The sequence below is a fragment of the Hyaena hyaena genome, unplaced genomic scaffold (assembly GCF_003009895.1).
Source record: "Hyaena hyaena isolate Hyena2069 unplaced genomic scaffold, ASM300989v1 scaffold_227, whole genome shotgun sequence".
Taxonomy (NCBI): domain Eukaryota; kingdom Metazoa; phylum Chordata; class Mammalia; order Carnivora; family Hyaenidae; genus Hyaena; species Hyaena hyaena.
The window spans coordinates 757,806-861,894 of record NW_024080859.1 but is presented as its reverse complement, the minus strand read 5'-3'; the positions used below and the strand labels follow the sequence as shown (position 1 = coordinate 861,894).

At 57.3% G+C, this 104,089-nt stretch overlaps 11 protein-coding genes across 17 annotated transcripts in view; 5 read left to right on the top strand and 6 right to left on the bottom strand.

Moving 5' to 3' along the window:
• The window catches only part of NR2F6 (nuclear receptor subfamily 2 group F member 6), a 9,824-nt gene extending 1,916 nt beyond the window's left edge, over positions 1–7,908 (bottom strand). Inside the window, exons 1-3 of the mRNA XM_039243432.1 lie at positions 6,950–7,908; positions 3,444–3,538; positions 72–665 (exon numbers count right to left, since the gene is read on the bottom strand). Coding sequence (XP_039099363.1) covers positions 72–665; positions 3,444–3,538; positions 6,950–7,236 — 976 coding nt within the window. The 5' untranslated portion in view covers positions 7,237–7,908. The remainder of the gene's footprint in view (positions 1–71; positions 666–3,443; positions 3,539–6,949) is intronic.
• Positions 7,909–11,191: 3,283 nt separating this feature from the next.
• Positions 11,192–21,366, bottom strand: USHBP1 (USH1 protein network component harmonin binding protein 1). 2 transcript variants are annotated; one of them, XM_039243272.1, is made up of 12 exons: positions 20,846–21,366; positions 20,611–20,759; positions 19,958–20,396; positions 16,844–16,969; positions 16,536–16,672; positions 16,227–16,367; positions 15,525–15,698; positions 14,571–14,820; positions 13,346–13,552; positions 12,050–12,156; positions 11,729–11,851; positions 11,192–11,454 (listed from the first exon to the last, which is right to left on the bottom strand). In XM_039243272.1, the coding sequence occupies exons 1-12, from the start codon at positions 20,897–20,899 to the stop codon at positions 11,265–11,267; spliced, it is 2,097 nt and encodes a 698-aa protein (XP_039099203.1). In that variant the 5' UTR covers positions 20,900–21,366; the 3' UTR covers positions 11,192–11,264. The 2 variants fall into 2 exon arrangements, with proteins under 2 accessions (XP_039099203.1, XP_039099204.1); XM_039243273.1 differs by having other exon boundaries at positions 16,227–16,364.
• A 2,653-nt stretch (positions 21,367–24,019) lies between these two features.
• BABAM1 (BRISC and BRCA1 A complex member 1) lies at positions 24,020–32,064 on the top strand. 2 transcript variants are annotated; one of them, XM_039243416.1, is made up of 10 exons: positions 24,020–24,110; positions 24,386–24,428; positions 25,679–26,026; positions 26,780–26,838; positions 27,681–27,801; positions 27,888–27,966; positions 29,207–29,231; positions 30,430–30,559; positions 30,764–30,850; positions 31,576–32,064. In XM_039243416.1, the coding sequence occupies exons 3-10, from the start codon at positions 25,730–25,732 to the stop codon at positions 31,777–31,779; spliced, it is 1,002 nt and encodes a 333-aa protein (XP_039099347.1). In that variant the 5' UTR covers positions 24,020–24,110; positions 24,386–24,428; positions 25,679–25,729; the 3' UTR covers positions 31,780–32,064. The 2 variants fall into 2 exon arrangements, with proteins under 2 accessions (XP_039099347.1, XP_039099349.1); XM_039243418.1 differs by lacking the exon at positions 24,386–24,428 and having other exon boundaries at positions 24,026–24,110.
• A 1,468-nt stretch (positions 32,065–33,532) lies between these two features.
• ANKLE1 (ankyrin repeat and LEM domain containing 1) lies at positions 33,533–38,275 on the top strand. The gene is given in 9 exon segments (XM_039243400.1): positions 33,533–33,611; positions 33,685–33,837; positions 34,270–34,375; positions 34,487–34,635; positions 34,907–35,637; positions 35,789–35,966; positions 36,707–36,846; positions 36,931–37,098; positions 37,355–38,275. Coding segments are annotated over 9 exon segments (1,860 nt in total). The 5' UTR covers positions 33,533–33,549; the 3' UTR covers positions 37,528–38,275.
• Positions 38,276–40,128: 1,853 nt separating this feature from the next.
• ABHD8 (abhydrolase domain containing 8) lies at positions 40,129–47,879 on the bottom strand. Of its 2 annotated transcripts, XM_039243402.1 has the most exons (6): positions 47,095–47,879; positions 46,321–46,405; positions 45,152–45,899; positions 42,683–42,853; positions 42,316–42,532; positions 40,129–40,812 (listed from the first exon to the last, which is right to left on the bottom strand). In XM_039243402.1, exons 3-6 carry the CDS (start codon positions 45,889–45,891, stop codon positions 40,642–40,644), a joined length of 1,299 nt encoding a protein of 432 aa, XP_039099333.1. In that variant the 5' UTR covers positions 45,892–45,899; positions 46,321–46,405; positions 47,095–47,879; the 3' UTR covers positions 40,129–40,641. The 2 variants fall into 2 exon arrangements, with proteins under 2 accessions (XP_039099333.1, XP_039099332.1); XM_039243401.1 differs by lacking the exon at positions 46,321–46,405 and having other exon boundaries at positions 47,095–47,878.
• Positions 47,880–48,679: 800 nt separating this feature from the next.
• MRPL34 (mitochondrial ribosomal protein L34) lies at positions 48,680–49,776 on the top strand. Its single transcript, XM_039243403.1, has 2 exons — positions 48,680–49,274; positions 49,513–49,776. Exons 1-2 carry the CDS (start codon positions 49,228–49,230, stop codon positions 49,724–49,726), a joined length of 261 nt encoding a protein of 86 aa, XP_039099334.1. The 5' UTR covers positions 48,680–49,227; the 3' UTR covers positions 49,727–49,776.
• Positions 49,777–51,125: 1,349 nt separating this feature from the next.
• On the top strand, positions 51,126–58,553 carry DDA1 (DET1 and DDB1 associated 1). Its single transcript, XM_039243306.1, has 5 exons — positions 51,126–51,358; positions 55,610–55,690; positions 55,914–55,965; positions 56,761–56,822; positions 57,851–58,553. The coding sequence occupies exons 1-5, from the start codon at positions 51,188–51,190 to the stop codon at positions 57,959–57,961; spliced, it is 477 nt and encodes a 158-aa protein (XP_039099237.1). The 5' UTR covers positions 51,126–51,187; the 3' UTR covers positions 57,962–58,553.
• A 1,959-nt stretch (positions 58,554–60,512) lies between these two features.
• On the bottom strand, positions 60,513–70,695 carry ANO8 (anoctamin 8). Of its 2 annotated transcripts, XM_039243303.1 has the most exons (18): positions 70,366–70,695; positions 69,483–69,593; positions 69,251–69,383; positions 68,932–69,070; positions 68,755–68,851; positions 68,001–68,117; positions 67,795–67,922; positions 67,539–67,700; positions 67,068–67,220; positions 66,827–66,953; positions 66,656–66,711; positions 66,484–66,558; positions 64,853–65,656; positions 64,414–64,605; positions 64,156–64,287; positions 63,947–64,057; positions 62,085–62,751; positions 60,513–61,245 (listed from the first exon to the last, which is right to left on the bottom strand). In XM_039243303.1, the coding sequence occupies exons 1-18, from the start codon at positions 70,469–70,471 to the stop codon at positions 60,863–60,865; spliced, it is 3,693 nt and encodes a 1,230-aa protein (XP_039099234.1). In that variant the 5' UTR covers positions 70,472–70,695; the 3' UTR covers positions 60,513–60,862. The 2 variants fall into 2 exon arrangements, with proteins under 2 accessions (XP_039099234.1, XP_039099236.1); XM_039243305.1 differs by lacking the exon at positions 69,251–69,383 and having other exon boundaries at positions 70,366–70,454.
• A 1,705-nt stretch (positions 70,696–72,400) lies between these two features.
• On the top strand, positions 72,401–75,680 carry GTPBP3 (GTP binding protein 3, mitochondrial). Of its 3 annotated transcripts, none has more exons than XM_039243249.1 (9): positions 72,401–72,484; positions 72,806–73,059; positions 73,167–73,253; positions 73,350–73,552; positions 73,716–73,788; positions 73,876–74,019; positions 74,216–74,381; positions 74,612–74,890; positions 75,093–75,680. In XM_039243249.1, the coding sequence occupies exons 1-9, from the start codon at positions 72,432–72,434 to the stop codon at positions 75,316–75,318; spliced, it is 1,485 nt and encodes a 494-aa protein (XP_039099180.1). In that variant the 5' UTR covers positions 72,401–72,431; the 3' UTR covers positions 75,319–75,680. The 3 variants fall into 3 exon arrangements, with proteins under 3 accessions (XP_039099180.1, XP_039099179.1, XP_039099178.1); XM_039243248.1 differs by having other exon boundaries at positions 73,350–73,600; XM_039243247.1 differs by having other exon boundaries at positions 73,716–74,019.
• A 4,638-nt stretch (positions 75,681–80,318) lies between these two features.
• On the bottom strand, positions 80,319–94,784 carry LOC120239162 (plasmalemma vesicle associated protein). Its single transcript, XM_039243284.1, has 6 exons — positions 94,327–94,784; positions 87,403–87,499; positions 86,592–87,304; positions 85,154–85,208; positions 84,934–85,012; positions 80,319–81,031 (listed from the first exon to the last, which is right to left on the bottom strand). The coding sequence occupies exons 1-6, from the start codon at positions 94,693–94,695 to the stop codon at positions 81,025–81,027; spliced, it is 1,320 nt and encodes a 439-aa protein (XP_039099215.1). The 5' UTR covers positions 94,696–94,784; the 3' UTR covers positions 80,319–81,024.
• Positions 94,785–101,087: 6,303 nt separating this feature from the next.
• Positions 101,088–104,089, bottom strand: part of CCDC194 (coiled-coil domain containing 194) — a 5,555-nt gene continuing 2,553 nt past the window's right edge. The window contains exon 4 of the mRNA XM_039243282.1: positions 101,088–103,581. Coding sequence (XP_039099213.1) covers positions 103,431–103,581 — 151 coding nt within the window. The 3' untranslated portion in view covers positions 101,088–103,430. The remainder of the gene's footprint in view (positions 103,582–104,089) is intronic.

The window sequence follows — 104,089 nt, the reverse complement described above, 5'->3', positions numbered from 1 at the left end:
CCCCCCCCCCCCCCGCTCCCGCGGCCTCAGCGACACCCCCCGCCCCCCACGCGAGCGGGAGCGCATCTCACCAGGCGTGAAGAGTGCGATGGCCTTGAGGCAGCCGTACTCGGCCGAGTCGACCTGCAGGCGGCCCAGCTTGTCCACCTGCTCCTGGAAGGCGCGCACCTGGTCCATGAAGGCCACGGCGCGCTCGGCGGCCATGGGCGCGGCGTGCAGGCCGGCGGCGGCCAGCAGCGGCGCCGTGTGCAGGGGCAGCGCAGCCTGCGCCGCGTTCAGCACGAAGAGCTCGCTCCAGCTGAGGCGCAGCAGCGCCACCTGGTCGGCCACGGGCAGCTCGGGGAAGAAGGGCGCGTGGCGCGCCCACTCCACGGTGCTGAAGAGCAGCCGCGCCGCCAGCTCGCACACGTTGTCGATGCCCAGCACGGCGCCCGCCGCGCCGCCCCCGGCGCCGAACGCGCCCGCCGCGCCCGCGCCGAAGCGCCCGGCCGCCGCGGGGTAGGGCTCGGCGCGCAGCAGCTGCGCGATCAGCTCCGACACCGGCTGTCCCGGGAAAAGGTCTCCGCCCGCCGCCGCCGCCGCCGCCAGCGCCGAGCCCGGGGGGCTGCCCGAGGAGGCGGCCACGGCGCCCGGCAGGGAGTGCGGGATGCGGCCGCGCTGCACCGCTGCGGGGATTGAATGGAGACGGGAGGGAGAGGGAGGGAAGGAGATAGGTACCCCCACCCGCCGCCACCAGAAACCGGGAGGGGAGAGGGGAGGGGGATCAGGGATGTAGAATGGCGACAAAGGGTACGGGAAAGGGATTTAGGGACATTGGGAGACCACAGAGGGAAGAGGGAGGAGAGGGAGGGAACAAGGAGGGAAAGCGGGTGTCCGGAGTCATGGGGGGTGAGGGGAAAGGTGGGGAGGAAAAGAGGGGGAAGGATAAAGTCATCAGAGGGTCACTCAACCCCTCCCCTCAAAGGCTCCCCACACCCAGCCTCTCCCTGGACCTCCAATCCCACCCCATGGGCGCACAGCTTACTGGGAGACCAGGGGCCCCCTGCTCTGCCCTGTGCCCTCAACCTAAATCCCTCTCCAGCCACAGCTCCCATCCCCACTTCCTGCAGAGGAGGGGGGGGGCACTGGGACCACTAGGTAAAAACTAATTCATGCCTGGCCCCCTGCCTCTGGACCGTGTGAGCTCCACTCAGCAGCCATGGAGGCCGGACCCATGCCCCCTGTCCCCATCGGTCAATCATGGGGGTCCCAGAACTGATAATGGGGCCAGAGAGGGGACACCTTCACACCACTCCAGGCTCGTGGCCAGCCAATCCTTAAACAAGTAATCCCCTCCTATGTAGATGGGATGTTTTCTCTAGCTCACCCCACCCCCAGGTCATGGCCCCCTAGGGCAGGCCTAGGTCTGCAGTGACCCCAGGAGTGAACTCCTATCCTATATAGTAGGTGCTCAATAAACATTAGCTGCCATCAGTAATCTTGCCCGTTAAGAGGGGAGCACCTACTGCTGGCTTCGGCCAGTGATCCTGGGATTCAGGTAGATGGGATGAAGGAAACTGAGGCACAAAGAGGAAGGAGGGGTAGCCACATGCTCACCTGACCTGTGCCAGGAGGGGGGGATATGCAGTGGCAGACTGGGCTGAGGGCCAGACAGAAACAAAGTCATGATCTTTAATGAGCTGGCATGCCCTGTGCCACCCGGCCATGGAGTGAATGGGGAATAGGATGTGGGTGGGAGCCAAGGGGCCAGCAGGGCGGAGCCGGAAGCGGGGCGTAGGCTGGAGGCTCCGCATGATTTCTGTGTCTCAGGATCAAATATCCTAAGGGTGTAGCTGGGTAAGGCCCGTGAGTGAATCCCAGCTCAACACCCTGGACCCCGGGGGGAGGGGGGGAATCTATTCCTTCCCCCTTCACCTCTTCACGCAGCCCGAACTGCATGGGTTCAAGTCTCAACCCAACTCTACTGCTCTCTGACCCTAGCAAATGGCCTCACTCCTCTGCTCTCTGTGCTGTTTCCCCATCTGTAAGAGGCAGACGGTAGTAACAGTGATGACACTGGTCACTAAATTAATGAGAATCTACTCAAACTTGATTAGAACAGCACCAGGCATGTACTAAGGGCTAAATGGGTAGTAGTTCAAGCCAAAAAACGTTCCTTAAGCGCCTTCTGTGTTCGAGGTCCTGGTCTAGGCCCTGGGAATAGGTCAGAAAACAAGACAGACAAAAGTCCCTGCCCTCAAAGAGTGGATATGCTGGCGGGGGCGCAAGTAAACTACGGAGCAAGGCAGCCAGGGCAAAATAAAGGGGGCTGGTGAAGAGTAATCAGGAGGGCTTCTCGGAGCAGGTGTTCCTTGAGCAAATCTTAAAAGTTTAAGTAAGGAAGCCACACAGGTATCCGGGGTTAGAGTGCTCCAGGCCGCAGGCACACCCTGCGCAAAGGCCCTGAGGTAGGACTGTTCTTGGGGCATGAGCTGTGATTATGATTATTTCCCACTCCTGAGACTTTGGACATCTGAAGTATATCAGGAGTTTAGGTCAAAGAGACCAGTGGAGGCAAAATCCAGGTTGAGGGAGTGGTGCAAATCATCCCCAAATTTGAAAGGACCAAAGACAGTAATCAGTTCTAAGAGAAAGTCTGAGCAGCCATTCTCTCACAGAGGCCAGCAGAGAAGAAACCAACTTCAGAGCAGGAGCGATTCGAGATGCAGGGAAGAATTGGCAACGTGGCCCACGAGAGGCCAGGCAGAGGCAGGAAGTTGGGGTTCTGGTCCAATGAGCCAGATTTAGCTCCCAGCCCCCCGCCCCCGCCCCCCAGGCTTCATGTGGAAGTCTCTGGGTTCCAGCTGAATTCTAAAAGTGCTTGGGCCAGGTCTAGACCCAGCTGCCCGGGCACGTGTCCACGCAAGTCCCCAGGGCAGAAACAAGGGGCTGGGCCTCCCTCTGGGCTCCCAGTGCCCAGGGTCAGGCGGAAGGGTAAGCTGCCCTTTGCCTTAATCGGCAAGTTCCTGCCTTGGGCAAACACAAAGCAGGGAGTGGAAGACGGAGGAAAGCAACCCCCCCCCCCAAAAAAAAAATCCTTATTCAGAATGCGCTGGCCAGGCTAGGGGACACAGGGGCCACCGAGGGGGCGGGGCCAAGGAACGGGGCTGCGAGGCCCAGAGACCTGGAGAAGAGGGGCTGGGGAGCAGAACAGTCCTAACGGGGGCCTGGATCAGGGTGCTCCGCGCCTCCCCGGCTCCACAGCGGCTGCCAGGTGACCGTGGATAATTGGATTCCTCCAGCCCAGGGCCAGACTGCGCGCCCATAGGATCCTGGGATCGGTGGTAACAAGGTTAGCGGGCGCCAGACCCCACCCTCCATGGCTCCCAGACCCCCAGGGAGAGGGAGGCGGGGGGCGGGATGCTGGGTCACCCTCTGCTGGCCCCGCACCAGCGGGTACTCACCCTCCTTCCTCATGCCCACCCGGAAGCACTTCTTCAGGCGACAGTACTGGCACTGGTTCCGGTGATGCTGGTCAATCTGGCAGTCACGGTTGGACCTACAGGCGTGCGGGAGGGCCACCATAACACCCACGTCCTGCTCCCCGAGCCACCCTATCAGCCACCTTTGAAGGGGACGCCCAAGAAATATCGGGGCTCCCCTACCCTGGGCTGGGCAGGTTTCCCCAAACGGGCCCAGGGGCCAGGCCTGCAAAGAGGCAAAGGACAGTTAGGGGGGAGGTGACGAATGGAGTCTGTGGCAAAGTAGATTTGCCCCCGAGGGAGGGTATGTTAGAACTGGGTTTTGAAGGGTGAATAGAAGTTAGTTCCCCAGAACAGAGAGGCAACTGCAGGCAGAGAGCGCAAGGAGCACAAAAGGTTGGAGGTGTAAAAATATGAAAAGCCCAGTGTCATATTACTCGGTCACTGCTGGCCTAAGGGGGGTCCCCCCAAGGCAATGTGAGAGCAGCAAAGGTACACGGTCAGGGAGCCGGCTTTGTGAGTTAACTAAGAGACGAGGGGCCGGCATCACCCTGCACAAGACCACCATCAATGAATGAATGAATGAATGAATGAATGAATGAATGAATGAATGAAGTCCTCTTTTCCCTTTAAGACTCTGCACCCATGTGCCCTCCTCTGGGAAGCCCTTCCAACTCCTAACTGAACCTAAGAAGCTTCTTCTGAGTGGCCCTCAGGGATAAGTGTCTTTTCCAGGAAAGGGAAGGGGGGCCCCGCCCTTCAGGACCGCGAGCTCCCCATCCAGGTCGGTCCCAAGCAGGAAGGTTCACCCCCTGGTTTTTCAAATTTCTCCAGCACGTCCTCCCCTCGGCCACGGCCCCTGTGCTCCCTGTGTCTCTCTACCCTGGGCTCAGGGCTCTCGAAAGCCCAGGGCTGGGACAGACACCCCTAGGCTCCCAGCTGGGCGCCAAGAGGCTTACCGGCGACAGTCACAGAGTAAAACACACGTTCGACCAAGTTAAGAAATCAAACACATCTCAGCTGCAGTCACTCAGCCCCAGCCACGGGGCGGCGACTTCTCCGCCGAACCTCAGTTTCCTCATCTGGAAATGGGAGGCCTGATGCCCACTCTCTATGGGATGCACTGTGTTTGGGGGAACCCGGCGGTGGGGGGGGCACTCTCGGGGAGGGCATCAGGACCCAAGCCCAAGCTGGGGCGTCTCAATGGCAGGTTCAGGACAGCTGAGGCCCTGGGGGTCTCCAAGTGCCCAGGTCCCAAAGCACCAGCTTCGCAGCCAGGGCCTCTGTCCCCTGCCTGGCCCGAGCCCGAGGAAGAGGCCCTTGTAGGCTGGCGGGAGCTCAGGCAGAACCAGAACAAAGCCCAGCAGGCAGGCAGTGGGAGGGTCCTGGGCAGCGGGGTGGAAAGAGCTAGGCCTATAGAGCAGGCAGGCAGGCAGGCAGGGGCCCAGCGCAGGGCCCCTGACCTCAGGGGAGGTCCTGAACCTCCTGCCTCAACTTCCCCAGCTGTGAAGTTGGGACAGACCTCCTGTCCCTCCCGATGGGGGAAGCAGTAAGTTCCACCTGTTATCCCACCTAAAGAGAGCACGCTCTCCCCTCCCACTTCAAGGCTCACCTCCCATGGGCCTCCTCCAGGCAGCCCTCCCTGAACCTCAGGCAGAGCCCCCTCGCTCCCTCTTGGGACTTCAGACCCCATCCCCTCCGTCTGGTCTAGCCCAGACTTTGCAGGCAGGAAGCATCGGTGTCTCACTGTGTCTCCTCCGAACTGGGAGAGAACTGGGATTGGGGCTGGGGTCGCTATGGGGGACTGGCGTCAAACCACCCAGGCTAGGCCCTGAGGGGGCTCTGGTGAATCAACCTGAGGCTCAGAGAGGGGCGGGGACTTCACCAGGTCACACAGCGCAGAGCTTCTGAAGAACCAGCCAGCCCCCAACAACTCCTTCCCCTCACTCTCGGTGCTCCCTGCTGCCCCTGGGACCCCAAAACCACCTAAGCTCCTCCCTTGCCCTCCCCAAAGACCTGGCCAGAGATCAGACAGTTATTCCAGCAGCAAGAATGAGGCCAAAGTCTGGTGGCCCAGTTAGCACTGGAGGAGGGAGTAAGCCAGCTCCCTCTCTCTCTCTTTCTCTCTCTCTCTCTCTCTCTCTCACACACACACACACACACACACACACACACACACACACACAGAGCTACCCCAGACAAGGCCCTGACCGCAGACCTGGGGCCAAACTCCAGCCTCTGGTGTCTGGGGCCCCACCCTTCGGCCTGACCAGCAAGCCCTCCATCAGCTACCCTCCCCCTGGGGGCACCCTGACCAGGACTCAGCCCCTCCCCTCTTCCCAACCCCAGTTCCCCTTGCTAAGCCCCAAATGGGGCAGGGTCTCTCCCCTGCCAGTGCACCCCCCCCCCACCAGGGCAGCGCCAGGACCTCTGTGGGCCTCAGTTTTGCACATCTGGAAAATGGGACTCTCTATACTACCTCTGCAGAGCCTAAACGTGTTCGTGTTGGGAGGCAGAGTAGGAGCCTGTCAATGGAGCAAAGGGGGCACTCATGGAAGAGCACTAGGAAGGGGGCCCCGGGCTGGACACCCAACCTCAGCACCACCCCGACACTAGCAAGGCCACACCCTGTCAGTGGGGACTCCAACCCAGGCCAGCCCGGGGCTCCTTCTTGGAAACATTCATCCCCACCCTGTCAAGAGAGCACTGAAGTTTCAGGGATTTTCCAGGAGCCCCGGGTCTGCACCCACTCCCGGTGGGGGGAGGGTTGGAGCAGCCGAGGTGTGGTCAAATCCAGCCGCCCTCCCGGCCCTGCAGCGGCGGTTTCCGGTGACCCAAGGCCCAGGGTGAGCCCAGGCGGGGGGAAGTTCCCCCCGGATGGACAATCCCAGCTCTCCCCACAGCAGGGCTCCTCAAGCGAAAGAGGCCGCCCTGTGCCACCCCGGCCTCGCTCCCGCAGCCGCCGCCGCCGCCGCCGCCGCCTCGGTGGCCAGGGCGACTTTGGAAGTGATATTTGACCCCAAGGGCGCGCCGTATCGATCCGCGCGGCCGCAGACAATGGCCCCTGGACGCTGCGAGCTCCACAGTCCAAGTTCCACGTTCGATTCCCGAGGGGTCCCCTGCACGCCGAGATCCCCAAGAGAAGGGATGCCCTGCCCCACCCCTGACAGCAGCCCCAACCCCTCCCCGCGCGGAGATCACTCCTCTCCGGAGAGGGGGTGGGAGAGAGAAGGAGCAAGGAACTGAGGCGGAAGCCGCAAGGGACCACCTGACGAGGGGACGTGCATCGATACAACGCCGACTGTATACACAATCCCAGGAATGGGATGGAATGGAGGTGGGGAGAGGGGGCTGTGTGTGCCCCTCTTTCAGAGGGGGATGGAGGCCCAGGGAAGGTCAGCGCCAGGCCCAAGGTGACCGAGCAGGTCAGAGGCCCGGCTCAAGCCGGGGCCGAGTGCACAGCGGCGGTGCGCTGATAGGGGGCTCACCGGCAGGTGTAGCTGAGGTTGCGGCGGATGCTCCGCTTGAAGAAGCTCTTGCAGCCCTCGCAGGTGAAGACGCCGTAGTGCTTGCCGCTCGACTTGTCCCCGCACACCACGCAGTCCACCTGCAGCCCTGGCCGCTCTTCGTCGCCCGGCTCAGCGTCGCTGGCGGCGCCGGGAGGTGAGGCCGAGTCTTCCTCGGCCGCGCGCGGGTAGCCGCCAGCCTTGTCCACGCCGTTGGTGTCGCCGCCGCCGCTGCCGGGGCCGCCCCAGCCGCCGGTCACCATGGCCATAGCCCCAGGGCAGCGGGGCCGGGGCGCCCCCTCCGTGCTCCTCCCTCCGGGCACCCCTCTCGGCCCGGGGGGACCCTACCCGGCACGCATCCGGGCCCGGCGCGCGGGGGGCACCGGCTGCACCCCCCAAAAAAGTTTTGCAGCAACTTCCTGCGGCCGGTCCGCGCGCCCAGGCAGAACTGGTCGGGCCGGTTCCAGGCCAACTTTCCCACGCGTGCGCGGGGCCGGGCCTGGGGCCGGGGGGGGCGCGCTAGAGGCGCGAGCCGGGGGCCCCGGGGACTCGCGCCCCGCCGCCCTGGGGCCCCGGCGGGGGCGCGCGGGCCATGGCCCGGCCCAGGCTGCGCAGGGGGCGCCCTCTGGCCTGGCCGCTGCTTGGCCGGGGGCTGCGGCCAACTTAGCAGCCCGCCATCGGAGCGCGGGAGGCCGGGGTGAAAGTTTGGCCGCAAGTTACGCGGCCGCCCGCGGCGCGGGGGAGGGGCGGTAGCCGCGCGCCGGGGCCGGTCGCCGCGCCCCCTGGCTCCCCCGGGTCCCCAGGCGTCCGCTCGCGGCCTGCAAGCCTGCGGGCCGGCGCTTCCCGAGCTGCCGCCCCCTCTGCGGCCGCGCCTGCCCGGCCTGGGCCTGCGCCTGGGCCCGAGCCTCGCTCTCGCAGCCGCCGCCGACCCCGCGCGCCGGTCTCGCGCTGCGGCCGGTTTGACACACAACGTTCCATTCGCGGGGCGGGCGGGGGGCGGGGGCGGGGGCAGGGGCGCGCGCCGCGGGCTGGGGGCGGGCGCTCGTTGCCCCGGCGACGGCCACCCTTATAAGGGCATGGGTGGCCTCGCTCGGCGCCCGGCGCCCGGGCAGGCGGGAGGGGCGAGGGCGGAGCACGGGGCCGCTCGGCCTGACCCTCCCCCCCTCCTTCTCCCCCTACCCCCGCCCTCGCCCGACTCCAGCCTTAACCCCTGCCGGGCCGCGGCGGGAGCCTGGGCCGCCGCTGCCCTCTGCCCTTCCGCAGCCTCGCCAAGATGTCTCTCCAAGCCCTCCCCTCCACCTCCGGCCTTGGACGATGCGCCGCTCAACCGCCCTCGAGGCGCCCCTCGGAACCCTACCCCTCCATTCCGCGCAGAAGCAATAATGGGGGCCAGTTGCACCCGGGGGGCACGCCCCTGCGCAGTACACACACACACACACACACACACACACACACACACACACACACCCTGGGGCATTTCTTTGCACAGTTGCTTGATGGATTGTGTTTGTTTCCTCTTCCAGAAAGTCGCCGCGTCCGACCCCCACCCCACCCTTGCTCAGCTTCGGCTAACACCTGGTGCTGGGAATCTCCAGGGCCAAGGGGTGTTGTTGTGGTCTGCGGCCGACGGGGGCACGAGGTCAGGGGCCCCCTCTCCAGGATTTTAGGCCTCTGGGGGCAGGGCACCCACCCGCCCAGCTAGGTGGGAGGCAGCCAGAATGCCCACCATCCCTACTGCCGCCTGCCCCTTTTCCTTTTTAATTTCCTTTTCTGTGCTTCACATAAAGGGCTTGGCTGGGCCACCGGCTGGACTGCAGATGTCTCTTCCAGGCTCCCTGGAGCCTCTCAGTTGCCGCTGGCTTATAGACTCCCCCCACCCGTCCCTGGCTTCCTCTTCCCACCCCCCACCCCTGGTAGGGCCGACCAGCATTTATTAAGCACCCTTTGTTTGTCGCCCTCCCCAAACTCTGGCCCAGGCAGCCCCCCCTCCCCCGGGTTGGGGAGGCCTGAGCCTCTAGCTCTGGGCCTGTTAACTTTTAACCAGCTGGAAAAGCCCTTCCTACGGTGACCTTTCACCTTGGAGTCCCGCAGGTCCAGTTGCAGGCCTTATCTCCTGCCCGGCCCTGGGCCCTGGGCCCGAGCTGGACACCAGGGCACGTGGCTGGGCCTCTGATGGCTGCGGGCAGGAAAACTGCCCTCTGCCCCCTCCCCTGCCCTCCCCTGGCCGGAAGGGGCCATGGGAAAATGTAGCCCCTTCTCCAGATTACATCTGAGGGGATACCGTGGGTGGGGGGCTGGGGAGATCTTGGAGATCATGCAACATTTAAGAGGATACCAAGGTTCTGTAAAAGCCAGGCACCACACACCCAGCCCTGGGCCTCTGGACCTCCCAGGGAGAGTCTGGCTGGGTGCGAGTTGGAAGAGGTTTTAGCAAGGCAAGCACAGGAAAGCAAGGACTGGAGTTAGACATGAGCAAGGACTTTCCATGAGACCTACTAAAGTGGACTTCTCTGCCCTTGTAAGCCCTGCAGGAGGAGAGGGTCTGGATGGTTAGAGAGGACCATTTGTTCTCCCAGGGGCTCCCTGGGAATGTGGAGGTGCTGGCTGGTTATTCGGGGTGAGGACAGGGGTCCTAGGTCCGTGGTCTGGGCTTTCCAGGATTCTTGCTTGGGGGGCTGGGGGTACGTCTCCGAAGGGAAAGTCCCGGGAAGGGAATCAGAAGGGGGACTGGAGAGGGCAGGGGGCAGGGACCTAGGGCTTGAGGAACACGAGTCCGAGGTAGGTGAGGCTCAGAAGCGGCAGTCTGGGGCCGGTTTGGAGACTAGGGACAAATCCGCTGCAGATCCTAGAATCTCCGGTTGGTCCGATCCCTCGGCTGCCGCCCCGCCCCCTCCCCGTAGCGCGGGAGCCCCTGAAACCCCTGGGGCCCTCCTAGGGGTGGGCCGAGGTCCGGCCCCGCCTCCTTGACCCCTGCGCGCGGCCCCGCGGTGACATTTGACCTTGCGGCGGCTGCGGACCGCGGACAAAGAGGCCTGGGCCCATCTGCCGAGGGGGCACCCGTGGGAACGGCCAGACCTGGCTCCCGGCGGCCTGGGAACCGGCCCCAGACCCCTCCAACAGCGCAAGCTCATTCCCCACCCTTAAGCAGGTGACCTTGTCTCCCTTTGCGCCCTCCCCCTACCGCGGGCAAACTAGTGGGATTGGGGGGGGGGCGGCGGTTGGCTTAAAGAAGTCACTCTTGCACTTTTGGCGACAGACAAAAGGGGATAAGGTCGGTTCCTCTGACCCTCCTCAGGACCTTGTTCTCCTCAGTTTCCCTGCTTTCTTCCAAGCTGGCTGTCATCCAGAGAGATTGCACAGTCCGAAGGTCACCAGCCCATGATCCCTGAGGAGTTGTGCGTCAGGAGGCCTGGGTTGAGTCCAGGCCCCTGATGGGCCTGAAGTCTGCCCGCCTTGCCCTCCCTTGGAAAAGGCAATCACCGCACACACCAGCGCGGATGTGGGCTGGGAATCACCACCACCAGGCTGGGGGTGAAAATCTTTCCCATCCCAGTCTTGGGTTTCAGCGTTTAACCAGGAAGGGAGTAGCTAGCTGGCCAATAATCTGGCTGGCCAGTTCCCACCCAAGCACCCCTTTCCAGGAGGTGTGGCCTATGCAAATGAATACTAATTAGCTGCCTGCTAATTAATTTCTTACCTTTGCTGTGCCCTGAACCCAAAAGCCCTTTACCTTAGCTCCAAATTCTTTTGAATACAAGTTCCAAAGCCCTTCGATTCCTCCTCTCCCCACCTCCAGCTTGGGAGCGATTGCTCTTCCAGCAAATTTTCCACACCCTGAGCCGCTAGGCCCTCAGTCTTCCTTCTGAGATATGGGCATTTTCCTCTTGGGAGCACCTACCAGGCCAAACCCGGCATCTTCCTGGGAAGGGGGACACAGACAAGGGAAGGGGTGCCCTGTCCCTGGGGGCTTCTGGAGACAGATGAGGGCTGGCATTTCAGTTCTGGCAATGTAACCTCACTGACCCCTGAATCCTTGAGCCAACCCCTAGATTTGGCCTGACTTCTGGCATGATCCCGCTGGCATATCACACTTGCATGCCACGTGGTGCCAGGCCAACGACACGGAGCCCTTCTCAAATGCCCAGCCACCCCTCCATCAGGTCCCAGACGCCCAAGTGTTCCATCCCACCCAACAGGTCCCAACATTCAAGGTCACACATGATATAGTATCAGTCCAGGACAGTTTATGTGGCCTGCCCTAGCTGTCCGGTACAGGCAGACACAGCCAGAATGGGGCCTACAAAAAGGTCTCCCCCAGCCGGGGAGGCAGACGGGACGGTCTGGGCTTCCCCAGTGCCCTTACGGTGGCTTCTAGCAGCTCCAGTTCCTCTGCCTGTCGGACCTCCATTAGTGCCACCTGCTGCTCGAGCTTCCTCCGCTGCTCTTCCTGCTTCCGGTGGGCACCTCGGAAGGCCAGGACCAGGGCACTGGAAGGGGGGGGAGTGGGCTGAGCCAGGAAACAGCCCCCCATCCCACCCAAGTCAGGAGCTGTGTGTTCCCAGCACCAGATGGGAGCTCTCTGAGGCTGAGTTTTCCTGGGGTCCCGCTCAGAAAGGGGCCGGCAAACACTGGGTATGGGGGAGGGGGGAGGCACAAGATGGACTGGACCTGCCACCTACCTTACATGGGAAAGCTGCAGGCCAGGGAGAGCCAGGGACACTTCTGAGGTCACGAGGAGAGACCCAAGGAAGGGAGACCCACCTGTGAGCCTTGCATAAATCGTTGTTCAGCTCCGCACTCTGAGCACGTCGGGCTCGCCCCTTCTGAGCCACCTGTTCCAGTTCCTCCCGCAGAGACTGCAGCTGCTCCCGCAGGCCCAGGGCCCTGGCGCAGGGGTGAGGAGAGGGGAGCTCATAGCCAGAGCCAATCCAGTCTTCCTTCCCTCCTCCCCCCACCTGTGCATGGTATTTCACCTGTAGACGGATGTACACCCTGCGCTCTGCTGCACACAGTGCCCCCCGTGGGTTCTCACAGACACCCGCCCGACCCGTCTGCCCCGCAGCCCAGGACCGAGAAACACACCGGTTAAGCGACGCCGCCAGTTCCTGGGCAAGAATCTCCGGGTCCTGCACTTTGCCTGCCTGGCCTCCATCAATGCTCCTGCTGCCACCAAGAACGGCTGGGGGGCCCTGTGGGAGGCAGAAGGGAGGAAAGTGACCTTGGCTCAGGTGGCATGCAAGTTCCTCCCAAGCTGGATGTCGGAGTCACGCACACTGTGGCAGCCACCACCCCTGGCCTCACGGAGCCCCCAGTCTGTTGAGAGAAACCCTGATTAGGGTAAAATGACTCCCTAACATCCAAGGACAGGTAATGTCTGAGCTCACACCTGCAAGAGATCATGGGCTTCATTAGACAAAGAGGGAAGCGACAGTGTTCTTAGCAGGGGCTCAGAAGTGGGAGAGATGATCCGAAGGGCTCTATGAGCTGCTGAAGGCTTTAAGCAGAGGACAGACATGATTAGATAGGAAGGGGCAAAAGGGAAGGCCTTAGGGAGGAAGCTAGAGCCAAATTTTAAGAAGAGATGAAGGAGCGTCTGAGTGGCTCAGTCAGTTAAGCGTCCAGCTTCGGGTCAGGTCATGATCTCATAGTCCGTGGGCTCGAGCCCCGTGTCAGGCTCTGTGCTGACAGCTCAGAGCCTGGAGCCTGTCTTCAGATTCTGGATCCCCCCCTCTCTCTGACCCTCCCCTGCTCACGCTGTCTCTCTCTCTCTCAAAAATTAAAAAAAAAAAAATTTTAATTAAAAAAAAAAGAAGAGATGAAGCGTGGGCCGTTGGAATGGCCATGCTGGAGTACGAATAACCCTCGGTGTGGGAAGCAGGAGGTACAGGTGTGAGTGGAAGACACTAAACTCTCTTCTGAGAGAATCGGAAGAAGGCTCCAGGCTCTGAGCAAGCATTCAGCACAGAGTCTGACGCGGGGCTCAAACCCACGAATGGTGAGATCATGTCCTGGGCCAGAATCAGATGTTCAACCGACTGAGCCACTCAGGCACCCCAGACATGCATTTTTTTAAATGTTTATTTATTTTTGAGAGAGAGAGACAGAGCATGGGCAGGGGAGGAGCAGAAAGAGGGAGGGAGACACAGCATCCGAAACAGACACAGAATCTGAGCTGTCAGCACGGAGCCCAACACGGGTTCAAACTCACGAACCGCGAGATCACCACCCGAGCTGAGGTCGGACACTTAACCAACGGAGCCACCCAGGCACCCCTAAACCTTGACATGCACTTTAACCATGAGGCTCAGAGGAGGCTGGGATTGACCAGGGCCACAGAGTATACTGCCGTCCCCACCAGATCCAGGAAGGGCCACTCGCCTGAGACGATTCCTCTTCGTCTCCGCTGCTGTCTCCACCACTGCTGTCGGCCCCACCGCTCCAGAGCTGTGCCTGTTCCCACCGCAGCTGCTCCCGCAGGAGCGCGTGAGCTGGGCCCTGGGCTCGGAGGGCAGCCTCCTTCAGCTCCAGACCCCGCTTCTCCCGCCGCGTCAACTGCAGCTGCAGCATCAGGTCTGCCAGCGTCTCCTGAGAGACCAGGAAGTGGGCAGAGAATTTGGGCTGCTAGGATCTGGGGAAACTGAGGCCCCAGGAGGCACCCAATGAGGACTGGTCAGGCAAGAACTCAAACCCTCCCCGTGGTCGTGTATGGTGGGAAATAACGTCACCTCCTAAGAACGACAACTACAGAAACGGTAGTTCAGAGAGAGTAGAAATATCTTAGACAAGGTCAAGTAGCATCTCAGTGGAAGGGTCTGGAGTTTCTCCAACTCTTGAACCTCAGATCTTTCATGCCCGGGTATAAACCGCAGGTCATGTCCCCATCCCGTTTCCACAGGAAGGAAACTTGGGAAAGCTACATTCCAGAATCTTATGAGAGGGGCGCCTGGGTGGTTCAGTTGGTTAAGCATCTGACTTAGGCTCAGGTCATAATCTCACAGCTTGTGAGTTCTAGCCCCGCATCAGGCTCTGCGCTAACAGCCTGCTTCAGATTCTATGTCTCCCTCTCTCCCTCTCTGCCCCTCCCCACCTTACTCTCTGTCTGTCTCAAAAAAATAAATAAAAAACAATTTTTAAAATTAAAAAAAAAGAATCTTATGAGATTCTTTTTCCATAATTCCGGAAGACGAACTCTTTTTTTTTTTAATTTTTTTAAGTGTTTTTATTTATTTCTAGGAGAGAGAGACAGCGTGAGCAGGGGAGGGTCAGAGAGAGAGGGAATCACAGACTCTGAAACAGTCTCCAGGCTCTGAGCTGGCAGTCAGCACAGAGCCCGACGCGGGGCTCGAACCCATGAACCGCGAGATCATGACCCAAGAGAAAGTCGGACGCTTAACCGACTAAGCCACCCAGGCGCCCCCGGAAGACAAACTCCTATTCATCCCTCAAAATCCCAGCTCCAACTCTCCTCCCTCCAGGAAGTCTGCCCCCAGCCAGGTAGAACTCCCCTTTCCTTTTTGGTCCCCCAATCACATCCCTCTAAGCCTCAGCAAAGTGTTTTGTCCCACCAGAAAAGACAGACACGGTGCCCACTGCCTGTGTGTACCCGTGTGGCTGCCAGGTCCTGCTGGATCTGGATTTTCTCCAACCGGGGTAGCGATGGGCCAGGCTGGTTCCCCAGAATGGCCTGCACCATGGCTTCCGCATGGGGCACAGTGGGCATGGGTGCCAGAGTTGGGCCAGGCTCTGGGGGAATCTTCACCAGAGCACGGCGCTCCTGGAGACGCCGGACATAGCCCCAGAGCTGGGTAGCCATCTCCTGCGGTGTGGGCCCATCCACACTGCTGCCCTCAGGGCTACAGGAAACAGAACAGGGGTCTAATGTCAACACTGGTGGCCATAGCTGTGCTACCTTCATGCCAACCCTGATGGGCTTTATCTTCTTCTCTTCTTCCATCTGGCTGACCACGATGGATTCTATGCCCTCTGTGGTGAGTGCTGTTTTACCAACATGGTGGACACCATAACGTAAACCCCAAGGGCACCATTATTCATCAAGACAATGGAGTGAACACCATCGTGTCAACGATTACTGTTGCTCAAGCCATCATGCTGGAAGCCATCACACCAACTCAGCAGGTGCTATATCACATTTGCCAACACGATGGATGCCATCCCACCAACCCAATGGGTACCGTTGCTCAGCTTGCTTGCATCTGTTTGGCAACATCATGCTAACCCCCGTGCATGCCAGCATCAGGCCAACCCCCTTAAGCACCACCATGCCCGTTCTGATCAGCAGGCACCATCGCCCATCTCCTTGCCATCCCTGGTGGGTCCTATGCCAAACCCAGTGGCTGCCAACCGCCATGCCAACTTTGTTTAGTAGCACCAGCCAACTCTACTCGGGCCTCATGCCAACCAACCACAGAGAGCCCTACGCCAACTTTGCTGGGCCCGGCCATGCCAAACCCCAACCCGGAGCCGGCGGTGGGAGCCCCACTCTCTAATACAACCCCCACTCACTGGCTCTCCCAGTTCTCGAGATTCGCAGGGGTACCTTGGCTGTGGATTCCCTGGTGTCCCTCCATCCACGGCAGCCTCCTCTTCGGCCAGCAGCCTCCGAGCCTCCTTCTCGGCCACCTCCAGGTCACTCAGAGGGGCTCCCTCTCTTGCCCCCGAATCTGCCTCCCGGAGAGTGAGCAGGACTCCGTACGCCTCCTCACAGTGCTCACTGTGAGACACTGATTCTGAGTGCTCTGGGAGGCCTGGCTCCGTCTTGCGTGGCCGTCGCCCCCACTGGCTCCTGGATCCTTCCCTTTGTCCCCCTCCCCCCACTGCTGGGAGCACATAAACTCCTTCAGCACCCTTGGACTAAGCTTGCCTTTATTTATTATTTTTTCTAAAGCTTGCCTTTAAAATAATTTCTCTGGGGTTGCCTGGGGGGCTCAGTCGGTTGAGCATCCAACTTCGGCTCAGGTCACGATCTCGTGGTCCGTGGGTTCGAGCCCCGCGTCGGACTCTGTGCTGACAGTTTGGAGCCTGGAGCCTGCTTCCGATTCTGTGTCTCCCTCTCTCTCTGCCCCTCCCCCGCTCATGCTCTGTCTCTCTCTGTCTCTCAAAAACAAATAAATATAAAAATAATAAAATAAAACAAATTCTCTGGTGGGAAAGTGCTTTCCTGCAGGGGCCCTGACTCTCCCTGTGGGTGGGGGTCACCCTGACCCCCATGCTAGCCATACCACAGGTGGGATGCACTGACCTGTACTGCAAGGCCAGACGCAGGGCTGTGGCCTCGGCCTCCCGCTGGCCCAGCTGCATGCTGAGGCCTTCACACCGGCCCTTGTACCCCTGCAGCACAGCTGACAGCAGATGGTTGAAACATTTGAGCTTCTCGATGCTCCTGCCCCCGAAGTTAGGGAAGGGGGAACATGAGAGGCCCCAAAGGGCAGTCAGGACCCAACTGATTGCCACCCTCCTCCCCATTCCATTCCAGCTCCAGACTCTCGGGTTTATAGGCCAGCGGGAAAGGAACCGGTGCCCTTACGAGCTCAGCAGGTGTGGCCCTTACCCCCGGAGCTGCTCCGTCTGGGCTTCCATGATGCGCATCTCGGGGCCAAGGGGCTGAGTGCGGAGAGGCCCAAGCATCTGAGTGCTGGAATCACTCCGGAGGCGCCGGAGCAGGGGGTGAGCCAGGGAGAAGGGGTCCTGCCAGAAAGAGGTGACTTGATTCACCCAGCTTGTCGCTGAGAGCCCAGCGTCACAGATTTAGGCCTTTTCCAAGCCCAGAAGCTACTGGATTGCATGACCAGGATTTCAGTCTCGCTGCTCCAAATCCTACAGATCTCAAGATTGTGGTTTTGAGCTTCCCACACTCACCTGAGGCCCCCAGGGCTCCTCATCTACCCCAGAGCTGCTGGAGCCGCTGCCCGAGCCACCTGCTCGGCCACGGGAGGGAGGTGGGAAGGGCTCCAGCCTCAGCAGGGAATCCTGGAGCTCTTCGACCTGGGGAGGGGGAGGGATGGAGTAGGTCAGGCCTGGAGGCTCCAACCAACCACAGCCCTCCCCCTTTTTTTTAAGTTTATTTATTTATTTTGAGAGAGAGAGCACATTTGTGCATGGGAGAGAGTCAGAAAGAGAGGAAGAGAGAGAGAATCCCAAACAGGCACCTCACAGCCAGCACAGAGCCCAATATGGGGTTCAATCTCACAATCAATGAGATCATGACCTGAGCCAATGTCAAGAGTCAGGCGCTTTACTAAACTGACCCCCTATGGCCCAAACTACCAGGCCTCCTTAAGAACTGTTCCTGGGAGGGGCGCCTGGGGGCGCTCAGTCAGCTAAGCGTCAGACTTCGAGCCTGGAGCTGCTTCCGATTCTGTGTCTCCTTCTCTCTTTGCCCCTCCTCTGCTTGTGTTCTCTCTCAAAAATAATAAACAAACAAACAACAACAACAAAAAAACCTTTCTGGGACAGTGGCAAGGCCCCAGTTGGGAAGGGCAATTCACTTAGCCACTCAAGAATCCTTTCTTTCTTTCTTTCTTTCTTTCTTTCTTTCTTTCTTTCTTTCTTTCTTTCATGGTTTATTTTTGAGACAGAGAAAGACAGAGCATGAGCAGTGGAGGGGCAGAGAGAGAGAGAGAGAGAGACAGAATCTGAAACAGGCTCCAGGCTCTGAGCTGCCCACACAGAACCCAACGCGGGGATCAAACCCACGAACCGTGGTGAGATGATGACCTGAGCGAAGTTGGACACTTGACCGACTGAGCCACCCAGGCACCCCAAGAATCTTCTTTCTTTAGAGGATCCCCAGGTGGCTCAGTCAGTTAAGCATGTGACTCTTGATTTCAGCTCAGATCATGATCCCATGGTCAGGAAATCGAGCCCCACATCAGGCTCTCTGCGGACCCGCATGGAGCCTGCTTGGGATTCTCTCTCTTCCTCTCTCTCTCTGCCCCTCCCCCACTCATTCTCTCTCTCTCTCTGTCTCTCAAAATAAATAATCTTTGGGGCGTCTGGGTGGCTCAGTTGGTTAAGCATCTGACTTCGGCTCAGGTCATGATCTCACAGTTCGTGGGTTCAAGCCCTGCTAGCTTAGAGCCTGGAGTCTGTTTCAGATTCTGTGTCTCCCTCTCTCTCTGACCCTCCCCTGCTCACACTGTCTCTCAGAAATAAATAAAAATAAAACATTTTTAAAAAATAAAATAAAATCTTTTTTTAAATATATATATATTTTTTAACGTTTATTTATTTTTGAGAGGGAGAGGGGAGGGGCAGTGAGAGAGAGAGAGAGAGAGACAGAATCCAAAGCAGGCTCCAGGCTCTGAGCTGTCAGCACAGAGCCTGACGTGGGGCTCGAATTCATGAACTGTGAGATCATGACCTGAGCCAAAGTTGGATGCTTAACCAACTGACCCACACAGGTGCCCTATTTTTTTTTTTTAAGAGAGAGATCAAACAGGGGAGGGAGGGAGGGAGAGAGCCTTAAGCAGGCTCCGTGCTGAGCATGACACCAGGATCATGACCCAAGCTGAAATCAAGAAGGGGACACTTAACCGAATGAGCCACCCAAGTGTCCCTAAAAATGAAATTAAGAAAAAAAAGAAGAAGAAGACGAAGTCTTGCTATTTGCAACTACATGGCTGGCCCTTGAGGGCATTCCGCTAAGTGAAATAAGTCAGACAGAGAAAGGCAAATACTTTATGACCTCACTTCTATGTGGAATCTAAAACAAAACAAAATAAGACAAAACATCAAACTCACTGATACAGAGAACAGAGCGGTGGCTGCTAGAGGGGGTGGGGGGGGAGAGGAATGTGGAGGGGGCATTTTCATCCCCAGCCAGGAAGTGGGCCCCACCCCTCAGGCCGGGCTCAGGCAGTCCAGTATCTTGCCACCAGATCCCTCCCGAGATGAGGACCAGTGTCCCACGACGTCCTTCGCCACATGACCTTGGGCTGCATCCACATGCCAAGGAGGCCCAAATGCGTTTCTCCTACCCCGACATCGCCCCGATGTCTGGACTCAGACACAGAACTGTCTCTTTGATGGCCCCACATGGTGGCTCATGGATGCCTGGTGCTCGTTAGGACCCGAACCGCTTCTGGCCCCCCTCCCACCAAGCCCGCCCCTCCTGCGGCCTCCCCCTTTCTCGCCTCCAGTCCCGCAGGCTCGCAAACCACGACTTGCCCTCAACCCTCCTCTAGCTTCAGCCCCAAGCCTGCCAGCGACACCTTCGACGCCACCCAGAACCTTCCCATTTCGTGCCACCTCCACAAGTTCTACCATCTGGTGTCTGGACCGGTGCCCCCTGGACCGCCAGGAGGCCGCCCTCGCCGTTCCTCCCGGGGCCGCCAGAGGGCGCCTGGGACCCCCTCCGCCAGGTCCCGCCCCTTTTTGGTCGCGCGGCGCGGAGGGGGGGCGGAGCGGTGGGAATCCTCCAAGTTCCCAGCGGACTCGGGAAGCAAAAGCTCAACTCCCAAAAGCCCCACGACCCTGTGAATCTGCCCCCATCACCGCCCTGCCCTCCCTTCGCCTCTCACTGGCCTCCTCACTGTTCCTTGAACCACACCCCCGCCTGGGCAAGGGACTTTTATCTATTCAGGGCTCAGCAGTCAATGCTCTGTAAAACTTTTTTTTTACGTTTATTTTTATTTTTAATTTTAAAAATGCGGGGCTCGAACTCACCGGCACCCCTAAATGTTTATTTATTTTTGAGAGAGAGAGCATGCGTGCGCGCGAGCTGGGGAGGTGCAGAGAGAGACAGAGAGGGAGGCAGAGGATCGGAAGCAGGCTTTGTGCCGACAGCAGGGAGCCCCGGCGCGGGGCTTGAACTCACGAACCTGTGAAATCATGATCTGAGCTGAAGCTGGTCACTTAACCGACTGAACCAACCCAGGCGCCCCTCCATAAAAGTTTTTCTAGGGAGCAAACGATGGAACGTTGCCTCTGCTAGGCGCACCTCCGCCTTAGACAGGGAGCTGCCCCACTCACCTCTCTCTGCAGCATCACCTTTTCTGCCTGGATGGCCTGCACCGAGGCCTGCAGGCGAGTCAGCTCCTCCTCTCGGCTGCCCAAGGCCAATCGCAGCCAGGCATTCCTCTCCGCCAGGCGGGCTGCCTCCCTCTGGCACCCCCCGACTCCCTCCTGCTCTGAGCAGGGCCTTGGTCCTGCCTCGCTTCTGTCCTCTGCCTCCACGGGCCCAGGACGGCTTGGGGGCTGGCGGCGCCAGGCAGCGGCGGCAGCCTCCAGCGAGCTCAGAGCATGCTGGAGAATCTGAAACACATCAGAGGCTCCAGGCCTGGGGGGGCCCGGCTCCCCCGTCGGTGGGGCTACATCTGTGGCCTGGTGACCTTCCTCTGCAGGCTCATGTGGTCCCTTGAGAGATGGGGCCAGTCCCGGGCTAGAGTCCTCCGCAGCCTCTTTGTTGGTCCTGTAGTGAGGTGAGACGTGGAGACTCTGGAAATGGGGTCATCTGGGTTGGTTAACTCACAGGGGATGTATTATCCAGGGCCTTAAAAGTTGGGCTGAGGAGGGCAATAGGAAGCTACGGCATGTATGTGGGCAAGGGAGGAACGCAGGCAGATCTATGGGTAGGGAAGTCGTCCCAGAGTTAGAGTGGGGACCACAGACCAAGCGGGCCTCACCTGCCCTCCGAGCCCTGCCCGCTGGCCTCCGCCTCTGGCCCCGGCAGCCCCGGCTTGCAGCTCTCCTGAGATGGTGCAGGGCCCGGCTCAGAGCTCCCGCTGGCTGCCTCTGCCTCCTCTGAACTCTCTGCCACAGGATCGAGCTCCCCCTGAAAATGACCCCCGGGACCAAGCTCTGAAGCCAGGCTATGAGCGGCCCCAAAGAGCTGCGTGTGGCGGAGAGGGGGACACTTACAGGCGGAGCGTGCCTCCCTCGCCGGCTTCGAGGTCGCGTGGCCCGAGCACTCATTGTCGTCCGGAAGTCAGTCCTCCGGATCTAACTTCTTCCTCTCCCCTTAAACCTGCAGCCTGATCTCAGCTCTTGTCCTTGTAGTCCTGAGTAACCTTAATTTCCTCTTCTGTGAAATGGGCATTGATTGTCTCCCTTTGGAAGGGATCTTGAGTTATCAATGTTGATGTGGTGCATTTGAATGCCTCCCTCGACAAGCAGCTCACTATCTCCAAAAATCGTTCCGACCTCCTTTTCTCCTCTACCTCCTTTATCTTTCACGACCTCTGTGCTCCCCAGTCTGGGCCTGGCTCAACGACTTAAAGAGTCACCTCTCCTCCCCTGGGCTCTTTTGAGCCAGAGGCCCCAATCTTGGAGTTGGGCCTCCTCAGCCTGCTCAAATTCTACTCCTCTGCGCCTCTGGGAGCACCTGGGTCAGCGGCCCAAATCCCTGGACACTCTTGGGGTAGCCCTGGCCACTGCCTGCTGAGGCCTGGGCTGCCCAAGGCTGGCTTGGGAGGGGCCAGGAAACAGGAAGCCCCCTCCCCTGGTCATGTGACTTGTTATTGTGCTGTTTCCTCCTCAAGGACATCAGCTTCCTCCAGTCCCATCAGCTGGGGACACGTGCCCAGTTCCAAAGGGGTCACTTGCCCCTCACCTTAGCCTCTGATCTCATGTCTCCTCCATTTCTGAACCTCCTTTTTCTTATCTGTAAAATTTGTTTGTGTTTGGGGGGGGTAATTATAGCATTTTTCTACAGTGTCCTGGAAATTTTAACAAGCAATTTGCGGGGCCCCTGGGTGGCTCAGTCGGTTAAGCCTCCGGCTTCAGCTCAGGTCATGATCTCACGGTTCGTGGGTTTGAGCCCCGCGTCGAGCTCTGTGTTGACAGCTACCTCTGAGCCTGGAGCCTGTTTCAGATTCTGTGTCTCCCTCTCTCTCTGACCCTCCCCTGCTCACTCTGTCTCTCTCTCTCTCTCTCAGAAATAAATAAAAATTTAAAAATAAATCAATAAAAAATTTTAAAAACTTTGTCTTAAAAAAACAAGCAACTGAATTGTAATAGCTTGTTCCCCACCTCCCTGGTCCTCCCATCTCTGCTCTCTCTGCCAGCTGCTGTTTCTCCTGTGTATGTGTTGGATTCCTCAGAGCCCAGATAGCTCCTACATCCTGCCCAATTTTCCTGCAGCCATTTCTAAAAGACCTCATCATCTCCATCCATAAGAGCCCAAGCCTCACCCCTCCTACCTGGATGCCAGCCCAGCTCTCCCCCTGGACTCTGCAGCCACCCCTCCACGCCCTTCCCTACCCAGATCCCAGAGACAGAGACCTCATTGTTCACCTCTGCTCACGCACCCTCCATGACTCCCCATTGCCCTTGGGAAATATTTCAAGCTCTTCTACCTGGCTTTTGAGGCCCTTAAAAATTATGCCTGCTGCCTGCATCCATGTATACTCCATGCTTCAGCCACAATGTCCCCCTCTGTGAACAATTGAAGGTTTGCAACACTTACACTCCAGGGCCTTTGGTTATGCTGTAACCGTTGTCTGAGACATTCTTCCTTGTTTCTTCACTGGAGAGCCTGGAGTTGCCTGACTCTTCCTCATTTCACTGACACCAGGAGGCTGAATCTTGCTACTTCTGTGTCCCCAAAGGTGACAGGGCAAGAAGTTGCAATTCTCTGACTTGGGGGCACCCAGGCACATTGAAATCTGCACTCTTAGCCTCTGCTCCAGCCATATTAACTTGTTTAAAGGCTTCACCACTCCAAGGTGCCTGCAAACCTCCGGACCTTTACAAAGGTGGTTCCTTCTTTCTGGAATGCCTTTCATTCTCTTGTTTTTCTAGCAAGTTCTCCATCCTTGAGACTCACCTTACATAACTCCTTCTGGCTGTCAATCACCAGAGGCCGGCTTAGGACAGGTTTAACTGACCCTTTTACACATAAACTGAGGCTCAAGTGGTTGGTGTTTTTTTTTTTAAGTTTATTCATGTATTTTGAGAAAGGGAGAGAGTGTGAGCGAAAGAGGAGCAGAGAGAGGGAAAGAGAGAGAAAATCCCCAACAGGCTCTGCACTGTCAGTGACGAGTCCCACGCCTGGCTCAAAGAATTTACAAACCATGAGATCATGACCTGAGCTGAAATCAAGAGTCTGACAGTGAAAAAAGAAAAAAGAAAAAAAAAAACACAGAGAGAGAGTCTGATGCCTAACCAACAGACCCACCCAGGTGCCCCTTAAAGTGGTTTTTTTTCCTTAAAATTTTAATGCTTATTTATTTTTGAGAGAGTGAGAACACGAGTGGGAGAGGGGCCGAGAGAGTGAGGGAGACACAGGGTCCAGGATCTGAGCTGCCACCCAGGTGCCCCCTCAAAATGAGTTTTAAATGGTTTGGGGGGTGGAGCGCCTGGGTGGCTCAGTTGGTTAAGCATCTAACTCTTGATTTCGGCTCAGGTCATGATCTCACGGTTCACCGAGATCGAGCCCCACCTCGAGCTCTGCTCTGACAGTGCAGAGCCTGCTTGGGATTCTCTCTCTCTCTCTCTCTCTCTCTCTCTCAAAATAAATGAACATTTTTAAAAGTAAAAAAAGAAAGAAAGAGACGATCTCTTTTTAAAAAATGGTTATGGGTAAGAGGAGGAGTGCACATGAAGAAGAAAGGGTGGTTTGAAATAGTTTGGGCTCAAAGGTATATATAATACGGAAGAGAATAAAGTAACTGGGAAGGATCTGGGGCCTGGGCCACGCCCACTTGGATCCACAATAATCCGCCCCTCACTGAGGGCTAGGTCAGCCCTACAAATCACCAGTCAGCCCCCCCTCTTCTTCTAAACCCCGCCCAAGTCACCTGTGTTCAGCTTATCACATTGCAAGTGAGGCCTCCTCCATCCCTTTGAGCCTCTTCGATTGAAAGCCCCACTTCTCTAGGCCTTGTCCCAGCCTATCAGGGTAGAAGCGCTGACCAGCGTACCTGATTCGGCCAGAAACATAAAAACCTCCGGCTATTCTTGCTTTAACCAATCACATTCCAAACCCCACCCCCAAGCACAGTCCCAGCCTATCAGCTTTCAAGGCTCCCCAGCCCTCCCCCCTTTCCGGCTCTCCGAAGACTGACGGCTTGCTGAACTACATTTCCCAGGAGGCGTCGCGCCCGCGCCTCACTACTTCCGGGCTGCGAAAGATGGCGGTTTCCTAGTCAGCGTTCGGCTGAGTCGGAGGGAGGCTCAGGCTACGGTGAGAAGAGGTTGGGTGCTTGCGGTCCCGTCCCTAGAGGTCCAGCCCCTAGCCTTCCCTGAGGCTTCCGCCTTCAGCTCTGGCGTCTCCTTCAGTCCAGCCTCCATCTGTCTTGCTGAAGCTAAAGTATTGTTTTCCTTAGAGATTGTGGGGGTTGCAAGGCGCACGCAGACCACAGGGACATCAGCCCACACCCGTGCCCAGATAGGCAAACTGTTGGTGTCCATCCTCAAAGGGACTTTTAACACCTAGATTCTTGCCCTTCCTTTATGCAGACACTCTCTAGACAGCCCAGTGCCACTGGAGAAGAACCCAGAGGTAATTATTATTACTGTTTCTTAAAATTTTATTTTCAAGGGGGCACCTCGGTGGCTCAGTCGGTTAAGCCTCCCTCTCTTGATTTTGACTTAGGTCACGATCTCACGGTTCAGGAGATCAAGCCCCATGACCAGCTCCGTGCTGAATGTGGCGCTCACTTGTGATTCTCTCTCTCTCCCTCGTTCCCTCTCTCTCTCTGCTCCTCTCTCTCCAAATAAATAAATAAACGTGTTTTTTTTTAAGTTTTTGTTTTTAAGTAATCTCTACGCTCAACGTGGGTCTCCAACCCCAAGAGCAAGAGTGCATGCTCTCTCTACCCGTTAAGCTTCCCCCCACCCCCACCCCTGCCACCGGGCACACCCCAGCTAATTATTCTGTTCATCTTAAAATTAAAACTGTCAGTTATTTTACCAGCGAAAAAGAGATTTGGAAATAGCAGAGAATTGTAATTCAGAATACAGGAGATACAGGAAAACCTTAGGCAAGTCCAGAACAAAGGAGAGAAGTGCCCTTTTCTAGAGGAAAGGGGAATTGGAAGGGCTGTTATAACCCCCAAATCCGTTAGTGTACACTGGGAAATTGAAGTTGAGTGGCTTTTCACTGACTAAGTTGTGACAGTCTGTCATTGGCTGGGCTGTTGGCAGGCACGGAGAAAATCTTTTAATTTCTTGCTTAGTTAGTATAGTCTTCCTGTTGGGAATGCAAGATATCTCTCTTGCTGTTGGGAGTCTACATTCTAGTAGCAGGGAGAGCGCCCCCTTTTGGCCTCTGGTCTCCATTTTAAATGAAGCTTCCTTTATTCAGGTTCCCACAAGCATAGCTCATCCAGGTGCCCAGACGTGTAACTGCCGTTTTCTGGGTGAGCAGCTCTTCAGGCAGGTTTCCTTTCCCCTCTGGAGGCAAAAGAGACTCCTGGCAGCTCTTGACTTCTGCCTTCCTAGCTCTGCAATTCTAACGAATCCCTCTTCCCTAATGGCACTATTGGAAGTCCCAGAGCTGCCCCTCACTGGCGTGTATTGGGTCATGCCCCGTCTCTGAGCCATTCATGGTGCCCAGCTTTGTTCATTGGCCAAGGAGGGTGGTTATTTCTGCAGGAAAAAAATGAGAGACCATTACCTTAAGTCAGAGCGGATGCTCGGCACCCATTCTACAGATGAGGAAACTGAGGCCAGAGAGGAGTGATTTTTACAGTCATTAAGCAGTTCATGCCGCGTCCCACCCAGTAACCAAATGTTTTTAAAACCCCTAAGGGGAGGAACCTGGCTTCCCCCAAGCCTGCTCCATCCAGCCACTCAGGGGCCATGGAGGTGGCAGAGCCAAGCAGCCCCACTGAGGAGGAGGAGGAGGAGGAGGAAGAGGAAGAGGAGCAGTCAGCCGAACCCAGGCCCCGCACGCGCTCCAACCCTGAGGGGGCTGAGGACCGGGCACTGGGGGCCCAGGCCAGCGTGGGCAGCCGCAGCGAGGGTGAGGGTGAGGCTGCCAGTGCGGATGATGGGACCGCCAATCCTCCCGGAGCTGGCCCCAAGCCCTGGCAGGTGCCCCCGACAGCCGCTGAAGTCCAGGTGCGGACGCCACGGGTCAACTGTCCAGAGAAGGTGGTAAGTGAGGGGCGTGGCCTGTGGCTAGAGGTGTCAGAGACCCTCGGGTTTAATATTCTTGCCTTCTGGCAGTCACTCTGCAAACAGTCACTTCGTAGGAGTTTTCTAGAGCTGCCCCAACAAATTATCACAGACTGGATGGCTTAGAGCAATAGAAGTGTATCCTCTCGCTATTCTGGAGGCCAGAGGTCTGAAATCGAGGTATGGGCAGGGCCATGCTCCCTCTGGAGGCTGTAGGGAAAGGTCCTTCCTTGCCTCCCCCAGTCCTTGGGGCCACATCACTCGTCTCTGCCTCTGTCTTCACGCAGCCTTCCTGTCTGTGCCTCTGAGCCTTCCTTCTCTGATAAGGACCCTTGTCATTGAACACGGGTCTTCATCTTATCTCAAGATCTGTGTCTTAGTTCCATTAGCAAATACCCTAATGTCAAAACAAGTCACATTCTGAGGCTCTAGGTAGGGCCCATCTTTGTGGGGGATGGGGCCCAATGCCACCCACCGTCCCTTCGTTTTCCTGTTTCCGGGTCAGATGTTCTCTGGTTCGTTTACGCACTCAGAAACCCGGACTCCTGGTCTCGTGCTGATTGCCTTGAACTTCTGTCTTCCGACCTCGAGTGCTTGGCTGAGGATTAGGGGTCATCACACCACCTTTCCAGACAGAGCTGCTTAGAGCGGGCCCGTGCTGTGTGGGCCAGCGCTAACGTCACTAGGTGCCGCCCGGCCCGGTGCCCTCACCTCCCTCCAACCTTCTTGCAGATCATCTGCTTGGACCTGTCAGAGGAAATGTCGCTGTCAAAGCTGGAGTCATTCAACGGGTGAGAGGAACACTTGGGGGCTTGAGTTTGCAGTCGCGGCTTGGGGCTGAGCCCAGCACACTCAGGGCTCTCTCGCTCTCTGAGACTTAACACCAGCTTGGCCTGGCCTGGGGCTTGGCGCTGTCAGAGCGGCAATGACAACTGAGAATAACACAGCACGGCCCACCAGGGCTCTGTTGCAAGCATGCGAGAGCTATCATGTGCCACCCGCGTCACAGCAGTGACTCAGAAACCCTGAGAAGTAAAGTGACTTGCCCAAGACCTCACAGGAAATGGACAGAGCCAGGACTCAGACCCAGGCCTAGTGGACCCTGAAGCCCTGGGCTTGAGCGGCTGAGTCTCTGTGGGGTTGGGTGACAGGGCCTACGTGGGGCCCAAGGAGCTGCGGGGGGTGAGTGAAGGTCTGGGGGAGACCCCATGAGGATCAGGTATGGGACCCAGGCTGGCCAGAGGAACCCATTTGGAGAGGGCAGACTCCCTGAGGCAGTGCCTGGGCCTCTGGTGCCAAATCCTGGACTGCCGTGGAGGGTTCCCTAGGATTGGCAGGTGAGGGGGTGCCTGGGTGGCTCAGTCGGTTGGGCGTCCGACTTCGGCTCAGGTCATGATCTCACGGTTTGTGGGTTCAAGCCCCGCATTGGGCTCTAGAGCCTGGAGCCTGTCTTCGGATTCCGTGTCACCCTCTCTCTCTAACCCTTCCCTGCTCATGCTGTCTCTCTCTCTCTCTCAAAAATAAATAAAACATTAAAAAGAAAATTAAAAAAAAAAAAAAAAGGATAGGCAGGTGAGGAGATACCCCCCAGGCCAGGAGGCCTGACCCGGCCTTACTCGCTCTCCCTCCCCAGCTCCAAAACCAATGCCCTCAACGTCTCCCAGAAGATGATTGAGATGTTCGTGCGGACAAAACACAAGATCGACAAGAGCCACGAATTCGCACTGGTGGTGGTGAATGATGACATCGCCTGGGTGAGGCTGGGGCAGGGCCTGGGTGCCTGGGGGGCTCCGGGGGGGGGGGGAAGAAGTACCTCACTGAGGCTTGTGCTTCCCCGCAGCTGTCCGGCCTGACCTCCGATCCCCGTGAACTCTGCAGTTGCCTCTATGACCTAGAGACGGCTTCCTGCTCCACCTTCAGTATCCTTCTGGGCAGGGGTGCCCTGTGGCGGGGGCTGGGCTGTGTTGTCTTGGAACCCCAGAAGCCTGACCCGTGGAGGTCAGGCTGGCCGAGCCTGGCTCAGGTCCAGATCCCAGTTCTGCCACTACAAACTCGGGCAAGTCACCTCTTCGAACCTCAGTTTTTTCATCTCTAAAATGGGAGGCACAAAACCTCCTTCCCCCTAGGGTTGCTGTTAAGATAATGTTTGGTTATTTTTGAGAGAAAGAGACAGCATCAGCAGGGGAGGAGCAGAGAGAGAGGGAGACACAGAATCCGAATCAGGATCCAGGCTCTGACCTGTCAGCAGAGAGCCTGACGCGGGGCGCAAACTCACAAATTACGCAATCGTGAACTGAGCCAAAGTCGGACACTCAACTGACTGAGCCAGCCAGGCGCCCTTGCCGTTAAAGTCATAATACTGAAGAAAAAAAAAAAAAAGCTGATTTAGACTCTAGATGTCAAAACTAGACACTAAATTTCAAAACCACACACATGGGGAGCACTCTGTCCAGCACCAAGTATACAGTTGGTGCTCAATAAATGGCAATATGTGACGGAAAAGTCACAATCACTACTATAACCCCTCCAACCTGGGCACATTTTATGCTAATTTAAACACAAAGGTTCACATACAGCCCAAAACTTAGAGAGAAAATAAGTTAGAAAACAGTGCTGAAGAGCAGTTAAGTGTCCAACTTCGGCTCAGGTCATGATCTCCACGGTTCATGGGTTCGAGCCCCACGTCGGGCTCTGTGCTGATGGCTACCTCAGAGCCTAAAGCCTGCTTCTGATTCTGTGTCTCCCTCTCTCTCTGACCCTCCCCTGGTCACACTGTCTCTCTCTCTCTCTCTCTCTCTCAGAAATAAATAAAACATTAAAAAAAAGAAAAGAAGTTAGAAAACATTGCCGAGTGGTGGGAGGTAGGGGATGGGCCACCCCATGGGTCTCATAGTGAGGGCAGCTGTCCTGGCTGGGAGGGAAAGGGAACTTGGAGTCACCAAGGGTTTTCAGGCCATCCTGTGCCAGCCCCCCTGTTTTGTGATCTGTGCTGAGGGAAAACAGGCTCAGACAGGGCAAGTGACTGGGCCAGGGTCACACAGCATGTCTCCTGCACAATCGTACACGGCACTGGGTGCGAAGGAGCCTAGGCTCTCCTGTCATCAGGATGATGCTCTCCCCACGCTCTGCCACCAGCCTTCTCCTTAGCATCCCTGCCAGATCTGGAAGGTCTCTTCAGCCTCATGTAAGTACTGCCTTCCCCGCACCTCGCCTTCCATTTTAGTCCGTGACGACCCTGAGGACCCCCATACCGTTCTTTCAATCCAGAGGGCAGCAAACTTTCTGTAAACATTTCCGGCTCTGCAGGGCATGTGGCCTCTGTGTCAGTAACTTGGGTTCGGCCCGAGTAACGTGCAAACAGCCACAAGCCATACCTACCTAAGGGGCTGTGGCCGTGTGCCAATAAAACTTTATTGATGAACGCTGAAATTTGAATTTCACAGCATTTCCACGTGTCACAGAATGGTCTCCTTTTGAATTCCGCCCCCAGCCCTTTAAGAATGTAAAAGCCGCTTGTAGCGTATGGGCCCTAGTCATCCAACCCGCCCCCTAAAACGGACATGGATCTTGTTTTGCCCTTCCCGTCATGATTAACCTGGTAGCAAACTGTCTCAGCGAATTTTGCAAGTGAACCCATCCTGTAAATTCCCAATGGAAGACATGCTGGACCCAAGGGGTGTGTGTTTTTAATCTGCTAGACTTTACCAGACGGAGCACTTTCCAGAAAACCAGCCCTGTGCTCCTCCCCCGGCACCGGAAAGCTTCTGTCTGACAGTGGCAAGAGGCCACCTGTTGCTTTCTCTGTGTTTTCCTTTGAGCCTTTTTTCATTCACTTGTAAGCCATTCAGCTTCAGGCAGTGATTTGTCTGTTTGTCCCCTTGGCCCATTTTCCTAGGGAGGTGTCTGCTGTTTTCTTATTAACAATCAGATTTGCTTTCCACATGTTAAAGACGTTAGCCCTCTGCCCGCCTAATGCCCTGTGCCCAGCGTGAGAGCCAGCTGTGGCTGATTGGGGACCTTGGTGCTAACTTAGATAAGATTGGGTCCCTGCCGTAGAGTCTTCCGGCCTGGTGCAACAGGTACAACTGAGGTCAGCGGCAGGGCCGATGTGCAGGATGGTGAGGGTGACCAGAGCAGGCTCCAGCTTCGGGGTCAGCGAAGTCTCCCTGATAGAGCAGGAGAGGCCAGGCAGAAGTGGGAGGCCGGGAAGGCCCTGGGGAGGCAGAGGGAACAGCATGTGGGAAGGCTCAGAGGCAGCAGTGAACTCGGGAAGGGTCCTGTGGGGCTTTGCATGCCCACTGAAGGCCTGGGCTCTCCGAGGGTGACAGGAAGGGCAGACCCCAGAGTGCGTTCTGACCTGTCCCCCACCCTCCCCCATGTAGCCAGCAGAAGACTGAGCTGCCAGTCACGGAGAATGTGCAGACGATCCCGCCCCCCTACGTGGTCCGCACCATCCTGGTGTACAGCCGCCCACCTTGCCAGCCGCAGTTCTCCCTGACGGAGCCCATGAAGGTGAGTGGGGTCCGGGAGGGGGGGCTGTGTGCAGCCAGCAGAGTGGTGGTTAGACGCCAGGAGGGACCTCCCGATCAAAAGAGCTGTGGCGCCTACAGGCAGGTTCCCAGAGCCCAGGACAGAAGCCGGGGCGTGGTCACAGGGGAGTGGTCACAGGGGCGCGGGGTGAGCCGAGCCCTGAAGGCTGGTATCCTTCCCCTGCAGAAAATGTTCCAGTGCCCATATTTCTTCTTCGACGTCGTTTACATCCACAATGGCGCTGACGAGAAAGAGGAGGAGATGAGCTGGAAGGTGAGAGGCTCTTGGGCACGGCGGGGGGTGGCAGGTCGGTGTGGATGGGGCATCTCAGGACCCAGCCGCCCTGGCCCTAGGGAATCCCGCCTCCGTTTTGCAGCCCTGGAGCCCTGGCCCTGCCGGGGAGTGGTCGTTTACTCATTCAACAACCGTTTCTGCGTGGCTGCTGTGAGCTAGTGGGGGCTGTTGGGACGGCGGCCCCTTGAGCGTGTAGGGTTCTGCCCACCTCGCCCTTGGCACCTCCTGCTTCTCTCTTCCTGCCTTTGCTCTAACAGTGCCCTCCGCTTCAAGCACCCTTCCCTCCCTGCCTCCCCAGGCCCTGCTGGTCCTTGACATCCCAGCCCTGACCTCGCTATAGGACCCTGAATAGGCCACTTCTCTCTGAGCCTCCGTTTACCCAGCTGGGAACAGGCGGAGTTGAGACTGCCTCCTACTCCTGCCTCAGCACCAAAACCACAAGTCTCTGCTCCTCAGGGATGATTAGCATGGGGGAGGGGGTGCTTCTCCAGACCTGGGGCTCCAGGCCAGAGACCTCCTGGAGACCCTAACACTGGGTGGGCAGCAGGGAATACTCGCTGAGTGGGGGACGGGCTCCTTTCTGGCAAACTCCTCTCCATCCTCCAGAACCCGTCCCTGATGCCCCCTCCTCAGGGAAGCCCTCCAGGGACAGAGAGGGTCCATCAGGTCCTCTGCCCGAGCATCCCCTCTCTCTGGCCCCACAGGACATGTTTGCCTTCATGGGCAGCCTGGACACCAAGGGCACCAGCTACAAGTATGAGGTGGCGCTGGCCGGGCCGGCCCTCGAGCTGCACAACTGCATGGCCAAGCTGCTGGCTCACCCACTGCAGCGGCCCTGCCAGAGTCACGCCTCTTACAGCCTGCTCGAGGAGGACGAGGAAGCCGCTGAGGTTGAAGCCACCGTCTGAGCCATCCCTGTGCGTTTGTTGTGGGATGAAACCCTGGGCTTGGAGGATGGTTCTCAAACCCAGCTCTGTGGCACCCTGAGGGGGAGGGTTCCAGGAGGCTCCCAGGGCTCCGGGGCACCCTGGAAAGAAACTCAAGACTCCAGGAAGCATTCCAGGGACCCCGGGCACCCCTTCCCTGTGTTTTCCAGCCCACATCCCACCACTAGTTTGTCAACTGTTAACGTTTGTTCCTTTTGTGACTTTTTATTTTGTCATCAAAGTAAAAAGCTGAGAATCCCTAAGCCACCTGCGCAGCAGTTACCTTGTGTTAACTGGGCTCTTTTGGCTGCACGTGACAGAAATCCTACCCACTGAACAGAAGGGAATGGCGACGTTCTTGTAGATGAAAAGCAATGTGCAGCTTCAGGCTTGGCTGTTCAGACAACACTGCCACATGCCACTGGGGGGGACGGAACCATCTTGCCTGCTCGGTGTCCAGCTCGGTGTCCAGCTCAGTGTCCAGCGCGCCCTGCTTTTCTCCCAAACCGTGGGAAGGGGGGAAGGCGGGGAAAGGGTGTGGTGGCTGTGAGCGCTCCCAGACTACAGCCCGGGTGAAGTGAGGGGTCCCAGCACCTCCGTATGACTGGCCTCGCCTGGGTTAGGTAACCGTGCAGGTGGGCCAGTCGTGGGCCAGAGTTGTGGGCTGCTCTGATCGGCCTTGACTCTGTTCTGGAAGGGATTACTGCTCTATCAGGAAATAATACGGGTTTTCTCCAGAGAAGGGGAGACCAGAGACATACAAGAGGTCTACCATTCGATTACCTTCCTGGATAATGAGCAACTGCGGAAAAAAGTTTAGCAGCTAGATTTTTGGTTTTTTTTTTAATGTCATTTTTGAGAGACAGAGGGTCGGGGGGGGGCGGGGGGGCAGAAAGAGAGGGAGACCAAAAAAAAAAAAAAAAGAGACAGAATCCAAAGCAGGCTCTAGGCTCAGAGCTGTCAGCGCAGAGCCCCAGGGGCTCCAACTCACTGACGGAGAGCATGACTCCAGCTGAAGTCCCGCGATTAACCGAGTGAGCCACCCAGATGCCTCTAGCAGCTAGATTCTTATATATTAAAAAACAAGCAACAGCAACACAAGCTTTTCTTCCCTGTGAGCATTTATTGGGCACCCATGTACCGGATCCTTGTGAAACTCGTCCCATTTCACACCAGCCTGGAAGGGATTATTCTCCCATTTTGCAGATGGGAACATGAAGGCCCTCAGCGGCCGGCACTCCAAAGTAAGGGACCCCCGTTTCCCCAGGAGTGAAAACGGGCGACACGGAGATGGAGGCGGGGGCTGTTCATTGAAACTTTACATGGTATCTGGGTTGTGCCCGTCGGTGGAGCCCGCCTGGGCAAAACGTTCCAGGAGATGTAATGGCCTGTAGGCACCTCTGGTCCCATCCCGGGACGCAGCTCCACGTCCTCCATCAGGGTGCGTTCGCATTTTCCCGCTTTGGAGAAGAGATAAATGACACACTCGGTGGCCTCCACCCGCCCGGGTCCTTATCAGCGGCCCCAGGCCCTGCTTGAGCGCCACTCGGTGCCACCGGCCCCCGCAGGCACTAGACCTCCCGAACCCTGATGTGGACGCCGGTGCGGCGTGGCTCCGCGCCGCTGGGGACCTTGCGCTACGCAGGCACCAGGGGACCGGAGGCGAGGGGTGGAGCGGCGCGTGCGCACAAGGGAGCCGCGGGAAGTTCGAAATCCACGGGCAGGATGGCAGGTCCCGAGGACGTCCCGGGCATGGCCGCGGCCGCTGGCCTGGCGCGCCGACTGCGGGCAGCGCTGCGGGAGGAGGAGCCGCGGTGAGGGCGAGGACCGGGGTGGGGGTGGGGGCGGGGCGGGGCTCGTGGTCCACTCTGACCTCCCAGTCCGTAGGGCCGTGGAAGAACTGCTGCGCCGCGGCGCGGACCCCAACCTGGTGCTCGCGGATGGCGCGGCAGCCGTGCACCTGGCGGCCAGAGCCCGGCACTCGCGCGGTCTGCGCTGCCTGGAAGCCCTACTGCACCGGGGCGGGGATGCGAACGCTCGGTGAGGCGGGGCCTGGGCCCGGGGCGGGCTGATCCGCGCAGGGGAGGGGTCTCCCGAATCCAAGGGCGAGAACTGGGAGTCGTGGAGAGGGCATCTCATACCCCGGGGGCGGAGACTCGGTGCCCAGGGGTGGGGCTTGGGAATGTGGGGGCGGGTTCCTAAGGATCCAAGGGCGGTGGCTAGGGTGCGAGATTGAGGGTGGGATGCGAGGTTGCGCTCGGGCCCAGTAGGGATCAAAAATTCGGAGCTGGCGGTAGGAGCTCTAGGGTCAAAGAGGAGGTTTGAGTCTCCCCGAGGGCGCGGTGTCTCGGATCCAAGAGGGGTGTCTCGGGCTGGGGAGGTGGAGATAGGGGGCCAGAGCCAGGGCTCCGGGGTACGGAGGCGGAGATCTCATTCCCTCTTCCGCTGCCCTCTCCTCCGCTCCTGCCCCAGATCGGTCGAGGCGCTCACGCCGCTGCACGTGGCTGCCGCCTGGGGCTGTCGCCGCGGCCTGGAGCTGCTGCTGGGCCACGGAGCGGACCCCGCATTGCGCGACCAGGTGGGAGCCCGGCGCCCGCAGCGGCAAGGCGGACCCGGAGGGAGCGAGGAAGGGAGGGGAGTAGGGAGGGGAGAGGGCCTCGGGTGCCCCCTGCTGACCAAGCCGCCGCAGGACGGACTCCGGCCGCTGGACCTGGCGGAGCAGCAAGGGCACCAGGATTGCGCGCACGTCCTTCGGGAACTCCAGACTCGGACCCAGACATCGACCCGGACCCGGGCAGGGAGCCAAGAGCTGGAGCCGGAGCCGGAGCCTGGCGGTGGGTGGGGCCCGCGTGTCCTCGGGGGGCTTAATCTCCAATCTAGCTTTGCGTGGGCCTCTCTGATGACCGCTGTCTGGTTCTGTGTCACATGCAGTGTGGCGGGTAAGCTGTCTGCTTCCGATTCTTTCCCTCCTCCCTGCGACTCCAGCTTCCTCTTTCTGTCCCACCCAGCCCCCATCTCTGGCTCTGGCTCTCTTCACCCCTCCTCTCTGACCCTCCCTCTCATCCCCTACTTCAGGCCCAGACCCCCAGGGAGAGGGGCTGGACGCCAGCCCCTCTGGACCTCCCAGTGTGTCGCTGGGCTCCACAGCACTGGGCAGAAGTGATGGCAGGGACAAGGGCCTGGAAGCCAGCCCCAGACTCCCCCGCCACCTTGCCCACCCTGAGATCGCTGACAAGGATAGCAGCCTGGAGCACTCTCCGCGCCCCCCAGGACAGTGGCACTGCAGCTCAGATGCCTCCTTTGTCACTGCGACTGAAGACTCTGGAACTGAAGACCCAGCCCCGCACACCTCCTCCTGGGCAAGGTCATCGCCCCAGACCGAGCAGAGAATCCTGCTTACTGTTCGCCCTTCCCAGGGGATGCCAAGGCCCCCAGGTACCCCACAGCTGGCACATCGAGCTGCCGTGACAGACAGGGAGGCTGAGCTAAATACCTGTCTGCAGGCCCTGACTCTGACTTCGCCAGAGGCCTCCGCCTCCCCCACATCCCTCCCGAGCCCCCCTCGGAAACCACGCCCTGGACTCCCCGACGTCCACGTCCTAAAAGACGAAGAGTTGTCCCTCGACGGTGAAATGGCTGCCCTCTGGCTGACGGAGGATGAGGCGAGCTCCACGGGCGGCAAGGACCCTGTCCCCTCTTGCCGGTGCCCTCCAGTCCCTGTCAGGACGCACCTGGAGACACCGCAAGGGCTCCGAGCGCTGGGCAAGGGCCTGGGCCCCATCACACCCTTCACTGCGACGTACTACCTCCGACGGCCCGAAGAAGTCCGTGCTGGTCCTGGTTAGTCTGTTCTGGGCACCAGATCCAAGGAGCCTCCCTGGAGACCCCTGGCTCTCGGTCCTCCCTCCTTTATTCTTTATGTCTGGGAACAACCCCCCTTCCTCTGTCTGCCTTGACTCAGTTTCCCACACACACACCCCACCTGCCCCAGGCTTAGACTTTGCAGGGCACAGCCCAGAGCTGGCCAAAGCCCTGCGGACAGGCTGTATCCCAGATGCCCAGGCGGATGAGGATGTGCTTGCCCAGCAGTTTGAGCAGCCGGACCCCACAAGAAGGTGGCGGGAGGGGGTCGTGAAGTCCAGTTTCACGTATCTACTGCTGGACCCCAGGTACTCAGGGCAGGGACAGAAAGTTCTGGGGTTGGTCCTTATTTGCTTTGTTTCTTTTTCTTTTTAAGTGTATTTATTCTGAGAGAGCGAGCAAGCGAGAGAGAGCAAGTGCGAGTAGAGTAGGGGCAGAGAGAGAGGGAGAGAGGATCCCAAGCAGGCTCCACACTGTCAACACCGTGTCTGATGCTGGACTGGAACCCATGAACTGTGAGATCGTGATCTGAGCCGAAATCAAGAGTCAGATGCTCAAGCGACTAAGCCACTCAGGGGCCCCTTTGCTTTGTATCTTTAATGTTTATTTATTTATTTTGAGAAAGAGAGAGAAAGAGAGAACATGCGCATGTCCAAGTGGGGGAGGGGCAGAGAAAGAGGGAGAGAGAAAATCGCAAACAGGCTCTGCGCTGTCAGTGCAGAGCCCAATGTAGGGCTCGATCATGCAAATCTTGAGATCACCACCTGAGCCGAAAACGAAGAGCTGGGTGCTGAACCGACAGAGCCCCCCAGGCGCCCCTGCTTTGTATCTTTAAAAGGGGGACCAGCCCTCTCTGGTCGTCAGCCATTTTATGTATAAAAGGTTGGTTCGACCCAGTTCAAGCTGCTGAGTGTCCTTGGGGAGCATCCACCTCTCTCTGCCCGGGAAGGGGCTCCCTGGACTCGGATTCGAGTTGCACTGTGAACTTAGATACTGTTTCCGGGGCAACTGACCACTGCTTCCTCTCTGAGCGACCCCTTGCATCCAGGGAGACTCAGGACCTGCCAGCCCGAGCCTTCTCACTGACCCCCACTGAACGCCTTCGGACCTTTGTCCATGCCATCTTCTATGTGGGGAAAGGGACACGGGCCCGGCCAGATGCCCACCTCTGGGAGGCCCTCAGCCACCGTCGACAGCCAGGAAAGCAGGTATGAGGATAAGGATCAGGGTCATGGCGGGGGCAGCTGGGTCAGGGGGAGGTTAAAGGAGGAGATCGGAGGGCAGCCCCTGACCCCACCCTGGCCCCCTAGGCCTGCCCCAAAGTGCGCCAGATCTTGGACATCTGGGCCAGTGGTCGTGGTGTTGTCTCCCTGCACTGCTTCCAACACGTGGTTGCTGTGGAGGCTTATACTCGAGAGGCGTGTCTAGTGGACGCTCTAGGTAGGTGCCTGACTTGTGAGGTGGGGGGATCATATGAGGGGCACTTGATCTACGGAGTACCTTGCCCCTTTCCTCTCAGAACTCTTCATTCATTCAGCCAATGAGCAATTATTGAGCACCACCTATGTACCTGCACGTGCACATATTTTGCTCTATTGGTTTGCCCCTGCTTAAGGGTAATATGCTGTGGATTCACTGTCACTTCTGCCAGGAGTTTCCAAGGATGCCCCTGTGACCTGACTCCTAATCTCTCCAGGCCTCCAGACACTGACCAACCAGAGACAGGGACACTGCTATGGAGTGGTGGCGAGCTGGCCACCCACCCGGCGACGCCGCTTGGGGGTGCATCTGCTGCACCGCGCCCTCCTCGTCTTCTTGGCTGAGGGTGAACGAGAGCTGCGACCCCAGGACATCCAGGCCCGTGGCTGAGTATTGAGGAGTTGGCCATCCAGCCTGGGTAGAGATCAGGGTGCTTGAATGTTCCAGCTGCCCCATGCTGACAGCAGCCCCCCATCTCCAGAAGGCTGATGGGGGGGGGGAGCGGGCAGGCAGCAGGGCCTATCTCCCCCTCAAGCTGAGAAAGGACTTTGTTACAGATGGAACTGCTGGAAAGGTAATGAGCTTCCTGTCACGGGAGGAAGACAAGTAGGGAAGCAGAAGTTCTTTGGAACGTTCTAGTGCTTCAGAACATGCTAGTGCCTTGGCAGTTTGGTCCTGTCTATATAGTCCACTTTTAGCTTCCAGACGCAGGGAACTCACATGTGGGATGGAGGGGGGAAATCTGCCAAAGTCAAGAGCCAGATTTCTCAGCGTCGCAGCTGTGGGACCTCGGACCAGTAATTTGCCTCTCAGAGGCTCAGGTTCCTTAATTTGTACAATGGGGACAGTGAGAAGTGCTACCTCAAGGGGTCATTGCGGAGACGGGAGGAAACGGAGTCACGCAGTACAGTGGGTGGCTCAGAGCCCTGCACTGAGCCAGAGGCAGCCCTTCCGCCCCGGTGGAAAGTCTCTTGCGGAAGGGAGGTGCCTGAGGCTCTCCAGGGGCCGGCCGTGGGTGGTGATATGTGGGCAGAGCTGGAGAGGCCGACAGGGTGTGGGTGAGCCACCAGCCCTCCTCAGGACAGCTGTGCCCCTCGGGCCCCCGGACGTTGTTTCCCTGAAACCCTTCCTTCCACCATAAAATGGAATAAATAGCCGCGACTTCCTGGCGATGCTATATGATTTCAGACTTCACATATGTTTAGAGCTTTAGGAAATGCCAAGCTGTCATCCTGGTAAGGTGTTGACGGGATCATGTTATTTTCCAGAAGTAGCTTCCTCAAGTATTCAGTGTGTTTAGCTTTGGGAGGGTCCGTCGCCTCATTGGGTAGCCCACCTGCCCATCATCGGCGCTCAGCGAACCAGGTCCGGCAGCGAGGGCGGGATGTAACCTGGGCAGCAGTGCCTACTTGCTTCAATTCCTGCGGGCTGAGCCCCCAGCCACTCCTGGGGAATGGCTGGTATGGTGATTAGGGGGCAGTCCTCTGGAGAGGGTCGGGCTCTACCATTCTGTGGGCGGGTGGGGGGCCTCTATCATTTTACCCAAACCAAAGAAATTTCTCTAAGCTTCTCTTTCCTCACATGTTAAGACCCGGAGGGCTCCCAGACCTGAAGTCTCTTGATAAAGTGATGGCAATTAAAAGTGTGCCGTATGCCCAGGAATTCACAAAGAAGTCCCTGGGAAAGAATCCAGAGACTCCCACCCCCACCCCCAAAAAAAGACCCAAAAGAGACGAGCTTTGCCTAACAGGGTTTCCCCAAGGTGGACCCTACAGTCATTTGAGGCCGAATTATTCTTTGCAGTAGGGGCCGCCCTGGGCGATGTAAAATGACAGGGCAGCATCCTTGGGCTCCACCCACTAGATGCCCGTCGCCTCCACCCACTTCTTCCCATCCCCAGTAGCGGCAATAAAACATGTCTCCAGAATTTGCTAGTGGAGAACACTTGTCTCCACCAGAACCCCAGTCTAAACTAAAGGTGGGTTCACAAACCAGTGGGAAAAAAACCAAAGATGCAGTAACTAAAGGGACAATGCTCTCCGCTCACCGTTCACACAAGCCACAGGTGGACTTAGAAAATACATAGGAGGGGCGCCTGGGTGGCTCAGTCCCTCAAGCAATCACTTTTGGCTCAGGCCATGATCTCAGGGTTTGTGGGTTTGAGTCCCAGGGCTCTCAGCTGTCAGCGCAGAGCCCACTTCGGATCCTCCCTCTCCCTCCCTCTCTACCCCCCTCCCCCCAGCTTGCGTGTGCAAGCACATGCGCATTCCCTCTTCCTTAAAAATAAACAACAAAGAAAAAAGAATATTGAGGAATGGAGCCTCTGGATGTCTCAGTTAAGCGTCTGACTCTGGACTTCGGCTCAGATCACGCAGAGCCTACTTGGGATTCTCTCTCCTTTCTCTGCCCGCCCCTCCACCCCAAATAAGTAAATAAACTTTTAAAAAAGAAAGAAAGAAAATATAGAAGTCCTTCTGCCAGAAATGAAAAGACAGATTCATTTGCTTCAAAATAAAAACTCTTCATGATAAAAGTGGCCTTAAACCAAGTTGAAAGATAAAATGGATGGATAGTAAAAGGTACCAAGTTGCCATGTGGCTGGGATAAAAGGGATTCAATGAACCCATGGTGTCAGGCACTTGGCACGGGGCTTTGTATACAGGTGCCACTCAATTATGGCTGCTCCAACCCATGCAACCTCTACTGATCCGCACCTTAAACCCTGTATAAACCTCAGTTGGACGGCCTCCTGCCTTCCAAGGACGGGGAGCTCACCACCTGTCTCAGCTCTGGGAATACTGCCCAGGAAGCCCCTGCATTCCGAGGGAGGGAGGGAGAACTCTCGGGAAGTATGCCTGGACAGCCAACGCCCTCACTTCTCTGCAGTTCAGCCCTGAGTGGGTGGCACCCGCATCAGCCCAGCCTGCAAGATGGGGAAACTGAGGCTCAGGACGACCCTGCCCTGCGGTCACCCAGCACAGGTCTGGAGACTCAGATTGTCACTTCTTTTTATTGAGTTACAAGTTGAGATGTGCAGGTTCAGTGGCGCCAGCCCCTCCCCCATCCCTCCCCTCCCCCTTGGGCAACAATAGCTCCCAGCGCCAAGAAATGGGGGGCAGGGAAGGTCTCGGGCAATGAGGCGGGGCCCCGAGGGTCCCAGGATCAAGCACGGCTGACACGGAAGACAGAGAGCGGGGTGGGGGACCTGCCTCGGCCGTGGCGTTGAGGGGCAGGGACTTCTGTACAAGGTCATCCTCCACGGGGTTTCTGGCTGCGGCCCCAAACACTGACGGGTCCGGTGGGATGGAAGCGGAGAGCTGTGTATCCACTTGGCTCCCGAGAATGCCACGCCCTCCCCAGCTGGCCTGGGGGCGTCTCCCTGCCCTGACTCCGCCCACCGGAGCGAACAGCCCGCCCAGGGATCCGCGCTGCGGACGTGGGGCGGCTCCCGGTTTCCTGCTGATGCTCCTCGGCTCACCAAGCGATGCCCGGCCGGCCCAGCGGCTACTTCTTCTCTTCTGGGGGCGCGGGCAGGGGCTCGGGCAGGGCCTTGGGCGAGGGCTCGGGCTCCCAGAGCAGGAATTCATGGAGCAGTGTGTTGACCGTCTCCGGACACTCCAGCATCACCATGTGGCTGCCTTCATCAATGAGCTTCAGGAAGGCCAGCAGCAAGATCTGCGGGGAGGGGCCCAGGTTCAGGGTGGCTGACATGGAATGATGCCTTGTGGGGCCAGGCTGCCCTGGGACACCCAAGCCCATCCACACAACGCCTGCAGCAGTGGGAAGTCCCTCCTGTGCTCTACCCTGCATCCCTCTACTTCCACCCAAGTGGGACCCAGAGAATTGCCTGTGGCCCAAATGGAGCTCAACTCAGTATTTATTCAGCATTTATTAGGAGCCTACAATATGTTCAGAGCAGGATTTCTCAACCCCAGCACTACTGACATTTAGGGCCAGATCATTCTCTGTGGTGGGGGCTGTCCCGTGCCCTGTAGGATATTGAGCATCGTCCTTGGCCTTGACCCACTAGATGCCAGTAGCAGTGCCTCGCTCCCCTCACCCCACAGTGTGACAACTTCAAAAAGTCTCCAGACATTGCCTAATGTCCCTAGGGAGCAAATTCACTGCTGGGTGGATAATCACTGAGATAGACAGAAAGATAAGGTCTCCCATGCCAGGGATCTTAACCTTGGCATCACTGACACTTGTTATGGGATCATTCTTTTCTGTGAAGCCATTCTGTCATTAAAGGATGTGGAGCAGCATCCTTGGCATCCACGCACCTGATGTCAGAAGCCCCTCCTCCCCATTCACGGCAACCAGAAAAGTCTGCAGACATTTCCGGGGCACCTGGGTGGCTCAGTAGGTTGGGCATCCGACTTTGCCTCGGGTCACGCTCTCACAGTTCGCGGGTTCAAGGTCCGCGTCAGGCTCTGTGCTGACAGCTCAGAGGCCAGAGCCTGCTTTGGATTCTGCGTCCCCCTCACTCTCTGCCCCTCCCCCACTGGTGGTCTGTCTCTCTCTCAAAAAAAAAAAAACCATTAAAAAAAAAAAGTCTGCAGACATTTCTGATGTGCCCTGGGGCTCAGAATCCTTGCTGGTTAAGAACTGCTGGTCCATGGGGCGCCTGAGTGGCTTAGTCAGTTAAGTGTCCGGCTTTCGCTTAGGTCATGATCTTGCGGTTCGTGGGTTCGAGCCCCGCGTCGGGCTCTGTGCTGACTGCCAGCTCAGAGCCTGGAGCCTGTTTCAGTCTGTGACTCCCTCTCTCTCTGACCCTCCCCTGCTCACACTGTCTCTCTCTCCTAGAAATAAATAAAAAAAACATTAAAAAAAAAAAAAAAGAACTGCTGGTCCAGAGCTATTCCAAGGGCTGGAGACCCCACAACACTTTCCTGGTAGTCTCTGATCCAAAGATCCTCTGGCTCACCCTCTCCCAGAATTCTGTATTACGTCCTGGGTCACTTACACAATCCCCAGCCTCAAAGAGCACCTTTTACATGCAATGGGGAAAGCGCATAATCCTAATACCTGTCCAGGGCGGCCCCACTTTCTGGATTCCACTCTTAATCTTAGCTCTCACCTTCCTGGGGCTGGGGCACAAGGCAGAGCCCACCTGGGGTGCACACCACGGGGAGGGGGGGTCAGTGGGGCATGGAGGCTGGGGTGCAGAGGCCCTACCTCAGCCATGCGCTGGTCTTCCTCCACCGGCACAAACTTGTCGTGCATGCCGTGGACCAGCAGAACGGGCACAGTGAGCTCAGCATGGTAGACCTCATCACCTTCGGGCCAGTACTGGCCGCTCATCATGGCCCGCAGGACGAAGGACGATACGTTGAACGCATTGCCCTCTTTGAGCAGCTGCTTCTCTTTGGCTCCTTGGCGGGCGAAGCCAGCCCTGGGGGTGGGGGGTGGGGGGAGGCACTCCTGGAGCCTCGTGCCAGCTTGGGCCACCAGGGGTGCCCCCAGTGCCAGTCCAGCAGTATGGTCTCCCCTCCCCCCCCAACTCAGGGAGATGCCAGGGTCCACCAGGGCCAGGGTCACTCACTTGAGAAAACTCCATGCCAGGCAGGGCGACAGGCAGTGCAGGACACACGTGGGCATGTTGAAGATAGAACAGAAGCTGGGTTCCAGCGCCGTGGGGCCCCCGCCGTTGATCATGATCACCTTGTGCACCAGGTCTGGGTACTCATGTGCCAGGAACGTGCAGAAGGAGACACTGTCGGTGGGGAGGTGGGGGGTGGGGAGGGTTGAAGGGTGGCAGTCAGCAGGACACAGTAAGTGAGGGAGGTAATGCCCTCCCTCACTCAGAGCCAGGTCCTTGACGGCCAACATTCTTCCCCTGGGGCTGGACGGAAGTGAGGGATGAGCGGGACATTTCAAATGCCCCCAAATTGTAAGACTATGTGTGTGTCGAGGGTGAATTTTTTTTCCCTTCCATTTGGAGAGAAGATCCAAATCCAGAACTTTCCTCAGATCCTCAAAGCCACTATGACCCCCAAAGGGGTAAGAATTACTTATTGCCAAGTGTTAAGAAAGCAATCCAACTAAATCCTTCGGTTTCGCAGAGAAGGTCCTTGTTTCCTACGTATCCTTTCCTTTTAAGAATATTCCGTCTCCCGCTTTGGAACATGGCACATCAGACTGCCTTATGCAAGGGGAAAGGGTACAGCCAACGGTCCAGCCCCTCACTCCCTCTAAAACAGGGTTCATTTGCAAACTATGGCCCGTGGGCTAGCCATTTGTTTTTGGAAATGAAGTTCACCGTTTTGTAAACGTGTAAATTACTTAGTCAATAAAGTTTTATTGGAACACAGCCACACCCACTGGTTTACAATGATTTTTTTTTTTTGCTATGGCAGTAGAGTTGTGAAGTTCCAACAGAGAGGACCATATGTCCTGCAAACCTGAAATATTTACTATCTGGCCCATTAAGAAAAAAGGTGCCAACTCTTGTAAAGAGGGACAGGATACGAGCAAGAGTCAGGTGAACTTCACTGAGCCAGTGACTCCTTATGCGTGCCCTGGGGCAGATTGCTCAACCTCTCTGAACTTCCGTCTCCACGTCTGTGAAACAGTAACTATGCTGTCCTCATAGCATTGTTATGGGGTCATGGGACGTCTGTGAAACAGTAACTATGCTGTCCACATAGCATTGTTATGGGGTCACGGGAACTACAACAGGTGGTGCTCATTTAATTGAAGGAGCCATTTAGCATAAGCACCTTTGCGGATGTTATCTTATAAACAAATAGGAATTACTTCCTGCATGGCTTCCTTTCCTTCAGAAACATACACATTTCTTTCTCTTGTCTAATTGCATGGAGTACGCTGCTAAAACCCTGGTTCTCAAACCCGCTGGCCGATCAGATCCTGCCTTTCCTCTTGGGTAAAGGAGAGAATTAGGGGCGCCTGGGGGGGGCTCAGTCAGTTAAGTGTCTGACTTGGGCTCAGGTCATGATCTCACAGTCCATGAGTTTGAGCCCCTTGTCAGGCTCTGTGCAGACAGCTCAGAGCCTGGAGCTGCCTCAGATTCTATGTCTCCCTCTCTCTCTCTGCCCCTCCCCTGCTCATGCTCTGTCTCCGTCTCTCAAAAATGAATAAATGCTAAACAATTTTTTAAAAAATGAAGAAATATTTTAAAAATTATGAAAAAAAAAACAGAAGAGAATAGTACCACTTGGCAGTGATCAGGCACCAAGGTCCAGAGTCTTCAAGGGAGTGGGCACTCACCTAAATGCCAAATGGTATTATCTGTCACCCCTTTAAGGGAGAGTGAAAATTACAGCAAACTGTGTCCTTGTAAAAAGACTTGACAAGGATTCTAATTAGCCCTTCCTTGGAGGCCTTGGGATCTTCAGAGCAACTGATTTTTGAACTTAAAGACAGCGTTTCTCAGCCGGGGATGATTCTGACTGCCAGGGGACCCGCAACCACGTGTGAAGACACTTTAGTTGGTCACGAACATCATGAGGCTATTGCCCCAGTGGCCACCAGCAGGTAGAGGCTAGGGATGCGTGCTGCACATCCTACCTGCACATGAACGCTTCTCTCAGAGAAGACAGACCCAAGCGAAAATGTCAGTAGTGCTGGGGCTGAGAAATACTGCTTTAAAACAGTACAAAACAGAGGCGCCAGGTGGCTCAGTTGGTTAAGCCTCTGACTTCCCCTCAGGTCATGATCTCACATTCTTGGGTTCCACCCCAGCTTCGGGCTCTGTGCTGACAGCTCAGATCCTGGAACCTGCTTTGGATTCTGTATTTCCCTGTCTCTCTGCCCCTCCCGCTCTCATGTTCTGTCTCTCTCTGTCTCAAGAATAAATAAAACATTTTTTTAAAAAATTTAAACTCAGTATGAAACAGTAGCAGTGGTGGTGGGAATCCCTATCTCGTTACAGATGTTAACGAGGTCTTTTTTGAAGGAGAGAAATCAGCATTTTGCGAGAGGGTGTCCAGTCCTTGCCATCCCGCCCTCCCCCATCTCTCACCCCCCATCCCCGCCCCCAGCATTGGCTCACCCGTAGGAATGCCCGATGAGCACGTTTCGCTTCTTGGCATAACGCTTAAAGATGGCGCGCATGTCCTCTGCCAGCGCGTAGAAGGTGTAGGCTGCGGCCACCTGGGGCGCGGAGCTGGCCCCGTGACCCGCCAGGTCGGGTGCCACCACCTCGTAGCCCAGGCGCACAAAGAAGTCCAGCTGCTCCTTCCAGATGGCCAGGGAGCCGCCCACGCCGTGGATGAAGAAGAGCACCACGTCGGCCTGGGCACCCTTGCAGCTCGTGATGCGCTTCTCGCAGTCAATGTGGATGGTGCGCTTGGGGCGCCGGGTTCGCCGCCGCCGGCCACCGCTGCCGCTTCCGGCACTGCCCGAGCCCGAGCGGCCATCGCTGCCCGCCGGGTCCGCCAGCTCCACCTCTAGGGCGGCCGGCGGCTCCCCGGAGCCATTCTGCCCGTGCAGGAGGTCAGCACGAGGTGCCCGGCCCAGGTTCTCCACCAGCAACCGCCCGTTGCGGTACACGGTAATTCGGCGCTGGCAGCGGACCAAGCCCGACCGGTCCCCCTGGGCGGCATCTGCCAGTGGTGGAGGTGGGTTGGGGGCTGGAGCGGGCCCCGCGTGCTTCACCCGCAGCACCCGGCCGGGCTTGACCTCCACAAAGGTGTAGCCATCACTGGACTCGACGCTCTCCAGCGGCCCCACAGCGTTGGGTGGTGCGCCCAGCAGGCAGCAGAAGATCCCGTCGGTCACCCCGGTCAGCATGGTGTGTCCTGCAAGTGGGGGCACCCCCCATCTCAGGGGCCATCTGGGTGAGGAGCCCTCCACCCCCACAGCACCCAGTCCCCCCACCTGGGGCAGGTGAGCTGCCGTAAAGCACCAAGATGTTTTGTCTGGTCAGTGCCTGTGAGGCGGCTGGCCGCCCTCCTGGGCTAGCCTAGCCTGTCCTAGAGAGAAGGATCTGGCTGTGGCTGGCCCCAAGAGGTGTCCCTAGGGAAGGTGGTATAGTCAAGGGGTGCTTCTTGGAGGAGGGGACATTATAACAAATGAGGACCCTCTGGCCCCCAGCTCAGGGTTATAGCAGTTATGGCTTCCTAAGCCCATTCATTCATTCATTCATTCTATCGTTCATCCATCCATCCATCCATCCATCCATCCATCCATCCATCCATGCACACACTCTCACTAACTTACTTTAGCACATTCTGACTGCTTCTGAAGACATCTACAAAGGTGCAGATTCCAAGGAGCCCCCATCCCAGGCCTCTGAACCTGGCTCCTGAAAGGTGAGGCCCTCAGGGAGTTAGGGACTGAACCCCAGAAGGCTTTGTCCAGCTCCCCAAGACCCAGACTGGGTCTGTTTCACAGACGGACAAACTGAAGTCCAGACACCTTGTACATCCCACCCCCCACCCCCGTCAGTACCCTGGTTTCTGGGGGTCTGACACACCATCCCCAAATGTGGAGATGAGGATAGAGAAGGTATAGCCCTCCCTGGGGGCCTCCAGGCCTCCATCCTGCTCCCTGGGCTATCCCCCCCCCGTGTCCATGGCAACCACAGGCAGTTACATAACTCAAGGGGGATACCCGTGTAGCGCACCCCCATTGTCTAGGGCCTGGAGATCGGACCAGCCCCTCCCCCGTCCCCATCCTGTGAGCCCCGGGGATAAGGCACGCCGAAGGCACGGCCTGCGATGCCCCGGACTTGCTGATAGAGGTGGAGCAGATCTCGCCTCTCACTCCACTGAGATCCCAATCCTGGACTGCGGAGGGGGACGCAAATGCGCCACGCCAGGTCCCCTCCCAGAGGCAGATCCCTGCCTCTCGGGGGCTAGTCACCCCTGCGGCGGGGTCGAGGCCACTGGAGCTCCGCGGGTTCCTAAGAGCCCGAGGCTTTGTGCACACCCCCTTCCGAAGTGGAAGCCCCTGGGACCCGTGTCCCCCTCCCAGAGCCCACTCCCCGCTCACCTCATCGAGGGCCCTGTAGCCCGGGGCAGGGCGGAGGGGTCCCCGGCGGAGAATCCAGCGTCCGCCCGCGGCGCCGTTTTACATGGTGGCACGGGGTCGACCCAGGCGCGTCTACGCGGGCAGCCTCGGGCCCACGGCGGTCAGCGCGGGGGCATCCCGCGGCCGCCCAGAGAGCCGGCCCTTTAATTCTCTCTCCGGGGGGGAGGGGCCGCGTGCCGACGGACGGGCACCTCGACCAATCATCGCTATAAACTGACCTGGCCTAGTTAGACTACCAATCATAGGCCGCATCTCCGGGACGGAGGCGGGCTTGTGAAGTGACGGCCCCGCCTCCTTCGGGGGCATAGCAAGGTGGAGGGAGGGATTGGGCCTGGCCCAAGGCCGAGAAGGGGTCCCAAACTGAGGTCTGCGGAGCTCTCGGGAGGTAGCAGCTGGAGCCCCTTACTGCGAATAGAATCCCCTCGGCTAGCCCCTGCCTCCGAACTGCCCTTTACCCTCCAAAGGGGGCCCCATGGTCCTCTCTCTGTGCTGACCTTTCTGTTCTAGACATTCCCAGATCTTTCCAATTTCAGGTGGGGAAACTGAGGCTCATGAAGGGCACAAAGTCGCAAGGCAAGCTGCGGGGCTGTGGGGCAGAGGTGCACTTAAATCCACGGCTTTGTGATATCAAGTCCCGGAAATTATTGTTCGTTAAGCCTTTAAAGGGATGAACTGGAGTTTCACAGCCAAGCCAATTTAATCGTTGGCCAATTTAACTGGTGACTCTGTGGGTCCCAGCGGGAGTCAGAGATTCCCAAGGTTCAAATTCAGTCTCTGCCCTTTGTTGATACGTGACCTTGGACAAGCCACTTCTCTGAGACTCCCTATTTCTCTATGAAATTAATCCCCTGAGTTTGCTCTGCAGCTAAAAACACTCAGCATAAGTGCTCAATACATTATTGACATTATTATTGTACTGGTTTAGTAGCATAATACTATAGTGGTTTGCTAAGTGATGGTGCAGGTAGGATGGGCTTCAGAGGACAAGGGGTTAACCATTCCTTGTCCACTTCCAGCTCCTGGAATTTGCTGCCAGAGCTGGATTAGGTCCCACCACCCACTCTTGCCCACTCAGGGTGCTCCTGGGAGACTATAGTTAATTCATACAGTAAACAGTCCCCTTCCCCCCTCTCTGGGCCCTCCAAGTTGGGAGATTCTGGGGAGCCTGCAGGGACTCAGCTCCAAGCCTGGCCTCTTGAGGGGCCCCTGGGCTTTGGGGAGAGTCTGGGGAGAGCTCTATTGGGGCACGGGTTGGGTCAAAGGGAGGGAGGGGATTGGGGGAGAGGAAAAGATATGAGGAGTTTAAAAGATGAATGGGGGGCGGGGGAAATGAATAGGGGAGCATCAGGCATTGGAGAGTATGGCTGAAATTGTGTGTGTGTGTGTGTGTGTGTAGAGGGAGGCCTTCATGTGCTTGCCAGAGGAGCTGGATATTTTTCTTGGGGGCGATGCGGAGCCATAGAGCTGTGTGAGAAGAGAAAGCGTTCAGATCTGAGTATTAGAAAATTTTTTCTAGGGCCCGAATGGAGGCACCACCAAGGGCAAGTTGAAACACATGAGTTTTAGACTGAGAAACTGAACCCCCGAAAGGAGCAGGGACCACCCCAAGGACATCCAGCCAACACCAACTCAGGTCTCCTGGGCACCCCGCCAAGGAGCAGAGACTTGGCCGGGCCCTCAGAAATGCTGCCAGCCAGCTGTGTGCCATCTGCCTGCCTCCTGCTGGGGAAGGAGGATCAACCAGCCGTTTCCTGAGGCTGCCCCCAGCTGCGCCACGGTCACCTCCCGGCACCCTCTGCTGGTCGACGGGAGAAGGAACGACGGCTCACAGCAACGTCTCCACGCAGGCGCATGCCGAAGAGGCGCCGTTCGTCTGCCACCTGTTGGTCGACATGGAGAACTACACTCCCTTGCCGGTTAGGACGCTCACACTGAAGGGACGCAGGCGCAGAACGGCAACGCCCGGAGGACCCGGTAGCCATGCGGGCTCGGTTGTAGGAGAAACTACATTTCCCATAAGGTATAGTTCTGCAGAGGCAGAGCCTATTAGCTTTGGAATAGCCGGCGTGGGGACGGCGCGACGGGCGGCTGGACATGGCTTTTCTGGTCGGATCTGTAGGTCGCCAGTTGGGCCGCGTCAGGTGAGTCTTTACGGGGACCCTTCCCCAAATTTGGAAACGAGGGCGGTGGCAGGCGCTGGTGTCGGTTGTATACCGACATCATGACTTGACAACGCCTTGCGCCTTTATGGAGCGCCTCTCGCAGCCATGCTCGGTCCCGGCACGGATAGGGAAGCCGAGGCTCCAGAGTGGTTGAGCGTCACGCCGAAGTCACAGAGCTCCTCCTCTGACCTTTCGCGCCGTCTCTCTGTCCCCGCAGGTGGCTCCAGTCCCGGGCCTGGCTGGGGCTCCCCGACGCCTGGGGACTCGTCGCCACACAGCAGAACCGGGGAAAGGCTCGCGGAAACGAGTATCAGCCGAGCAACATCAAACGCAAGCACAAACACGGCTGGATCCGGCGCTTGAGCACGCCGGCCGGCGTCCAGGTCATCCTTCGCCGCATGCACAAAGGCCGCAAGTCCCTGAGCCATTGAGGAGGGCGACGCTGAAGGCAGGACCCCCATTAAAGCCTTTCTCTCTCCTGCCGTTGCTTTTGTGGGGAGCCTGGACGCCTCAGACATGCGTGCACCTCAAATCGTGGGGCTGGCCCGGGGAGAGAAGCCTGGGGCTGGACTGAAAGTGGGAGGAGGAAGACAGACCTAGTCCCTTTCTACGATTTTGAATTAGGAAGAATTTCGAACATACGGCAACAGCCCACTGAATAGAACAGTGAACCCTGTGTACTCTGTACACAGCTCCGACCACCCATTACCCCCAACCCACCTGCCCCCTCCTGTGTTATTTTGGAGCAAATCTCAGGCATCGGGTTATTTCTTCTGTGAGTAATTCAGAATGCATCTGTTCTAGAAAAGACATTTTAAAACACTTCAGGCCTGATGACAGGCGTTTTTAAAACATAACAAAAAAAACCTTTTCACACCTAAAAAAAAAAAAAGGTTAACAGTTCCTTAATATCATTAAGTGTTTAATAAATGTTCAAATTTCTATTTGTCTTATATCTTGTAATTTTCCACAGTTCTGGGAGGCTTGGGGGGGGGGAGGTGCTTGAATTCTCCTCCTTGGGGATGCATTGTATGACCTTGAGCAAAGGCCTTGGCCCTCTGAGGCTCCTTTGGCTCCTATGAAACGAGGTGCTTGTTTCTCCTTCGCTATGTTGTTGGAATAATAATACTTAATAGCTGCAGTTAATACTATTGAGTACTTCCTATGTACCGGGTGCCGGGTCCTTGTCCTTGACAGGCTAGGAGTCTGGAGGAGCACTTGATTTGTACCCAGGCACCTTGGAGACAGCGGAGTCAGGGCTGAGAGGACTGCGAGGGCTGTGGAAGCGCCAGGCTTGGACTTGGAAAGAATGAAATCAGAGAAGGATTCCTGGAAGAAGTGCCAGTATCTGGGAAGGCCCAAAGGGAGAAAGGATTAGACCCAGGCGTCAAGATAAAACGTGGCTGAGAGATGCCGAAGGGTTCCAAAATTCGGGGCCCGGGAGATGGGACTGGATCCTTGGGGGACTAGGGAGCCACAGGGGCATTCCAACAAGAGAATCTGAGCTGTCAGCTGAAAGATATTAAACAGCAAGTGCAGAACAGTTTCGATCTGGTAACAGGTTAGAACCCTGGGGAGGAGGCTGGGAGCGTTACGGTTGATGCTCACTTCCGGGGCTGCTGTGGAAACTCCACGAGCCACCACTTGAAAAAGTGAAGTAAACGCTAGGAAGTCGAGAGACAGGCGGAACCTCCCGGAGTTGTGGACTACAAATCCCAGGGGACTTGGGGGGCACGGCCTCCGCCCACTTCCGGATTTTGCTGCCTTCGCTTCCAATTCCCGGGCGGGGTTTTGCTTCTTCAACCGAACTTGACCACGAAAGGAGGAGATGTGGTGGCCAATGGACGCGTGACTTAGCGGGGTCTGGCCAATGGGAGTGCGCAGAGGCCGCTATGATTGAGGCGGGGCTAGAGTGCGGGCCAATGAGGGGGGCGGCGGTGCCATCAGTGTGGGCTGTGCCGTGGCTGGAAGTTACTGTGCGGCGGCGGCTAAGAAGGCGGCTGTGGTGGCGGCGGCGGTGGCTGAGGCGGTGGCTGAGGCAGCGACGGAGGAAACAGAAGATGGTGAGAGAGGCTGCCGGGCCCTACTCCCCCTCCGTTTGACAAAATGGCGCCGCGGACCCACCCACCTCTAGTAATCCCTGAAGCCCCTTACCTCCCAGCCCGGCCCCCTCAGGCCCCGCCCTGCCTCTCACTCTGCCCTATAACCTTCAACCTCGGGACCCTGCTGTGAGCTTCCTGCCGACCCCGCCCCAGCTCCTTCTCTCCGACCCCTGACCCCTCGTAGGCTTCCAGGCCCTGACAACCCATTCATTTCCGGGTCGCTGCTCCCCCGGAAATCGGTGGGGGTGGGGATGGGGTCCCCCGAGACCCCCCCCCCCATTTCAGGTCTCGTCCTCGGCTTCCCCGGCCCGCGTCTCTCCAGTTCAGGAGGGTTTGGGAGGATGGCCTGGGTGTTGGGGCGGGGGAGGGGGCTTGTCATCGTGACATGTGGGGCTTTGTAGCCAAAGGAAGTGCGACATCACAGACTGCCCAGGTCCCCCAGAGCCCTGATCCCACCCCCAGCATTCCGGGCCCCGACGTGCCCCTAGGAGGGAACAACTTCGTCTCTCCGCTCCCAGGCCTTTCCCTGTGAAATGGAGGTAGCAACAGTCCAGACTTGATAGAGTTGTGACAATTCAGAGAACCGATTTCGTGAAGGGCTTAGGACGGTGAACGCTCAACAGATGAGCCGGGTGACTTGGGGCTGGTGACATCTTCTCCCCGCTGGCTTCTCATCCTGAAGTGGGAACAATGCCAACCGCTCATCCTGGGATTTGGGTTATAGTGGTTCTTTGGGGTTCTGCCCCCCAGCCTGCAAAGTGGGATGGTGACTTGGCATCAGACTTGTGCTCAAGCCCCCACCCCCACCCCGGAGCAGACAGAGGTGATGCCAGCGTTTGCAGGGCAAGTCAAAACCCCATTGTCCCGGACCTGCGGGATGTGGTGAGGGATCGGCCAGAGGAGGAGGAGATGGGAAAGTGGGTTCCTAGCATGTGGGTCCCCAAGCCCGGGGGTCGCCCTTGAGGTCTTTGCCACAGTCTCCGCCCCCATGTCCAGCCCGTAAGAAGTTCTGATGGCTTTGCCTCTGGGGTGCATTGTGAATCCGCCCATAGTCCCCTGCCCTGGTCCCAGCCCTGCCACCCCTTGTCTAGACGCCTGCCGCTGCCTCTTCCCTGGTCACCTTACCTCCAACCTGCCCCCTCCCCGCCCCCACCCCCAGCAGTCTGTAGTTCACCCAGAACCAGCTTGAGCTGGTAACTTAAAGTGTAAATCTCATTACACCGCTTTCTAGCATATAAGATACTCTAGTGGGTTCTTTTTTTTTTAATGTTTATTTATTTTTGATAGAGGGAAAGTGTGTGCATTAGTGGGGCGGGGGAGACAGAGGATCTGAAGCAGGCTCTGTGCTGACGGCAGAGAGCCTGATGCGGGGCTTGAACTCATGAACCAGAGAGATCTTGACCTGAGCCGAAGTCAGTGCTTCGCGACCGAGCCACCCAGGGGCCCCCATGCTAGGGGTTTCTTATAACCCAGATGAGACCCCAGCTGCCCCTCGCCCCTGCCTGCCTCTGTGTTCTTTACTCTCTTCACCTCTTCTGCAAGCTCCAGCCACACTGGCCTTGTGTTCGTGCCCTCTCACTCTAAGTCCCTTCCACCCCAGGGCCTCTGCATCTGTTGCTCCCTCGGCCTGGAATGTTCTCTCTCCCGTGAACACCACCCCTCAGAGGAGCCCTTCCTGGCTTCAGGAGGGCCCTGTCTCTCCCCCTGTGGCACGTTAGTTCTTCTCCTCTCTCTCTGGACGGGCCCACGACTGGGCTGCCTGAGCAGGGATGGTGCACACACGTTCCGTGAGGGTTTGCTGACGCAGTGTACAGCTTCTGGGCCCGGCTCTGGCGAGGATGTGTCTGGCTGGCTTGAGGATTTCTCCCCTGTGCCTGAGGCCTTGTTTTCCTGCTTGGCTGACAGGAAGTACTGGTCCTACCTTCTTCATTCATTTATTCAGCACAAACACACTGCTGCTAACAGCTGGCCTTCAAGGGAGCGCTGGGAGAAGCTCTTTCCTGGGGTGGGGGGGGTCACTTGCCCCAGGTCCCCCAGGATTGAGAGCCCTGCCCTGCCCTCTGCCCTCAGGGAGGGAGGGGGATGGACACATAAATAGATGACCTCGTGGGGGGTGTGGTTTGGGCTCTAGTAGAGGCTCCCAAGGTGTGGAGAGAGGCAAGGGGCCCCGGGGGATTTTGAGATGCTTGGAGAGGTTGATGCATGTTGCCCGCATGGAGGAGGGAGCGGCATTCTGGGAAGGTGGCCCTGGACCAGCACCACCCGGGGGCTTCAGGCCAGGGATTTGGAGGCGTTTGAGCAGGGCCCAGAGCCCCTCCTCATGCTTCAGGTCTTAGCGCCTGCATCATTGCCTCCGGGCAGCCCTTCCTGAGCCCCCAAATCAGTCACATCTTTCCCTCGTGCTGTCTTGGATCTCACACATCCCCTCCCAATATCCGGTCCTCATGGTCTTTGAGTCCCACTTGTGTCCCCAGGCACTCCGTACTTCCCAGGGCGATGGCAAGTCTGCTGTGGCTTCCCCAGTGTCCTGTTGCCTGGTGCAGGGCCTGCCATGCATTAGGAGCCTGAGGAAACCCGTGCAGGATGGAGGAAGTTGGCCTCACAGCCCGGGCTGCAGTTGGGGCAGGGGTCCTGGGATGGAAGAGGCGAATGTGAGGGGCTTTGAGCTTGGCCCCAGGGCACTAGGCCACCCAGGTGTGAGGGCCGCCTTCTGGGTGGATGGGCGAGGCCCTCCACACTCCAGCTTCCCTAGCTGGCCCATGCTGCCGAGGTCTCGCCAGGGTGCAGGAAAGGAAGGGCTGGGCCCTACAGAGGTGAGGACACCTGCTCTCACCTGCCCTGGGGGGGGTCACCTGGACAGCCGCATGCCTAACGTTGCTGAGCTCTGGCTCAGGTATGGGGCTGGATCTCCCAAGGGAGGTTTAATGTAACCTGCGGGGGCTCTGAGGCCTTGGTTTTCAGGAAGGGAAACAGGCATTGGTATGTCACGTAGCACAAAGAGCTTGGCCTCTGAGGCTGGGGGGACCTGGGTAAAATCTGGTTCCTTGTTTTCTTGTCGGGGCTGGGTGAACTTAGTTGGGTACCATCCGACCTTTTCACTTCCATTACCTCGTCTTTCTTATGGGGTGACTCTAGCCCCTGGCGGTGCCCCACTCTGGGCTTGATGACAGCATCGCCCTCCTGTTGCTGAGACGTCCCCCCCTACCCCAAGCTCTTGGCTCTCATCCCTCCCCGAGCACCCTCAGGCTCTCGTGCCTCAGTTTCCTCGGGTGGACATGGCTCTTGCTGGCCTTTATTGCCCCCATCACTTCCTGCCCAGAGTCAGGGCCTTTCCCCTCCCCATCACTTCCTGCCCAGAGTCAGGGCCTTTCCCCTCCAGAAAGCTCACCCTTTCTTGCTCAGCTCATGCCAGAGTGTCAGAGAAAAAAGACTGCTGGCAGGTCAGGGCTGTGAGCGAACTCCGTTGCTGGCTCCCGGCGGCCACGTGGGCCTGGCTCCGTGCCGTGCACAGGCTGTCCTCCCTGCGAGCTCAGCCTCCAGCCCGGGTCCCCAGGAGCAGCCCCTGAGCCCCTGTTCACACACCTGTTCACTTTGGTCCATGCAGCATTTTCTGAGAAACCCAGTCAACTTGAACAACCTGGTAATGGCTCACTAAGACCTAGATTTCTGAGTTTTCTTAGGACATGGGAGCTCATTTGGCCCTGGGTTCCCGTTTCCATATGGCAGCGGCCTGTGTCCTGGCTGCCCTCTCCCCTCCTCCTGGAGCCCTGCTCCCCTGCCCCTGCTTAACGTCACTCTGGCCCACAGGGTTTTTTTAGGGTAGCTGAGTCCTTCTCTCTCAAGGTGGATACGTGGAAAGGAGACCAGGTGTTGAAGCACAGAGGGCAGGTCTGGGCCTGGGTTTGACTTCCCGGCCTGCTGCTTGCTCCTGATTTTAAACCCGTGGCTTGTTCTTGCTGAGCCTCCATTTCCGCACCTCTCAGCTGGTTACAGGGCTGTCGTGAGGACATTCTCCCAGAAGAGAATGCTCACTTATCCCAGGGCTACTTCTTTCTGGTCCTAACAGCGTGCACCTCAGGGAGCCAGCTTAAGGGTGCACCGGGAGGAGCTGAGGAAGGGAACTGGAAGTCGCCAGAAGCCCAATTCCATGGGCACCCCGGGGATGGCCCAGCCTACTGCCCCGTCTCACTTACCATCTTCCCTGTCTTCCAGGCAGATTTTTTGAAAGGCCTGCCTGTCTACAACAAAAGCAATTTTAGTCGATTTCATGCTGACTCCGTGTGCAAAGCTTCGGTGAGTGCGTGTTCCGGGCACCGGGACTGGTCGTGTAGCTGCTGGGGGGGTGGGCAGGGGACGATGTGGCCACAGCGTGGCGGAGAACACTGGCTGGTCTTCAGGCCCCGCCCCGCCCACATCCTTGCACACCTTTGCCTTCATGGGAGGGCGGGTACCCAGCTGAGGGGTGAGCGGCCCCAGCCAGCCTGCATGCTCTCCTGACCCCCCCTCTCTCCCGCAGAACCGTCGTCCCTCAGTCTACCTGCCCACGAGGGAGTACCCGTCGGAACAGAGTAAGTGGCGTCCCATCAGTCTGTCTCAGCCTGGCTGCCGAGGGGCAGGACCCCAGGGTGGTGTAGGTGGGGGCCCACGGGATGCCTGTTGGCAGCAGGACGCCTGGCTCTCTCTGGGACCCTCCTGGTCTCCACATGCGGCCCCAAGGGGGCCCTCATTAGCCCTCATCTGCTGCTCACCGGCCCCCTCCCCTTCACCTGCTAGGAGTTTGGGTGTCCCCTGCCAGCGCCACGTCACAGACCCTGAGCCGAGTACTTTGGGGAGGGGTCCCTGCCCAGCCTGGGGTGGGCAGCTCGGAGGGGGAGCGGCCAGGTGGAGGGGCCTGCAGAGAAGGGCACGGATCCTGCAGAGCAGATGGCCTGGAGGTTATGTGGTTGTGTTTTACTTGAATTGTGAAGGGATCCTGCTGGGCCCCTGCTGGTTCGGTTCTGTGGTCCCTGGGGCACAGCTGTAGACACCTGTGTTCCTGGGCTGCCTGGACCCATGTGCTGGGTGTCCCCCGGCCCGGGGGTGGAGCCCCCTATGCAGCTGAGGTCCTAGGTCTCTCTAGGAAGCAGGGGCCCGCGGGGAGCAGCCGGCTCAGGGCCCCCCGGTGGTAGCTGTGTGTTGGAGCAAAAACTCTAGGCTTCCCGGGGTCTCCTGTGCTGGGAGTGTGCACTCGGAGTCCCTGCACAGCCCCCCAGGCAGAGTGAGGGCCTGTCCTTCGGGGGGAGGGGGGTGCAGCGCAGGCTGGGTGGGGGCTGGGTCCCCTGCAGCCTCAGAGAAAGGCAACTTTCTCTGCCTTTTCTCCTCAGTCATTGTGACAGAAAAGACAAACATCCTGTTGCGCTACCTGCATCAGCAATGGGACAAAAAGGTAAGGCGCGTGGGCTCAGGTGCTGGGACCCACGGGGACCGTGGTGGCCAGCGGGGGGTGGTGGGGGGAGGTTTGGGCTCTGAGTTGGGGAAGGACGCAGGCAACTGGGAGACTAGATGTTTGGCAGCTGAATAGCAGTCTGCCAGGCAGTGGAGGGGAGGGGAGAGCATTTTGGAGGAGTGAATGGCTGTGCCGAGGCCGTAAGGTTCCGGCGCCCAGGGACAGGTAGGAGCTTGTCAAAAGGCACAGAGGCCCGACTGCCACTGAGGCCTGGCCCTCCACGGCCTGCAGGCGCGGCCCGGGCAGCAGAGAGGCTTTAGTGCCTTTGCCCAAAACCTTTGTTTAGTGGTGAGATATACACATGGTTCAAGTTCCAGGCAATACGGAGCGCCCCGGAGGCTCACTCAGTTAAGTGTCCGGCTTTGGCTCAGGTCATGATGTCGCGGTTTGTGAGTTCGAGCCCACACTGGACACTCTGCTGTCAGCACACAGCCTGCTTTGGATTCTCTGTCTCCCTCTCTCTGCCTCTCCCCTGCTCACCCTTTCTGTCTCTCTCTCTCTCTCAAAAATAAATAAACATTTAAAAAAGTGTTTTTAGATGTGGGTGAAGCTGGAGGAAGACCCCAGGATGAAGTGACCACTCAGAAAATCTGAGCTGCGTGGTCCACCCTGCCCCCTGCCCTCTTCCCCAGCCCCGCAGACCTTGGTTCCCACCACAGGGGAAAGCAGATTTTCCCGCACAGGCCTGCTTCCCGCTGTGTGGCCATGCATGCCTTCCCTGGGTGGCTTGCTTCTCTGAGCATTCTTTGCAGAGTGTGGGTCATTGCCGGCTGTGGTGACTCCTCCCAGGGCCCAGGAAAGGCCCGGCGGTCTGGGGCTGGCGGCCCCCAAGACTGTGCCTTAGCCCAGGGTGGTTCGGCGGGCAGAAGGGGCCCTGGGTTGACCGCCTAGCTCCAGGCCCAGCGGCAGGACTTCGGGGGCTCACCCAAAGGAAGACTCACACCCCCTCTCTTTCCCTTGCCTCTCAGAATGCCGCCAAGAAGAGAGACCAGGAGCAAGTGGACCTTGAGGGTGAGAGCTCGGCGCCCCCCCGCAAGGTTGCCCGGACCGACAGCCCGGACATGCACGAGGACACTTAAGACTCTCACTCCCCCACAGGCGCCTCCTGTCTTGTCTGCTCCTCGCCCGCCCGCCTTGTGTAAGCGCCCCCCGCCCCGCCCCCCACCGGCCCACCCACGCCCCACCATCCATACCACTTCCAACCTCATAGGAGCCGATGTATTTATTTTCCGTGAGTTTTTATTTATGCTGTAAAATGTACCAAGCGATGGTTAAAGGGGACGTCAGACCCAGTAGTGTGATGTTGGTAGATGCTTTTTAAAAAAACATTGTTATTCACAACCCTCACCCACCCCCCTGAACCCCCTTTGTGCCCGCACAACCCCCCAGTTCTCCTCCGGAAAAACCAGAGCGTGTCTGCAGGGGCCTCGAGCTGGGGCCCCGCTGTGGCCCCGCTGTGGCCCGGCAGCATGCGTGGGAGCCCTCCTCTCTGCTCCTGCTCTCCAGTCCGGGCCTTAAAGACTTGGCTGGGACCTATTTCGTGCCCAGGCTTTGCTCTGAATGTGTGCCAGGGGGAGAAGTCGGCATTTCCGGATCTTTCTCTTAAGTCATTTTATCATGGACTAGTGCGTGCTCCGTGTCCACCCCAATAAAAGGATCTTTCCTATTCGACCTCGCGTCTTGGCTCCGTGTGCCTCGGCCCCAGAGGACAGAGCCACTGAGAGTCGCCTCATCACCACCAAGAGGAGCCAAGAGGGGCCGCCACGTGCTGGGGCCCTGGGACCCACCGGATTCACCCACGGGCTTGCCGTGGCCGCCTCGCTCGGAGCCAAGACCTGCCTGGACCTGCCCCCAGGCCTCACCCGGAGGACCAGGACGCCCCAAGAGATGGTCCGTGTCGCCAAGGACATGACTGGCCAGCCCCACACCCTGGATGCCTTGAGTCAGGGTGGCATGCCCACCAGCCGCTGTGGAGACAACCCAGGTGGCGTGGCCTCGAGTGCCTCTGGTTCGGAGACAAGGCACCTGGAGCCCCAAGGAGTGCCGAGCCCCGGGGCTGTCAGTCAGCAAGTTACACAGCCCCTTGTGGGCTGTCAGCGAGGCTGGGTTTGGGCCTGAGCCTGGAGACATGGAGGGCATTCAGGCTCCAGGCAGAAAGTTTGAGGCCTCGAGCACTGGGCCTGAGGCCAGGGGGAGCACTGCTCCCCACCCCACCCCCAGCCCCAAGTGGGGGCCGTGGCCTGGGAGCTGAGTGTTGCAGCCTTGAGGGTGGTGGGGGCTTGGGCTGTGGAGCTGGAAGAAATGCCAACCCGAGTGTCACTGTGGAGGTCCCTGCCTGAGCCAGATGGCTCCAGCCGGGGCCGCCCAGTGCCTCCCACGGTGGCAGGTTCCAGGGTTCACCACCCAGCTGTGCCCTGTGGGGCTGAGGGGCTTTTCCTCCCGGCTTCAGGTGGCATTACGCTGTGTTGAGTCCCTGTGGTCACGAGGCAGGCGCTCACAGGATGCAAGCTTGATCTCGGCGCTGCTGTGGTGGGCCGAGTCCCCAGAGGCTCGCAGACTCCTTGCAGTCCCCAGACCCAGGGGTTGGTCTGACCCTCGGCAGGCACGTGGTGTCACTGGTGATCAGTGAATGGACTTCAACTTCAAAGTCCACAGGACAGGGGGAGCCAGTGGCACCCCTGCCCTCGCCTCTGTGGCTTCGGTTTCCCTGTGAGGGACGGGGTTCGTCTCCTGTCAGTGCCATCCATGGCTCAGGCAGGGGTCCGGTGGCTGTGACCCACTGAGGCCTCCCTGTGGTCTCCCCGGTGCGGGCCCCTCAGCCACCCTCTGCCCACCTCTCCTGCCTCTGGGACCGCCCCTCACTCCTCTGCTCCTTCAGACACCAAACTCTGCCTTCCCACACCTCTGTGCCTTTGCACAGGCTGCTCTCCGCCTCCAGTGAACCCTGGTTTCTCTTCTACAGCCCTGCAAAGTGCCCCTGACCCACACTGGCTCCCTCTGGTTGCCCTCAGCCACAGGGCAGGGCCCATCAAACTCTGAGCCTTCAGCTGTGGACATGCTTGAGGGTGGGAGGGGCCGCGTCCAGTCCCTGAGCACACAGCGGAGTCCCAGCAGCTTGGGTCTGATGGCAGTCCCACGGTGGGGCATCCTGACCACTCCCCGATGGCACCCCCACCGGGCCATCCCCTCAACACCGAGACTCGGGTGCCAGGTGCCTTCCGGTTTTCAAACCTCAAGCTCCTTTCACTGCCCTGGCTCCTCAGATGGCAGCCTGGGAGGCAGTTGGGCCAGAAAGTGCAGCCTAGAGGACCGTATCCCCTCTCACCCTGCAGGGCCCAGGCCTGCTCAGGATCTGGGCCTGGCAGTGGTGCTGAGATGTCTTCCTTTGTTGAGGAAGCTGAAGCTGGTGCCTCGGGCTCTGCAGTTGCTCCCAGGGGCCCCACGGCTGGAGTCGGCCCCCAAATCTGGGCCGTCTCAGAGTTGGTGCAGTCTGGAGTTTTCCATCTGTGGCCTCAAGACCCAGTTCTTAGGAGGAGGCCCCCAAGGGTCACAGGATGGGAGGGGCACCCACCCTAGGCCTGCTCGGTCCCCAAAAAGCCGTGGGCACCAACTACAAGTCACTGGGCCCCCTGATCCCCTCCCTACCACCGCTCTGTCCTCGGGCACTGTTGAAATATACTTTTTATTGCATTTCTGCCGTTTTACAAAAATATGACAAAATAAATTAAAAACAAATAAATAATCGCCTATTTTGTGTGTTTTCTGTTGGTTCTGGGGGAGGGGTCCTTTCGTTTCCCCCATCCCGGTGGAAAGGAAAACGGCAGATGGGGGGTGGGGGGCGGCCCCTGGCCCTGCCCCAGGACGGGGCAGCCAACACTGGGGGCCGTCGAGCCGAAGCGCGTTGTCTGGGTGGCGGCCGCCGCCCGGGTCCACGACTGATATTGCATATGAGAACAGGAAGGCAGGGCGGGCGGGTGGAGCTAATGCCAGCCGCTGGGCCAGCACACGGCCTGGGGGCTGGGGCTGGGGCTGGGGCTGGGCGAGGCCGCCGGGGGCTCCGGGGGCTCTGAGGTGGGTGGCAGCGGCGGGGGCGGGAGGCTGTAGAAGCTGGCGTCCCCCGGCAGGGGCTGCGGGGCGGGCGGGGGCCCGGCGAGGGCGCAGGGCGGGCACTCGGCGGCGGCGGGGGCGGGGGCCTGGCGGGGGGCGGTGCTCTCGCCCCCGCAGCCCCACGGCCCGTCCCACTGCCAGCAGCCTGCGGGCGGCGTCGGGGGCCGGGGCAGCGGCGTTGGCGTTGGCGGCGGCGCGGGGCTCCGGCTGCGGCGGGTGCGGAGGGCAGGGGCGCCCACGGGGGCCAGCGCTGTCCCTGCGGAGGCGAGAGGGGCCGTTCCGGGGGGGTGCCGCCCCCGCCGCCGGACCCCGCTCGGACCCTGCCCGCGCTCCCTCCCGGGCTTCCAGGCACATCGAGGGCCTTATTGCTTCTGATGAGTGACAAGGGGTGGGCGTCTTCCGGTGCATCCCCTGCCTCTGGGCACTGAGCCCCTCCCCGTCACGGGGAGGGGACAAGTCTGAGGAAGTCCCTCTGATTTCTGACCTGCGTCCCTGGTGCTGCAGCTGCCACCTCTTGGGCTCCCTGGGGGATGAGCTGCTGGAGCCAGGGGCTGGGTTGGGCTGGGCTAGGGGCTAGCAAGGTGGGAGTGGGGGTCGCACGAGGCTTGCACCTCCGCTTAGCACAGATGCGGGTGCAGCCTGTGGCCGAGAACCCCGAGCTCCCTGGGTAGGCAGCCCTGGCCCCCACCTCCAAGGAAGGCCTCCCTGAACAGCAGGGCTGCAGGTTAGGGACTTGCATAGAGGCCTGGGGGGGTCCAGTCCCCCCAGAATGAGCTGGGTGTGGGGTCTCATAGGGGCAGGAGAGGCTGGGCCAAGTGGGGAAGAAGCCTCCTGCATCTCTCTGGGCACCAGAGCATGGAGGGCGCGGTGCCCTGGGAGGGGCACCGGGTCAGGGGGCTTTGGCTGTCAGGGGTCCCGGAGACACTGAACAGGCTTGGACTGTGAGGCTCCACGTACCACGTACCCAGGTTCCCGACTGGTACCAGAGACTGGGCCTCCTCTGTCCCCTTCAGCCCCTCTCCCCAGGCCTGGCCTCCCCACCCCTTCCCGCAAAGCCCAGCCCAGAGTCCCCACCCCCGAGTTAAAGCTTGTGACCTGAGCCTTCCTCTTCAGGCCGGGGGGCGTCCGGCTCCTCAGCCGCAGCCTCGTCCACCGGCCCACTCCGCTGGGCTCGGCCTCCTCCGCCGCTGGGGGTCCCATCCAGCCGGGCCTGCCCAGCTGCCCCGTTGGACCCGGCGTCTGCCCGGGCCCCACCGAAAGGAAAGAGCTTGCCAGCGTGGAAGGCCTTGGGTGGTGAGTGGCTACGCTCTGGGTCCCGCCGTGTCTCTGGCGACTTGAGGAACTTGAAGCTGAGGAAGGCTGGCAGGCGGGTGTCGCTACCCGTGGGTGACTGGGCAGGGGGTGGCCGGGCGGCAGGGCCAGCCCCCGCGCTGGCCAGAGAGGATGCGGCTCCAGATGACAGGAACTTGCCCTGCAGTGGGATGATCTGTTTCAGCTTCATGACGTTGTTGGGCGCCAGCAAGGACCCCGGGCGCTTGGGCCGCTCTTGCCCGTGGCCACCTGCCCCGCTGCCCTTGGCCTTGGCAGAGGCCTTCTCAGGGGCAGCAGGGTCCAGCCCTGAGCCTTCAGCCCGAGCTTCCTCCCGGCCGCTGGCATCGCGCTCTCGCCGGGCATGGTGCTCCGCGTGGCGCTGGCGCTCCTCCTCCTCCCGCCGCCGCCGCTGCTGCTGCTGGTAGCGGTGCTGGGCCTGGCGTTCGTGTCTCTGTGGGCAGAACAGAGCCATGACAGGGACTGGGCAGAAGAGGTGTGTGGGCCCCAGGCCCATGCTGGCAGAAGTGGAGCGAGATCCAAACACTTACTGGGCACCAGCTGCACTCCCGGACCCACACTGGGGCTTTCCGTGGAAGTGGGGAAAGATCTAAACACTTACTGGGTACCATGTTCATCCCTGAACCCACCCTGCGCTGCAGCTTGCTGAGGAAGTAGGGAGAGATCTAACCCCTTATTAGGCACCAACTGCATTCCTGAATTCATCCCAGTGCTTTCTGAGAATTGAGAAGAGAATGAACACTGCTGGCCACCAGACCTGTCCACAGCCACGTGCCAGATACCGTTTTGAGAACTGGGAGAGAGGTGGGGGGGGGGGCGTCTGGGTGGCTCAGTAGGCTAAGCGTCCAACTCTTGGTTTCAGCTCGGTCACAACGTCGCAGTTCGTGGGTTTGAGCCCCACATCAGCTCACTGACAGCATAGAAGCCTGCTTGGGATTCTCTGTCTCCCTCTCTGGCCCTCCCCCACTTTCTCTCTATCCTCTATCAAACAAAATAAACAGTAAGAAAAAAAAAAAGGATTGGGAAAGAGGGTGAACACATAATGGTTCTCGACTGTCCCCTGCCTCTTATGGAGACCCAGCGATCAAGTCCTGACTGGCACAGGGCAGACTCCACACGAGCCAGACATGTAGCTTTGTCAGTGTCAATCTAAATAATTAAAATAGCAAAATAAAATAAAATGAAATAAAAGTTCTGCTTCTCAGTTGTACCAGCCCCGTTTCAAGCGCTCGATGGCCGCCTGTGGCGAAGGGCCACCCAGGCAGCGCAGACAGAGAACATCTCCGTCATTGCAGGGAGGACCGCCCCAGCGCAGCTGAGCTCCTTGGCCCTCTCTGCAGCTTTCTGAGGAATGTGGCAGAAGCTGGGCTTCTAGGAAGCATCAGCCGTGTCCCTGGCCCCAAAAGGGACACCGCCGGTGAGCTGGCGATGACTAAATGTTCGCAAGTGCCAGCCTGCTGCTGGACGTCACCGGGATTCCAAGAGGGACCGGCCGGTGTGGAGCGCTAATTGTTACACTGGGCTCGGCACGCCTTCCCTCCTGCTAAGAACCCGGCCGCCAGCCAGGCGAGGTGGAGAAGCCCCACCGAGTGAAGGAGCAAACCAGGCCCAGCCCGCCACCAGTGTACCTTGAAGGCCTCCCGGCGCTGGTACTCAAGCTTGGCCATCTCCTCGGCCACCCAGCCGGGGATGTCGGGGATGGCCACGTGGATGAGGTACTTGAGGAGCAGAGCGAAGTGCTGAGACAACAGAGAAGGAGGGGGCTGCAGGCTCGGGGACGCCCTGCACCCCGCCCCCGCCCACCTGCCCAGCTCCTCCGCCCGGCCACCAGCCCCACCTCAAGCACCACCACGGACACGATGGCCGCTTCGGGGCTGAGCCAGGGGAAGAGGCGTTGCAGCTGCCCGCACTGGCCGATCAGGTAGCAGTTGACCACGATTGCCAGGACGCCCATGGCCTCCATCACCTTCTGCATAGAGGAACACGCCCAGGGGCTCCGGTGGGATCCAGCGGCCCTTCCCGGGTCCCCTGCCCCTCCCCAGCACACCCCAACTCCCTCCGGGCCTCGGCTCAGAGCCTTCGGCCGCCCCCACACCTGCCACTGGCCGATGCTCTCAACCCGTTGCCCGAAGGGCCGCTGCAGCCCTGTGCACAGCTTGAGGGCGTCGCTTCGGATCTCGATGAGGTTGTTGACGAGGGCGCACAGGGCGGCCAGGGGGAAGGCAGACGAGAAGAGAACCACGTAGCCGAACTGCACGAACATCTCCTGATAGTCCTGGAATGTGTCCTGCAGGCAGTGGGGGGGCGGGGAGCGGGGTGCTGGGTGTGGCCTTAGACCCTCCCTCGGACCAGCATGCCTCCTCCCTTAGACTGCCTCCCTCTCTCAAGCCTGCCTCCCTCAGAATGAATGAACCCAGAGCTCCCCTTCCAGCAAGTTCCTGACCACATCAAGAGCCCCGTTTTATTGCGCCCTCCCCCCCCAGACCACAGGCCTTGCCCCCCTGAGGGCCTCGCCTGCGCGATCCCCTCCTCACCTCGTACTTCTTCATACAGCTCTCAAGCTCAGCCTGGGTGAGCTGCGGTGAGTGTTCCTCCTCGGGAGGGTCAATCCAGGATGACCGATTCTGTCGCCGCTGCCTCCGGGCTGAGTCACCTGAACCTGGTTCTGGGTCTGGGCCCCCGTCTGGCCCCTGGTCTCGGCCCTCGCCCCCAGCCCGGCGGAGCAGGACGGCCGGAGGCTCCCGCTCAGGACTGCCGGGAGCCCCTTCGGCCTCATCATCTTCTTCAGCCAGCGTGAATACTCCCGGCTCCAGCCCCTTCTCCACCATTGTGGGACTCCCCTCCTCCAGGAAGGCCTCTGGGCCAGCTCGCCGCCGCCCAGCCCCTCGTTCAGCAAAGCTGACCTTCTTCAACCGGAGCCCGCAGTCCAAGAGGCTGCCTTCCTCACCCTCGTCCTCATCGTCTTCCTCCTCCTCCTCCTCCTCCTCTTCCTCCTCTTCTTCCTCCTTGCCCCCCCGGGGCCCGTCCCCCACCTCCCCACCCTCCCCTGCAGGCCGCCGCTCCACTGTAGCCTCCTCCTCCTCCTCAGGTGCCCCGCAGCCCCCACCGAAACACCTGCGGCCCCCGCTGCCGCTGCTGCCACCACCCTCTTCGGCCTGGGGTTCTAGGCGACGGGGCGCAGGGCGCTGGAGGCTCAGCAGGCCAAGCAGGGCGCGGGCCAGCTCCCAGGCGGCCTGCAGGCCGAGCTCGCCACGGCCCAGCCGCTGGTACAGGTGCGGCTGCAGGACCTCACGCACGTTCTGGAGGAACTGGCGGGTGATCAGCAGAGTGGCCAGCATCTGGGGGCAGGAAGGGGGTGGAGAGAGGCCACGTGGGGGACGGGCGAGGCCCCGGGCACCGGGACAGGCTGCTGGGACCGAGCGCCCGCCTTCCAGGAGCAAGCTTGCAGACACATGCCCTGAACCCAGCTGCTAGCTCCACCCCTTTGGATGTCCCGGGACGTAGAGGCCCCAGCACTCAGCCTTTGCAGCCTCTGCCACTGTTCATCTGCCACCAACCTCAGCCTGGCAGGCCAGTGCTCCTAGCCAACCTGGGGTTGCAATGTATGTTTCATCCTGCCGCGGCCCAGGGTCCCCTGCTTGCGGCACTGCCCGGAGCTCAGCTGGTGCCCAGGGCCTCAAGAGGCCGCTGCCATCTGCACCCCATCATCAGAGCCCCAGCCCCTTGGAACATGCATGCACCCTTGGCTCAGCGTGAGGCCCCAAGCATAGCCACACTGCCCACCCTGGCGAGGCCCTGCGGGCTCGCCACCTGCCCATACTTTGGCCCGGGCCATGAGCAGGAGGCCCTGGAGGGAGAGGAGGAGCAGGCGGAACCGCAGGGCCGCGAGCGGGACCAGCACCGCCCGAAGCTGCCGCTCGAGGCTCTGGGACAGGGACAGGACGAGCAGGAGCTGTGGAGTGACCGACGGACAGGTGGACGGACAGATGGGGGGACAACAGGCAGAGAGAGGACACACGGACGGACGGACGGACAGAGAGAGAAGGATGGAGGAGGGAGGGGAGGGGCTGGAAAGCCCGTGGACCCCTTGAGCCAAGTCCGGCCCCCCACTGGCCACCACAGCAGGGGGTGGGGCGGGGGGAACTGCCTTGGGCTGGGGTCTTACCTCTTTCAAGCGCTCCATGTCCTTGAGGTAGAAGCCAATGTAGAAGAGGCTCAGATATGAGTTGACAAATTGGAACTGTGGGAAGGAGACAGGTAAGCCAGTTTGTCCCCAGGAGCCCCTGCTGTGCCCCAGGCAGACCACCCCCACGGCCCACCTGCTGGCCGCCACTCACCAGGACGACTTTGATGATGAGGTGCTTCTCATAGGCGCTCTCCAGCCGGTAATTCTCTGGGGGCCAAGGGGGTGAGTGAGGAAGTGGCCCAGGCCCCCTGAAAGTGGGGAGCCTGAAGGCCAGTAGGGACCTTCCTCCCCAGGGCAGCGGGACCTCCCCTTGCAGGCATACCCATGTCGTTGAGCCAGATGGCGAGCTTCTTGTAGCCTTCTGCGCTCACGCTGACCAGCAGGGCCAGCACAACCTTGGGCAGGAAGCGGGCAAGTCGAGGCAGCCCTTTCACGCTCAGCACCAGCTCCTGCAGAGGCGGTGGTTTTATAGGTCACCCTGGCGTCTGGGCTCAGCTTGGGGGTGGACCTGGTTGCCCTGTCAGGGCCAAGGCCGGGGCTGACGGGGGAGGGGCGGAGGTCACCTGCAGCTGGAAACAGCCGAGCATGAGCAGGAACACACAGGCCAGGCAGGTGAGGCACAAGGGGAGACTCACGAGCAGCTGGAAGAGCAGCCGCTTCCAGGGTGGGTAGTAGAACTCCTCAGCCCGCGTCACAGGGCTGATGCGCCGGACACCCTGGCAGAGGATGGGGGTGGGGCTCAGCTTGAGGCCAGAGGCAAGCCCTGCCCCACACACCCTTCCCAGTGCTCTGAACTCCATTTCATGCCTTTGCCTTTGTGACCACCCCCAGCCCCAGCCCCAGCACACCTTTCCCAGGCTCCTAAAGGCAATTTCCCACCCCTCCCCTTCCGAGCATGCAGATTCCCCAACCTGGCATACCCTTTCTGATGCTGCAGCCCCCATTTTGCATCTTGTCTTTGTCCCTGCAGTGCCCTCCCCCAACCTCCACCTCTCATTCTTGGGAGTCCTTGGACCCAGACACCCATGACTGACCCTGAACTGGGGTCGTGGCTCCTCCACCGCTTCCCCAGGTGAGTCCAGCGTCCCCCATTTGTAGGCCAGTTCTGCCCCCCTCCGTTTCCACTCCTCCAAGAACAGGGTTGACCAGACCACGTTGAAGAGGGCAAAAACCACGCACGATACATCCCGGCTTGTCTGGGGATGGCAGAGGGCCGAGCTGTTGGTCAGGTTGGCCCAGGGAGGGGGGCGTCTCATGTACCCCAGCCCCTGCCCAGCCCACTCCCAGCACCTGATCAGCTTCCGTAAATGTGTACAGGACAGAGCCAAAGACGGCTGGGTATACCATCGCTGAAGTGTAGAAACCCAGCCAGGCAAAGTACATGGCAATCTTTACTCCGAAGTAGTCACAGATCTCATCTGCCAGGGGCACAGGGGGTTCTGGTCAGCCCTGCCTGCTTCGGAGACTCCCGCACACCCCCCAGCCTGGGGCCGCACCTAGAGGCTGGTTTTCACACACAGCTTGCACCCATGACTTCATGAGGCGGTTCAGGATGCGCTGCTCATGGACCGGGAACAGCTGCTGGATGATCCCTCGGGCGGCCAGCTCAGGGACTGTTGGGGGACAAGAAAGCGTGAGCCCCGCCCTTCTGCCTCTGCCTGATCTGGCCAGCCCCCTTGGCCGAAACTCATGTCACAGCTTTTCCCTGCTTTTCAATCTGCAGGGGCCCTTCCCAGGAGAGGAGTTCCGAGTGGACAGAATATCTAGTTCCTCAGAGTTTGGAGGTGCAGAGGCAGGCAGGAGAGGGTGCGGGACACCTGGGAGGGTGGGGCTGATGTAGAAACCTGTTGTTAAATAAAGCCATTTGGCTTCAGTTCACTGCTCTGAACGTCTCAGGAATGGTTCAAAGTTGGCGTCAGGAGGTGAACTTGGGGCCGTTAGTCTCGTGGAAAGGAAACTGAGGCCCAGGCCGCACTACACGGTGCATGGAGAGCTGTCCATGGTCCTGGCCCTACCTTATCCCAGACCCAGAGAAAGGTTTCTCACGGACAAGCCTCCCGGGGAGTAAGCCCCACCCCCTTAAGGCCACACCCTTTCGTCTCATTGATTGATGCCTCGAGGCCCCACCCAACTCTTCACTAGCCATTGACCGGTTGGCTCTAGGCCACGCCCTCTTGCATTCATAGGCTATCCTCCAAGAGCCCCACCCAACTCCCCACATGTGATTGGAGGATGGTCCCGCCCACTCACTGATTGGCTGGTCCTCCAGGAAGCGCACATTGTGTAGTGCCTCGCCCTGCTTGGCTCGTAGGTTCTGTAGCCAGAAGCGGATGATGCTCTGGCGTTCCTGCAGGGGACAGGGCTTGAGCACAGGGAGCAGCAGCCCAAGGGCTGGGGATGCGCACTGGGAGCCAGAGCTGGCCGCACCTGAGAGGTGAAGAAGCGCAGCTCACTCTCCACATTCTCGTAGATGAAGTCCTCTTCGCAGGAGAAGCCGCGGGTGCCCCCGCCAAACTCGGCTTTCACTGCTTTGCGCAGACCCAGCTCGTCGGCTCCGCGAAGTAGGCTGCCAGGGAGACAGGGAGGTGGGATCATGGGGAGGCCCTGGCTCACTTTCCTGGAGCTGGGGTTGGTGTGCCTGGTGGCAACCTGGGACAAATGCAAGGCGCTAGACCTCACAGTTGGTGCCTGGAAGGGCAGGGAGCTGGGGAGCAGGGTCAGCAAGAGGCTAGGGACAGAGACTCGCCTCTCATACGTGGCGGTGACGAAGAAGGCATAGGCACGCGTGTGGCGGTGGTGGCGGACTTGCACGATGAGCTCGGGGATGCCCACGCGGATGTGGTTCAGCAGCCATAGCAGCGTGTGATCATCAGTCGTGTCTGCCAAGGGTCACAGGGACTGATGGCTCTTGTCACAAGGGGTCTGAGGCCTCTTATACATTCCTACTCAGGGGAGCCCAGGATGGTGGGCACAAGTACCTGGAAAGGTCATCAGCACGTCGCAGTTCTCCGTGGGCACCGTCTTCATCCATGCCTTGTGGGACACCAGGTAGCGACCAGCCTGCAGGAGCCGCTTCCCAAAAAGCTTATCTAGGGAGCAGGTGGGGCAGGGCCCAGCTCAGGCCACTCCCAGACCAGGACCCCAGCCCCTGGTTCAGTCCCTCCAGCCCTGGCCCTTGCTCATACACTCGTCAGGGCTCCTCAACAACTCAGTCTGGCATTCAGTGGCCTGCAAGCCCTGGCCTCGGCTTATCTCCATCCCTCCATGTCCTTGTACCAGCCAAGCCCTCCTCCAGGAATGCCCTTCCCCCAGGTCCTTCCTTACAAATCTTACTCATTCTTGAGGCCCAGCTCCGCCTCCAAAACCACAATCGATGGGGCGCTCACTAGCAGCCCCGAGCGCTACACCACATCATGTCAGCGCGTCCTCAGAGCTGGGTGCGGTTCTTACCCCCATTTCACAGGTGAGGAATCTGAGACCTGGGCGTTTTAAGTCACGCACCCCAGGTCACAAAGGCGAGCTGGGATTCGAACCCAGGAACGTATGATTCTGTAGCCTCTGCGGAGAGGCTCTCTCAAGCGCATCCCTGCCAGGCTGCGATCCGGTAGCTCAAAGGGGTGACTGGGCTCAGCCCCAGGCCGGGGCTCTCAAAGGGGCGTGTCCGCGTCTCTGCGCTGGGACCCCCGGCACCTGCATCTTCCCAGCCGCCCTAGTCCCGCCGCAGCCGCAGTGCCGGGAGAAGCCGGCCGCTCGACTGGACCCCAGGCCCGGGACAGATGACCCCAATCCCCGTCCCGGTCCAGCCGCCGCGCGCACCCCAGGCACCTGCAACCCTGTCAGATCCAGCCGGCGCACACATACCTAGAACTCCGGACGCCGGGGCTGCAGGCTCGCCCTCAGGCGGGGGCCTCTTGCCACGCTCGCCCTCCAGGGACGTGCCCCCGGCGCTGGACGTGGCTTCGGCCATGGCGAGGGCGGGTCAGGTCAGGGGCTGCGGGCAGCCCGAGCGCCGGGGGGCCGCGGGCTCATCGGGCCGGTGCAGCCGCGGAGCGCGCTGGAGGTGGAGACAAAGGCCGCGCCCGCCCGCGCCGGCCGCCGTCCCCGCGTGCCCGAGCACTGCTTCTCGTCTCCGCCCGCGCTGAACCTCGATTCTCCTTCTCGTCTCCGCGCACGTCGCTCTTGGGTTCTCGACTCCGCCCGTGTTGTTTTCCTGATTTTGTTCTCGCCCGCCCACTTCGCTCTCTGGTGCTCGTCTCCGCCCGCACCAAAATTCTCCTCCTTGTTCCCGCCTGCGTCATCTTCTGGGTCTGGTCCCCGCCCACCCCGGACCTGGATTCTCCCCTTTCGAGCCTTAATTTCCCCATCTGCAAGTGCGAGGTTTGGAATCTGAGTTGGACGTGATTTGACTACGGCAGGACATGGGAGCGGGCGGGCGTGGTCGGGGGAGATTCCAGGTAGCAATAACTTCGCCACACCTGAATACGAGTACATAGTTACAGCAGGTCCTGCCTCAGAGTCTTAGCATGAGCCGTTCAGCTACTCGTCACGCCCTCTCCGTCCAGTGTACCCCTGGTCCCCTCAGGACGTCGCCTCCTCAGAGAAGACCCGATAGAGTTGCCAAGTTTCGCAAATAAAAATACAGTCTTTCCAGGTAAATGTGAATGAATTTCAGACAAACGAATACATTTTTAGTATATCCCCAATATTACATGAGACATGGTTACACCAAAAGCCTTATTGGTTATCTAAAATTCACATTTAAACGGGGCGTCCTATATTTTGTCTGCCATCCAGACCGCTGACCATCCTGCGTATCTTCTTCTGTTAGACTGAGAGCCCAGCGAGGGCAGGGGCCCTTTCTGGTTCTCGGCGCACACAGTAGGCGCTTGCTGTATACTTGTGACAGATGGAACAACTCGGAGACGGCGAGTGTCCGCGTTCGTCCCTCTTTTACAAATGAAAAAGTTGAGCGGGTGGAGGCTGGGATTAGCGGGTCCGACAGATTCTTCCCAAAGAGCAAGAGTTCCGCCCGCCCGCTCCGTTCAAGAACCAGAGAATTGGCCGTGCGAAAGCGCCCGCGGAAACCCCGCCCAGCCAGTGCCTGGAATTCCACCATCAGCGCTTTATTCCGCGGTCTTGCGCTGTCCTGGGTTAACCTGAAAGTAATTCCTGAGACTCCCCTTTCTAGCTTTCGGGGAGCCAGTGACAGACCGGATACTCAACTCTGCAGGAGTAGGCCTGGGCCAGAAAAGCCCAGAGGGCAGAGAGGGCTGTGCTGGGGATTCCAGAAAGAAGTCGTGTCGGAGGGAGGGGACCAGGGAGCTAGGGTCTGAGGATAAGTTTGTCAAATGAAGAAGGGTATCCGAGGAGGAGGGAACGCCAGGACCGAAAGCTGATGGAGGGGCGAGAAACTTGGAGATTTCTGAGAACACAATTTGGAATCTTCCCAGAGATTTGGGCCAGACTTTACCAGGGCCAGGGCGTGAGTTCCCCGGAAGCCATCCCTCTCCGCCCCTGAGATCCTACTTCGCCTAAAGCTTCGGAGTGGCCAGATGGAAAATACGGGACTCGAACCCTCGCCTGGGTGTAATTCCCACAGCCCCGGGCCGTGCGTGGTTCTTCCTCCCACCTTTCGTTTCCGGTGTCTCGGACACCCACTGTTCTAGGATCCTAAAAATTCGGTCTAAGGTTGCCGGGGGAACGGCATTTCGCTGCACGCCCTCGTGCAGCCCCTCCCTGCCTCTTGCCCTGACACCAGCCAATAGAAACCAAGATCTGCAGTGAGTGGGCGGTACGTCTTCTAAGGGGCCCAATGATGATCGGGAATCGCCTAGCGTTTTACCAGTCACGCCGCGGGGTAGGCGGGGCCTCCTGTCAGGACTAGAGGGTCCCCCAGACAGGGTAGGCGGATCGCTGGTTGTGAATCCATGTGGCGGGGGTTGTGGACCCTGGTAGCCCGGGCTGCACGTGGGCCTCGCAGGTGGGGATAAAGGAAAGGGGTGTGGCAGCGTGGGGTGCTGCTTGGGCTCCAAACCCTCTCCCTGGGATCTGGGGGCCCAGTTCCCTGCGGCAGAACCACCTTTCGCATTTTTCCACGCTCCAATCCGTTCATCCCCCTGCCGCAGAGCCCACATCTGAGTCAGTTATTGCTCTCAGAGACCGATCGGGTCTGGCCTCCAATACGCCCATCCTCCAGCCGCAGACCCTCCATTTGGGGCATCTCCCGACCATCGAGCACTCTATCCGCCTGCCACTCTTGCCACAAGAGCCTCCCAGATGCACTGATTCTCCTCCTCTCCAGTCCCAGACCGTGCACGCGCCAGGGCAGCGGCGTCCCGGCCGCCGGGGCCGGGGCCACCATCTTCGCGCTGAGTTCCGGCCAAGGCCGCTGTGGCATCGCGGTGATCCGGACCAGCGGCCCCGCCAGCGGCCACGCCCTCCGGAGCCTCACTGCTCCCCGGGACTTGCCCCCGGCTCGCAGCGCCTGCCTGCGCCTACTCAGCCACCCCTGTTCCGGGGAGCCGTTGGATTGCGCGCTGGTGCTCTGGTTCCCAGGTGAGGGGTTCCAGATCCCGAACCTGCTGTCGCTCTCGTGACCCAGTTTCGCCCCTGCAGGCGTTTGCCTAGCCGTACTCTCCTCGATTCCCATCTCGCCGCACTAGGTCCCCAAAGTTTCACGGGTGAGGACTGCGCCGAGTTCCACGTGCATGGAGGCCCGGCGGTGGTGAGTGGCGTCCTGCAGGCCCTGGGTGAGTTTGCAGCCTTGGGTTCGAGGTCTGGTTCTGCCAGTGGAGCTCAGGACCCAGGGTGGGGGGCCAGAAAGCTCAGAACCGACCTTCCCGCAGGTAGTGTGCCAGGGCTGCGGCCAGCGGAGGCCGGTGAGTTCACCAGGCGGGCATTCGCCCACGGGAAGCTGAGCCTGACCGAGGTGGAGGGGCTGGCGGACCTAATTCATGCGGAAACTGAGGCGCAGCGGCGGCAGGCGCTGAGGCAGCTGGACGGAGAACTGGGCCACCTCTGTCACGGCTGGGCTAAGACCCTCACTAAGGCAAGCCCCCTATTCGTCCGTCCCCGGCCCGACCTGCCCATCCTCTGCGTGAGTGCTTCGTCATTGCAGGAGTCTCCAATCCGGTCCCTTAGGTCCGGCCGGACCTGGGCACACTGGGCGGGCGGGTTCCTGGGTGGCCACACCACTGCCTCCTCTCCCCCAGGCTCTGGCTCACGTGGAGGCCTATATCGACTTTGGTGAGGATGACAACCTGGAGGAGAGCGTCCTGGAGCGAGGTGGGTGCTCCAAGGGATGGGGACATCTGGCATCTCAGCCCCCGGAGGCCCCCTCACTCCCTCCCTTCCGCCCTCTTGCATCCACAGCTAACAGCGAAGTGCGGGAGCTGGAGCTGGCACTGGGCGCACATCTTCGAGATGCCCGGCGCGGGCAGAGGCTTCGCTCAGGGGCGCACGTAGTGGTCGCAGGACCCCCCAACGCTGGCAAGAGCAGCCTGGTGAACCTACTCAGTGCGTGGGAGGGGGCGGGGGCGGGGCTTAGCGTTGGGGGCGGGCCCGGGAGCTGCGGAGCCGAGCTGTTCGGGCGTGGGGGAGGAGCCGGGAAGATGGAAAGCCCTCTTCACCAGGAGGTGGGGCCTGAGGGAGGGGCTCCAGGGCCTCCGTCCCACCTCCTTGGTGATTACCCTTACCCTCCACTCCGTCCCAGGCCGGAAGCCTGTGTCTATAGTGTCTCCGGAACCGGGGACCACCCGCGACGTGCTGGAGACCCCCGTGGACCTGGCCGGGTTCCCGGCGCTGCTGAGCGACACCGCGGGGTTGCGGGAGGGCGCGGGGCCGGTGGAGCAGGAGGGCGTGCGGCGCGCCCGCGGGAGGTAGGCGGGGCGGGAAGTGGGATGGGGGGGAACAGGCGCTCCCGTTTCTCCTTGCTGCATTTATTTTATATCCTTCCCGAATCAGGAAAGGCTGCTTATCTCAGCGGGGACTCTGTGATGCGGGGAGAGCAAAGATTTGAATTCAGCCTCTGCGCCTGCCCCGCCCCCCCCATGCCCTTAATTACTCAACTCTGGGGTCACTGCTAAGTTGGTACTCGCCGTTCCCCCAGGCTTGAGCAGGCTGACCTCATTCTGGCCGTGCTGGATGCTTCGGAGCTGGCCTCTCCGTCCAGCCGCAACTTCCTGGACACCATTGTCGCCCTCGCCGGAGCTGGGAGCCCCAGCGGGAACAGCCAGCGCCTCCTGCTGGTGTTGAACAAATCGGACTTACTGCCTCCAGGCGGCCCGGACCCCAGTCCCAACCTGCCCCCGCACCTGCTGCTGTCCTGCTTGACCGGAGAGGGGCTGGACGGCCTCCTGGAGGCGTTGAGGAAGGAGCTGGCCGAAGTGTGAGTGCCCGCCCCCTCCGCTTTTCTCGCTGCTTCCCTCAACCCAAGTTCAAGTCGGGGCCGAGCCACCCGCTCCAGACGTGTGTCTGCCCACCCCACCACCTCTAGGCCCATTTTCTGTATCTCCAAAATGCAGTCGGTCATCCCGCTGCCAATGGTAGTTGTGAAAGTTGCGAGAGATGGCATCCTTTGTTCTTTCCAGGTGCGGGGACCCGTCCACAGGCCCGCCGCTCCTGACGCGCGCAAGGCACCAGCATCACCTGCGGGGCTGCCTGGACGCCCTCCGCCACTACGCGCAGACCAGGGACCTGGCCCTGGCTGCCGAGGCTCTGCGACTGGCCCGGGGGCACCTGGCGCGCATCACCGGTGGAGGGGGCACCGAGGAGATACTGGATGTCATCTTCCGGGACTTTTGCGTGGGCAAATGAGGGGACCCCTGGAGCTCTCAGCCAGGCGGGGTAGATGTCCAGAAGCCTTGAGGCCTGTTGGGGTAGCTTAGGACAAGTGGGAATCTCCGTCCCTGGGGGGGAGAGCTTGACTCCAGGACAATGAGGCAAAGCCACTGCTGCCTTCAGAGGTGGTGAGCCCACTGTGGCTGGCGGTGACCAAGCCACAGCCAGCCAGGTTCCCTTGCAGGGACATGCTGGGATTCAAGCCACCCCGGAGTGGAGCTGAGCACAGATCTCTTTGGTTTGCCTGCTGTTGGAGAAGTAGGAGTAGAAGGTTGGGGTGGAGGTGGGAGGGCCTCAGAGATCTTCGTTTTGTGGTTTTTAATTTATTTTACAGACACCAAAGAAATATAAAAAATTCAGGTGATTCAGAAATGCTTAAACATGGAAATCTCCCTCTTCCTCTCACCCCTTGGGGTCACAGCTTAACTTGTGTCCTTCCAGAATTTTCTCTGCTCTGGTGCATACTTGTGGATACACCCATAATATATGTTTTGTCTTGCATTTTGTACAGAGAGTATGTGTTTGTTGCTTTGCAAGTTGTCATTTCCGTTTTTAGTATTAACCTTAAAGTTTAGCCTCTTATATTTTAAAAACACTTTTTAAAAAAGTAATGTTTATTTTTGAGAGAGAGAGAGAGAGAGAGCACACGGATGAGCAGGGGGACGGGCAGAGAGAGAGAGGGAGACAGAGAATCCCAAGCAGGCTCCACACTGTTAGCGCAGAGCCTGACGTGGAGCTCGAACTCACAAATCCACCATGAGATCATGACCTGAGCCACAGCCAAGAGCCAATGCTTTGGGCGCCTGGGTGGCTCCGTCGGTTAAGCATCTGACTTGGGCTCAGGTCATGATCTCACAGTCCGTGGGTTCGAGTCCCGCATCGGGCTCTGTGCTGACAGCTCAGAGCCTGGAGCCTGCTTCAGATTTTGTGTCTCCTTCTCTCTCTGCCCGTCCCCCGCTCAAGCTCCCTCTCTCTGTCTCAAAAATAAAAAAATGTTTAAAAAAAATTTTATTTTAAATTCCAATATAGTTAACATCCATGTATGTTACTTTCAGGTGTACAATATTAGTGATCTAACAATTCTATACATTACTCATTACTCAATGCCATCAGTGGACTTCTTAATCCCCATCACCTATTTCACCCTTCCCTTCCCCCTTCCCCCTCTGGTAGCCATCAGCTCTCTGCAGTTAAGAGTGTCAGGCCACCTGGGTGGCTCAGTCGGTTAAGCATCCAATTTCGGCTCAGGTCATGATCTCACAGTTTGTGGGTTCGAGCCCCACATCAGGCTCTGTGCTGACAGCTCAGAGCCTGGAGCCTGCTTTGGATTCCATGTTTGCCTCTCTCTCTGACCCTCCCCTGCTCACGCTGTCTCTCTCTCTCTCAGAAAAACAAAACAAAATGGGGCGCCTGGGTGGCTCAGTCAGTTGAGCGTCCGACTTCAGCTCAGGTCATGATCTCATGGTTCGTGGGTTTGAGCCCCACATCACGCTCTGTGCTAACAGCTCAGAGCCTGGAGCCTGCTTCAGATTCTGTATCTCCCTCTCTCTCTGACCCTTCCCCTCTCATGCTATGTCTCTCTCTCAGAAATAAATACAACATTAAAAAAAAAAAAGAAAAACAAAACAAACCGTTAAAGAGTCTCTTACTTTGTCTCTCCCTCATTTTCCCTTTGCTCGTTTGTTTTGTTTCTTAAATTCCCCATACAAGTGAAGTCATTTTCTCTGACTTATCTCACTTAGCATTACCATCTCTAACTCCAACCATGGTGTTGCAAATGTTTCTTATGGCTGAAGTATATCCCATTATATATATAAACACCACCTCTTTTTTCTCCATTCATCTATCAGTGGGCACTTGGGCTGCTTCCATAACGTGGCTATTGGAGATAACCCTGCTATAAACATCGGGGTGACTGTATCCCTTTGAATTAGTGCTGGGGCCTTTGATTCCGAGTCGCACAGGGGCCTGATAGGTTGGCGATGAACCAGCAGAGGGCGCCTTGCCCTAAGAAAAGGAGGTGCTGGCTGCTCCTATCAAGGCTTCTGGCCCTCCAAGGTTCCAGGCTTCTCCACCCCTGTGGCAGCAGATGAATGGCTAACTTCCCCTGCCATAGCTAGAAACAATCTTAAATAGGGTGAGGATCCCTTCCAGAGTCAGTAAAAGGGTCCTGCCTCCAATGATCGAAGATACAGGCTCTCAGGTTTCAGGGGATGTGTGAGCAGCGGAACCTGGGAGGTATCCAGGACTGTCAAAGGGTATGAAGAGTATTTTTCCTGCACTCAACCAAAGCCTCCCCCCAGCCCCCCGACCCTGCGTCTTCATGGACTTCATTGTAATATGTCACTCTTGGGGCACTATTGGGGCAGCTGGGGCTGCCCCGGCACGGGGGGCTCCTGGAGGGAAAGGCTCACTCCATGAGCTGAGGCCATGAATGTCGCTGTTATGCATGCCTGGTTTTTGGAAATACAGACTGACTGATGCCCAGAGAAGAGAAGCAATACCGTAGGTCTGTTGGGGGTGGGGGTCCAGATGTCCTCCACGCCGGAAGAGCTGGAGGGCTCCCAGGAGGGGGTGAGCGGGGTCTGGGTGGGGAGGGTGGCGCTCTTGGGGCAGGATGCCGGGCCCCACCCACCTCCCCCGGGCCCTGGCACACTGTGGGACTGAGGTCCTTGGCTACAGTTCTTTTTTTTCCAAGAAGGGTGAGGTGGTTTGTGGGAAGCAGCTATGGGGGTTATTTATAGAGGTCACAGGAAATCCCTAAAGAGTCAGAACCTCACCCAGTGGCTGGGCCACAGAGCCAGGGAGGGGGTCTGCCAAATGCTCCCTGTCCTGCCCCTGAGGGAGCCACCAGCTTGAGGGAGTCAGAGCTACATGCTCAGGTCTATAAAAAGGGAGAGATGGAGCTGGGGATTCCCCCAGGGGGAGCAAGGGCTATACCTGGGGCAATCAAGGAGGGCTGCCTGGAGGAGGGATCTCTGGGGGCCGGGCCCCAGAATTTGTCTCCCAGAATGGAGAAAGAAGAATTTGTCATTAAAAAGGCATTCTAATCTAAGATCACAAATTAAGAGATACTCTTTAGCCAGAGAATTAAAGGTCTTGGAAGCTGCACTGGGCGTAGGGGTAGAGACACAAGAGAGACGAGAACTGGACTTTGTTCCCAGGGTAATGGGGAGCCATGGAGGGTGTGTGAGCCCGAGAGGGACATGGTCAGATCCCATGATGGAAAGGTCTGTCTGGCCCAGCAAAGCTGGGTGTGGGGCCAGCGAGAGAGACACCAACCAAAAGTCAGGCTTGTGCCCATATGTCCAGAAGGTTTAGAATGATTATTTCTCAGATGAAAAGGGGGGGGGGCGGGGTGGCTGAGACCAGGGGAGTCAAGATTTGAATCCAGGGACGTCTGGCCCTGGAAGCCAAACTCAGGCATCCTGTGGTTGCTGGGACTGGCGGGTGTTGGTGTCCTGTCCGGGTCCCCAGCTACCCAGGCAGTAGGCTTAGGGTCAGGGACGTCCTTGCTTCCTTGGGGCCTCCAGACCAGCCCGTCTGGGCGGCCTGGCCTGGCTGACCCCCTGCCCTGGCTTGGCGGGGCCCCAGCCGAGTGTTTCCTGCAGCGGGTCGTCTCTCACCCGAGTTTCCGTATCCAGGAAATATCGCTCCTTTGTCCCTCCTGACTAGCCTGCTTAAAGCGTCGCGTTGCCAGTCATGGTTCCTTGTGACTCATCCCCTCCCTGTGTAGGGTCTCAGGGGACCGGCTGAGAGAGAATCAAGGCTGAGGTAGTGGGGAAGGGCGGGTGGGCAAACAAGCTGAGAGTCTCGACCACAATTTTTTAGGCTCTTCTTCTACTGATGGCCATTCGCTTTGTTTCCTGGAGTTTTTATTTCTCAGGGATAAAGTCCCAGGAGCGGGATTGCTGGATCCAAGAGTTTGTGCATCTTTACTGTCATTAAGTATCACCGAATTCATTTCCAGAAGGGCCACAATGAGAGTTGCATTTCTACCAGTCCTCTAGGAAAATGCCCTTTCTCTACATCTTTACCAGCAGTGCGTATTATGGCTTTTTAACTTTTTTTTTTTCCAGTCTCCTGGTAACAATGTAATTTCCCTGTGTTCCTCTAACGTACTGTTCCCTGTTTTCCCCACAGATTTAGTAATCAGGGTGTTGAAGTGCTCCTAAAGTGGACACTGGTGCCCTTTCTGACATCCTCTCACAACAAAACAAAAAACAAAAAATGGCCTGAGACTTACGTGCAACTGTTCCTGGAACCGCTTTGGAGAGGAGGTGTTCCTGCACTTTGGGACAGGCGGTGGTGCCTCAGCGATTGTCAGTACCTGGCGGGGGGGGGGGGTAGGGGGGTGGAATCTTTGCAAATCTTAGGAAGAGGAAAGCTACACATAGGTAATCTGGGTTTTAAGGACCCGCTTTTTAAATATCTGCTATTTTAAAGACACTAAATTGGCAACAATGCTGTCACAGCATGGGCCTCCTTGGCCCTTTCACGAAACCCTTACTGATGATGATTTTTGCCATTTCACCTCACACACAGAGATGCCTCCACCTTGAGGGGATCTGGTGTGCCCCCAGGCTGGCTCTGGTTTGTGGGCTCTTCTGGCCTTGGGCCCGGGGTGGGGTGTGGAAGTGTAGAGGGTTCGAGGGGAGGGGTATCTCCAGCTTTCAGTCTTTTCTCCCTTGTTGCCAGGGGGTAATTTTTCTTTCTTTTTTTTTTTTTAATTTTTAAATGTTTTTATTTTTGAGAGACAGACAGAGTGTGAGCAGTGGAGGGGCAAAGAGAAAGAGACACAGAATCCAAAGGAGGCTCCAGGATCCGAGCTGTCAGCACAGAGCCCAACGCCGGGCTCGAACTCCCAAACTGGGAGATCACAACCTGAGCCAAGTCAGCCGCTCAACCGACTGAGCCACCCAGGTGCCCCAGGGGGTACCTTTTCGAAGCAGAAATCACCACTCTGGAGTCTTTGAAAGGATTCAATAATACTTATTTAGTGCCACTAACATACTTATATGGGCCACAGGGGGGCCGGGTATGGGGGGAGAGGGACTGAGGGACAGCTCTGGGACCACCCGGTGCTGCCTGGGAAGGGAAACGGGACTCTGCAGGGAACGGAGGCTAATGTTGTCCCCTCCCTAGGCCCTGGCACACTGGGGGTGAGGGAGGGTCAGGAGACAGGAAAATTGGAGGGCAGTGCAGTGGGGACACAGGGGCGCGCAGACCGGTGGGACGCTGCACGTGCTAAGACCCGGGTGCATTGCAGGGGTGTGACATTGCGCGAGGGCGGGCCGGAAAGCCCGTGTGTGCTGCCCGCGCTCCATCTGCGTGCGGTGTTCTCACGCTGTCTGGGTGACATCGCCGCCACGGTTCTGTGGGACGTCATTGGCTCGTCTGTGTGTGACGTCACTGCTACATCTGCGTGTGGTGGCCGCGCGGGTCGGTGACGGCCCTGCAGTGTCCACGGGAGAGGGAGGGACTGCGTGGTGCAGGTGTGGGCCGGCGGGGGAGCAGCGGAGGCCGTGGGGGGTGGGGGTGGGGGAGGGCGGGCGAGCGTGGGGTGCAGGCCGAGGGGCACCCACTCTGGTGTGCGTTTGGAGGTCCCTGGCTGCCGGCTGGTGCGGCGTGCGCAGACTGGCCAGTCGGGGCCACGCCTCGGTCCTCAGGGCCTGGGCCTCCTCAGCCACTAAGGAAGGAGATGGTGACACAATAGTCAGACAGACAGAAGGACACAGCTTGTCTGGGGCGCCCCCCCCCCCCAGGCGGGTTCTTGCACCTAAGGACTCTCCAGCTCCTTTTAGGGTTCAGCCTTCCCATCAGACTCCTACTGCTGAAACTGAGAGCACGGGACTGAGATGTGGGCCCCCTTGTTAGACAGATGAAGACACCGGCTTGGAGAGGTCACCTTCTGTGCTCCTGGCTCCTGCCTGACTTTGACCTTTGCTCCCTAAGGCCCTGGGGACCCTCAAAGGCCCTGTCTGCACCCCTCACCCCTCAGACAGGGTCTCAATCTCCCTCCTTTGTCTCCATAGACATGCCCCCAGGCTGGCGATTTACTCATTCTCGGGAAGGTTTTTCCAGTGAGCCGGCCCCCACTCCCACACTCTCCCTGGCTCCCCAGTGCCCGCAAGAAGACAGAGCCAGATCCTTTCTACCTGGCATTCAAGGCTCCACCCACTCCGTCCGCATCAGTCCCCCTCATCAGAAACTTCAAGAGCCGTCACTTCACCCCTCCCCAGCTGCCTTGGCAGCTGCTGTCTGGATGCCCTTCCCCCTCCTTGGCCTCAGTGAGCTTCTCGTGAGGGGTCAGGGGTTAGCTCAGAGGCTGTTTCCTGGTCGGGGACGAGGGGGCCCCAGCCAAGTCCTGCTTCCGCTGGCCCCCTCCCTTCCTTCCCTGGCTCTTCCCTGGGGCCCCAGCAGCCTCACGTTCCTTGGCTGCCTCTGCCCCCACCCCCACCCCCCGCCCGGCTCCCGCTTGACCAGGATTCAGCCCTGACATTTGCTTTTCACCCACTCCTGCCCGCCAGCCTGCAAGGGAGGGTGGGCCCCGGGCATTTTTCAGAGACTGAGGCTCCTGACCGCCCCCCCATCATCGCTTGTCTGGACCAGTGCAGTTGCCTTCGCCCTGGTCCCTGGCTGCCGCCCTTCACCCCTCAACCGTGACCAGGGGGTGCCTGTGAGCACCGGAGTCCTTCTCTGCTCACTGCCGTGCCGAGGCTCCCGAAGTTCTCACTGCAGCCACAGGGCCCTGCCTGGTCCGTGCCCCCGCCCCTCCTCAGCTCCTCCTCACCCCCCAGATGGCTCTGCTCGAGCCTCACCAGGCACAGTCGGTCCTGTCTCAGGGCCTTTGCACAGGCTGTGCCCTCTGCCTGGCTCACCCTTTCAGGGATGCCGGGCTCTCCATGCCTCCTCCCTCACCTCTCCAGTTCTTGGCCCAAAGGTCACCCTCACGCAGGGCAGAGGAGGCTGCCTGGCGTCCTGCGGAAAATTCTTTAATTTTTTTTAAGGTTTGTTTACTTATTTTTTTTTTTTTAATGTTTTATTCACTTCTAGGAGAGACAGAGAGAGAGAGACAGCGTGAGCAGGGGAGGGTCAGAGAGAGAGGGAGTCACAGACTGAAACAGGCTCCAGGCTCCGAGCCGGCAGTCATCACAGAGCCGGCAGTCAGCACAGAGCCCGACGCGGGGCTCGAACCCACGAACCGTGAGATCATGACCCAAGTGAAAGTCGGACGCTTAACCGACTAAGCCACCCAGGCGCCCCAAGGTTTGTTTACTTATTTTGAGAGAGAGCAAGAGAGAGAGAGAGCACGCATAGGGGACGGGCAGAGAGAGAAAGCGAGGGAGAGCATCCCAAGCAGGCTCCGCACTGTCAGCTCAGAGCCTGATGCGGGACTTGAGCCCACGAACCGTGAGATCATGACTTGGGGCCAAAATCAAGAGTCAAATGCTTAACTGACTGAGCCCCCCGGGTGCCCCCTCCTGTGGCAAATTCTAACCTCCTCACACTGCCTCGTCCCTTTTCTGCCTCGCCCATCGCCAAGGGACCCTACGGCAATGGCTCACTCATCAGGTTCACCATCCGTCTCCAGCCCTAGACTGTGAGCCCCACAGGAGGGGGGGCTTCTGTGCCTTGTCCCTCCTGGTGTCCTCGTCACCCAGCAGCTGCTCAAGGCATACGGGTTGAATAAATGAAACAAATCACAGTAGTCATGGCAATGAACGTGAGTGACACGCGCCACGTGCCCGGCTCAGAGCCAGGGCTGGACTCCCATCTTCAGCCTTCCACACGGCAACTTTTGCATTATCCAGCCCCCTGGCCCCTACACCAATATTTACTCACTTGTTTTTACATCAACTCTGTGTGTGTGTGTGTGTGTGTGTGTACATACACTGATACCCAAAGGACACAGTTTCATCAGGTAAAAAGGAAAACTAGTGCCTTAATGATGGGGATGCCTGGGTGGCTCAGTCAGTTAAGGTTAAGCATCTGACTTTGACTCAGGTCATGAACTCACGGTTTGTGGGTTTGAGCCACGCGTCAGGCTCTGTGCTGACAGCTTGGAGCCTGGAGCCTGCTTTGGATTCTATGTCTCCCTTTCTCTCTGCTCCTCCCCAGCTCATGTTCTGTCTATCTTTCTCTCTCTCAAATATAAATAAACATTAGCATTCAGATGGGCCTGGCCTCCCTAGGACTCCCAATCCAGAGCTGATGGCCTCTTTCTCAGGGGAAGGCAAATCAAGGCTGGAGCCCAGAGAACCAAAAGCCCTTCCTGAGACCCGGCAGAAAGAAGCAGGAGGGGCCCCCACTTAAGTACTCATTGTTTTCTCTGCAGGGGAGATGTCTTTTGGGGTAAACAATGTCAAGAGCTTCCCCTTTCTCAGTGGGGACAGGCTTGGGCCTGGGGCCTGGCTCTGGCCCTGACTCACGGACACGTGACCCCGCTGGTCACTTCCCTGGGGCCTCAGTTCCCTCCTCTGAGAAGTGGGGATAATAATAGAACCTCCTTCCTTGCCATGATGGCTTTCGGCCAAGATGGAGAGAGGAAAACTGCTCGGAGCAAGGTCTTCTCTCCAGTTCTTCCGTTCTGTGGGCTGCCTGAGGCTAAGGGATTTCTCCCCGATGGAGCTGCCCAGAGCAAAGGGGCAAGTTCTGCAAGAAGGTGAGCTCCCCATCAGAGGGGGTATGTAAGAAAAGGCATAGTGGACATGGAGCTGGATGCAGAGGAGCCCCGGGATTTGACTACAGACCTGGAAGTCTGTTTGTCCCCAAGGCCTGCATTTAATAGCCTGAGGCTGAAATAGAGCCTGTTGTCAATAGCCTGTTGGCAGATCTACAGGAAGATGGGAAGGCGCAGGGTTGGGGTCAGAGGGAGGATCTGACTTAGACTCCCAGGGGTCCCTCTGAGCCCCGGGTCCTAAACTGGGAACGGCAATGCCAGTCACTGACTCCTTGGTCAGCGATGTGGTCCTGACCGGAAGCATGGTCACCACCTGGGAGCAAGCACAGGATGTTTCTGGGGCGGTGGCCTGAGTCACCTTCCCCATGATGCACAGACTGTGGTCCAGGGGGCGGAGAGGGCCGCACGGGCATCAGGCTCTGACCTGGGAGTGTGCGGGGTGCCCTGACGTGCCCCTGTGGCAAACAGCAGAGAGTTTCCATGCCCTTGATTTCGGAGACCTCCGTTTTTGCCAAGATAGAAAGAGAGGCTCAGAGAGGTGGGGTGAGAGGCTTGGGAACCTTTTCCTGACCTTGCTCTCCCTCCTCCCTTCCTCAGCTTGAGCCTCCCTCCCCACCCTAGTCTGGTCTCTGAGCCTTGACCCTGGCTCTTCAAGATGTCGCCTGGAACACTGTACCTTCTGCCTGCCCCCAAACCAGCTCAGCCCCATCCTCACTGAGGCCTTCCCTTGCCTGCCTGGAGTCCAACAGCCTGGGTTTGTGACCCAGCTCTGCCACTCCCTGGCTGTGTTACCTGGTATACAGAAGGCGCTCAATTAAGGAAGCAGCAAGTGTGAGGACCCCTAGTCCCATTCTCATCCTCCTCTGAAGCCCTGAGACCAAACCATCCCAGTCTGCCCAGTACCTCACCTGGATGGGGCTACAGCCCCTGCAGAAAGCCTCTGGGACTCCAGGATCCTTCTCTTGAATTCCTCTAGGCCAGCTGGATCTGCCACGAGAGGAAGGGGTCAGGTTCAACCAACTGCCCAGACTAAGGATGGGCTGGCAGCCCCGAGAGCAGGGCTGAGATGGGATAAGAAGTGGGAAGGACCACCCCACGCCCTTCCCGGCTCTGCCTTCTGTCACTTACTGATGGGCGGGAGGTTGGAGGCAGGGCCCACAGGTCTCAGTACAGGTATCTGCGTCTGTGGGAAGAAAGACAGAGGAAGTTTGGCAGAAGCCAGGGCCCCTGAACCGGAGTGCCAGGGAGGCTCCTGTCCCTCCATGCCCTTGCACACCTGGAGTTAGGTTCCCTCCAGAGCGGGGAAACAGATGCCAGAGAAGGACACCCACATCTCTGGATGTCCAATCACCTGCACAAACCTGCACTCAAGTGACTGGGAACTCCAGGGACCGGCTTCCCCCAGAAGCCCCCCAGACACCCCTCTGGGGCCTGCCACAGTCACTGTTATTGTCTCAGTGCCAACCCGATCCCAATCTATGACCTCAACTGAGTCCATCCACCCAACCCCCAAGCCAGCCCCCGCTCTCGGCTGAATCCCACCCACTCTGTAAATCAACTGCCACCCTTCCAACAGCCCAGAGCCAATCTCTCCAAACTCGAAATCCAAACCCAGCTCTAAACCCAATCACCTAAGATCCAAGCCCAACATGAAAACAGAACCTTCCTTAGACTCAGACCCTGATCTAAACCCAATCCTAATGACAAACTCAATCCAACCAGACCTTTACATCCAACTCTGACGCCAACCCATCTCTTAGACCCAGTCGCTATGAAAAATCTGCCCTCAATGCCATGGCCCCAACCCAGCCCTGGGCTCTATCATGGCTTCCCAATGCCACACGCACCCCAACTCAACCTTAGACCCCAGCCTCTCCCTGGAACCCCAACCAGCCCCACCAGCCACCTACACTCACCTGAGATTCCATTCCACCTGTGGTGCTTCAACTGAATGCAACCCCAAAGCCACGGACATCTGGTATTCACCCCTCACCCAATGCGAGACCCATTGGCCGCCCCGCATGGGACCCCTGACTTAACTTTTAACCTTTCCCTGCAATGCAAATCCAGCCTGACCCCCATTCTACCAATTCTAAGACTAATGAAGTCTTTGATGGAACCCCAACTTTGACCCAAACCAACTCTGAACACAGCGGTCACTGGAACTCACCTTGACCCAAACACAAGCTCTATCTCCACATCAAGGCTTCGTTCCTCCAGACCTGCCTTAACCTTCAGTCTCTAACTCCCAACCTAACCCTTCGCCCATCCTTCAACTCAGACACCTCCCAACCTTGATGCCAACCCCCCCATGAATCCCCAGTCCTCCCCCTGCACCCAGTTTGAGGCCCCCCAGCCGCCCTAAACTCAACCCCCATCCTGAATCATTTCTCAAGGTCATTCCAAATTCCTAACTCCACCCCAACCCTATGTCACTGAGACTCTCGAGTGAGTCCTAACTAAACCGACCGAGACTAAACCGACGGGGAGGCTCACCTCGAACCCGAGTTCAACATCCCCACCAGCACGGACCTCACCCCGGCACAACCAGGGCCCCCCATCCCACCTTGGCCTTGAGGTAGGTGTCCAAGGCGGGGTTTCTCATGAGCAGCTGCAATCTGAGCTGCTCTGCCTCCCGCTTCTTCTCCTCCAGCTCCTTGGCCAGGCCATCTCGCTCCTTCCGCAGAGCGGTCTTCTCCTCCAGGGCTAGCTGGCTCTGCCGGGTGCAGTCGGCCTGGAGCTTGGCCTCTCGGGCCTGGGCCTCCTTCTCCACCTTCTCCTTGGCCTCCTGAGTGGCCCGCAGCCTCTCCTCGACCGCCAGCTTCTGGCGCTGGATGTCCGCGTTCTCGCGGGCCACGCGCTCGATGCCGGCCCGCAGGCTCCGGGCCAGCTCCTCCACCTTGCTGCTCATGAGGGTGGGCATGTGGTCGCAGATTCTCCGGACGGAGGCCAGCTCTGAGCCGAGGGGAAGGTACACGTTGTAGCCCAAGGTGTCCAGGGTGCGCGGGATAATGGAGTCTTTCCAGAGGCTCCGCAGCTCCATCTCGAACTTGTCCTTGTCCAGCGGGAGGCAGAGGCTCTGCACCTTCTGCACGCGCTCCTCGGCCAGCTGGCACTCCTGCTGCTGCTGCTCCCGGGCCTTGCCGCACTGGGCCAGCTGCCCCTCCACCACCCGCCTGCTCAGCACCAGCCCCTCCTTGTCCTTGGCGCACACCTCCTTCTCCTTCGCCAGCTCCATCTCCAGCGTCTTGGCCTTCTGGTTCAGCATTTGGATCAAGGCTACAGGTTGGGGGGGGGGGGGAGGCTCGTTAACTCGGGAAGGGGGAGGGGGAGGGGTTCTGGCGCCCTGGCTCCTCCCCCGCCCAGACCACACTCACCATCACAGCTCTTGTTGGTCTCTTTCAGTTGCTCTTGACACTGGCTCTCACTCACGATGATGGACGCCATGTACCGCTCGTTGTTCATGTGGGTCACCTGAGCAGACGGGACACGGGGCAGAGCTCACAGTCCAGCCCCTGCGGGTCCCCTTGTTCCTGAGGTGCACAGAGCCTCTGCGCCGGGGGCCCCAGATCCCGCACCGAGTGGCCCCAGGTCACAAGGTCCTTTATAGAGGATGCTGGTCAGATCTTTATTATTTTTTAAATTTATTTTACAGAGAGAGAGAGAGTGAGAGAGCGAGCGAGCACTAATGGGGGAGGGGCAGAGAGAGAGGGAGACACAGAATCCGAAGAAGCTTCAGGCTCCAAGCTGTCAGCACAGAGCCCGATGCGGGGATTGAACCTATGGACTGTGAGATCATGACCTGAGCCGAAGTCGGATGCTCAACCAAATGAGCCACCCAGGTGCCCCGGGTCAGATCTTTAAAAGTTGTTAAGGGAGGTCCTGAGGGGTTCAGTCAGTTGAGTGTCTGACTCGGTTTTGGCTCAGGTCCTGATCGTGTGGTTCATTCATGAGTTGGAGCCTCGTGTGGAGCTCCAGGCTGACAGTGCAGGATTTTCACTCTGCCCCTCCCCCTGCTCCTGTTCTTTCTCTCTCTTCTCTCTCTCAAAATTAAAAAAGAAAAAAGTTGTTTATACTGTTTGGCAATAAAAAGGAATGAAGCACTCATACCTGCTACAATTGAATGAACCTTGAAAACATTAGTTCACATTTATGGCCAACTAGTTATTTTTTGTTTTTTAATATTTTATTTTATTCTATTGAGGGAGAGAGGGTGCAAGTGAGGGAGGGGGAGAGAGAGAGAGAATCCCATGAGAGCAGAGAGAGAGAAGGAGAGAGAAAGGGAGACAGAAAGTGGGGGGAGGGTGGAGAGAGAGAGAGAAGCAGGGCTCACCCAAAGCAGGGCTCGAACTCATGAACCATGAGATCATGACCCAAGCTGAGTCAGATGCTTAAACCGACCGAGCCATCCATGCGCCCCGCCAACTAATTTTTTATTTTTTTTAATTTTCATTATTTTTTTTTTAAATATTTTTATTTATTTCTAGGAGAGAGAGACAGAGACAGCGTGAGCAGGAGAGGGTCAGAGAGAGAGGGAGATACAGACTCCGAAATAGGCTCCAGGCTCTGAGCTGGCAGTCAGCACAGAGCCCGACGCGGGGCTCGAACCCACGAACTGCGAGATCATGACCTAGGCGAAAGGCGGACGCCTAACCGACTAAGCCACCCAGGCGCCCCACCAACTAATTTTTTAAATATATTTATTTATTTATTTATTTTTGAGAGAAAGCATGAGCGGGGGAGGGGGGAGGGAGAGAGAGACAGAGGATCTGAAGTGGGCTCTGCGTTGACAGTGGAGAGCCCGATGTGGGGCTCAGCCTCCCAAACTGAGAGATCATGACCTGAGCTGAAGTCCAACACTTAACCAGCTAAGCCACCCAAGTGCCCCATGGCCAACTAATTTTTGGCAAGGCTGCTGTTATGAACTGGACTCTGGCCTTCTCTTTCATATGTTGAAATCCTAACCCGCATGACCTCAGAATGTGACTGTCTTTGGAGACAGGGTCTTGAGGTTAATATGGTGTTAACTTGATGTTAATGACCTCAGGTCATTAAGCTGGGCCCTAATCCAATGTGACTAATGTCCTTATAAGAGAAAATTTGGACACCCAGAAATGCAAACAGGGAAGATGACATGAAGACACAGTGAGAAGGTGGCCAGCTATCTACAAGGCCTGGGACAGATCTTCCCTCCTAACCCTCGGAAAGAACTCACATCTTGACCTTGTGTGCATGCAAAAATAGATTTCTAGTGTTTAAGCCACCTGATGTGTGGTACTTTGCTAATAAGGTGACCCTAGAAAACTGATATGGGCCACCTGGGTGGCTCAGCCACTTAAGTGTCTGACACTTCGTTTCAGCTCAGGTCGTGATCTCACTGTTGGTGGGTTCATGCTCCACCTAGGTGTCTGCATTGACAGTGTGGAGCCTGCTTGGGGTTCTCTCTCCCTTCCTCTCTCTCTTCCCTCCCTCACTTGCTTTCTCTCTCTTTCTCTCTCAGAATAAATAAACAAACTTTAAAAATAATAGAAAAAATAAAAAAAAAAGAAAATTAATATAGGTGCCAAAATCATTCATGGGGGAAAGTCTTTTCAACAAATAGAGTTGATGCAGCTGCTTCTCCACTGGTTAAGGAATGAACTTGGATCCCTACCTCACACCATATACAAAAATTAACTCAAAATGGCTCAACGACCCAAACATAAGACCTAAAACTATAAAAGTCTTTAGAAGAAAACGTAAGTGTTAACTGCATGACCTTGGATTTGGCAATGGTTTCTTAGGTGTGACACCAAAAGCACCACCACCACCACCAACAAAACAGGTAAACAGAACTTCATCAAAATTAAAAACTTTTGTGCTTCAAAGGATTCCATCAAGAAAAGGTAAAGACTGTCAAATCACTATATTATATACTTGAGACTGATATAACACTGCATGTCAATTATACTCCCAGTTAAAAAAGATAGAGAAAGGGAAAAGACGACCCGTAGATGCGAGAAAATATTTGCACAGCATGTATCTGGTGATGGTAGTAGGTACCCAGAATGTATAAAAGTAAACTCTTTTTAAAAAAAAAATTTTTAGGGGCGCCTGGGTGGCTTAGTCGGTTAAGCGTCCGACTTTTGCTTAGGTCATGATCTCGCGGTTCGTGGGTTCGAGCCCCGCGTCGGGCTCTGTGCTGACTGCCAGCTCAGAGCCTGGAGCCTGTTTCAGAGTCTGTGACTCCCTCTCTCTCTGACCCTCCCCTGCTCACGCTGTCTCTCTCTCTCTCTCTCCTAGAAATAAATAAAACATTTAAAGAAATAAATAAAATTTTTAAAAATTTAATTTTATTTATTTCTGAGACAGAGCCACCCAGGTGCCCCAATGGTGTCCTTATTCATATACCATGGTCACCTGTAGGAGGAAGGGCCTTCAGACGCTTAAGATATCCCCGTCCTCTGTCTGTATTTTCAAATCCTTCACGCGCTCTGCCCGCAAAGCACAATATCACACGCAACGGCACACCTGTCCACCCCCTGCACCCCCTTCCTTCTCCCCAGAGGGAACTGCTGCCCCCATCTTTAGCTTTATCATTAATTTGCTTTTCAAAAATATTTTCACAATAGGGGTGCCTGGGTGGTTCAGTGTGGGTTTGGTGTCTAACTCTTGATCTCAGCTCAGGACTTTTAAAAAAAAATTATTATTTAAAAAATTTTTAGGGGCGCCTGGGTGGCTCAGTCGGTTGAGTGCCCGACTCTGGCTCGGGCCATGATCTCACAGTTTGTGGGTTTGAGCCCCACGTCGGGCTCTGTGCTGACAGCTAGCTCAGAGCCTGGAGCCTGTTTTCGGTTCTGTGTCTCCCTCTCTCTCTGACCCTCCCCTGCTCACGCTGTCTCTCTCTCTCTCTCCCTCCTAGAAATAAATTAAAAAAAAAAAAAGATAACTGAATCGAAAAATGGACAAAGCATCTGAAAATTTCTCCAAAGAAGGTACACTCGTGGTCAACAGGCACATAAAAAAATATTCACCATTATTACTCAACAGGGAAACGCAAATGAAAACCACCATGAGATGCCACCTTACACCCATTAGGATGGTTATAAATGAAACGGAAAACAAGAATGAGCAGTAACGCGCATTGGTGAGGGTGTGGAGAAAGGAGAATCCCCAGACGGTACTGGTTGGAATGTAAAACTGGGGCAGTGGCTTTGGAAAACAGGCCAGCAGTTCCTCAGAATGTGAAACATGGAATTACCACGTGACCCAGCAATTTCACTCTTCCGTGTAGACCTGTGATAAACTGATACGCATCCACACAAAAGCTTCTACACCCATGTTCACAGCAGCACTAATCACAATCACTCAAAGGCAGAAACGACCCAAGTGTCTGTCAGCAGGGGAATGAACGAAATGTGGTCCATCCACAGAACAGAATATTTCTCAGCCATCAAAAGGAATGGGGCACTGATTCATGCTTGGGTGAACCTCAAAACATCGTGCCGAATGTTAGAAGCCAGACACAAAAGGCCACATGTTGTCTGATCCTATTTATACAAAATGTCCAGAACAGGCAAATTCATAGAGACAGGAAACAGATTAGTGGTTGGCAGGGGCTGGATGGAGGCGGGGGGGGGGGTGGTATCTTTTTGGGGTGATGAAAATATTCTAAAATCAACTGTCATGATTGGCACAGCTCTGTGAAGGTACTAGAAATTATTGAAATGTACACTTAAAAGAATGTTTTTAATGTTTATTTACTTTTGAGAGAGAGAAAGAGACAGAGGGAGAACGGGGGAGGGGCCGAGAGAGAGGGAGACACAGACTCCGTCCGAAGCAGGCTCCAGGCTCTGAGCTGTTAGCACAGAGCCCGACGCAGGGCTTGAACTCGTGAACCCTGAGATCATGACCTGAGCTGAAGTCGGGCGCTTAACCGAATGAGCCACCCAGGTGCCCCAGAATGGTACTCTTTTAATGGGTGAGTTGTAGAGCATACGGATCATATATCAGTAAAGCTGTTTTTAAAGGAGGTTTTTACATGTAACAAGGTGTGCTTTCCAAACTTAGGAACAGAATCCTCTGCAGAAATATAACAGGTAAACGTATAAAGAATGCAGGAAGTTTTGTTTTCTGCCACCTCTTGTCCTGTCCTTTTGGAAGCTGACCCTATGCTAATGGGGTTCAGGGGGATGGGTGGATGATGGATTTCTGTTTCCAGAAATCTTAGCCACAGAAAGAGAAAGATCTGCAGGTTTCAGCAAAATGAGTTGGATTCAAACATGAAATGAGAAAGAGGTTTTTCTCTAGTTGGAGGAAGTGATAAAAGGGGACCCCAGGGTGCTGCATCTGGACCCCATGTGCCAGGCGAGGGTCCCATTGCCTTGACATGGAACAGGATGGAACAGACCCTAAAAATATCACAAAGTTAGGGGTGCCTGAGTGGCTCAGTTGGTTTAGCCTCCACTCTTGATTTCTACAGATCTTCTTCTTCTGCGGCTAACATTTCTGAAGACAGAAGTCACTGAGCTTCCAGAATGATTTCTCCCTTGCCCTCGGTCCCCCTTAGCATAGGGCCAGCCCCCAAAGGAATGAGGACAAGGAGTGGCAGAGAGCTCAGGCTGTGATCTCACGGCCGTGGGATCGAGCCCTATGTCGGGCTCCATGCTGAGCACGGGACCCGCTTAAGATTCTCTCTCTCCCCGTCTCATGCTCTTTCTCTCTGAAATAAAATAAAATAAAATACAAATAATAAGTAAATAAATAAACAAATAAGTAAGAAGCAGGGGAGACGAACATATTTTTAAAAAATATATCACTGAGTTAAATTCTCTTTTCCAGGATCTCAGCACCGGAAATGCAGTTCCTCTAGCAGAGAATTTAAGAAAAATCCTGTTTCTCAGCACGGCCAGGATCAGGAAAGACCAAGATTCACCCAGTACCATCAGACACCTGGGGCTGCCATGGAGAGGGGGAGTGGGGGCAGAGGATACTCCCCAGCCTCAGGGCGCCCCTCCAGGGACTAGGGAAACCCCAGGATCCTTGGAGAAAACCCTGAACTCTTTCATCCCGCAGCCATTTATCAACACAAAGGAGATTAAAAAAAAAAAAAAAAAAGCTGTGTTTTTCAAATTTTTAGCTGTCAAGATCCAGATTCTTAGGCTTCTAATACTCTATGATGGGGGAGTTTGGGACCCCGGGGTGCGTGTGAGTGTCTAAAACCTTATGATCCTGGAATTGCCAACAGCTTCCAGACCCGATGGTTGTGCGCGTCCTGGAGGATGCGAATGGGCCAATTCCCCGGGGGACTGAGAAGTCTGAGGGGGGCCGCCCAGGCCTGGGGGACTGGTTCGAGGGGATACGCAGCCCTGCCACATTCGGGGGGGTCTGAGGGAGGACTCACTGCATCCTGGGGACCTCGGGGAGACCCAGCTTGCCAAGGGACCTGAGACAGGGAGACAGACCTTTTCTGGGCAGGTCTGAGGGGGGCCGAGCACATCTTGCCTGTCCCGTAGGGAGGGCTGGGGGGGTCTGAGGCTCCAGCAGAGGCCCTTCCTTCCACAGCCCCCACAGCCCCCACCCCAGCCAGCCTGTGGGAGAAACTGAGGCTGTCCCCATCCAGACTTCCCTCCCCCTGCTCTGCCATCTCTCACCCCACATTCTGCTGAGGTCTGAGGAATGAGGTCCCAGCCACATGGCCTCCCCAGAGGAAGCGATGTGTGACAATTGGAGAGATTGTCAAGCAAATGTGACCTGAGCTGGGGGTGCGAGTAGGTGGCGGTCTCCGCTGGACCCCCACATGTGCCCCGGGGGGACATTTCCCTGGGGCTCCCTGTTTCTACCCCCTTGGAGAAAGCTGGCTTTCCTCTCTCTGGCTTCCATTTCCCCATCCACAGTGGGTCTGGAGCCCCTTACCTCCAGCGATATAGCAATGAGATATTTCTAGAGCGGATAGCCAGCATAAGGCAAATAAGAGCTGCTCATACTTCTTAGTAGGAACCAAATGCTCTGAGTGTTTATTTAACTAGTTCTTATTCATAGCTGGTGTGTGCTGGAACATTCTGAGCACTTCACGCCCACGAAGTCATGGGCCCAGGGCTGCTGCCAATTCATTCAGGGTGCCCGGTGAAACTTAAACTCCAAAGAGATAATGAGGACATTGCTTTTAGTATATGTATATCCCAGGGCTTGCGTGGGATATACTCGTACTAACACGTCCACATGGGCTCCTCACATGAACTACTGAGTCTGTGACCATCTCCGGCTCATGGGGGAGGGGGCCAAGGCTCAGATGAGTGGATGTGAACTTCCCAGGGCCTTACCCGGTCAGCCTGGCACTGGCGGAAGCTGGCGTTGATGCGGTCCAGTTCCCGGCGGACATTCAGCATCGACTGCGTGATGGAGTCCTTGTGGCGCGTGGTGAGGTTGAGCTCCTTGGACAGGTTGGCCTCGGAGGCCGTGAGCCTTATGACCTGGCTGTACAGGCCCTCGGCCCGGCGCTCGGTGGCCTGGAGGTTGGATTCTGTGCTCACGTGCACGTTGCCGTAGATCATGAAGAGGACGAGGCCCAGGATGATGAGGAACTGGATGAGCGAGACAAAGAGGAAAAAGTAGCGCAGGTAGTACCAGCAGCCCCTCGGGCTGCCCCCTGCCTGGGCATAGGCGCCTCCGTGCTCCATCGCCAGCCCCATCTCGGCCGGGCCTGCTGCCGGGTGCACAGGCGTCGCTCGGCTGGCCGGCTTGCTCTGGGTGGCGGCCGCTGCCCCTTCTGCACCCTGCCACCGAGGAGGGGGGAGTGTTTATATTACTCCTCTTAATGCTTCCTCTGCCTGGCTCCTTCCTGGCCAGGAGGAAGTGGGGGCGGTGGGTTATCACAACACTCCCACCCTGGCTGTGAAGGGAGGGGCCGGGGCACTGCCGGACTTCTGACACTCGCAGGGGGGCGGGGCAGCACCAGCCGGGTGCCGGGGCTTCCTCGGCCTCTCCAAGCCTCAGTTTCTCCACCTGGCCCTTGCTCCGTGCCAAGCACCATTGTCGGCACTAGCCACCTATTGGCTCACGTCCTGGCCCCTGTGGTGCGGAGGAGGAAACTGAGGCACGGAGAGGTGAAGGGACAGTTTCCGGTCTCAGGCTGTTCGTTCACAGAGTCGGACTTACCCCCCGCCCCCCCCCCCCCCCCCCCCCCCCCCCCCCCCCCCCCGCCACGGGCTGGCTGCAGATGTGTGTCCACATTGGGAGCTAAATCGGATGGAGTGCTTGGCCGGGAGCCAGGCCTACAGTAGGTACTTATATCAGGGCTTCACGAAGGTTGGGGGGAGCGGGCTGGCTGATCCGTGGATGGCAATAGCCCAGGCTCCCTAAGCTGTCAGCCAGCCTGATGCCCCAGCTCACAGAAGTGCTTCCTAAGTGCTCAGGGAGCAGCCGCCTAAGTGGGAGTGAACTTGGACCTGAGAGAGCAGGCTGGGCCCAAGCGAGCTGAGTGAGGGGCTTCTCCTGCCTCTTCTCAGTTTCCGCCTCTGTGAGATGGGTATGCGTGCTGTCCCTGTCACAGGGCCACAAAGAGTAAGAAACGGTTTGCCATTGTACTGTCATTTCCTGCTGGGAGCATTCATTACTTCGGGGCTCTGTGAGTCAGTGACAGATAGGTGGGAGATGAACTTCACCGTGGGTCATCTCCAGGTGGGCATGAAGGGAATTTGGGGACCAAGGAGCAAAGCGTTCTGGGTGTGTCCTCCTGTCCATCCTCCCCCGGAACCAGGGGCTCCTGGAAAACTCTCCAAGCTGGATGTGTCAGCCACAGGCTTGGCCATAAGGGACCCAGAGTATTAGGGAGACAGTTTTTGGGACACAGCCCCTGGTCCCATGGGGTCAAGGCTGGTAGGAGGGAGGGCTGGGGGGGGAAGGGGGTAAAAGGTGGAAAGAAGGCTGGGCAGCAACATAATCACTGTCACTGCCTGTGGGGGGGTACAGCGGGGTGAAGGCTGCGGCATGGGGACCCATCCCCCCATCAGGCAGGGTAATGGAGTCGGGGGTAGGTGACAGCGGGGAGGGGGTCCTCCAGGGTGGTGTTCATCGCAGAGGCAGGAGTTGGATTGGGACGCAGGAAGTTCCCAGGGGTAGGCAGGAAACCCCTGTCTGACCTTTGGCCTTTGCAGCTACCCAGTGATTCCTGATTCCGGACCCTTCCCAGAGGCTAGTGGGGGAGGGGGGAGGGGAGGGGGAGAGGAGGGGGAGGGGAGTGTTGGGGGGCTGCAGGTGGTGCCCAACCAGCTATTTCTGTAGGTTGGCCAGGCCCACCCAGCGTCCCCCGGAGCCTGGGTGGAAGAGGACATCTTCCATCTTTGTTAACGGGGCAGTGAAGGCAGAGTGAATTACATGGCTTCCATCTAGGGCCTGAAGGGCCTAAGTAAAGCCATTTTGAGATTAAGGCCTCCATTAAGAGCAACCTCGGGCTGCACATAGACCCAGTTCCAGAAAAAACTTTCGCTGAAGCCACCCACGGACCACCCTCAGGTCAGCCAATCAAAAGAAGCTAAGAAAGATAGGAGTAACATTCCTGTGGTCTGAGTCAGGGTCTGGGGACTATAGATAACTACTCTGTACAAACTAGACAAGCGCCCACCGCCTAGCTTGCCTGAACCCCATGTGGGCCCTTTAAAGTCACCTCATAATTGGTAATTTTCAAAGGATTCTTCAAAGGTCATGATTGGGTCCTGCCAAAAGTAACGAACACCTCACAGATACTGAATGGTCAAAACTTGTCATGGGTGCTGTACAATTATGATTGGTATTTATGTGATGATGCAATGCATACAACGTGTGCACTGTAACACCCCCGTCCCTTACCCCATAAAAACCCTGCTTGCTGTTGTTCGGGGTTTCACTCTGCTGCCGCTACGCCAGTTGACAGGTGAGCCCCTGCTCGAGCTTGTAATAAAGACCCTTCTGTACTTGCATCGGTGTCAGCTCCTTGGAGGTCTCTGGGGACTCTCGATTCAGGCATAACAGGCTCTGGAGTTCAGCTCTGGCTGTGTCACCTACCACCGCACGACCTCAGACAAGTGACTTTCCTTCCTGAAGCCTCAGTTTCCTCTTGTCTAAAGTGGAGGCAACATAGCCAGTTGTGGAAACACTCGTCACAGTGCCTGGCACACATTCAACCTGGCCGCACCCTTTTTTTAAGGCAAGAGAGGCTAGATCTGGTGTCCCCTCTGAGGCCAGGCTGAGAAACTGGTATGCCTCCAAGTCCTGGTGCTCGGAGCCTGTGAGAGCACTGAGAGGGGGAAGGGCAGGACAGGGGTATGGCCCCGGGAACATGGGTCCAGTGATGTTCAGACGTGGGGGCGGTGCCGGCGCCAACATTAGTAGGTGTGACAGTCTTGTGTGCACTTGAGGTCCTGGTTATTCTTCATGACTATTGAGCATGACGTCAGTTGTCAAGGAAAAAGAATGCAAACCATAAATTCCCAGAATATTAAAAAGCCACCCTAGAGGGGCGCCTGGGTGGCTCAGTTGGTTAAGCGTCCGACTCTTGATTTCGGCTCAGGTCAGGATCTCACGGTTTGTGAGTTCGAGGCCTGAATCGGGCTCTGTGCTGACAATGAGGAGCCTGCTTGGGATTCTCTGTCTCCCTCTGTGTCTGCCCCTCCCTGCCTCTCTCTCCCCAAAATAAATAAACATTAAAAAAAAATTTTAAGAAAAAGCCACTGTAGACCCAATAGCACAATTTTGAGTAATTGTCACAGTGTAAGAAACAAAGTTTTATTTTTACTTTATTTTTTAATGCTTTATTTATTTATTTTCAGAGAGAGAGAGAGAGAGAGCAGAGGAGGGGCAAAGAGAGAATCCCAAGCAGGCTCCGTTAGCAGAGTCCGATGAGGGGCTCGATCTCACGAACTGTGACATCGTGGCCTGGGCCGAAATCTAGAGTCAGATGCTTAACCAAATGAGCCACCCAGGTGCCCCAGAAAGAGTTTTAAATGCCTATTTATTTTGAGAGAGAAGGAGAGCGGGAGCAGGGGTGCAGGAAAGAGACAGGGAGAGAGAGAACCCCAAGAGTGTTGGACGTGGGGCTTGATCTCATGAGCCGTGAGATGAATAACCTGAGCCAAAATTGAGAGCTGGCCACTCAACCAACTGAGCCACCCAGGTCCCCTGACCTGGAACAGAGTTTTAAATATACATACTAATGTCATTTGTATCAAGCTCAAACATAACACTCCCCTTTCTTTTTGGTAATTTGATCTCACATCTTTGATTTGCAATGTTTCTTTTTCAAATAATTTATTTTATTACCTAGATTTTTTTTTTAATGGAAAAAGTACAGATGAAACTTCCTCTTTTTGCTCAACATTATGTCTTCAAGGTTAGTTGATTCCTTTTGCCCGATGCTGAGGTTTTCACCACATACGTTACCGTAGTAACTATCAATGGGCATTTAGACTCTTTCTAAATGTTTTGCTTCAGTGCACAAAATAAGATTTGATATTAGATTCACAAATGAAACTGCCAGGACCCAAAACAGTCCCATCTTCTGTTTTGACAGCTTGTCACCAGTTTGTCCTCCAGAGGTGGTTTCCATCGACATGCCTGCCAGCAGTGTCTAAAAATCTCTAAAACCAGACTTTCTGAACACAATTCGCGTGTGTCCCTGGCCAGAAAAGCCCAGAGGGAGGAAGCGAGTGACGAGTCCTTGGATTCACATGAGGTCAAATGCATTGGTCCTGATGTGAGCGCTCGGGTTTTTTCCTGAAAACAATTTGTCATGTTCACAGGAAATGTTGCGTGAACCCTTGTGAATTCCCTTGGCGGGGGGGGGGGGGGGGGGGGGGGGGGGGTCATCACGAAATCAGGTTTTGATTTTAAACGTTGTTGTTGTTGTTTTTGTTGTTGGCTAAGTTAAGAACAATCCATTTGGTTTTATTTGTGGGCTTGGGCAGAGGAGGGATAAGTGTCATGAGTCAGTCACTACCTGAAACTGACCCTGAAATTCTCAAGGAGACCCAAGATTTTTAAAAAACTCTCACAGAATTTCAGGAAGGTCCTTGAGAAAGTAGTATTTCTAGTGAAGAAAAATTTCAGTGAAATCCAAAAAACCTCCACGTTTATATCCGTGTGTTTGGTTAAATTCAGATGAAATTAAGTTTTGCGCTTTTGGAGGTGACACAGGGAGAGACCGTCCTCTCTGGGCCTCCCTGTTACCGGCTGATGAAACGCACCCCACTTTTTTACTTGGGACTGGGGAGGGGGTGGCCGGGTCAGGCTGCTGCTGTCTCAGCTGCTCTCCTGCAGTCACCAAGGCTTCCCATTTCTGTCCCCTCCTACTGTCACCGCAGCCACGGGAGGGGGGCTCTGGGGATGGGAAGCCAGGGCAGGGACCTAGGAGCAGGTGCTGGTGATAGGGGCAGGGACAGATGAAGAGAGAGAGAGACTCGGGGCGCCTGGGTGGCTCAGTTGGTTAAGTGTCTGACTTCAGCTCAGGTCATGATCTCGAGATTTGTGAGCTGGAAGCGGTGTGTCGGGCTGGTTGCTGTCAGCGCAGAGCCCGCTTTGGAGCCTCTGTCCCCGCCCCCTCCCCCCCCACCCCGCCCCCTGCCCCTCTCCACTCTCTCTCTCCATCTCTCAAAATATTTAAAAGAGAGAGAGACTCAGAGACAGAGGTAGAGAGACTTTGAGGGATAATTAGAGAGTAGGAGGCAGAACAGGCAAGTGCAGGTCAAAGACTGGCCCTGTGAGGTGGCAACAGATGGGGGTCCAGGAGATGGGTTCCACCAAGGAGCGCGATTTACTTCCCTGGGGAGCTGAAGTGATCCTCAGTGCAAAGGGAGGGGGGTGGCTCTGGGCTTGTTCTCTCCAGGTCGCCTTCAATCCTCACTCAATCCCTGGGGGTTCAAAGCCCTCACTCAGTCTGTGTTCTCTCTTCCCAATACTTTCTGACACTAGATCTAACTGCCATTTCTGCTCACACACCTGCCTTGGCTCCCTAGTTCCCTCCCTCCCCGACACTGATTTTCAGGGGTCCGGTGGTATGGCCAAGATGAAGCCCACAGAGTAAGGTGACAATAGTGAGAATGTTTTATGTCCCATTTACATCCCTGAGCCCAGCCCTTTTACCCTTGGATCCCACAGCTGCACAGTGAAGGGGTCTTAAGTCAGACAAAGCAAGGTCAGTCTCCTGGTCCTCCGCTCTGCCAGACTCCAGAAGAAGCCACTTCCTGCTCACTTGTGGATTGACGCCAGAGTTGGGGGTGGGGTAGCTTTCAGAACCAGCCTTCCCCTCTCAAGCTGTGAGCCCTTAGCGGGCAGCAACCGGCTGTGCAAGTTGGGGCGACCCCTGGTGGCTGTCAGCAGAACTAAGAGATTAGACCTTCTCCCGCCCCTCAGCTGCTCTTCCTCCTTGGGAGTGGGCCCTCTAATTCCCCCTCCGCGTGGGCCCCTCCCGGGTAAAGGCTCAGGTCCAGTACCTCCGACCCCCAGGGTGGTGGTGGGGGGTGGTAATTAGCAGGACTGGATGGTGGGGGCTAAGAGTTCCAAGGGCTTCCATCCCCCCCAAATACCAGCCTCTTTGGAATTTTTAAAAACAAATTTTAATTATTTTAAATGTAATACAGGTGCATGGTTTTAAAAATGCAAACTTTACAAAAACGTATACAGAGAAACAGGAGACTGATTCCCCCCCTCCCACCCCACCCCCCGCCCCGCCCGCTCTCAGTCCCCATAGTTCCTGCCCCGGAGGCCAAGGCTGTGACCAGTGTTTCCTTTAGAGTTATTTGGGTAAAATTCTCTTCATCCCTGCATTTTAAAAAATGCACGCCAATTATCACTCTCCTGCTTTTTATATTAATGTATCTCAGAGGAGACTTCCTTTGTCACCTTTAACAGTCATATAATGTCCCACTGTGTGGATGCATGGACACTCATTCATAACAGCCACTGGCTGGAAGACATTGAGGTTGTTTCCAATGTTTTGTAATTACCAAGAATGTGATAATAAATGTCCTTGTTCCCTCCCCTCCCCCTACCCCCCGCCTTAGCCTCTTTTTTTTTATTTTTCTTAGCCTCTTTTTAAAAAGTAAACTTTTAATCTTAGAATAGTTTTAGATTTACAGAAAAGTTGCAGAGATAGTACAGAGCCCCTGAAGAGCCCTCACCCAACTTCTTCGATGGTCAAGTTCTTTTACACCATGGTGTCCAAATTTTGTTCATCTAAGCTAAGAAAGTAACTGTAGTATGTTAAATTAATTATGCTCTAGACTTTATTTGACCTTCTCACTAAGTGTTTTTCTGTTCCAGGATCCAACCCAGGGATCTGCATTACATTTTGTCCATCCCATCATTTCGTTTTGTTTAGTTTTAGGTATGTATGCATGCATTTATTTATTTTTAAGTAGGCTTTGCACCCAACGTGGGGCTTGAACTCACAACCTGTAGATCAAGAGTGCACTCTGCAGACTGAGTCGGCCAGGTGCCCTGGTCCATCATTTTGTACACGTGTAAATAGGGTTGTAGAAAAATTTCTAGAAGGGGAATTGATGGGTCAAAGGATATATGCACTTTTAATTTTGAGAGGTTCTAGAAAATTCCCCTTCCAAGTGGTTGTACCACTGAGCCATCTCATTGGCACCATGTGGGATTACTTGTTTCTCCACAGCAGTGCCCGCACAGGGTACTTGGTGATTTGCTTTTGTTTTTACATTTGCCAGACTAACAGCGAGAAAGTGGGACCACATTGTTGTTTCAATTTGCAATTCGTTTCTAGGAAAGAGGTTGGTCGCTTTTTTTTTTTTTGCATATTTCTATGAAATGACTGTCTATATTCTCTGCCCAGTTTTCTACTGAGCTGTTTTTTTGAAAACCTTAATTTATAAGAGCTCTTTACAGCTGAAGGAGATTAGTGTATTCCTGGAGATAAATAACTATATGAACTAGATCTATGAAAGTTTCAGTTAATTCTCTTGGGTTTTCTATATATAAAATCATACTACCAGGTGATAATAATATTATGTTAAAGGCTTTCCTGCCCCAAATGCCAACCAGAAACTAATCTTACAGAAACATCACAGAAACCCAAATTTGGACTTCATAAAATGACTGCCTTGGGCCTTTAAAAGATACCAACGTCATAAAAGGCAAAGACAGACTGAGAAATGTTCCAGATTAAAAGAGATGAAAGACTTGACAAATACAATGTGTGAGCCAGGATATTCTTTTGTTAAAAGGACATTATGAGAACAGTTGGCAAAGCCTGATTAAAGTCTGTAGATTAGATAATAGTGTTTTATCAACGTCCACTTCCTGATGTTCATCAATGTGCTGTGATTATGTGGGAGAATGTCTTTGTTTTTCGGAAATGCACACTCAAGAGTTATGGGTAATGAGACATCATTTCTGCACGTTTTCGGAGAGAGAAAAAGAATAAAGCAAAGGTGGTAACTAATGTTTGTGGAATCCGGGTGAAGAGTATCCAGGAATTCTTTGTCCTAACCCTCCAGTTTTTCTGTAAGTCTGAAGGCATGTGAAATATAAGGTAAACAACAAAATTAATGTGAAATTGAGCCATACGAAATTGTTAGTATTTCTATTATTTTTGACCTATATAAACAGTGCTCACATATGATCCAAGCTATAATTTCCCTACCACTCTTCTAATGTCTGTATCTCTTCTTTCTTTTCCTTGTCTAAGTGCATTGGCTAGTACCGCTGGAACAATATTAAATACTCAACAGCGGTCATCTTCCCGGGGGCCCTCATTTTGACAGCCTTTCCAGAACTTTTCTCACTTGATCCATTACTATGGTGAATTTCATCGGCAGACTGCTGGATACTGAGCATTCCCTGCATCTCAGCGATGTCGCCTTTGTCGTGATGCATTTAAAAAATGTGGGACTTCATTCTTTTGGCTAAAATTCCATTTGGGAGTTCTGTACCCTCCTCAGAGGGTGGAGGGGTCTGTAGTTTTCCCATTGTGCCATCTTGGTCGGTGTGTGTTGTCAAGGATAGGCCGGCTCGCTAAACATGATTCTAATCATGTGATATACAGACAAGGTAAACCGAGGCCCAGAGGGGAGAAGTGACCCTTCTAGGTCACTCGTGAGCCAGGGCTGGACCCTAACTCTTCACGTCTGTGGCATGAAGCAACCCTGTCATTAGACGGGACTGAAGTCCCAAATCAGCACTATCTCATTGTGTCATCAAATGGGCCTTAGTTTCCTCATCTGTAAAATCAGCACTAGTTGGCTGGGGAGAGAAGGTCGAGTCTCCTCCCTCTCTGTAGATTCCGTTCAGAGCGACTCCGGGTCCAGAGCTGAGTGTTGATGGCTGTCGACTGGGCATCTCATCCAGCGTGGGCACCTCTCTACGGGTCCCAGCAGGGCCACCACAGCGTGTGCCCTCCTGGCCTCGGGCCCTCAACCTGCTGGGGGTTGACTCACCCTCGGGCGCGCCGGGCCGGCCGCCGGCAGCCCCCCGAAGTTCCTGGGCGAGAGCGCGAGCGGGGGCTGGGTCGCGGTCGGGACCCGGAGCGGGATCGGGGATGCGGCACTCTGCGCTGGGGGCTCAGCTCGGCTTCCAGGGCTTTACTGGCGGGAAGTGGGGAGGGGCCCATCAGCACCCGGACCCCCGTCCCCCGACATCCTCCCCCCAGTACTCTTCCAGCTTTCCTGAGAACCCCACTCCCACGAGCTCCCCCACTCCCAGGATCCCCTAACTTTTCTCCACCCCCAGCCATCCCTGGGACCCCTCCCCAGGGGCTCCGATCCCCTTTTCCAGGAGCTCAGCCTCCAGAACCCCCGCCCTCTCCCTCGGTACTTCCTTTTACTTGCATCCTTCTCTTCCGCTCCTCGCCCTTCCTCCACGTGCGCCCGACCCCGGGGGCTCATGCCTGCACAGCGCCGGCCTCAACCTGGGGATTCTAGCCCCCGCCCCCCGAGAACGTACATCCTTCACCACCCCTAGGTTCCAACTCTAGGAGCCTTTGACCTTCCTGTCACTCAACTCCCCCAGGCCCCGCCCACACGGCCACGCCCCAGGGACCCTTCCCCTCCTTCCCCTCCAGGTGATGGGGGGGCGGTCAAAGGAACCAAGTCT

Coding starts and splice junctions, on each gene's coding strand:
- USHBP1 (XM_039243272.1), bottom strand. CDS start 20,899: ATGAGTGCTCGGGCCACGCGACCTCGAAGCCGGCGAGGGAGGCACGCT. Junction 16,368..16,535: donor CAGACGGAGCAGCTCCGGGG/GTAAGGGCCACA, acceptor CTTCGGGGGCAG/GAGCATCGAGAAGCTCAAAT. Junction 11,852..12,049: donor CTGGCGGCGTCGCTTAACCG/GTGTGTTTCTCG, acceptor CCCCTGCGCCAG/GGCCCTGGGCCTGCGGGAGC.
- BABAM1 (XM_039243416.1), top strand. CDS start 25,730: ATGGAGGTGGCAGAGCCAAGCAGCCCCACTGAGGAGGAGGAGGAGGAG. Junction 26,027..26,779: donor TCAACTGTCCAGAGAAGGTG/GTAAGTGAGGGG, acceptor ACCTTCTTGCAG/ATCATCTGCTTGGACCTGTC. Junction 27,967..29,206: donor GGCTTCCTGCTCCACCTTCA/GTATCCTTCTGG, acceptor CATCCCTGCCAG/ATCTGGAAGGTCTCTTCAGC.
- ABHD8 (XM_039243402.1), bottom strand. CDS start 45,891: ATGCTGACCGGGGTGACCGACGGGATCTTCTGCTGCCTGCTGGGCGCA. Junction 42,854..45,151: donor CTCATCGGGCATTCCTACGG/GTGAGCCAATGC, acceptor CCCCACCGACAG/TGTCTCCTTCTGCACGTTCC. Junction 40,813..42,315: donor AAGACCAGCGCATGGCTGAG/GTAGGGCCTCTG, acceptor CCCTCCCCGCAG/ATCTTGCTGCTGGCCTTCCT.
- MRPL34 (XM_039243403.1), top strand. CDS start 49,228: ATGGCTTTTCTGGTCGGATCTGTAGGTCGCCAGTTGGGCCGCGTCAG. Junction 49,275..49,512: donor CGCCAGTTGGGCCGCGTCAG/GTGAGTCTTTAC, acceptor CTGTCCCCGCAG/GTGGCTCCAGTCCCGGGCCT.
- DDA1 (XM_039243306.1), top strand. CDS start 51,188: ATGATTGAGGCGGGGCTAGAGTGCGGGCCAATGAGGGGGGCGGCGGTG. Junction 55,691..55,913: donor ACTCCGTGTGCAAAGCTTCG/GTGAGTGCGTGT, acceptor TCTCTCCCGCAG/AACCGTCGTCCCTCAGTCTA. Junction 55,966..56,760: donor GGAGTACCCGTCGGAACAGA/GTAAGTGGCGTC, acceptor TTTTCTCCTCAG/TCATTGTGACAGAAAAGACA.
- ANO8 (XM_039243303.1), bottom strand. CDS start 70,471: ATGGCCGAAGCCACGTCCAGCGCCGGGGGCACGTCCCTGGAGGGCGAG. Junction 68,852..68,931: donor TGCGCTTCTTCACCTCTCAG/GTGCGGCCAGCT, acceptor TGTCCCCTGCAG/GAACGCCAGAGCATCATCCG. Junction 66,954..67,067: donor TCGGCTGTTTCCAGCTGCAG/GTGACCTCCGCC, acceptor CCGCCTCTGCAG/GAGCTGGTGCTGAGCGTGAA.
- GTPBP3 (XM_039243247.1), top strand. CDS start 72,432: ATGTGGCGGGGGTTGTGGACCCTGGTAGCCCGGGCTGCACGTGGGCCT. Junction 73,553..73,715: donor GGGCTAAGACCCTCACTAAG/GCAAGCCCCCTA, acceptor CCTCTCCCCCAG/GCTCTGGCTCACGTGGAGGC. Junction 74,382..74,611: donor GTGCGGCGCGCCCGCGGGAG/GTAGGCGGGGCG, acceptor CCGTTCCCCCAG/GCTTGAGCAGGCTGACCTCA.
- LOC120239162 (XM_039243284.1), bottom strand. CDS start 94,695: ATGGGGCTGGCGATGGAGCACGGAGGCGCCTATGCCCAGGCAGGGGGC. Junction 85,209..86,591: donor ACACCTACCTCAAGGCCAAG/GTGGGATGGGGG, acceptor TTCTTCCCACAG/ACGCAGATACCTGTACTGAG. Junction 85,013..85,153: donor CTCCAACCTCCCGCCCATCA/GTAAGTGACAGA, acceptor CTCTCGTGGCAG/ATCCAGCTGGCCTAGAGGAA.